The sequence below is a fragment of the Lepus europaeus genome, chromosome 18, assembly GCF_033115175.1.
Source record: "Lepus europaeus isolate LE1 chromosome 18, mLepTim1.pri, whole genome shotgun sequence".
Classification (NCBI taxonomy): domain Eukaryota; kingdom Metazoa; phylum Chordata; class Mammalia; order Lagomorpha; family Leporidae; genus Lepus; species Lepus europaeus.
This window is the reverse complement of record NC_084844.1, coordinates 65,885,227-66,029,405: the sequence shown is the minus strand read 5'-3', so window position 1 is coordinate 66,029,405 and position 144,179 is coordinate 65,885,227. Positions and strand designations below refer to the sequence as shown.

Below are 144,179 nucleotides of genomic sequence, written 5' to 3'. Positions count from 1 at the left end.
TGTAAAAGCAGGCTTTTAATAGTTGGCAGGCCAACACTGCTGTTAAATAGTATTATAGTATGTAAAGTGTGAAATTAATATTTTTCTACCCAGTAGGCAGTAGCTCTTATAATGTAATAACTTAGCTGTGAATTTGGCACTTGGGTTAAAGTAGAATTCATAGAAGCACAGTGCTGGTGTATATTTTCTTATTAATATTAATAGACAAAACCTAGAAAATGTAGCAGTGTCACATTAAAATAGCAACAGAATTATTAGTAAAATTTGCTTTAGAAGATTAAAATTATTTTTCTGTTGCCATTATAGCTGTTAAACTAACTAGTAACTGTTATTCGAAAAAACATAAATTTTCCAATGTTCAGAAGTCCTTTTGTGTAACAAGTCTTTATTTAAACTGCCTCAGAAGTCCTAACCTTTCCTCATAATGAGACAGCTCAGGCCTTAAGCCTACCACTGACACACTAGAGCTTATGTCCAGGGTAAAGATTTGCTTTCGTTTCTCATCTGTCAAAAGAGTATTAAATTGTCTAATCTGCTTCCCTCCCAACAACTTTTTTAAATACTGAGGTAAAATAAGTAAAATAAGCTCTCTTGAAAATCTAAGTTCAAAGCCATCATATTATGTATTTGTGCTAACCCATGCAAGCAGAAAGCTTTATGCCTTGGTGTTCACCCTCCAACACATGCACCCTTTTGCAGTCTATGTTGAAGTTTTACTAATGTTTGAATGCTGTCTTGTTTTGGTTATGGGAATCACTGGTTTTTTCATTATTTTTATAATGTAGTGTTAGATTACTAGTTAAGGATGCATAGTTTGTGACTGTTTGAAAATAATATCTAAACATAATGTGTTGCTTAAAATACTTTGAAGACTTTGGACAGTCTGTGACTGTTTGAAAATAATATCTAAACATAATGTGTTGCTTAAAATACTTTGAAGACTTTGGACAGAGTTGACATGAGGGGGTTTATGGCATAATGTTCACTTGGTAAATGCTAAATAATGATAAACTGCTTTTATGTTACAGTTTGTTCCATCATCATCATCATTAACAACTTGATATTGTAGGAAATTTTTTATGTACTAGGCTAGAAACACTAACAAGAAAAGACAAGCAGTGTGACTAATAGGGAAATAGCTTTTTTACCTGAAAGACAGCTAAGAATTAGCTTAACCTGGGGCTTTTATTAAAAGTCTAAACCTCTGATATATTATTTCAAATTTTCCTTAGATAGCAAATTTATGTACTTGATGAAAGGGGAACATATGTTACTATTAGTGTAAGTTTAGAGGTGAGATCTGGAACTATAACAAATAAATCATGAAATTTAAAATCCATGGACCCTAACTATAGCCTCATAGGCCTAACGCTCACAGATCTATTTTTATGGCCTACGAGGTTTTACTATGATTTGTATTTTTTTGTGGTTTTCTTCATTGATTCAGATAGGTAGAAAACAGCTGGGTTTAACTCCTGAGACACTTGTATGGGGTTACATGATGCTTGAATGCTTTCAGGCCACATCTTGCATTGGAAGTGTTGGTTTAAATTTAATTATTTGGCTTCCAACTAATTTGCAGTAATGTGTTAAAATGGTAAATGTATAAGTATTAAGAATATATTATTAGCTTTGTGAAATACATCTTATAGGTTTTACAAACCAATTTTTTTGTCAAGTTACGTGTGAGAGAACACTGCCAGATGTGAAGGAAGAGAGAGAGTGTCCTGTGTGTGCTGCAGTGGATGTTTAACTTAGGGAATGGAGCACACATGGCCACATGGTGGAAGGACTATTGTTTCTCCATCCTCCCCTCCTCTTCCCAAGGGCAACTGACCTTCTCCTCGCCAAAAGAGGCGAGCACTTGCCAGCACAGAAGACTACAGACTAATACATTAATCTGTCTAGCTGCAGTACCAGCTGCTTGCATGTTTTTAGTTATCTTATTAGATGGTATAACAGTGACCTATGAAATAAATTGAAAGTGAACATTTTTAAACTTTTTTTATTACCCTATGTCTCTAAAAATCTTTTTGATTAGATTATAACTTTCTACAAAATTCCTAGGAAGTCTCTTTGGTTTTTGATTCATGTAATGCTTTTTTAAGGTTTTTAAAGTATAATGTCATATTTCCCAATACAGAAAATAACTTAATTTTTGTCTCATTTATTGATAGATTTTAGTTCTATTTATATAGCCAAAAAGCCATAGTTAACTTGGTGTATTAGGCGACTTAGTTAGATTGAACTCAGACCACTTATTTGGCTATTTCTGGGAAACTCAAAATATTCCTTTATTTTCAACATCTTCTTGGCATTGCATAAATGACATAGGATAGGATACAAATTATTGTGTCTTGCTTTAAAAAATTTTTAAATTATAGTTAAGTCTTTTCTAGGTTCTTATATATGGTGGTTGATCACCAAGTTTACTCTATTTTTCTAATTCATTTCACTTGGCAGCATTGAGGAGTATATTTTCCCAAGTTGTGCTGTTAGGAAAAAATGTATTATCCTCTGGATTTTGACAGTTGGGTACTTTTGAATAATAATCTGTATATGTGATGTTGACTTCAAGAGATACACAAAATAATAAAAACTAATGATACTCAATTATAAGTCTTAGCCAACAATCTATTATAATAATTTAGCTAGAGACCCTCATGCTGAATTTTAAAAAATTAAAAAGTTCCTGAATGCAAGAAAATTACAAAATACTTCTCTGTGTCTTTAGTTAATAAATCATACAGTCTCTCTCTCTCAAATAAATTTTTAAAAATTAAAGCTTATTTTAAGATATTTCATTTTTCCATAACTGTTGCAAATAGGATTGCTCTTAATTTCTTTCTTAGTGAGCTCATTATTGATGATAAAAATACTGCTGATTTGTAGGTCTCAATTTTGTTTCCTGCAGCTTTACTGAATTCATTTATCAATTCTGATAGTCTCTTGGTGGAGTCTACGTTACTCTGTTTAAAGAGCTATGTCATCTGCAAGCAGGAATACTGTGACTTCTTCCTTTTCTACTTATGTGTCTTTCGTTTTGTTCTATTGGATAATGGCACTGGCTAAAACTTTCCATACTATATTGAATATGAATGGTGAAGAGTGAATGTCCTTGTCTGATTCCATATCTTAGAGGAAATACTGTTAGCATTTCTTCCTCAAGTTGCTGTTGACTGAGGGTTTTTCATGTAACTGTATTTTTTAAAGATTTGTTTTTGACTAAGCTACTGAGAGAGAGGAAGAATGAGCAAGCGAGCAAGATCTTCCATCTACTGGTTCACTCCCCAGGTGGCCCTAGGCCAGGCCAAAGCCAGGAGCTTCTTCCTAGTCTCCCACATGGAACTTGTCTTCAAAATCCAAGTTACATTTCATTGAATCTTGTATATAGTTTTTGAAATTTCTTATCATTTGTTTTGGCTCTGATATTTTTTTAAGGATTGGTTTATTTGAGAGGCTGGTGTTGTGGCATAGCTGCTAAAATGACTACCTGCAATGTCAGCATCCTGCATAGGCACCAGTTCAAGTCCCAGCTGCCCCACTTCCAATCCAGCACCCTGCTAATGCACCTGGGAGAGGAGTGGAAGATGACCAAAGTGCTTGGACCCCAGAACCCGTGTGGAAGACCCAGAAGAAGATCCTGGCTCCTGACTTTGGTCTGGCCTAGCCCTAGCCCTTTGTGGTTGTTTTGGGAGTGAACCAGCAGATGAAAGAAATCGCTTTCTGTTCCTTCCTCCCCTCTGTATAACTCTGTTGTTCTATTACATTACATAAATTAAAAAACAATTCAAAAGTGACTGATTTATTTGAAAGGCAGAGTGACAGAGAAGGAGGGAGGGGGAGAGAGAGAGAGAGAGAGAGAGAGAGAGAGAGAGAGAGACAGAGAGAGACCAAAGCCAGGAGCCAAGAACTCCATCCTCGTTTTACACATGGGTGGCAGAGGCTCAAGTACTTGAGTCAACATCTGCTGTTTCCAAGGTGCATTAGCATAGAGCTGGATTAAAAGTGGAATAACTGGATGCAGCACTGTAGCATAGCAGGCTAAGCCACTGCATGCGGCACTGGCATCCCATATGGGTGCCAGTTCATATCCAGGCTGTGCCTCCTCCAATCCAGCTCTCTGCTATGGCCTGAGAAAGCAGTAGAAAATGATCTATGTGCTTGGGCCTCTGTACCTGCATGGGAAACCCAGAAGAAACTCCTGGCTCCTGGCCTAGCACTGACCATTGTGGCCATTTGGGGAGTGAACCAGTGGATGAAAGAACTTTCTCTTCATCTCTCCCTCTAGCTGTCTGTAAATCTACCAATCAAATAAATAAATAATATCATTAAAAAAGTGGAATATTTGGCCAATGCTGTGGCTCACTTGGTTAATCCTCTGCCTGTGGCACCGGCATCCCATATGGGCACTGGGTTCTAGTCCCGGTTGCTCCTCTTCCAGTCCAGCTCTCTACTGTGGCCCTGGAGGGCAGTGGAGGATAGCCCAAGTGCTTGGGCCCCTGCACCCGCATGGGAGACCAGGAAAAAGCACCTGGCTCCTGGCTTCCGATTGGCATGGCGCTAGCCATAGGGGCAATTTGGGGAGTGAATGAACGGAAGGAAGACCTTTCTCTCTGTGTCTCTCACTCTCTCACTGTCTATAACTCTACCTGTCAAATAAAAAAAAAGATAGAAAGACTGTCCTTTCCCCATTGAATTGTCCTTCAAAGAAAAAAAAAGTAGAATAGCAGAGACTGGAACTTGCAGTCCAATATGTGGTGCACGCTTCCCAAGCTGGAGCTTAGCCAACTGGATCACAATAGCAACCCCAGATCTTTATCAGTTCTTTCACTGTACCAACATTTGGTTTGGTTTATTCTTATTTTTCTAGGTCCTTGAGATACATTGTTAGTATGTGTGTTTGATAACTCCTTTTTTTTCTTGCTCTTCCTTTTTGCCTTTTTTTGATTGAAAGACAGATTGACAGAGAAGGAGGGACAGAGAGAAAAAGAGATGTTCCATCTGCTGGTTCATTCCCCCAAAGAATGCAACTCCCTGGGCGGGACCAGGCTGACGCCAAGAGCCTGGGACTCCATGTGAGTCTCCCACATGAGTTGCAGAGACCCAAATACTTGGGCTGTCTCCTGCTGCTTTCATAGGCACATTAGCAGGGAGCTGGATCATAAGCAGAACAGGCAGGACTCAAACAGGTGCTCAGATATGGAACATCCATGTCATGAGTGGCAGCTTAATCCCGTGTGGCACAACACCAGGCACTGATCTTTTTTTTAATATAGGGACTTACTGTTTTATATTCATCCTTAAGAATATCCAGAATTTACATTTTTCTCTTAATATTGGCCTACACAGCTCAAAGGCTATCTCCATTCTATATCCTTTTTATGGGTGGGTCCTGGTTTATTCCAAAAGATGTCTTGAATTTCAGATAATTTTTTTTGACACGCAGAGTGGATAGTGAGAGAGACAGAAAGAAAGGTCTTCCTTTTTGCCGTTGGTTCACCTCCAATGGCTGCTGCGGCCGGCGCGCTATGGCCAGCATATTGTGCTGATCTGAAGCCAGGAGCCAGGTGCTTTTCCTGGTCTCCCATGTGGGTGCAGGGCCCAAGCACTTGGGCCATCCTCCACTGCACTCCTGGGCCATCGCAGAGAGCTGGCCTGGAAGTGGGGCAACCGGGACAGAATCCGGTGCCCCAACCGGGACTAGAACCTGGTATGCTGGTGCCGCAGGTGGAGGATTAGCCTATTGAGCATGGCACCAGCCACAGATAATATTTTTTCTTCTGCTTGGTCTAGTCTGTTATTGAGGCTTTCGGCTGTACTTTTTATTAAACACTGGATTCTCCATTTTCAAGATTTCCATTTGGCTCTTTTTCAAATACTCTGTATTTTTGCTGAATTTCTCATTAAAGCCATGCATTGATTTCTGGCTGCTGTTCATCTCAGAGTCTGTATTCTCTTGTATCTCTTTGAGCATCCTAGTAATCAATACTTTGAAGAGCAGGCATTTTTTAGTCTTTTTCTTTGGAATTTGTTGCTAAGGCATTACTTTGTTCCTTTGGAGGTGTCACACTGACTTGCCTTTTCATACTTCTTGTGTTCCTACATTGATATTTGTGCATTTAGCAGAATAGCTGTTTCTTTGACTTTTTTAAGATTGATTTGTTTATTGGAGAAGAAAAATTACAGAGAAAGAGGGAGAGACACAAAGAAATATCTTCCATCCAGTGGTCACTCCCTCAAGTGGCCACAGTGGCCAGAGCTGGGCTGATCCAAAGCCAGGAACTAGGAGCTTCTTCCAGGTCTCCCCATGCAGGAGCAGGGGCCTAAATGCTTGGGCCATCTTCTACTGCTTTCCCAGGCCGTAGCAGAGAGCTGGATGGGAAGAGGAGCAGCTGAGACACAAACCAGCAGCCATCTGGGATGCCAGCACTGCAGGTGGAGGCTTAGACTACTGGCCCCTTTCACTTTTAATCAGTTGATTTTGTGTAAAAGACTTTTTCCTAAAATGTGTATTTGGGTATCTGGTAAGAATTTTGGCTTTATTTTCATTTAGATGCTGCGAAGTCTCCCAATGTCTTCTTTCACAGCAATGGATAACAGTGGCATTTGGGACATGGGGTTCTCTTCTCAGTCCTAGGAGGAATGCATGGTTCTTGGTAGCAGCTCATATGGCAGGGTCAGGGCCACAAAGGTTCCACTCCTCAGTCCACTGTGCCTGAGGTGCAGGAATGCTGCCCTGAGGTCTGAAGTGGTTGCTCAGGTGCTCATGTAGGCAGGGATTTGTTTGCTGTCACAGAAGCACTAAGTCCAGCAAAGATTCAGGAGTTCCTGGAGTGCCAGCCCCATGTTTCCATACAATGTCTTGATACTCATCTGCTTTTTTTTTTTTTTTTTTTTAACCCCAGTTACTTTCTCTGTGTTGTACTGCCTGGAGTTGGGGGTTGAGGGAGGATTGGAATGAGCAGTTTTGTGGCCACCTATGCTACAATACTAGATCAAACCTAAACCCTTCAGCCTGCAAAAAAAAAAAAAAAAAAAAAAAAAGCCTGCAGAATCGGGTATGGTCAAGTGCCGGTTTGCCATGATCTGCCAACAGCTGACATGGACTCACCATCTGAGACCACTGAAACCAACCACATGTGATCCTGGCCTGGATATAAGTTTAATTCACTGGGGCTGTGGGTCTCCACTTGGGACAAGGACTGGTCCTCTGTCTACAAGCACTGACCTTGGGACTGTTAATATCTGTAAAGAAATGGTTTTACCAGATCTGTGATGCAGTTCTGTGCTCACTTTATTGCCCTACTCCTGATCCGAAGCCAGGAGCTGGGTATTTCCTCCCAGTCTCACATGCAGATGCAGGGACTCAAGCACTTGGGCCATCCTCCACTGCCTTCCTGGGCCACAGCAGAGAGCTGGACTGGAAGTGGAGCAACCAGGACTAGTACCTGGCGCCCCGATTGGGACTAGAATCTGGGGTGCTGGTGCCACAGGCGGAGGACTAGCCGAGTGAGCCGCATCGCTGGCCAAAATTGTATTTTTAAAATGGTATAAGGCCAGCGCCATGGCTAAACAGGATAATCCTCTGCCTTGCGGCGCCGGCACACCGGGTTCTAGTCCTGGTTGGGGCGCCGGATTCTGTCCCGGTTGCCCCTCTTCCAGGCCAGTTCTCTGCTGTGGCTAGGGAGTGCAGTGGAGGATGGCCCAAGTGCTTGGGCCCTGCACCCCATGGGAGACCAGGAGAAGCACCTGGCTCCAAGCTTTGGATCAGTGAGATGAGCCGGCCACAGCGGCCATTGGAGGGTGAACCAATGGCAAAAAGGAAGACCTTTCTCTCTGTCTCTCTCTCACTATTCACTCTGCCTGTCCAAAAAAAAAAAAAAAAAAAAAAAGAGGCAGAGTTGGACCAGGGTTGGAATGGGAGGGAGGAGCAGGCTGGGAGGGGAGGGGCTGCTGCCCTGCCCTCCACTCCCTGCCCCTGCCCTGCCACCCCCCCACCCCTGGACAGGGCCCCCAGCCCCTACCCGTGTACATAACTTTTTAAAACATTTCTTAGCGACTGAAATATTGAAGTATAAGATTTTATTTTATGTTTCAAACCACCGGGACTGGGTCTGACCCCACCCCCCCATCTCCAGGTCCCCGGTGGGGGTGGGACACAAGTGGAAGGCAGGATACTGGGGGGGCGTGTGCTGGGCAGGCAGGCAGAGTGTGTGTGGAGTGTGCCTGCGTGTTCCTGACACAGGCCCCATGGGTCTGACCCTCTCCCCTTCCTCCCTCAACCCCCCCCCCCACTGCTGTATTTCAATGGAGGTCCCTGGCCTTGGCTGGTTGCGTGGGTCTGGTTCCCCCAGGGGCAGAGCAGGGTCCGCTTGGGCCGCTGGAAAAATTTTTTCTCTCTCACCATTCCTCTCCTTCTCGCCTAGGGCCAGTGTGTGTGTACATGAGTGTGCATAAGTGTGTGTGGTAAGCAGGTGTGTGTACACCAGTGTGTGTACCCGTACATGCAACACAGAGCGTTTTCTCTGCCCCCATTACCAGCCTTTCTGCCCCCTTCCTCTGACTTCTGTGTGCCCCTTGTGCCCGACGATCTCGCTTTCCAGAGGAGGCGTTTTAGGGGAGGTTCTGGTAGTGGGGCCAGAGGGGGTCGCCCCTCACTGGACCCTTCCAGCAGCATCGCCACCAGCCTGCTTTGGGGGGGAGTCATGGCGCTCTGTTCTCTCAGCCTGGCCCACGCCATAGCCCCCAGCCACCCTGAGTGTGTATGTGGTGGGGGGAGCCAGCACCCCCTGCTAAAGCACAAGCCCCATAGTCCCCACCCCCCCCACCCCAGCACCGACCCCAAAGCACAATATCCTGGTCACACTTAGCAAGCAGCTGGGGCCTGAGGGCAGGTGGGGGGGCTCCAGCCAGACCATCAGAGGACAGTGGGCATGCCCAGGTGTGCCCAAGCCTCCCAGGCCTGAGCAGGAGGGACTGGCTCTCTGGAACTGGGGTCTCCTCCCTCCCCACCTTTTCCCATGGTGGGGGCACTCTGCAGCGCCAGGGCCAGGTGGCAGAGCCCAGTGGTCTTCAGGGATCCCAGGAGGTGGTCCCTGGCTCCCGGGACTGAGGGGGGACTCCCCACCAGGAGAGCCAAAGACAGGGATGTGCCTTAGCCGAGGGGCCCCCAGGCAGCCAGCTGCTGTCCCTCCTTGCCCTGCCCTGCACCCCATGGTTGCTCACCCTGGGCAGCCAGGAAGGAATGCAAACGGCGAAGAATCATTCACTGACATTGAAAAAAAATTGAAAGAAAAAATAAAAAAGACTATAGGGTCTTCCCCCACCTGTGCTCCCCCTCCTCCCCTGGCCACCCACACCCGGGCCCCCAAGCCCCTTTTCACGCAGGGCCAACCACCCCCACACCTGGCCCCATGTGAAATGCCAAGGCCCTCCCTCCCCGCCCCCTCCTCGGGCCTGGAGGTGAGATTGCACATGAACTTCTGTATAGGAGGAGCGGCGTCGGGAAATGTGAACCCCAGAGTATCCGTGATAGGAGAATAAACTAAACGCCTTTGTAACAGAAAAAAAGCAAATTCTAGTATCATGCCAATTTATGTTCATATCTTTGGAAAATATTACATTAATATAATTAGAAATAGATATTCCTCCGTAATCATCAGCTACATGTACTTACTATTTATAAGGATTCATTGCACAGTCTAGTGCATTTCCATGTCAGAGAAAACTATTGTGGGACATGGCGCTATCTAAGCAGGAATTCTTAAGGGGGAGGGCATCAGTCGCTCCTGTGAAAGTTTGATTCCCTGAGAAATGATGGACTCATGGCCATTGTTTTTAGTCAGGCACAGTGTTCCTTCTTGAGGACAGGGATAGGTTCAGAGTCCTCAACACAGTGGCTCACGACAGCCTCTGGTCCATTAACATCAGTGTGGAGATGAAACCTACTTAGGGTGCCTCTCCCAACTTGGGTGCTGATTGTTTTCAGGGACCCAGTGCCTGCAAGGTAGAATAGTTACCACTAGATGGCACTCCTGGCTTTAAAAGGAATCCTTCAATGCCCATGCCTCTAAACTATTCCATTCAAGGCTTTTGTATGCCTAAGTGGCCCCAGTTATGAACCCTCACAACAGCTGTTGTTAACCTACCTTCTGAGTGCAACTGGTGAGAACTCATCTCCATGTCCTCAATTGTGGTATTCACAAATGAAAAATTTGGGGAAGAAACCACAGATTTCAACCTTGCTTTGTTGCTAGAAGCAATTTTGCCCTTAATATCTGGAGTATCATGTGTTCTTTTAGTGCCTCTTGTCTTCCATCTTATTCCAGGGAGGTGTGTTTTCTAAGTCTCATTCCTTTTTTCTCTCCACCAGTTTTTTAGTTTTTTTCTGAACCTTAGTTTCTTCATTTGGAAAGGAAGATTAAAAACACTCTCTCAGAGGGTTATTGTAGAGGGTAGAGGTGAGTTATAGAAAATATGTTTTCATAAATAGATTTTTTGACATTTTAATGACATCATTGTTAGAGTTTTGCTATTTATTTGTGCTCTCTCTGTGTCTCTCTTCTTCTTTCCCTCCCACCCACACACTCCTTCTTTCCACATACCTTTACTGTGAGTATTCAAAAAATTCAGGAAAAATGTTTCTTAAGATAGAACTATGCATGAATTTTGAAATGTTTGCACTGAAATAAACTTGTCTTTTTAAAACAAAAAGATTTATTTATTTATCTTATTTACTTATTTGAAAAAGTTGGAGAGAAAGAGAGAGATCTTCCATCTGCTGGCTTCAATGTCCATTGTTGGGCCAGGCTGAAACCAGGAGCCAGGAGCTTCTTGCTGGTCTCCTACATGGATACAGGGGCCTAAGTACTTGGGCCATCATCCGCTGCTTTTCCAGGCATGTTAGCAGGGATCTGGATTGGAAGTGGAGCAGGCAGGACATGAACCAGTTCCCATATGGGATGTCCACGTCACAGGTGGCAGCTTTACTTGTTACACCACACCCATCCCTAAATTTGTCTTTTAATACTATTTTCCATGAACTTCTTGAAGTTCTTTTATATATACATTTTTATATAAGACAAAATTTAGCAGTTTCTTTTCTTTTTATTTTGTTAATTAACCTGAAAATTTCCACAGCTGATTCTTTGAAATTCCCCATTTTTTCCCCATGTGTTACCTAAGTTCAGGAGAAGGCCCTCTGTTCATTTGATGATGTAAGGGCCTAGCTCCCCTAGAAGTGCTAAACCTTTCAGCATTTTTCTTTCCAGCGTTCTCGTAACCTCTAGTAGCTTGGTACTAGTATTTCAGTTCCTAAGGTGCTGCAATTATTTTATAACCTGTTTTAATTTTGAAGTATGAAACCATTTTTCCCTCCTCTATACCTACCAAAGTGCTTTGTATCAATCATATTATTATTTGTTTACACATCCATTGTTCCACTCCCTTCACTTCTTCCTTAAAAAAAAAAAACACTCTATGAATGCTAAGGGCATAGTAGGCACTTCATTAATGTTTATTTACCACGTGTCACAGTTTATTGATGAAATACTATTCCAAGGGAGGGAAACACAATGAGTAGATTGTCTTGTGGCATTTCTGCTCCCCTGTTGTTAGAGCTCTTCATCAGTGTGAGATGTTATGCCTTAATTAGAACTTAAGTACCCATGAATACATTTAAATGATTGTAAATTTCAGAGATAATGTTTCCAATTCACATACCTTAGTCTCCTTTTTTCTGTATCAAGGTACAGGGTCTTATTTAAGCTAACAAATAATTATCCTTCATTACATAAGCAGTATGTAACTTGACCTTAAAAGCCTGCTTAACTTAACAACATGGCAATGAATCCAGCCACCAGCTGTGCCTCCCTGTACTCCACAGTTCTTGGTACCTGTGAATGGGTCTCGATTTTGGAAGACTGAAAGAGTCCTTCATATTCCCGTGGTATCCAGAATTATTGGTGTTTTCAGGCCATAGCACTGCAGGATCTCTCATGAATTTCTGTTGGACTCAAAATACTTTGGAAATCTGTGTTTTTGTTCTGATTGTTCCTAGACCTACAGGTATTCATGCATTTCTGAGATGTGTTCCTCTGATGTGCATATGTGCCTATTGCCTATCCTGTCTCAGATTATTACCCAAAACTAGATGAAAACAAAACTTCAGCAGTATGAGATTTGAATGTACATGAAACTGTTTAGAAGTAGAACATATTTAACGTGCTGTAAGTAGCACAAATGAATTAAGATGGCTAAAAAGAAAACAAACCAAGATTTCAGTGAATATTTCTTTGACCTTAGAGTGACTAAGGTTTTCTTAACAATGGAAAAAGCAACAAGAGAAAATAAAGTTACAACTAAATTATACATGAATTAAAAATTTTCAGTGTTTTGAAAATCTAGACAGTTTGATAAAAAAAAAGGTTCTGGCTGGTAAGTTTCTGATGTCTTTGATATATTAACAACTTTCCTCTAGGATCAATAAGGCATAATCATCATCATAATCGCATAAAAGTGATATTACAATTATTAAAAACAATGTTAATTTTTATAAAGATTTTGTTTATTTGAAAGGCAGAGTTACAGAGAGAGGGAGAAAGAGATCCTCCATTGGGTGGTTCACTCCCCAAATGGCCACAAGGCCAGGGTAGGGCCAGGCTGAAGCCAGGAGCCAGGGGCTTCTTCCAGGTCTCTTGCATGGGTGCAGCAGCCCAAACACTTGGGCCATCCTCTTCTGCTTTCTCAGGCCATCGGCAGGGTGCTGCATCTGACACAGAACAGCCAGGACAAGAAGTGGCACCCATATGGGATGCTGGCATTGCAGGTGATGGCTTTACCTGCTATACCACAATGCCAGCCCCCATCAACAATATTAAATTTTAAAAATATTCTTTGGTGGATATTCTCCAAATTTTTCATATATTCTTCTAAGTTTCATTATAATTCTTTGAATAGATGCTTTCACTCCATTTCACAGATGAAGAAATTAAGATGCTGTTATTACTGCAGTTCACATGGGAGGCTAAGTAACATGTTTATGCTGCAACAGCCAGTAAATTGTGTACTGTTCCTAACTGTAGGACTGGTTTTGTTGATTCTGGAGTGTGGCTCTGTTTTCCAAGATCGTAACCATTACCCTGTACTGCCTAAAATGAGCAAAGGACAAGAAAGGAAGTTTTCAAAAGATGGGATAAAATGACTCCAAAAGCATGAGCATTTTGCAGTTTCACTAATAAATGAACATTAAAATTAAAATGCAGTGTTTTTCTTGCTAACAGAGTGTTGACAATAAGAAATTCTTGTGGGGTGGTGGTGGAAATGCATGAGTTTCAGCACGGGGTTAGAATGTGTGTCCCTGTCGGCAGAATGGATATGATTGAGGATAGATGTCAGGTTAAGGCTGGAAATCCTTTTGCTGCCAGTAGGGAATGGCCATTGTCCTTGGTCGCACTTCTGGAGCACTTTGGAGAAGATGAGCTTTTCCCGTGGTCAGATTTTTTGAGCTTCAAGTGTTCTGTTGGTCATAATCATGACTGTTAGCCTAGTATGTGAGATGGTCTTTTCCCCAGATTGATAGGGTCTGGTGGGTAATGACTGCACACACATGTGTGTAGGTTTCAGTGGCTTTCTTGTCAGCAAGCCTCTCAAGATGTTGTTGCCAGGGTTTCAGCATTAATGATAAATTTTAAATTATAGGTTTATTTGTGGCATGTTGGAATTTGAGAGAAAATTTGTAAAGCCAATCTTATTTGCCTCCACTGCTGACAAATGATTCTTTATGTTTGGTTTGGTGCAAAGTGCAGGGAATATAGGTCTAATTCCTTTATTCAAACTCAGTAAATGGTTTGGTACAATTAATTTCCAATTGTTTCCAAGTAGGGCAGATTTACTTGTGTATTAATGAGGCACAGGTGTTAGGCCCCTGGTGTCTGCATGCCTGGGAGGTGTATTTCAGTTGTTTATCTACTCAGCCATAGGTACCGCAAGGTATTCAGGCTTGCCTTTAGCAGTTTTTACAGTGAGGGTTTTTAATTTTTTTTTCAAATTTGCCTGTACCTGTTAAAATTTTAAAACTGATCATTGAGAAAGAAATTGCAGAAATTTAATAGTGTATAGCAATATCAGCTAAAGAAAGTAGTCTCACGACACTTAACTGCCCAGCCTAACATTAAAGAGAAACAGGTTTATCTACATGAATATCTCATGTGATAAATCAGTGTAATCAACAATTCATCTTTTTGTGTGAATTTTTTGGGGAAATATATCTTTGGCAGTCAAGTATTTATTTGGAGTCAAGTTTTATATTAATATTCATTTTTTGTTTATTCACTGAACTGCACTACCAGCATTTTAGTGGAGATGGAATAGCCTCCTTAGACATTATGAATTTCAGTCACTGGCATAATAATAACTGTCTACATATTCATTAAATCTATAGAACTGTGTCCAAAAAGAGCCATGCATTCAGAAACAGTACACAATTGAATATACATGTTTTAAAAGTTGTGTTCTTTAGGCTTGTTTAAAATTAATTTCCTGTAGCGTTCCTCTCTAAGCAGAACAATTCCAACAAAGGGATTCCCATGCTTTGGTTTCTTTCCTACAGGAAAGAATGGGAAGAACTACTTGTAAACAACAATTACTCAGCAACAATAAGGCAGAAGGGGATTCATGGGCAGCTGAGAAGCAGCCGGTTCTGCAGGATTTGCTGGAAGGTAAGAAGAAAATATTTATTTACAGTTCGTGATTGCAGTGGATCAACACATTACCTGATGCCCTTGAAGGTCACCCATGAAAGGGATCGCTGAATTTTCCAAGAGACTTCACTCCTAGTCATTTGGCCATTCATGTTTATCTTTCACAGGACATTTACTAATGAGATTGAACCACCTTTAGTCCTGAGTAACTGGTGATGATAAAATAACCATCTTTTCTTCTTTGGATGGTGCAAAAATCAGAGCAACACTTTTATGTTCTCCAAAAATGTTTGCAGAAACTCTTGAGTTGGGCAGGAAAGGGAGGGGTAACTAGCTTTTAGGTTCTTACTGTATCAGGTGCCTTCATTTTGTTATAAATAGAGAATCAGAAAAATTTTTCACAATTCTTTTGCTTAAAAGCCCCAAAGTCAAGGCAACAAGGAGAAATAGAAGGAAATTGGGTTAGTGTCTTTGGAAGGAAAGAACCTTTGGTTACCTAAACTGGTAATGATACTCAGCAGCTATTTTTTAAATTGCTTTGAAATAGTACCCCCTTTTGTTCTCCAAAAATGAACTAACTGGGATTTAGACCAGTTTCTAAAATGACTTCTATGCAAAGCTTTTAGGATTATCTGCATAAATTGAGCATACTGTGTCTGTGCAAGTAAAGACAGAATGAAATGCTAAGACAATTTTAGATTTAATAACTTAGATCTAATAATTAAAATGCATTTTCTTCTGTTATATGCAGACAGTAAAGGCAGGAGACCTGCTGCTAGAATATTTGTATACAAATATTTGTCTACCAACCTGTTCCCTGTTGTTTAACTTTTACTATTCATTTGCTAAAAATAAATGCAAATCCAGATTTATTTTAATGTGTTATTAAATAAATTAAATCAGATTTTTCTTTTCAAGAATGCTTGTTTTTTAAGCTGACTTCCAGTTATAAATTACATTTTTGTTGTTGTAAGAGGAATCACGTCACCTTGCAGACTGTGACCTCTGTCCTCACACTGTTTTTCTCTACTCTTTACCTGTTTGTTTTAAAACAGAGCCTACATGTAGAGTTGTCTAATTGGACCTTGTGCTAAGTGGACCCCCCTGCCACTTCCATTAAGATAGGAGTCATACTCAACTATGATTCAAACCTCAGTAAATTTTTCTTTTATTAAGATAAATGTGGAGAGGGTTTTGATTCCATTTAGTAATGTTGCTTTTGAAATCTTGCTTTTTGGCCCATGATTGTTCATTTCTTGTATCTTGTAATAATGTATTTATTAAATATCCTGAAATATAAATTATTCAGAATAAGATTGATGATATGAATATGAGACACCATAAATATCATAGCTCTTTTCAATTTTTAGGTGATTGAGTTTGGCCTAGTTTCACATTTTATTATGATTTTTATGAAGATTTTCTTTTTTTCTTGACAACTATTTCTTTTTTTTTTTTTTTTGACAGGCAGAGTGGATAGTGAGAGAGAGAGACAGAAAGGTCCTCCTTTTGCCGTTGGTTCACCCTCCAATGGCCGCCGCGGTAGCGCGCTGCGGCCGGCGCACCGCGCTGATCCGATGGCAGGAGCCAGGTGCTTATCCTGGTCTCCCATGGGGTGCAGGGCCCAAGCACTTGGGCCATCCTCCACTGCACTCCCGGGCCACAGCAGAGAGCTGGCCTGGAAGAGGGGCAACCGGGACAGGATCGGTGCCCCGACCGGGACTAGAACCCGGTGTGCCGGCGCCGCAAGGCGGAGGATTAGCCTAGTGAGCCACGGCGCCGGCCGACAACTATTTCTTTGTGTTCTTCCTCAAGATAAAAGTCAGTGGATAAGTAGAATTAAAGAATTAAGAGCATGGTATAGTAACATTAAAGAAATAGTAAGTAAATAGTAAATTTAATCGATGTGATTGTTTTCTTGTGTATACTCTATGGGTCAGAGTCTCTGATCTTTGTTTTTTTTTTCTTTCCCAGCACATCACAAATCCCAGGAAGGTTGTTGGCCAGCAAGATTCGATGACCAATAATCCCCTTTCACAGGATGAAGGGGTAAAGTTGGTCTATATTAATCTCAGCCTCTTTTAGCTGTGGGAAAAGGCCAATGTGACCAGTTATCAATTGTTTGGTTGTTCAGTGTATTTCATGTCAGCTGTTTTCTTTACTGCACATACTGTAATGCTAAAACCTGACAGAAATTACCTGACAGTGTACTGTAGGAGGTGTAGGAGCTCTTTCTGTGGAAAGGCACCAAGAGATGTCCCAGAGGTCTATAAGAAGGAAGGGTAACAGGCGAGCATAAGTTGATGCCAGAGCCAGGTTGCCAAGGCTCCAGGGGACAGGGAGGCTGAGGAAAGCCTTTCTTCCTCATGAGAACAGACAAGGGTTCATCTTGAAGGCCTACCTAACTCCCAGGGAGAAAAAAGCAAATATGCAAGAAGAAAAAAATACAGGGAAAAGATCAGACCTACCTCTACTCATATTCCAGTGAAGACTGGAATCTACTTTCAAGATATTGTGTAACTTCTTCGATTGCTGCTGCTCTAATTTCTATTTACCTGAAAAGGTGGGGGGAATTTGTCTTTAATATATATTTTCCCCCAATTATGTATATAATTAGTATAATATAGTCCTTGGTACCGCAGCATAAAACCTATCATAAAACCTTTATAGAACACAGTACATGCCTTTCTTAGTGCACTGGTTATTCAGGTCAGATTCAAGCTGGGGCCGCTTGGCCAATGGGTCCTACTGTAATCCTTTCTGTTGTTGAGGGGTAGTAGCAAGTATAGACCAGTGAAAAATAATGTCCACTTAATAAGGTAATAGACATTTTAAAAAATATAAGCAGTAATAAGAAACTCAAAAAATTGATGTTAGAATAAAGATGTGTTTTTGAGATTAAACTGTGTTTTAATAAAAATTATCGTAAGCTCAGTTTTTTATCTGAAATACAAAACAACTCTAGTCATTTAAATTAGTAAATTGGAGCAGGGCAGGTGTTTTAGCCCAGTGGTATCTTATGCCATTTAAAACACCTGGGACCCATAGTGGACTACTTGAGTTTGTATTCCTGGATTTGGCTCCTGACTCCAGCTTCTTGGTAATACAGAACCTAGGAGGTAGCAGTGATGGTCCAAGTAGTTGAGTTCCTGCCTCCCAGGACAGACCTGGATTGAGCCCCTGACTCCTGGGCAGCCCTGGCCATTGCTGGCATGTGTGGAGTGAATTACCTGCCTCTTTCTCTCTCTCCTTCTCAAATTTTTAAAAATTATGAAATTAAAATCATAAAAGTCAACAAAAGTGTGATCTTATATAAGATTAATTGTTCTTCTTATGTCAGTCTTTGGAATAAATTCTTCCAAGATAAAGAACTTTGATCAACGATTGAACAAGATGTCAAAAGAACATATGTAGAATTGTTTACGACTTACTTCTAATAATTCAAGTTAGTATCACTTCTTTATAATTTTAGCAGAATATAAAATCCATAGGGGGGCCATACTTAATTGAATGCAGTATTCTACTTGTGGTAACAATAAAGATTTTTAACCATATTCTAATAAATATTATTTTCGATTCCCAGCATACAGATTTCTATGTTCCCTTTAAAAAAATAAATTACATTTATCATGCTAATGATCTTAAAGTAATATTTAATCCGTTCTATCAATTTCCAACAGTTATCTGAAGTCATGTGAATCTGATAAGCTTGTACTGCAGTCATTATTTTGATATTTCTAGAAAAACTTATCTCTTGCTATATGCGTTTGAATTCCTTTCTTACCAAATGACTTTTTAAGTAACAACTGTTATTCTCATCTTTCTCATTTTTCTTCCTCTTGAGGCCATTCATTTGTGTAAGCAGCCTCTTCTCTCCATCTGCTCAGTACTTCCATCATGAAAGACAAGTTCATTTAGCACGTAGGTAATGTCCGTAGCTATTAGATATTGGACATCAACATCCTTGGTCATCCAGTGGAAACCCATGTGATCTGTGTCAGAAGATGCTAAAGTGGCTTCTAGCTAATTTACTCTACAACATCTTTCCTCCTCAGTTTCGTCTGATGGATATGAAATGAAGGCAACAGTGACCACCTCTCAGGACTTTCACAGATTAGTAAGTACAAGTTGAGTATCCCTTCTCCAAAAGTTGTGGGTTCTGAAATGTTTCAGATTTTGCAGTATTTTTGGATTGTAGAATAGTTACATCGGGGCCGACGCCATAGCTCACTTGGTTAATCCTCCGCCTGCAGCACCGGCATCCCATATGGGCGCCAGGTTCTAGTCCTGGTTGCTCCTCTTCCAGTCCAGCTCTCTGCTGTGACCTGGGAGGGCAGTGGAGGATGGCCCAAGTGTTTGGGCCCCTGCACCTGCATGGGAGACCAGGAAGAAGCAGCACCTGGCTCCTGGCTTCGGATTGGTGCAGTGCCAGCCATAGCGGCCATTTGGTGGGTGAACCAATGGAGGAAAGACCTTTCTCTATCACTGTATAACTCTACCTGTCAAATAAGTAAAAAAAAAAGTAGTCGATACCTGTTCTTATTTTAAATGTACCAACAGAGATATTTCACTATATTTAATAGCTGTTAGTGTGCATGTGTGATTTTAATCATTTTAATTTAATTTAATCATTTAATCATGATTTTTATACAGTAGATGAATAAAATTTCCTGAACCTTAAGCTGTGAACTGTATCAACTCTCATCTAATGTTTGGAAAACAAACATCTTAGCAACTTTTCTTAAATTCATGTTACTAATTTATTTTTCTGCATGATAGCTGATCAAATAAGCCTCAACCAAAAATGTAATGTGCAGTAAAATTGAGTGATAGTATCCAGTGCATTAACAGAGCCTATTTCTAGGTATTTAAAATGCTTTTGTTCATGTAGAAGTCCTCAATTTAAATTTGTTTAAAAGATAGATGACTATATTTTCAATTTTGAGCAATAAATTCATGTCATTCCAAAAAGAAAAAAATACAATTAGCATTAACATTCAATGTAGCATGAAAGTGAAAATACGACTAAGAAATTAAAAAAATAACTTGGATTTTATACTAGAAAAATACAAAATATAAGAACACATAATTTTTAAAACACAGCGGTGATTTCAGTAAAACATTTTTTTTTCACGGCACTGATTGTTTTTAATTTTTAGAATCTCTTGCTGTGACACAGCAGGCTAACCCGCTGCCTGTGATGCCAGCATCCCATTTGGGCACCAGATCAGGTCCTAGCTGCTCCACTTTCAATCCGGCTCCCTGCTTATGTGCCTGGAAAAGCAGTAGAACATGGTCCAAGTCCTTGGGTCCCTGCACCCACGTGAGAGACCTGGAAGAAGCTCCTGGCTCCTGGCTTCAGCCTGGCCCAGCTTTGGCTGTTGCAGCCATTTGGGGAGTAAACCAATGGATTGAATCAATCTCTCTCTCATTCTGCCTTTCAAATAAATAAAACAAACCTTTAAGAAGTATTTTAAGAATCTCTGGATGACCGATTTTGCCTTTACAAAATCCTATCCCCAAAGAGTGAGACTCCTGGCTTATGAAGGACCCACGGGGAGGAGTGCAGGCGCCTGCAGCAGTTGCTCCACACTCAGAGCTGCACACTTCTCTGGTCTAGGAGAGGCTCGGAGGGGACGAGAGCCCGCCCGCCCCCACAGCTGTGGACCTGTGAGCTCACACATCCCAGCTCATACACCTGGGCACCCGACACACACTCATGAGGCACACACTGTGAGTGATGGCGGCCCCCAAGTGAGGAAGAAGCCCCCCAGGAAGGCTGTCTTCCACCTCAGAACCAGGGCAGAGAGTGATTGGTGCCACCAAGGGGACAGAACCCTGCCACCCCAGCTGTCATCCTGCGTCGTATCTAGAAGCCCTCCCTGTGCACCCGGCCCTGGACTGAAAGCACTGTGCACCTGGCAGCCTGATGCCCTGTGGAGCACCAGGAGGGGGGAAGTGCAGGTCCTGTTCTACAGCTGAGGGCACTGAGACCAGAGACATCAGGCCCTTTCACAAGGCTGGATGTGAACTCTGGGGTCTCCTTGAGCCCCTCCCCTGCACCCACCCCTGGTCTCTAAGGTGGGCTGACAGTCCGCCCCCCACAGTTGCTGTGGGGACAAGAGGAGGTGTCTGCCAATCACTTCCAGGATCTGACTTCCTGTCTTCCTCTGTGCATCACGTGCCTGAGATGGTCTGTGAGCCTCTCTGGGAGGGAAACGTGGCCTGAGTCGCTCCCTGCAGGAACCAGGTCCCTGGTGTCCATGTGCCCCTTTGTCACTGTGTCTGCATTACACGAGAGCCTCCCGGCCACATATGGCTGCAGCCTGAGGGGAGCAAAGCTTGTGCACCTGTGTGCACTTGGCATCCAATGCACATGCAGGCAAGCTCTCCTGTGGACACACGCACTCCTGGGCCCCTCTGGGGAAGAAGGCAGGAGGAGGGGGGAGTCACAGAGCAGGAGGGAGGGGTGTGGCTGAGGTCAGGGGAGATGAGGCTCACCCAAGCAATGTCCATGCCATCCCTCATCACCTGTGTCCCAGTCACAGAGCCCCAGCCATGCCAGGAGCACATGAAGGACCCAGGGCCCAGAGGGGCAGCATGTGGACCCTTGCAAGGTCACTCTGTGTGGAGGGGCAGGCACGTGGACCCATGCAAGGTCACTCTGTGTGGAGGGGCTACACATGGATCCATGCAAGGTAACTCTGTGTGGAGGGGCAGCACGTGGACCCGTGCAAGGTCACTCCATGTAGAGGGGCAGGCACGTGGACCCATGCAAGGTCACTCTGTGTGGAGAGGCAGGCACCCAGACCTGTGCAAGGTCATTCTGTGTGGAGGGGCAGCACCCAGACCTGTGCAAGGTCACTCTGTAGGGGGGACAGGCACACGGACCTGTGCAAGGTCACTCTGTGTGGAGGGGCAGGCACATGGACCCGTGCAAAGTAACTCTGTGTGGAGGAGGCAGGGCCAGGCCTGGAACTCAGAGCCCTGAGCCCGGCTCAGGCCCCTCACATCAGAATAGGAGGCCAGGACTTGCTTTGTGTGAAAGGTGGCAGCCGTAGGGGGCAGGAAGAGTGAGATGGGGAAGGAGGGCAGCTGATGCAAGGGTCATGGCCAAGGTTGACACTGTGGCACCAGGGGCTCAAATCTGCTGGGACCTCTGAGGGTGGTCCAGAGGCATCCCAGGGTTGCCCGTCAGCTCTGCAACCTGCAACTGGGGTCCTTACATCCCGACTTCTGGGGTGCACTTGCCCGAGAGCCCTGAGAGCTCCTATGGCACCCCTGGCACTGTCCTAGGCACACTCTTGGTGCAGGCTTCAGCACAAGCCATTGAAGGAACCTTGTGGGGGAGAGGGACAGGAGGCTAGACCTGGGCAGATACCAGGGGCTTCTTGGGGGGGTGGATGTTCCCCAGGGTCCAGCGGGCACGTTCTCTGGGAAGGAAAAGTCTATCCCCTTTTGGAGAGCCTCTGGGCGTGCCCAGAGCAGAGCTGCCTCTCCCCTTTGGAGAGTCTCAGTATTCTCAGTATTCTCTTCAGCTGGTTCCCTCAGCACTCTCCTCAGCATTCTCTTCAGCTGGTTCCCTGAGCACTCTCCTCAGTACTCTCCGGTATGCTAATTGTCCCTCCGAACCGGCCAATCCCATATGCTAATTTGTTGACTATATAACCTGTGTGAAACTGCCGCTCAGGGCTCCTCACCGCCTTAGGTGGGGGCCCGTTTGCGCAAACGTACAATAAATACCTCATGCCTTTTGCATCAACTGGTCTGGAGTCTGGATTTTTGGGTGTCCTCTCGAGCAAGTGGGCATCTCTACAACTGAGAGGTCCAACATTTTGGCGCCCAACGTGGGGCTCGAGGTCGCCCTCAGACCCATTCTCTGCAGGACCAGTTGGAGGTATAATTAAGTGTTTTCTGTCTGTTGTCTTCGTCTTGAGTATTCTGATTCTGAGTATTCTGACTGGCCAGTATCTGACCTGACTCTGTGGGACTAGTGGGGGAGGCAGGCGTGCCCAGCAACCCCTGGCCCGTTCCCCGGAGGACGCTCCGGGTTGAGAGGGGAAACCCTCGGTCCGTTCCCCCGGAAGACGCTCCCGGGGTGGTCTGGAGGTGGGTCGGAGACCAAGTCTCCCTCCTTCCCGGGAGGGCTGGTCAGGCAGCCGCTCCCAAAAATAGCGCACAGGTTTGTGGGGAAGTTTTGGTTTTTACCCGGGAGAGGGCTGGTGGCAGCAGCCACTCCCGTCGGTGGTTTCAGGTTTGTGGGGAAGTTTTGGTTTCTTCTTCCCCGGGAGAGGGCTGGTGGCAGCGGCCGCTCCCGTCGGAAGTTTTGGTTTTGGTTTTGTTTTGTTTTTGCGCGCAGTATGTTCGTGTGTTTTGTAATTTCGTTTTGTGTTGTAAGTATAATTTACCTTTTCTTTCCCAAAATAAGACAGGGACTAACCGCGCCTTTAAGCCTCATTTTAGATAATCGGGTAAAGGTCCAAGAACGGACCCAAACTTTGTCCGGGGAGGAGCGGAATCGAGCGCTAAAAATAGAACCAACGACCACCCCGGCGGCGGAATTGGGCCCCAAACCCACTCCCCCCTTATCCGCAACATCTCTAGACCCACAGGTTCTGAAAGAGTCAATTGAGTCCATTTTAAAGGAGTTAATTGAGCCTATTTTAATCCATCAACTAACCTGGGATAATTGGAGGGAGCTTTTTTAGGCCCTCCTAACCACGGAAAAAAGCTTTTACAGGCCCTCCTAACCGCGAAAAAAGGACAACAAGCTCTTGCGAAAGCTCAAGAGAACGTTGCAGGGAACAATAAGAAGCCGCGGTTGGGTCGGGACCAATGTCTGTGCTGTAGAAAAAGAGGACATTGGGTTAGAGACTGTCCAAATAGAAACACCGTCTAACCAGACCCGATTAAAATTTCAACACGGCGGCCGGTAAGAAATGACTCCGTTTCTATCACCAGATTCTCTTGACAGGTTTTAAAGGGGCAGAGAGACGCCCTACCAATTTGGCTAAGGTGTGTTGTTTAGTTAATAACACTAGTATAGCGTTATTTGTCTTATCTGGTGCCATGTGGCTTGTCTTGTTTGTTTTATGTGTCTGTGTATTGGCTGTTCTTTTTGTTTAGGCTAAAATCTTTGCACACATGGGTCAACAAATAACCACCCCTTTAAGTCTCACTTTAGATCACTGGAAGGACGTTCGAGAACGCGCGCACCACCTCTCAGTGGAGATTAAAAGGAAACAATGGGCAAAATTCTGTTCCTCAGAGTGGCCGGCCTTCGAGGTCGGCTGGCCAAGGAACGACACTTTTAACCTCGATATTATTTTACAGATTAAGGCACGAGTCTTTCAGCCAGGTTCCAACGGACACCCTGATCAGGTGCCCTACATTACTACGTGGGAGGATCTTTCACGTAATCCCCCTCCCTGGGTAGAACCCTTCTCCTTCCCGACGGAGCCCATACGGACCCCGTTACCCCCTCCTCCTATCCCGGTTGTGCCAACCTCCTCCCTATACCCTCTGAAGGAGATTCGAGATCCAAAACCTGACAAGCCACCGGTTCTTCCGGCTGATCAGGACTTTCTGCTCTTTGACTCTCCCCCACCCTATCTTCCCGGCCAGCCTGCTCCCCCGCAGGAACTCCCACAACAACCAGAGCGGGATGTGCAACCTTCTGCACCACCCCCTGATTCCACGGGGGTGGGGGAAGAAGTCTCAGCGCTTTCCCCGCCCTCCAGCCGCCTGCGCCTCCGTCGGGGGCAGGCAGGGGGCTCGGGAAGCGTCAGGACATCACAGGCTTTTCCTCTTCGCTCGGTGGCTGGCCAGATGCAGTACTGGCCATTTTCTGCTTCCGATCTTTACAATTGGAAAACCCATAACCCCTCTTTCTCTCAGGACCCCCAGGCTCTATTGACTCGATCAGCCCACCTGGGATGATTGTCAGCAGCTTCTGCAGACCCTCCTCACTACTGAGGAAAAGCAGCGTGTCTACCTTGAGGCACGGAAAAACGTCCCTGGAGCAGATGGCCGACCGACCCTACTGCTAAACGAAATCGAGGAGGCGTTTCCCTCAACCCGTCCTGATTGGGACTACACCACCGTTGCTGGTAGGGAGCGACTTCGTCTTTATCGCCAGATTCTCCTTGCGGGTCTCAGAGGGGCTGGAAAGCGCCCCACCAATTTGGCCAAGGTACGTGCAGTAGTACAGGGGGCTGAGGAAACACCGGCAGGCTTCCTAGAAAGATTAATGGAAGCCTACCGTATGTATACCCCGTTTGACCCCCTGGCAGAGGACCGGCAGGGAGATGTAATCATGTCCTTTATAGGACAGTCAGCGCCGGACATCCGCAATAAATTGCAGCGGCTAGAGGGGCTTCAGGGGTATACTATACAAGATTTAATAAAGGAGGCAGAAAAGATTTACAACAAAAGGGAGACCCGAGAGGAGAAGGAGGAAAGGATCCGCAAGGAGCAGGAGGAAAGGGAAGACAAAAGAGATAAAAGACGTAATCGAGAGCTTAGTAGAATTTTGGCCACCGTAGTGCAGGATATAGAAAGGAGTAGACCAGGACAGAATAGGGACTTGGGAGACAAACGAAAGCCTCGGGTGGAAAGAGATCAATGTGCCTATTGTAAAGAAAGAGGACACTGGGTCAAAGATTGCCCGAAGAAAACACAGGGACCAAAGATCCTGTCCCTGGAAGAAGACGACTAGGTGAGTCAGGGCCAGGAGCCCCCCTGAGCCCAGGATAACCCTTGAAGTGGGGGGCAGACCGGTAACCTTCCTGATTGACACGGGAGCCCAGCACTCGGTACTGACTTCAGAAAAAGGGCCTTTAAGCTCCAAGATTTTCCTCAGGCCTGGGCAGAGACTGCGGGAATAGGGCTGGCCGTCAACCGGCCTCCCTTGATCATAGATCTGAAGCCCACGGCCATTCCCGTGTCAGTTCGTCAATATCCGATGGGCAAGGAAGCTAAGGAAGGTATCCGGCCACATATCCAGAGACTGTTACACCTAGGCATTTTAAAACTTTGTCGTTCACCTTGGAACACCCCCCTACTACCAGTAAAGAAGCCTGGTACGGGTGACTACCGCCCGGTACAGGACTTGCGGGAGGTTAACAGGAGAACGGAGGATATGCATACCTTGCCTCCGACCCACGTATGGTACACTGTGTTAAATCTAAAAGGTGCATTCTTTTGTTTAAGACTGAGCCCTCAGAGCCAATCCATCTTTGCTTTTGAGTGGAAAGACCCAGAGACCGGGTTTTCAGGACAACTCACCTGGACAAGGTTGCCTCAAGGATTTAAAAACTCGCCTACCTTGTTTGATGAAGCTCTGCACCTAGATTTGGCCGACTTTCGAGTCAACCATCCGGACTTGGTCCTCCTGCAATATGTGGACGACCTCCTCCTTGCCGCTGAAACTGAGCAGAGCTGCCACTCTCCTCAGCATTCTCCTCAGCAATTCATTGCCCCGGGCACCAACGAGGAGACGATCCCGTAGCAAGGGGAAACAGGATGGCAGACGAGGCCGCTAGGGCGGCAGCCCTGAGCCAACAGGTGCTCCCGTTAAAGACAATTGAGCCCACCCAAGTATCGAGGGAACCACCTTTCCTCTATTCGGACCAAGACTTAGATACGATCCAGCGGCTCGGTGCAGAGTATGATGAACAAATAAGGGTTTGGAGGCTCGGAGAGAAAATAGTAAGGCCGGGCAGTTATGGGAATAAGTATCTTCTAGTTTTTGTAGACATCTTCTCCGGATGGACTGAGGCATTCCCCACAAAACGGGAAACCGCCCAGGTGGTCGTCAAGAAGATCATAGAGGAGATCTTCCCCCGGTTCGGCTTGCCTAAGGTAATCGGGTCCGACAATGGCCCAGCGTTTGTCTCCCAGGTTAAGTCAGTTGGTGGCCAAAGCATTAGGCATAAATTGGAAATTGCATTGTGCCTATAGACCCCAAAGTTCAGGACAGGTAGAAAGAATGAACAGAACAATTAAAGAGACCAAATTAGCGTTGGAGACTGGCGTTAAAGACTGGGTCCAACTCCTCCCTATGGTGTTGTTCCGGGTCCGAAAACACGCCCTCTCATTGCGGGCTGACACCATACGAAATCCTTTATGGAGGGCCCCCACCAGTAGCAGGCTTGCTTGACCTTGCCAGTGACTCCGTTGCCGATGCCCCTAAGTTACAGGCCCGGTTGAGAGCGCTCCAGATCATCCAGAACCAGGTCTGGAAACCTCTTGCAGCAGCCTACCAATCTAAGACTCTGGAGCCCCGGTGGAAAGGCCCCTTCACTGTGCTGTTAACAACTCCCACCGCTCTCAAGGTCGACGGAATCGCTGCTTGAGTCCATGCCTCACACGTGGGGCGAGCACCACCTCCCCAGGGCCCCGAGGATCCGGATAGACCAGCCAAATGGAAGCTCCAGCGCACTCAGAACCCACTCAAGTTAAGACTTTCAAAAACTGTTTAATATTTATGATGTTCCTGGCCTTTCCCCATTGTTTTTCCAATCCCCATGCTCCACAATTGTTAACGTGGAACCCAACCTAGTCCAGCAAGAACAGAGTTTCCTCCCTCCAGTGAGGCAGGTTCTCCCCAGGCCGGTCCAATAGATTTTAAGATTAAAATCTTTGCAAAAAGAAAAGGAGGGAATGAAGGACCCTTGTGGGGGAGAGGGACAGGAGGCTAGACCTGGGCAGATACCAGGGGCTTCTTGGGGGGGTGGATGTTCCCCAGGGTCCAGCGGGCACGTTCTCTGGGAAGGAAAAGTCTATCCCCTTTTGGAGAGCCTCTGGGCGTGCCCAGAGCAGAGCTGCCTCTCCCCTTTGGAGAGTCTCAGTATTCTCCTCAGTATTCTCTTCAGCTGGTTCCCTCAGCACTCTCCTCAGCATTCTCTTCAGCTGGTTCCCTGAGCACTCTCCTCAGTACTCTCCGGTATGCTAATTGTCCCTCCGAACCGGCCAATCCCATATGCTAATTTGTTGACTATATAACCTGTGTGAAACTGCCGCTCAGGGCTCCTCACCGCCTTAGGTGGGGGCCCGTTTGCGCAAACGTACAATAAATACCTCATGCCTTTTGCATCAACTGGTCTGGAGTCTGGATTTTTGGGTGTCCTCTCGAGCAAGTGGGCATCTCTACAACTGAGAGGTCCAACACCGTGGGCACAGAGTAAGAGAGCACAGAGTACTGGCGGCTCAGACAGAGGGGTCATGGGCTTGAGTCAGGGGCAGAGCTGTCAGCCGAGGCCTGCAGCATAGCAGCTGTAGCCCCCACATGTGACACCAGCATCCCATACAGACACTGGTTTGAGTCCCTGTTGATCCACTTCTGATCCAGTTCCCTACCAATGGCCTGGGAAAACAGTGAAAGGTGACCCAGCTAACTCCTGACTCCGCCCTGGTCCAGCACTGACCATTGCAGCCATTTGGGGAGTGAACCAATGGATGGAAGATCTCTCTCCCTCCCTCTGCCTTTAAAATAAATGAATCCTAAACAACAACAAAAACCCTGCTGTTGATCTTGGCCTCCACGAGGTCACTGCCTGGGCACCCAGCCCCTCTGTGCTGCCGGCCGCTGGCAGGCCTCTCCCTCTGGACAGCAGCTCCTGGGCACGCCCCTCTCCTTTGCCCTCCCGACTGCCCTGTGGGGTCCTCGCTGCTGTGGGGATGGCTTCCACTCTGCAGGTGAGAAAGCTGACACACAAGCAGCCAGGGATGGTGGTCAGCTACACAGCTGGCTCCAGAGGCCGGGTCTAATTACCTCTAGAACACCTCCAACCCCAAGTTACCTGGCTCCCCTGACCCCCGCCACCAGGGGAGTTCCCACAAGTTTCCAGCTCGGCAGCTGGAGGCCAGTGGCTGGCTCAGCTCACTGCCTGGGTTGGGCACTGGATGTGTTTGCAGCACTGGGGGGCTGGGGAGTCTGGAGGCCCCGGGGGCCAGCCCTGTGGACCCCTCCTGGCCCTTCTGCCCCCAGGCTGGGTCTCAGCAGAGGCCTACCTATCGGGCTGGAGGGAAAAGGTGCTCACCATCCCATAGCATTGACAGCTTGATTACAAGCAGCTGTGGCAGGAGAGCTGCTTGCAATCAGAGGGAGTGGACTAAGCAGGCGTCCCCCTCAGGGTGCTAAGCAGAGTGAGCCCTGGGACCTGGTGCCGCTGCGTCTTCCTCCCAGCCAGATCCCCACAGCTTGCAAGCAGCCCGAGTTCTTAATCAAGAACACCTGGCTCCCATTCCCCAGGTCACTCTTTTCAGAGGGCCAGGCACGCCCTCTGTGCTTGGCTCTGCCAATATCAATGTCCCTGGTCCTCACAGCTGGCCCGGGAGGCACCCATGTCACAGGCAGGGACACAGAGGCACAGCGGAGCCCCATGGCTGGGAAGGGCAGAGCCAGGCTTCCAGCCCGGGCCTGGCCCCAAGACCTCTGCTCCCTGAGAGTAAGATTGCATGCACCTGGTAAGGGCGGGGCCGGCAGCTGCTCCCTGAAGAACTGCCTTGTGGGTGGATGAGAGAGGCTGGGGAAGACAAGGAAGCCCACTGCACACGGCCCACAGCCTAGACATGGGGGCAGAACCTCACCTGGCTGCCCAGTTGAGGTCCCCCTGCTGGAGAGACAGGCTGCAGAGGGGAGAGGGCAGGGAGCAGGCTCAGGCCTGTGGGCGGGAAGGAGGGCAGCACTGACCGATCCACTCTGGGGCTCTAAGCCGCCCTCAGGCTCTGCCTCCCTCCACCCCCCACATCACACTGGGGAGTGAGCTTGTGCCCCCGCCCCAAGGGAGCCAGCACACTGTGGCCATCCTTCCTCCTCTGCCCTTTTGCCTTGGTGGGGTGGGGTGGAGGCACAGGCCCGGTGCCCTGGGCCATGACCAAGGAGAGCTGTCGGGGAGATTCCCACATGCCTGTCTGAGCAGGAACAAGGCTGAGTGGCCTGGAAGTTGCTGGCGTTCTCCACCCACCACCCAAGAGAGGTGCTAGAATCCTACTGTGACATCACCTGGCACTGATTAAACACCTGCTGTGTACCAGGAGCTTGGTGCACCTTCTAAAATGTTTTTGGTGGACAGAGGGGTGGCCATGAAAGCCAATTCCCCAGGGAAGACAGGGAGCAGGCAGCTCTGGCTTTCCCAGGTCACACAGCACTTCCACAGGGCCCCAGCTGGGGCCAGGTTTCCCCTCTGGGCTCAGCAGAGGCGCCCCAGCATGGAAGGCTTGAATGGCACAGCAGGGTAGACGGGGAACCGGGAGTGTGGAGACGCTTTAGAGGAGATGCCGTCCCCTATGGGTGCAGACAGTGGATTCAGGGTTATGGGGGATTCCTTGTAACAAGGACCAGGTGTCTGTCTGTCCAGCCCCTCTGGGAATCCAGGGAACAAAAGGGCAGGAGTCTTGGGGGCCCAGGGGAATTTGTGCCCTGGGCCCCAACCTCGTGAGAGGTCTTGGGTCCAGCCCAGCAGGTGGCCTCAGGTGACGGCCAGCCAGGTGCGGGCACTGCACGGATGCTTTCACAGCTGCTGCTGTGACCACGGGGCTGAGGTCCAGCTTGGCTGGCCGATTCCATCCTGGGAAGGGGCGCAGCACGCTGAGGACTTGGGATCCGGGGTGTTGTGGGTCCCCAACAACAAACCCAAGATGTGGCCTCCAGATGCCCAAGGCAGAAATAGACTGCACCCTGCTGCTGCCCGCTCGCTTCCTGCACATCCTGGCCACCAGGTCCTGCTGCCTCCCTCCCTGGTCAGCTGGTCTGACCACTGTCTCCTGCCCTTCTCCCAGAATGCTGTTCTCTGCCTGACTCCCAGCCCTGTACTGTTCCAGCACACACCACTGTGTCTGCTTCCTGTGCTGACCGGTGGATGCGTGCCTTTCCTCTCCTGCTTACTCCTGTGTATTTTCCACAGCCAAGAAACATGCAGCTGGCACGGGGGCTGGCTCAGGCCAGGGGTTGAGTAAGATTCTAGTTGGTGAACTCATGAAGGGTCGGTGAATGAGCTCACTGGGGACCACCACTGCCTCTGCCTCAGTGCGGTTTCTGATCCTTTGGAAGGGGAAGAGGCAGAGGGACTGCACGCAGAGAAATGGTGCGGACGTGGTTCTTGGGAGTGGCCCTGTGTCCATCAGACACACACAGGCTGTGAGGAGCCCTCTGTCCTGATCTGGAGCCATGCAAACCGGCGCAGGCAGGGAGAGCACCCACAGCCACAGCAGCCGTGAGGGTGACCGCGCTCCCCTAGGAGGGTCCTGGCCGCTTCTGGAAGACACGACAAATGCACCCAGACCTGTGCCACGCACAGCAGACTGTAGGCAGCCCCAGCACCTGCTCCCCTGCTCCCAGCTGCTGGCACCCACAGGACCCACGGTTGTCACTGCCCAACAGCAGCGTGGCTGGGTCAGGAGTAACTGCATTTCAGATGCGATCAGCAAGACGGCAGCATTTCTAGGGGAGGAGAAGCCAAGTGCTTGACCAGGGAAACCTGCATGTGTGTGTACATGTGGTGTGTGCATGCGTGTGCATGTACTGTGTGTGCACGTGCACAGCACATGGACATTTTCCGGGACATTTGCATTTTAAATCCCGCCTTCCTGTTTGGAAAATCTTTGCAGGACCCTCTCTCCAGCACCACCGTCCTCCCCTGAGCCCACCAGGCACACAGCAATGTGCGCCTTCCAGACCCAGTCCCCCAGCCCTTCCTCTCCCCCCATCAGCTGCAGGGGGCTGGGGGCCCAGACATAGTGAAGCACACACAGGGGCTCTAATCTGTAGCACCTCCTCCCTGGGCAGGTGAGCAGTCTAAGGCCTGGCATGGGAGGGCAGCCCCAGCCTGCAGTCAACCAGCAACTGACTCCACCTCCTGGTTCTGGGTTCTGTGCCTGCACCACCACCACCTTGCCATCTCTCAGGGGATCCAGCAGGCACAGAGATGTGGGGTTCTGTGCCTGCACCACCACCCTGCCATCTCCCAGGGGATCAGCAGGCATGGGGCTGTGGGGTTCTGTGCCTGCACCACCACCCTGCGGTCTTTCAGGGTATCAGCAGGCACAGAGCTGTGGGGTTCCATGCTTGCACCACCACCACCCTGCCATCTTTCAGGGGATCAACAGGCACGGGGCTGTGGGGTTCTGTGCCTGCACCACCACCCTGCCATCTTTCAGGGGATCAGCAGGCAGGGGGCTGTGGGGTTCCATGCCTGCACCCCCACCCTGCTGTCTCTCAGGGGTTCAGCAGGCACAGGGCTGTGGCTGTTCACTCCTTCACTCTCATTCACTTGTTCATCCATTCATGCAGTAACACTGAACACCAGCTCCAGCCCCCTCACCAAAGCACCAAGGGGGCAGCAGGTGATAGCCCAAGGAGTTAGGTTACTGCTGCTCCACGTAGGAGACCTGGATGGAGCTTCTGGCTCCCAGCTATAGCCCTTGTCTGTGCAGCCATCTAGGGAGGGAACCGGTAGATGAAAAAATCTGTCTTTTGTCTAATTCTGCCTGTCAAATAAAAAAAGGAAACTTGAAAAATGATGTAACTAAAATGAATAACAGTGACATATTTCACCAGCAGATCTGACCATAACCAAAGGTGGGTTTAGAGCACATGAAAATTGCCCAGGGGCCGGCGCTGTGGCGTAGTGGATAAAACTGCCTCCTGCAATGCCTGCATCCCCTGTGGGCACTGGTTCAAGTCCCGGCTGCTCCACTTCCCATCCATCTCTCTGCTATGGCCTGGGAAGCAGTGAATAATGGCCTAAGTAAAATGGGCCAAGTGCTTGGGCCCCTTCTACCACGTAGGAGACCCGGAAGAAGCTCCTGGCTCCTAGCTCTGGATTGGCTCAGCTCTGGCTATTGCAGCTATTTGGGGAGTGAATCAGCGGATGGAAGACCTATCCCCCCAACTCTGCCTTTCAAATAAAATACATAAATCTATTTTTTAAGATTTATTTATTTGAAAGAGTTACAGAGAGAGGTAGAGACAGAGAAAGTCTTCCATCTGATGGTTCACTCCCCAGATAGCTACAATGGCCAGTGCAGCGCCAATCTGAAGCCAGCAGCCAGGAGCTTCTTCCAGGTCTCCCACCTGGATGCAGGGGCCCAAGGACTTGGGCCATCTTCTACTGCTTTCCCAGGCCATGGGAGAAAGCTGGATCAGAAGAGGAGCAGCAGGACTTGAACCAGCACCCTTATGGGATGCTGGCGCTTCGGGCCAGGGCTTTGACCTGCTGCGCCATGGCACCAGCCCAAAATACATAAATCTTAAAAAAAATTGCAGCAGTCAGCAAGACAATAGGAGAATGGGAGAAAGACCTTGAGTGCATCCCAGCAATCTTCAAGGCCATTCTTAAAATTCTAGGTCTGGAGGACTGAATTTGCCAGATTGTGTCTCAGGACCCAGGAGGCTCTCTCTGAGAGTGCACCTGAGACCGGAAGCTCCCCAGGGTTCACGTGGGCCCAGGTGTGGCTGGTGCTAATGGCCGGCCTTGGCGTGGTCCACACGGTGCCGATTTTGCTGGTGTGCAGGACGCAAGGATTATGAGGCCATCATGGTGGCTTCCACCAGGATTTCCAAGGAAAGCCAGGTGGGGGTGGGGGTGGGGGTGCAGGCAGAGTTGTGCTACAGGGTTGGACTTCTGGCATGGGGTTTCTGATCAGGTGATGCCTCACTGTGAGACCCCAGTGTTGAAAACTCTTAGGCCACTGAGGTAGGATAGAACCCATTAGGTCACTGGGGTCTATGTAATTGGGAGCAGAGAGATAACCTAAAGGCTGCTGGAAAGTTTATTGCTTGGGCAAGCCCCGCCTACACTGTAAGCTTCACCCAGGAGCCTTGCTGCAAGATCCCCACCCTCCTGCCTTCTCAGGGTCCATGTGGCGCTCTGCATCCCCCCACCCAACAAGCAGCTTAAGATCAGACTTGGCGTGCTGCTCAGATGCAATGCCCCCTGTCTGGGCAGGCCCAACCCCCACTCTCTTTACCCCACCCCCAATTCTGTGCCTGCTGAAGTTTTTTCTACTTTAACTAGCTGCCTCCTGGCCTTCCCCAAGCCCCTAAAAATCCTAAAACCTAGCACCCAGGAGGGTAAGAGTGAGAAGTGGCCAGCCCTGGACAGTCACAGAGATCTGTGTGCAGAACCCCACAGAGAACCACGTGGGCTGCAACCAGCAAAGCCTCGGGGTGGGTGCACCTCTGCCCTGGCGTGCTCCAGATGCTGTCCGTGGAGCTTTAGGATTTCCTGTTTGACCTCCTGGCTCTTGGTCTGACGTTGATCCAGTTCATTCTTTCTGTTGCCCTGTTACTTCTATCTGGACTGGAAATGTGTCTACAGTGCCTGTGCTACCTGTGCATCTGGGAATATGTCACTTGGACTCTTACAGGCTCACGGCTGCAGTTCATCTTCAGTCGCTGATGAGACAATGGCTTTTGGATTCATGCTGGACTGAATTAAGACGGAAGCCAGGGCCAGTGTTGTGGTGCAGTGGGTTAAGCTGCCACTTGTAATGGACATATGAGCACCAATACGAGTTCCGGCTGCTCCACTTCCAATCCAGCTCCCTGCTAATGCACCTGGGAAGGCAGCAGAAGATGGTCCAAGTGCTTGGGCCCCTGCCACTCATGTGGAAGACTCAGATGGTGTTCCAGGGACCCTAGCTGTTGTAGTCATTTGAGGGAGTGAACCAGCAATGGAAGATCTCTTTCTCTCTTTGTCTCTCCCTCTCTCTCTTTCTGTAACTTTGCCTTTCAAATAAAATAAATATATTTAAAAAAAAAGAAAAAGGCCTGAACCTATTGGGAATGGAATGGTTGCTGTGTGTGAGAAGGACAGGAGTTTCAGGGACCAGGGCTGAGATGCTGTAGTTTGAGTATGATTTGGTCCCTGAACTCACGCACACATTTCAACCCCAAAGTTATAAGTAAATGGTCCTAAGAGAGTGGAGACTTGGACCCCCCAGCTGGGCCTCTTCCAAGTTCATGTCCCCCCGTGGAAGAACTCCAGGAGACAGCGCGGTGCACAGGAAAGCACGGTTTATGGAAAGGGATGGCACACATTCAGATGCGCAGCCAACCTCTCTGCCTGAGCAAGGAAGAGCTGCTCTCCCCACCAGAGCTGGGGTCATCCCCTTACAGGGTAGGAGGTGGTGCCTTAACGGAATATTTAAGTGAGGCAGAATTTGGGCAGGGCGTGAGCGCTGCTCACTTCCATGTCCTTTTGTTGGGGATCTACTCCTGGGGCTGCAGCCAGTGTGTGGTTGTCATGGTGACTCACACACGGTGGGGAGTGAGGCTCAGGTGCTGGGCGAGGGAGGTGGGTATCCAGCCTGCAGCCGTGCTGGGTTTGGGTGGCAAGAGGCAGCCGCGCAGCTGCTGCGGGCAGTGGTCAGCGCCTCTTTGTTTCCTAGCTACCTACCTGCCTACATTACAACTACGGTGTTCAGGAGGTGGGCCTAGGTTACTGGGCAGGGCGTGCTCGTGGAAGGTAGCTCTCAAGAGAAGGGTGGCTGGGAAGAACTGAGTGGGGCCGGGCTTCTGTCTCTGCTTCCTGGCTCTCCACGCGGTCCCTCCTTTGCCCTAAGCCACGGTTCTTATCCACATACCAATAAGGGCTGCCCGATCTTGAACTTGAACCTTCAAAACGGTGAGCCTTTTCTCTCTATAGAATTTGTTTCCTCGAGTGTTTCTTTATAACACCAAGAAGCTGGCCAACACGAAGGGTAAAAAGGTTAGGTTAGGGGCCAGTGTTGTGACGTAGCAGGTAAAGCAACCGCCTGCAGTACCAGCATCCCATGTGGGCGCCGGTTCAAGACCTGGCTGCTCCACTTCCAATCCAGCTCTCTGCTATGGCCTGGGTAAGAAATGGAGATGGCCCAAGTATTACAGCCATTTGTGGGGGTGGGGGTGTGAACCTGTAGATGGAAGATCTCTCTGTGTCGCCCTGCCTTTCAAATAAATAAATCTTACTCACAAAAACAAAAGCAAAACAACAAACCTAAGAGCCGGCAGGGTAGGGGCTGCAGTGTTAGTGGCAGGGAGGAAGCTCAACCATCCCCAGAGGCCAGCCCCCAAGAGCCATTCTGGCTGGGATGCCAGGTCTTCTCACTGCTGGGAGACAGCGGGTTCCTGTACTAAGTGCTTGGGCTTGCTTCCAGATAGCATCATGACTCTGGAACAAAGGCCCTTATGTGGACTTGGGAGCAGCCATTAAATGGCTGCTCTCCACAGAGCTCACAGCTCTCCATGGACCCTTTTGCAACTCAGATCTCCCAGGCATTGTGTTGTTAAATGTTTGTGGCCTTGTTTTGGATTCTTTCCAGTCCTGAATATAGAGAAGGGATGAATCAGAATGAGGACTAGAAATCCATGCCTAGATGGAAAATGGGAAGAAAAACATATCAAGCCTCTGAGACAGTGTCCGGTAACATCCTGCACCTGTTTTGCAAGTGGCAGCTTTCCTGGAGAGCTCATTCCGTGCTGTGAGGTCCTGGAGAAAAACACGTTCACGTTCTATCCTGTGGACAGCACGCACGGGGAAGAGAGTGCTAACCCACAAATCATGAGCCGCCACTTTCTTTTTTTTTTTTTTTTTTTTTTGATTTATTTATTTACTTGTAAGTCAGAGTTACAGAGACAGAAAGAGAGATCTTCCATCCACTGGTTCACTCCCCAGATGGTTGCAATGGCTGGAGCTGGGCTAGGCTGAAGCCAGGAGCTTGGAACAACATCTGGGCCTCCCATGTGGGTGCAGAGGCCCAGAACACTTGGGCCATCTTATGTTGCTTTTTCCCAGGTGCATTAGCAGGGAGCTGGGTCAGAAGCAGAGCAGCAGGGACATGAACCAGGGCCCATATGGGATGCCAGCACTGCAGGAGGAGGTTTAATCAAAGTGCCGGCCCTTGATGGTGTCTTCCCCCAGGTCCTGGATGAAGCAGATGCATGCTGGGAAGAGAGGTTTTTTGATTGGCAAGTGAGAGGATAGAATTACACATGGGGTGCAGGTTAGTGACTTCAGGCTTAGCTGTCCTAAACTAGCTGCCTGTGGAGCCCACATCATTTTTGCCTCCCTTGTGGTGGGGCAGAAGCCTCCAAGAAGCTTTGTCTGGGTCCACGCTGGGCCTCTTGTGCATTCTAATTTGCAAGTGGGCTGAAGAACCTTAAGTCAGAATCAAAAAAACAGTCTTAAATTCAGTTTTTAACAATCAGTTCATATTCCTGTTACCATAACGACTGTGCCCTTTTAGACTTTACACACATAGGAAAACACTTTTCAAAAGATTTATTTATTTATTTGAAAGGCAGAGTTACAGAGAGGCAGAGGCAGAGGCAGAGGCAGAGAGAGAGAGGGAGAGAGAGAGAGAGGTCTTCCATCCACTGGTTCACTCCCACACTGGCCACAACAGCCGGAGCTGTGTTGAATTGAAGACAGGAGCAAGGAGTTTCTTCTGGGTCTCCCATGAAGATGCAAGGGCCCAAGGACCTGGGCCATCTTCTATTGCTTTCCCAGGCCATAGCAGAGAGCTGGATCAGAAGTGAAGCAGCCAGGACTCAAACCGGTGCCCATATGGGATGCTGGCACTACAGGCTGTGGCTTTACCTGCTATGCCACAGAGCTGGCCCTGGTATTTGAAATTATAATGATAAAAGTTAACAATATTTACTAAAAATAACGCACAACATGATACTGGAAAATGTTGTTTTAATACAAATATTTTAAAACTTTTATTTAGCAAATATAAATTTCCAAAGTACAGCTTATGGATTACAATGACTTTCTCCCCCCATAACTTCCCTCCCACCCACAACCCTCCCAACTCCCATTCCCTGTCCCATTCCATTCATATCAAGATTCAGTTTCAATTATCTTTATATACAGAATATCAATTTAGTATATATTAATAAATATTTCAACAGTTTGCACCCACACAGAACATAAAGTATAAAATACTGTTTCAGTACTAGTTATAGCATTAATTCACATTCAACAACACATTAAGGACAGAGATCCTACATGAGGAGTAAGTGCACAGTGACTCCTGTTGTTGACTTAACAAATTGACACTCTTGTTGATGGCATCAGTAATCTCCCTAGGCTCTAGTCATGAGTTGTCAAGGCTATGGAGCCCTTTTGAGTTCACTGACTTTGATCTTATTTAGACAAGTAGAATTTCTCTCCTCCCTTCAGAGAAAGGTACCTCCTTCTTTGATGGCCTGTTCTACTGGGTTCTCACTCACAGAGATCTTTCATTTAGTTTGTTGTTTTTGCCAGAGTGACTTGGCTTTCCATGCCTAAAATACTCTCATGGGCTCTTGAGCCAGATCTGAATGCCTTAAGGGCTGATTCTGAGGCCAGAGTGCTATTTAGGACATCTGCCATTCTATGAGTCTGCTGCGTATCCCGCTTCCCATGTTGCATCGTTCTCTCCCTATTTTATTTTATCAGTTAGTATTGGAAGACACTAGTCTTGTTTATGTGATCCCTTTGACTCTTAGACCTATTAGTATAATCAATTGTGAACTGAAATTGATCACTTTGACAAGTGAGATGGTATTGGTACATGCCATCTTGATGGGATTGAATTAGAATCCCCTGGCACATTTCTAACTCTACCATTTGGGGCAAGTCAGCTTGAGCATGTCCCAAATTGTACATCTCCTCCCTCTCTTATTCCCACTCTTATATTTAACGAAGATCACTTTTCAGTTAAACACCTAAGGATAATTGTGTGTTAATTACAGAGTTTAACCAATAGTATTAAGTAGAACACACACGAAAAAATACTAAAAGGGATAAAGTATTAAGTTGTACATCAACAGTGAGGACAAGGGCCAATCAAGTCACTCTTTCTCATAGTGTCCATTTCATTAAGACAAAAAATTATATGCAAAGAGTGGCAGTGTTTTCCATTTTGGCACATTTCTTTAACGTCTTAGTTTGCAGGGCTATGGTAATAAAATACCACAGACTGGACAGCTTACAGGATAGAAATCAGTTTTCTCACAATTCTGGACATTGGATCGAGGTCCAACATTAAAATGCCTGAAGGGCTGGCTTCTCCAGAGGTTCCTCTCCTTGGGTTGCTGATAGCTTCTCTCTTGTCTCACCATGTTCCAATGTCCCCTTCTCATTCGAAAATTGATTGGATTGGAGTAGGGCTGATCCTCAGGCTCTCATCTTTAATTAATCACATCTTTAAGGATTCTATTTCCAGACACAGTCACATTCTGAGATGCTGGCTGTTAGGGCTTCTATACAGGAGTTTTGGCAGGGGTGGTGGGTGGAGGGGATGGGTACTATCAAGTTCATAACAAGGGCTTAAGATAGGTGAATTAGCATATTTCCTTCTGCACTACATCTTCTGCAATATCACATGTCATGTAGTTTCATTCAAGAGAACAAGAGTGAAAAAGGCAAATAATGTCTCAGAGTTATTATGAAGTTAGTTTTTAGAACCACTGCTCTAAATAATTAGTGAGTATATATTACATCGAATAGAGTAAAAAATGAGATAATGAAAAACTTCTGGTTAATGTACAGAAAAGCAAGAAAAGGGAAATAAAGGAAGAAACAGATTAAACAAATAACAAGATGAGCAATTTAAATCTAAGTGCACTAGCAATGACATTAAATGTAAATGGATTAAACACTCCAATTAACAAAGATCATTAGACAAGATAAAAATGATGCCTACATATATACTGCTTACAAGAGATCTGCTTTAAGGACAGAGATTAGCTGAAAGTAGAAGAAGCAAAAAAGACACACCATGTGTAATGCTTTCTATTGCTGTATAACACCAACTGTGGATTAGCTCACAGCTGTGTAGGTCAGAAATCCGAGAATGCACTGTCTGGGTCTCAAGTCTGAAATCCAGTGGTCAACTGGATTGCATTTCACCTGGGGACTTGGGAAGAATCCACGTGCAAACTCGTCAACTTATGAGCAGAGCTGAGGTCCCCGTTTCTTTGCTGGCTGTTGTCCACACACTGTTTTGTCACCAAAGTTTGCCTACACTCCTTGAGACATAGCCCCGCCATCTTCAATGTCAGCCACAAAGCTGATGTCTCACCCTGACTCTGCATGGTATGAAACCTTTCCCACCAGCAGAGCACCACATTTCTCACCAGTTCTCACCTGGTTATGCCACACCCACTGAGGGCCATTTCCCTTGGGGTTAGTTGACTTAGAACCTTAATTTAAATTAATTTTAAATGAATTAAAATTGTAACATCCCTTCACAAAAGCACCTAGTTTTAGAGTTTGAATAGCTGGGAATGGCATCACACCAGGAGCTGGGAATTTGGGGACCATTGTAGAATTCTGCCTACCATACCATACAAATACTAACCAAAGGAAAACTGCCTCGATTGTACTAGGATTGGAAAAAAAAAAAACCTGATTGTAAAAATAGAAATTAGACAGCCAGAGGAGTCTATTTAACATTGACAAAAGTACCAGCTCAACTGGAGAATGTAAGAATCCTAAATTTGTATGCACTGAATATAGCTGGATAGTGGAGGTGTTTCTAAGTTTGAGAAAGCCCATTAGGAGCCCACTTCAACAACACATAGACTAAAATCGGAACGAGACACAGAAGATTAGCATGGCTGCTGCACAAGGATGACATGAAAATTCATGAATTGTTCCATTAAAAAAAAACTCATCAAAACGTAAGGTTAAATTAGATGCAACTTGTTCCATCTATTTTTATTAATAAAAATGATAAAAATAAAATAAAAACCTATTGGATGCAGATAAGTACTCATGAAGAAATGCATAAATACAAATATTAGCAAAAATGATGAAAATCAACCATCTAAGATCTCATTCCAAGAATCTACAAAAGGAAGTGAATCATATCTAAATAGAATACATAGGAGGGAATACTGTGAAAACTAGCTAATAGTTGAGACTTTTTAAAACATTAATGAGGTATTCAATCTCTAGATAGCCTGATCAAGAAAACTTTAAAAAGAGAGCACACAGATACCAATATGGGGACTGAAAAGGGGGTCTTCACTTCAAATTGTACAGATATGTGATAAGAAGATATTATGAATTATTGAAATCAAACATTAGGTTATTTTGGTGAAATGATATGGACAAATTATAAAAAAAAATTCCTTTCCAAAACTTACATGAAATAGAAAATTTGAATCATCCTATATCAAATTAATAATTAATACCAAGTTAATAGAATCCATAATTGAAAATTTTCTTTAAAGAAAACTAGCCCAAGAAAGCTTCATTGGTGATTTTTATGGAAAACATGTATGGCAAAAATAAGAGCAATACCAGCCATGTCACTCTTTTACACTCTTCCAGAGGACTAAAAACAAGCAACACACACACACACACACACACCATCCTGGAAAAAAACAAAATGAAAAGGAAGTGTCTTCCATCTGCTGGTTCACTCCCCAAATGACCACAGTGACTAGGGCTGGATCATGTCCCAGCCAGGAGCCCAGGAGCATCTGGGTCTCCCATGCAGGTACTGGGGCCCAAGCACTTGGGCCATCTTCTACTATTTTCCTCAGCAGAGAGCTGAATTGGAAATGGAGCAGCCGGGTCTCAAACTGGAGCCTACATGGGATGCCAGCAATGCATGAGGTAGCTTCATCTGCCACACCACAGTGCTGGCCCCTGGAACTACTTTTTTTTTTTTTTTTTTTAAAAAGGATTGATTGATTTAGTTGAAAGTCAGTGTTACACAGAGAGAGGAAAGGCAGAGAGAGAGAGAGAGAGAGAGAGAGAGAGGACTTCTATCTGTTGATTCACTCCCCAATGGGCCACAATGGCTGGAGCTGTGCCCATTCAAAGCCAGGAGTCAAGAGCTTCTATCAGGGTCTTTCACGTGGGTGCAGGGGCCCAAAGACTTGGGCCATCTTCTACTGCTTTCCCAGGCCATAGCAGAGAGCTGGATCAGAAGAGGAACAGCCAGGACTAGAACCTGAAAGAAGCTCCTGGCTCCTGATTGGCTCAGCTCCCACCATTGTTACCATTTGGGGAGTGAACCAGCAGATGCAAGCCCTCTCTGTGTGTGTGTGTGTCTCTACTCTCTCTGTAACTCTTTCAAATAAATAAATCTTTTTTTAAGAAAACACTTAAATACTTTTTTGATATTTAAATGTGACACTTCCCAAAATGAACCAAAGTTCTTCAAAACAAGCAAAAATCCAAAAATACATATGTCCCCTAAGTCCCATTAGCAACATATCTCTTTATTTTTTCCATCTCCATGAGTAGAAGCTTGATCTCATTGGTAGTTTGGTCTGCGTTTCCCTGAGTACTACTTGGGTTCAAATCTTCTCACAGGTTAATGGCCATTTGGAGTAGCTCTTCCATGAACAACCCCCCTAGTTTAAGTGAATTAAAGATTTAAATGTAAAAAAGAAAAAAAAACATCAAACTTAGGAGAACTATGTATAACCTAGGAGTCAAGGAGATCTTTTTTAAATAAAAAAAAGTGAATCAAGAAATCTAAAAATGAAGAGATTAATTTTATTATTAAAAATTAAAATGTGGCCAGCGCCACAGCTCAATAGGCTAATCCTCTGCCTGTGGCGCCGGCACCCCGGGTTCTAGTCCAAGTCAGGGCACTGGATTCTGTCCCAGTTGTTCCTCTTCCATTCCAGCTCTCTGCTATGGCCCAAGTGCTTGGGCCCTACACGCACAAGGGAGACCAAGAGAAATACCTGGCTGCTGGCTTCGGATCAGCGCGGTGCACTGGTCACAGTACGCTGGCTGCAGTGGCCATTGAGGGGTGAACCCACGGAAAAAGGAAGACCTTTCTCTCTCTCTCTCTCTCTCTCTCTCTCTCTCACTGTCCACTCTGCCTGTCAAAAAAAAAATTAAAATGTGACTTCATTGACAGGTTTAAAGACAAATGTTAGATTAAGAAGAAAGATTTGCTACACACAAGATTAACCTCAAAAATACACAGAGTACTCCCAGTCTTATAGGAAAACGCAGATAAACCAAGAGAAAAAAAAGTCAAATACACGTACAGACAACTAACTGAAGGTACCTATTTGATAAGTAAATGATGAAATTAGAATGAAGGTTTTCATTTGCCCATTATTTTCCTCTAGTGTGAATTTTCTCAAAGTTGCTAAAATTTAGTATGGTTAAATGCCTCTCCACAATTCAATCTATTTACAGTGTGTCTCTCCAGTATTTTCTGGTGAATTCCTCAGGCTCCTTTATGGAGTTGGCATTTGGCTAAGTGATTTCTTGTCTTCTATATTAACTGAATTTCTCTCTGATGTTTTCTTTGATGTACAGTAAGGCTTGAGCTGCTCCTGAAAGCTTTTCCGCACTCATTGCATTTGGAGGGTTTTCTCCAGTGTGCATCCTCAGGTGTACGGTAAAGTCTGAGTTAGTTCTGAAGGCTTTCCCACATTCTTCACATTTACAGGGCCTCTCCCCAGTATGAACTCTCTGGTGCAGAGTTAACTGTGACAGAGTAATACAACCTTTGCCACAGTCCTTACAGGTATAGGGTTTTTCTCCAGTGTGTGTTCTCCAGTGCACTGTAAGGCAGGAACCCCTCCTGAAGGCTTTTCCTCAGACATCACACTTATAGGGCTTCTCCCCACTATGGATTTTCTGATGTTCTGTGACATGTACCATCTGGCTAAATGCTTTCCCACAGTCATGACATTTAAATGGCTTCCCTCCAGTATGTGTTTTTTGATGGTTATTAAAGCCTGAATTACTTGTGAAAACCTTCCCACATTCATTATATTTATCAGGTTTCTCTCCAGTGTGCCTCCTTTGATGCACAGTAAGTTGTGATGTATTAGTGAAAGCTTTATCACAGTCATTGCATTTATAGGGTTTTTCTCCAGTATGGGTCCCTTGGTGTACAATAAGGTAGGACTTAGTCCTGAATGACTTTCCACAGTCATAACATGTAAATGGTTTCACTCCAGTATGGATTTTCTGATGCTCCTTGAGAGTCACCATTTTGGTGAATGCTCTCTCACAGCGCATTTGTATGGTTTCTCTCCAGTATGAATCCTCTGATGTACAGTTAAGTGTGACTTTATTCTGAAAGACTCCCCACGTTCATTACACAGATCAGGTTTCTCTTCAGTGTGAATACGCTGATGTATGATTAGAGATGAGGAATGCATGAAGGCCTTTCCACATTCATCACATTTATAAGGTTTCTCTCCTGTATGCATTCTGTGGTGTAGGGTAAGGCAGGAATAATTAACGAATGCTTTCCCACATTCACTGCATTTATAGGGTTTTTCTCTGGGTGGATTCTCTGATGTTCTGTGAAGTTTGGGCTTTCCTCCAGTGTGAGTTCTTATATGTACAATAAGGCTTGAGTTACTTCTATAGGCTTTCCCACACTCATTTCATCTGAAGGGCTTTTCTCCAGTAGGAATTCTCTGATGAACATTAAAAATTGTTGTATTCTTGAAAGATTTCCCACACTCACTGCACTTATATGGTTTCTCCTCAGGATGGGTCTTATGTACACTAAGATACGACTTATTCCTAAAGGCTTTCCCACAATCACTACGTTTGTAGGGTTTCTCCCCGATGTGAGTTTCCTGATGTCTTCCCAGTTTTGACTTATCACTAAATGCTTTCCCACACTCACCGCATTTATAGGGTTTCTCTCCAGTCTGGATTCTCTGGTGCTGATTAAGGCGGGCACACTGGCTAAATGGTTTTGCACAGACATTGCATTGATAAGTTTTTTTAAGTATGAATTCTCTGGTATACCATAAGTGACAAAGAAGCAATGAAGCCTTTTCCACATTCATTACATTTGTAGAGTTTTTCTCCAGTGTGAATTCTTTTATGCTAAGATGCGAGGGCTGGCTGAATGTTTTCTCACACTCACTACATTCATAAGGTTTTTATTTAGTGTGCGTTCTCTGATGTGGAACGAGTAATGACCTATAGTGAAAGGCTTTTTCACATGTGCCACATTTATAGGGTTTTTCTTTATTATTTGATTTCTCCCTCAAAGTGAGTTCTGAATTCTGCCTTGTGGATTTGCTGTCTACTGGATCCTTGCCAATTATCTTCCCCAAGTGGGTATCTATAATCAAATCCAAATTTTTTGTGAACACTTCCTCTTGTGTTTGGAATTTTCTGTGGGGCTCTTCTGTGACAACTTTTGGTTCTGGAAAAAGAACAGATCCAAATCTAAAGCCTCTTTGACCAGTGGGCATTTTCTTGTGTGTAACCGTCTTTTGACACAAGTGACTCTCCTGACTATTTTGCAGTCTCAAAGTCCTGTCATTCCATGTCGATAATATTCCCATTCTGGAACCCATAGGCCATTTTCTGTGAGTTTCTCTACTATGGCCTCCTGTGATAAATCTTCAGAAGTATCTTCTGTTAGTACAGCATTCCTGGTTGCAAGTTCAGTTTCCAAGTCCAGGGAGGGAAAAAGAGAAAATCAAATAACTTCTACTTCCTAAGCTGAAGAAATCTCACTAAGTGGGATAAATCATATGAAAAATGGTAAATGAACACTTGGTTTTAACTGCTGCAAACTGACCTTACTTTCTAGGAAGAAAAAGGTAGGATTAAGGGAAGGTGGTTGAGTAAATAATCAAAGTGGCACATTCAATGATATCTTCTCCTATTAAAAAAAAAATCCATGGAGCAAGCATTTAGCTTAGTGGTTAAGATGCTGGTTAAGATACCCACATCCCATATCAGAGCACCTGCATTTGACAGCTGGCTCCAGCTTACGCTTCATGCAGACCCTGGAGGCAGTGGTGATGGGAGACTAAGGCCTGCAAATTCTCCATGAAATGTGTGAGGCTAAATAGTTAAGAATTTTTAATAGACTCATATGGAAAGACAGATTTGAATTTAGGGTGACCAAAGGGGTCATCCCTGGGACTCATAGGGTTTGCCTGGAACTTCAAGGTGAAATGCTCTAAGGACAGGATGAATAAAAAAACAGACCAGGTTGTTCAAGGAATAATCAGCTCAGTTAAATTTCCAATTCAAGCAAAGTAGCTGAGGATTGTTAGAGCCCCTAATACAGCAGCCCACCAAAGCAAATATTATTTCTTGGTGGGAAAAGATTATATAATATACAATTTCAAATTACTCCTATAGGTTTTCATAACCATTTCTTGACAACCAAAACTAATAGGCATACACAAGGAGACAAAATTCACATGAGAAAAAAAGCAAAAAGAAACAATAGGGGCTGGTGCTGCGGCTCAATAGGCTAATCCTCCGCCTTGTGGCGCCAGCACACCAGGTTCTAGTCCCAGTCAGGGCGCGGGATTCTGTCCTGGTTGCCCCTCTTCTAGGCCACTCTCTGCTGTGGCCAGGGAGTGTAGTGGAGGATGGCCCAAGTGCTTGGGCCCTGAACCCCATGGGAGACCAGGATAAGCACCTGGCTCCTGCCTTCGGATCAGTTCGGTGTGCCGGCCGCAGCGTGCCGGCCATGGCGGCCATTGGAGGGTGAACCAATGGCAAAAGGAAGACCTTTCTCTCTGTTTCTCTCTCTCACTCTCCACTCTGCCTGTCAAAAAAAAAAAAAAAAACAAAAACAATAGGAACATATCTAAAATCAATCCATATGTTTTTAATGACCATAAACTTTAAAATTAATCTATAAAATTATTTCTTTTTAAAAGATTTACTTTATTTATTTGAAAGGCAGTGTTAGAGAGAGAGAGAGAGCAATATCTTCCATCCACTGGTTCACTTTCCAAATGGCCACAATGGCCAGGGCTGGGCCATGATGAAGCCAGGAACCAGGAGTTTCAACTGGGTCTCCCATGTAGGAGAAGGGCCCAAGGATTTGGGCATCCTCTGCAGCTCTCCCAGGCACATTAGCAGGGAGCTGGATTGGAAGTGGAGCAGCCAGTACTTGAACAGGCATCCATATGGGATGCCAGAACTGCAGGAGGCACTTATACACATTATGCCACAGCAGCAACCCCCAATCCATAAACTTTAAAATAACCATAACAATGTTAGGCAGGAAGGCAGAAATTTAGCCTGTGTGTGTATGCAAAAGGCCTGAAGACCAGCACCTACTGCAGAAGCTCCAGAAGTCCAGCATTTTGCACTTCAAAGTCCTGCTCAGGTAGTCCCAGCCCTTCCCCCCAAGGAAAGCGCCCAGGAGAATTCTCTCCTCAGGACCAAAAGGGTTACCTGACCTGATAACATAGGGCAATAAAACCTTCACAGACCCCTAAGGGAAGCCTCTCTACTCTGCCCCAGCCAGCAAATCTGGGGAAGAATTTGCTAATTTTCACCCAGCAAACCAGTCAGGTCTCCCCCTCCTTCGTCCTGGAAGAGAGGGGGAGGTGGGTAAACAGACTCCCTTAAAAACCTAGGGAGTCAAACAGACTGTGTGCTCAGCCCTCTGCCTCTCTGCTGAGCCCTCTGCCTGGCCTGCCCAGGTGTATTCTCTCCACTCTACCATGTAACCTCACTCTCCCCCAGTCTGAGTGACTGGGCACTCTCTCTATGTCCCTTCCATTCTGATGGATGCCCTCTCCCCAATAAAACTTTATCATTTCACTGTCTCATGCCTTAATTATTTCTTGCATTAAGACAAGAACCCGACAGCTTCCATGGCCTTTTCTCTGGTGACAACAATATTCAAGAACATTAAGAAAATATTAATAATTGCATCAAAAAATTAGCAAGCACAAGGGCCATGCCTGGGAAGGCAGTGCAGGATTGCCTGGGTGCTTGGGCCTCTGCCACTGGTGTGGGAGACCAGGAAGGAATTCCTGGCTCCTGGCTTTGGCGTGGTCTGTTGCAGCCACTTGGGGAGTGAACCAGCAGATGAAGATCTCTCTGTCTCTCCCTCCCTCTCTTGCTCTGCTTTTCAAAACAGGGAAATAAACAAATCTTAAAATGAATTCTAAAGTACAAAATAAAAACCAAATGGAGGGGCCAGCACTGTGGCACAGCAGGTTAAAGCCCCGGCCTGCAGCACTGGCATCCCATATGGGCACTGGTTTGAGTTTTGGCTGCTCTGCTTCAGATCCATCTCTCTGCTAATGTACCTGGGAAGGCAACAGAAGATGGTCCAAGTGCTTGGGCCCCTGCACCCTGGTGGGAGACCCAGAAGGAACCCCTGGTTCCTGCCTTTGGACAGGCCCAGCCCCAGCCATTGCAGCTACATGGGGAGTAAACCAGATCTTTTTCTCTCTCTGTAACTCTGCCTTTTAAATAGATAAATATTTTTTAAGAATATAAAGTCTATGGGAAAGACTTTAAGAAAAAAAAAAAAGTATGGATCTCAAAAAAATTTTTACACCCAAATAAGCTTATCTTTTCATTCTATTTTTCCACAAACTGTTTGACGTACCCTGGTATACTTGGGAACACAGGATTCTTTTTTTTTTAAAGATTTATTTTATTTATTTATTTGCGAGTCAGAGTTACACAGAGAGAGGAGAGACAGAGAGAGGTCTTCCATCCTCTGGTTCACTCCCCAATTGGCTGCAATGGCCAGAGCTGTGCCAATCTGAAGCCAGGAGCCAGGAACTACTTCTGGGTCTCTCACATGGGTGCAGGGGCCCAAGGACTTCAGCCATCCTCCACCGCCTTCCCAGGCCATAGCAGAGAGCTGAATTAGAAGTGGAGCAGCCGGGTCTTAAACCAATGCCCACATGGGATGCCGGTGCTTCAGGCCAGGGCATTAACTTGCTGCACCACAGTGCCGGCCCCAAAATTCTTAACTTACCAAAAATATCCATCAAAAATGAAGGTCAGGGGCCGGCACTGTGGCACAGAGGGTTAACTCCCTGGCCTGAAGCACCGGCATCCCATATGGGTGCCAATTCTAGTCCCAGCTGCTCCTCTTCCTATCCAGCTCTCTGTTGTGGCCTGAGAAAACAGTAGAAGATGGCCCAAGCCCTTGGGACCCTGTAACCATGTGGGAGACCTAGAAGAAGCTCCTGGCTCCTAGCTTCGGATCAACGCAGCTCTGGCCGTTGTGGCCAATTGGGGAATAAACCATCGAATGGAGGAACTCTCTCTCTCTGCCTCTCCTCTCTGTGTAACCTGACTTTCAAATAAATAAGTAAGTAAGTAAGTAAATAAATAAATAAATAAAAGGTCAAATAAGACCTTTTGTGGCAACAAACAAAAACAAACAAAACTCCAACCAAACCAAATGAAAACAAAGGGGAGTCTTTAAAAGAATACTTGAATAAAAGGAAATGCTAATGTGTGTTTATTACCCCAGATAAAGCTCAGAAATGAAGAAAAAAGTGAACATAAAGGAACAATAGAAATAAAGTAATAATAACATCTGATGAGATCTGTGATACACAAAATTAAAATATATAACTTCAATGAAATATAAGTGAAGGTAAATGGAATAAGCTATTACAATTTCCTTATTTTTTTGAAGAGGAGAGAAACCTATATTAGATTGTTGATTCAAGAAGGCATGCTATAATCTGTTACTAAGCAATTAAAAATTGTATAATTACCAACTGATTAATAATTACCAAGGAAACAAGAAGAATAAAAGATAGTACATCTAAAGGTAGGCATGGATGGAAGGAAAAAGAATACAGAATAGGCAAGAGACTTTCACAATTAGATTGCAGACTTAGGTACGATGCAAGCATATTACATGCGAATGGACTAAACACTCCAAAAAACATAGACTGTCAGATTGATTTTAAAAAATTAACAGGGGCCAGTGCTGGCGCATCAGGTTAAAGCCCTGGCCTGAAGTGCCAGCATCCCATATGGGCACCAGTTCTAGACCAGGCTGCTTTTCTTTTGATCTGGATCTCTGTTATGGCCTGGGAAAGCAGTAGAGGATGGCCCCAGTCCTTGGGCCCCTGCATCTGCATGAGAGACCTGGAGGAAGCTCCTGGCTCCTGGCTTCAGATCAGCTCAGCTTCCAATTGGCTCAGCTCCAGCAGTTTCAGCCAACTGGGGAGTAAAGCAGTGGATGGAAGACCTCTGTCTCTACCTCTCTCTGTAATTCGTTCAAATAAATAAAATAAATATATATATATATATATTTTTTTTTAAATAAAGGGGGGCCAGCACTGTGGTGCAGTGGGTTAACACCCTAGCCTGAAGTGCCAGCACCCCATATGGGCACCAGTTCTAGTCCCGGCTGCTCCACTTCTGATCCAGCTCTCTGCTATGGCATGGGAAAGCAGTGGAAGATGGCCCAAGCCTTGGGCCCCTGCGCTGGCATGGGAGACCAGGAAGAATCTCCTGGCTCCTGGCTTCGGATTGGTGCAGGAGCTTCATTGCAACCAACTGGGGAGTGAACCAGCAGATGGAAGACCTCTCTCTCTCTTTGCCTCTCCTTTCTGTGTAATCCTGACTTTTAAGTCAATAAATAAATCTTTAAAAATAATTTTAATGAATGTTATTTATAAAAGAAATACATAAAAACTAGAAGTGAACAGAGGTAACAGCAGAAAGAAAAATAACCAAAAAGAAGATGCTTGGAGATATTAATATTAGATAAAACATGGACAGTGCTGCAGCTCACTAGGCTAATCCTCCACCTGCAGTGTCGGCACTTTGGGTTCTGGTCTCAGTCGGGGCGCCAGATTCTGTCCCAGTTGCTCCTCTTCCAGTCCAGCTCCCTGCTGTGGCCCAAGAAGGCAGTGGAGGATGGCCCAAGTGTTTGGGCCCTGCACCCACATGGGAGACCAGGAGGAAGCACCTGGCTCCTGGCTTTGGATGGGCGCAGCGCATCGGCCATAGCGGCCATTTGGGGAGTGAACCAACAGAGGGAAGACCTTTCTCTCTGTCTCTCTCTCTCTCTAACTCTGCCTGTCAAAAAAAAAAAATCAGACAAAACAGACTTTAAGGCAAAAACCATGAACAAAGATAAGAACTAGAATCCACTTGTCTTTCCAAGACCATGATCCTAGCCAAGTTACTATCTTGCCTAGACTGTTTGTACAACCTCTTAACCTAGCCTGCTTTACGCCCCTCAAACAGAGTTGTTTCCTAATAGTCTCTCATTGAAATTTTCCATGCTCTGCACTCACTCAGATTAGAACCCAAGCTCCTGACCATCATCTACAAAGCCCTGCAGGGGCAGCTTCCCCCCAGCTCCAGCTTTACTCCCTCCCAGTCTCCCCCTCCCTTGAGCTTCCGTAGCAGCAAATCCCTCTTGATTTCTAGGATGTATTACAATCCTTCTCCTATCAGGTATTTTGCATTGCTATTCCCTTTGCCTGGCAAGATGACCTCTCCACTTCCCCAGGATGGCTGCTTCTGACCCTTCACGGCCCAGTTTAAATGTCCCATCTCCAGAAGCTGCCTTTGTCCACCTGATCTAAGGGAAACATTTTCACCCCCACCCCAGTTACTCTTTCATATTCTCCAGCTTGTCTCAAAACAAAAAGGGATTAAATACTAAGTGGGTACTGCATTTTGATTCTCAACTGATTCATTTCTTGTTTGTACTCTCAATTAGTGAAGAACTGGAGGGAAGAAAGATCCCCTCAAAATTTCAGCAGGCTTGCAAGTGAAAAATTAAACCTTAAGTTTTAGTTTGAAATAGGTTTAGCTGAAAAGAAACAGGTTTAGCTTAAAAGAAATAAGGTTAGCATAAGAAAGCTTTTTTAGGAAATGAAGGAAGGCCAGATAATGGTGAAACAAATAAGAAAAACAGAATTAACTGGAAAGGATAAAGTGATAGGGATATTTGTGCATGTTCTAATAAAAAGGAAGAAAAATTTCTGAAAATTTAGAAAGCAGAGTAGGAGGGGGATAGGAAACCAAAAGTAGAGAACAGAGAGGAGAGGCAGAGAGGAAGAGGATGGGGCAGCATGGGGGGGGGGGCATTTTTTTCCTTTGAGACAACATTGATCAGAGGTACCCCTCAAAATATTTCAGATATTCCGTTGAACATTCCCCAATGATATGATTTGAAATAAAACCTTTTTCATGATTCTGATTAATTTCCCTGGATAGGGGCCTCTTGAAATTTCTCTCACCATTGTCCATTCTCCAAATGAGATATCATATCTGGTTTGGAAACTGCAAGCCCTGTTCAAAAACAAATAAATAGGGTTTGATTGATGTGAGAACTACTGCCGAATTCAGTCTCAGTTCTCAATTTTCTATGTAGAGTGGCTATTACAGGAAGATATAGAGCTGCACTGTGCAATACAGTTGCTAATAGCAATGTATGGCAGTTTAAACCAGACTTAAAATTAAATTAAAAATCCAGTTCTTTAGGTGGAGCAAATTTGAACTGCTCAAAAGCCACAAGTGGCTTGAATGTGCAATACAGGCTAGCAGAGATACAGGTTTCTGTTTTTTTTTTTTTTTTTTTTTTTAAGATTTATTTATTTATTTGAAAGTCAAGAGTTACACAGAGAGGGGAGAGGCACAGAGAGAGAAAGAAAAGGTCTTCTATCCAATGGTTCACTTTCCAATTGGCCTCAGCAGCTGGAGCTATGCCGAACTAAAGCCAGGAGCCAGGAGCTTCCTCTGGGTCTCCCATCTGGGTGCAGGGGCCCAAGGACATGGGCCATCCTCTACTGCTTTCCCAGGTCATAGCAGAGAGCTGGATTGGAAGTCGAGCAGCCGGGTCTTGAACCAGCGCCCATATGAGATGCCGACACTTCAGGCCAGGGCGTTAACCCATGTGCCACAGTGCCGGCCCCACAGATTTCTGTTTTTTAGATTTATTTTTATTTATTTGAGGGGTAGAGTTACAGAGAGAGAGAGGGAGAGACAGAGAGAGAGGTCTTCCATCCAATGGTTCACTGCCTAATTGCCTGCAACGGCCTGAGCTGAGCTGATCCAAAGCTAGGAGCTAGAAGCTTCTTCCAGGTCTCCCAAGTGGGTGCAGGGCCCAAGGACTTGGGTCATCTTCCACTGCTTTCCCAGGCCATAGCAGAGAGTTTGATTGAAAGAGGAGCAGCCGGGACATGAACCGGCATCCATATGGAATTCCAGTGCAATAGGCGGAGGCTTAGAGTCTACTATGCACAGCGTTGGTTCCCAGATTTCTATCATAGCAAAACATTCTATTGTACAGTAACAATCTAGAAAATTATAAAGGTATTTATCTCAAGAAAGTTTAATACTATGGTTTCATGTGATAAGGAATCATGGGAAAAACTCAAAATGGGGGGGCCAGCACTGTGGCATAGTGGGCAAAGCTGCCACTCACAGTGCCGGCATCCCATATAGGCACTGGTTCAGGTCCTGGCTGTTCTACTTCAGATCCAGCTCTCTGCTGTGGCCTGGGAAAGCAGTAGAGGGTGGCCCAAGTCCGTGGGTCCCTGTACCCGCATGGGAGACCTGGAGGAAGCTCCTGGCTCCTGGCTTCAAGTTCGCACAGCTCCACCTGTTGTGGTCACCTAGGGAGTGAATCAGCAAATGGAGGACCACCCCTCCCCTGCCTCTCTGGAATTCTTATTTTCAAATAAATAAATAAATATGTTTTTAAAAACGGGGGTAGGTGTTTGGAATAGTGGTCAAGATACTGCTTGGGACACCCACATACCATCAGAGGCCGGCGTTTGAATTTTGTCTCCATTTCCAGTGTACACCTGGGAGGTAACAGGTGATGGCTCAAGCAGTTGGGTCCCTGCCATCCATGTGGGAGACCTAGGCTGAATTCTGGATTCCTGGCTTCAGCTTGGTCCAGCTCTGGCTGTGAGACATCTGGAGAGTGATTTTTTTCCCTCTCACTCATTCTGTTTTTCAAATTAATTATTAATTAAAAAGAAAATGAACACATTTGTTTTCTTTCTTTTTATAAGCACTGATAATCCCTTTATGGAATAGATGAGAATAACTTTGGAACTAGATTCCAACAAAACATATGAAAGGACTTCAAAAAGTTCATGATAAATGGAATTAAAAGACAGAAAAAATAAAATGTGATTTCTCAACATGAGCTTACAAGTTGAAGATACTTGTAAACAAGGATACCAGCCACTTGGTCCAACATGAAAGAACTGAGGGCTCTGGGATTTTAACCACATCACTACAGCTTGTTAACTGAAGAAAAATGGGCATTCTTTAAAGCTCTTTTAAGATTAGGAAACAAAAACAAGTCAGAAGGAGTGTCAGGTGGAAGCCTGATGATTTCCCTACAAACACTCACAAAACCGCCCTTGTTCTACAAGCGGGATGAGGAGGAGCAGTACTGTGGTGAAGGACACTCCGGGAAAGCTTTCCTGCATGGTTTTTCGGCTGAGCTTTGACCAACTTTCTCAAAAACACTCTGTAAGCAGATGTTCTTGTTCTTCAGCCTCTCAGAGAAAGTCAACAAGCAAAATGCCTTACGCATCCCAGAAACTGGCTGCCATGACCTTTGCTCTGATGAGACCACTTCCACCTTCAGTAGTCGTTGCTTTGACTGTGCTCTGTCTTCTGGATCATCCTGGTAAAGCCATGTTTTGTCTCCTCTTACAATTCTTGAAAGAAAGGATCTTGATCCAGTTTTACAATTTTCTGTGGTAGTCTGTGCTCTTATCTGGGGCTGATCTGGGGATCGAGCGGAAAGTCTGCTCCACTTTGTTTTTCAGTCACAGCTAGGCAGACTGAGGCAGTTGGGATGTTTAGGGCTGGCTACTGTTTGTGCTACTGTCAGTCCTCTTTAATTCAAGCACAAGCAAGATTAATTTTTCCCTTGCAAATTGTCATGGATTGTCTGCTGCTAATGTGTTCATCTTCAACATCACCCTGCTGCTTCTTAAAATGAGTTTTCTATTTGTAAACTGATTTCTCTGGAGGCACTGTCCCCAAAAACTTTTCTTTTTTTCTTTTTTAATTTTATCTATTTATTTGAGAGGGAGAGTCACAGACAATGAGAGGAAGAGACAGAGAGAAAGGCCTTCCTTTTGTTGGTTCACTCCCCAAATGGCTGCAATGACCAGAGCTGAGCCAATCAGAAGCCAGGAGCCAGGAGCTTCTCAAGGGTCTCTCACACAGGTACAGGGGCTCAAGGACTTGGGCCATCTTCCACTGCTTTCCCAGGACACAGCAGAGAGCTGGACTAGAAGAGGAGCAGCAAGGTCGAGAAGTGGCGTCCATATGGGATGCCGGCATCGCAGATGCAGGATTAACCTACTGTGCCATGGTACCGGCCCCCTGAAAACTTTTCATAAACATAAATCATTTCATCATTCTTCCACCCCATGCTTCACCATAAATATGATGTTTGTTTGTTTCAATTTTAGCAGAATTTGGAACCCAGGTGCTCTGTTAGGGTCTCCTTTCAAACTGTCTTATCCTCAAACTAGAACCTATTCAGACATGTTACAGCAAGTTAGTATGAGCTTATTTTGGTGTAAAAATGTGAAATTCATGTAGTTTTTTGTCATAATACACATTTCCGTTGCATTTGTTATTCTACAATAAGCAGATCATCTAGTTAAGAATGAAGAACAGCATGATGACCAACAATGTTCTCCAAAGATTCGGAGAGTCTGACACCTAAACTCAAAACTAAAATTCAGCTAGGTACTGTAGAAGCTCTGTGTCTTCAGTAAACTGGGTCAAGGGGGCAAATGTATCAACACAGAAGAGGAACTGATCTCACCCAGGGAGACAAGATTCCTGTCATTCTCCAGCAGCACATCCTTGTGCAGGTTCCTCTGTGTAGGGTCCATCAGTCTCCAGGCCTCCAATGTGAAGTCTATAGCCACATCTTTAAAAGTCAGTGACTCCTAGAATAAGTAAATTGTGGTCACCCAGAGACTATACTATCAGCCCTATTAGGCAGAATACCATGTATAAAACTGGAGAAAAACTCCAGAAATTAGAATCACCAAATGATTATGTATGCCAACTCCTTAATCCTTATAGGACATACAGTTCTCTCTAGTGACAAGAACTTAAAACCATAAGAGGAAGCCTATTCCATCTTTGGAGTTCCACCTGAGAGTAGTTTTACCAAACTAATTCAAATCTGGTTTTCTAGAAACTCTACATATTGCTCCTACTACACTTTCTGGAGGCAAACAGCATGGCTTCTTCCTTCTCTAGAAAGTCTTTAAAATATTTGTGTACAGTTAGTGGTTTCTACCCAAATAATCTGCTATCTCAGAAAACCCTGATGTGTGTAAAAGATCACCTTCTTTCAGTTCTAATCTGTAGAATATGTCTTAACAAAAGATACTGCATCAATCAGACCACAGATACAGAATGCTATAAGCTCTCTCTGAGACAGCAAAGAACACATGGGACTTTGGGGGCCAGTTCTTTAGTTAAGATATGAAATATGTACAAATGCTTGTATAAAGAATGGAAGAATGAGTCCAAAGTATTTTTAATGATGAACTACTGAGAGAAGGAGGAAACAGAGTGGAGAAGACTGAAATAGGACCTAGGCTCTTTTGAATATTTCTTGTTGTGCATATTTGACTTTTGAACTGTGCAAATACTTTATATTGTTTTGAAACAAGGATTAAACTTCAAGAAAGCAATCTAGTAGAGTACAACCAGGTGGAATAGCATACCCATTTATCAGAGGGGAACTATTCTGAGTGATTTTAAAACACAGTCATTTTTCTGTACCTCTGAGTAAGAACTCCGAAACAAAGACAGTAAGAAAAACAAGACATTTTCTGTAAGCAATCTTATTGGTGGTAGAAGTAGAAATGATATTCTGTAACTTTTGTGTGTGCAGTGCTGGATAAAGCAAATTAGCCTATCACTGTTCCTAAAAACTAATCAATTTGGTATGGGAGAACAAAGACATAAAGAGGATATAAATGAAGAGATTAGGTTAAAAACTCCATGGCTCTGAATTTGAAGTCTCAGTACTGACTCACAAAATATTTCATGTTCAAGGGAAAGAACTAGCTTTAACAACATGAAGTAAGAATGCATTATGCTGGGGCTGGCATTGTAGAGCCGTGGGTAGAGTCACCGCCTGCAGTGCCGGCATTCCATACAGGCGCTGGTTCGAGTACAGGCTGTATCACTTCCAATCCAGCTTTCTGCTATGGCTTGGGAAAGCAGTAGAAGATGGTTCAAGTCCTTGGGCCCCTGCACCTGCATGGGAGACCCAGAAGAAGCTCCTGGCTCCTGACTTTGGAACAGCACAGCTCTGGCCATTGCAGCCAATTGGGGAGTGAACCAGTGAATGGAAGACCTCTCTCCCTCTCTGCCTCTCCTTCTCTCTCTATGTAACTCTTTCAAATAAATAAATAAATCTTAAAAAAATTGATAATGATATGAGCCTTAACCTCTGAAAATTAGGGATGTGTGTGACCAGCCTATGATACATTACTAAACCAACATAGTCAGAACTACTGATCAAGTGTTTCTTACAAAACTTATACTTCAAAGTCACTGTTAAAACACTTTTTTTTTTTATCAGATTAATACCTATTCCAAACACATATACACTTAAATGTCTTCAGGTAAAATTAAAATATTCAGCATAACATCTAATTTCTAGTCTTGTCTTTTACAGCTTTCCAACTTGATTCAGTAGCTTAGTCACTGTTCACTACTTCAAAGCCTGCCTGTAAGCTCTCTTCTCACCAGGATACCCTCACAAATACTTTTGACAAGTTAAATCCCACCTATAATTGGGTAACAGCTTAAATCTATTCTCACGAATTTTCTGTTGACCAACTTAGCTAACACTAATGTCCCAACTGAAAGATTCTTTAAGAAAAAGATCTATTTTTAATTAAAAAAAATACTATTCATTTTAGAAGATATCTCCATCTGCTGGTTTATTCACCAAGTGTTCCAACAACCAGGGCTGCACCAGGCTGGAGCCAGGAGCTGTGAATTTTTGGAAAGATATTTGGTTCAGTATCAACAGTATCAACAGTGAATCTTCTAATGGATTGTATTCTACCATGACGAACCCAAATTTCCTGTGTCAAACTGTTAGGTTCAGTTTCCAGAGAGCGTTTGGGTGAGGCAAAGTCCCAAACTTCAGGAGAAGTAGAACACGTGCAACTCAATACAGCAGGTTGGAAACAGAGGAAACCTTAACTCACCAGGGGTCCAATGGAAAAAAACACAGCAGCCATGATCTCTGCTTCTGTGTTTCCATCTCCAGAAAGAGTCGAGTCTGGCAGAGATGTATCTGCAGAAGACAGGAATTCACACAAACCAATCTCGCTTGGGAGTTTCAGATACAAGTGAGCATGATCTCCCTAAGGGAACACAAGAGTTATGTTCAAGATGAGAGAAGATCAAAGACTTTTGGTCCAAGAGATCTTGAAATTTGTTGTAATAATTGTTTTCTGTAATTGTTTTAAAAATTGATTCTAGGCCGGTGCCGCGGCTGAACAGGCTAATCCTCCGCCTTATGGTGCCGGTTCACCGGGTTCTAGTCCCAGTTGGGGCGCCAGATTCTGTCCCAGTTGCCCCTCTTCCAGTCCAGCTCTCTGCTGTGGCCCAGGAGTGCAGTGGAGGATGGCCCAAGTGCTTGGGCCCTGCATCCCATGGGAGACCAGGAGAAGCACCTGGCTCCTGCCTTTGGATCAGCGCGCACCGCCGGCCGCAGCACGCCGGCTGTGGCGGCCATTGGAGGGTGAACCTTCGGCTACGGAAGACCTTTCTCTCTGTCTCTCTCTCTCACTGTCCACTCTACCTGTCCAAAAAAAAATTGATTCTAAAGACAGAGAGGGAGGGAGAGAGAGAGAGAGAGAGAGAGAGAGAGAATCTCAACCACTGGTTCACTCTCAAATGCCTGCAAAAGCCAGGACTGGGACAGGTCAAGGTTGGGTGCCAGGAAATCGCCCATATGGGTGGCAGAGACCAAATTATTTTAGCCATCACCTGCTGCCTCCCAGTGAGCATTAGCAGGAAGCCAGAACCTGGAACAGAGCCAGTACTTTTTCCCAGGCACTACAATATGGGATACAGGCATTCCAGGCATCTTAACTGCTACACCAAATGCCCATCCCACATCTCGAGATTTTAATACTATTACAAGTAGTTAACAGGCCAGACACTGTACAAGGAGTTTCTTTTTAAAGATTTATCTATTAACTTGAAAGGCAGAGCTACAGAGAGGCAGAGAAAGAGAGAGAGGGGTCTTTCATCTTCTCCAAATGGTCACAATGGCTGGAGCTGAGCCAACCTGAAGCCAGGAGCCAGGAGCTTCTTCCATGTCTCCCATGTGGGTGCAAAGGCCCAAGGACTCAGGCCATCTTTCTACTGCTTTCTCAGGGCACATCAGAGAGCTGGAATGGAAGTGAAGCAGCCGGGACTTGAACTGGTGCCCAAATGGGATACCAGCACTGCAGGCAGCAGCTTTACCTACTAAGCCATAGCACTGGCCCCAGAGTTTAAAAAATACTCTTGGGGCTGGCATTATTGTATAGTGGGCAAAGCCACCACTTGTGACACCAGCATCCCACATGAGCATTTCTTCAAGTACCAGCTGCTCAGTGCAAAGTGGCCCAAGTACTTGGGCTCCTGCCACCCATTGTTGGAGATCCCTGGCTTCAGCCTGGCTCAGCCCCAGCCATTGTGGCCATTTGGAGGAGTGAACCAGTATATAAAAGATGTCTTTCCAGCTGGTGTCATGGCTCACTAGGCTAATCCTCCACCTGTGGAATTGGCACCCCGGGTTCTAGTCCTAGCTGGGGCTCCTGATTCTGTCCTGGCTGCTCCTCTTCCAGCCAAGCTCTCTGCTGTGGCCTGGGAAGGCAGTGGAGGGTGGCCCAAGTATTTGGGCCCTGCACCCACGTGGAAGACCAGGAGAAACCACCTGGCTCCTGGCTTTGGATTGGTGCAGCGTGCTGGCTATAGCAGCCATTTGGGGGTTGAACCAACGGAAGGAAGACCTCTCCCTCTCTCTCTCACTCTCTAACTCTGCCTGTCCAAAAAAAAAAAAAAAAAAAAAAAAAAAAGATGTCTTTCTCTCTCTCTCCCTCTCTTTTAAATAAATCTTTAGATTAAAAAAAAAAAACTCCATCATTTAATGTTCACATCAAGTCAATGGAGATTATATTTCTATTCCATATATAAGGCAAGAGAGGTTTACAATAAGGAAACTACTTATTTAAGGTCATGCAGATATATGACTTCTAATCAATGTAATTTCTTTTTTTTTCTTAAAAGATTTATTTATTTTATTTGAAAGGCAGAGTTACAGAGAGAGAGAGAGAGAGAAACAGACTGAGAAATCTTTCATCCTCTGGTTCACTGCCCAAATGGCTGCAATGGCTGCAACTGGCAGATAAGCCAGGAACTTCCTCCGGGTCTCCCACGTGGATGCAGGGGACCAAGCACTTGAGTCATCCTTCGCTGCTTTCCAGGCCATTAGCAGGGAGCTGGGTCAAAAGTGGACCAGATGCAGAGGGTTAACTCAATATGCTACAGTGCCAGCCCCTAATCAATGTAATTTCAAAGCTCATACCTTGCCCACTAAATCAACTTGCTGTATAAAGTGGAAGAAAATTCAATCTCTTTAGCACAGTCACCCTCTCATCAAACAAAGAAATATTCCAAGAATATCTTTTTCCTTCCTTTTGTGTGAACAGTCAATGTTTAATAAATATTTGTTTTTATTTGGAAGAATTAGAGAGAGAGAGAGAGACAGACACCTTTCATCTGCTGGTTCACTCCCCAAGTGGCTGCAATAGCCAGAGCTGGGCCAGGCTAAAGCCAGGACCTTCATCTGGATCTTTCATGTGGGTGCAGGAGCCCAAGGACTGGGGTCATCTTCCACTGCTTTCCCAGGCCATTAGCAGGAAGCTGAGCTGGAAGTGGAACAGCCAGGAATCGAACCAGTGCCCATATGGGATGCCTACGTTGCAGGCAGCAGCTTTACAAATTATACCACAACGTTGGCCTTGAGTCAATTTCTTAAAATTTCCAGAGACTGCAGTTACACTAAAGTGAACACCACAACTTCAAAGAAATATTGGATACTGTGACATGCCCCTTCTAATCTCATATTCAAATAATTTTTAATTTATCTTTCTATATAAGGCAAATCCAAATAAACAAGACACAGGGATAACAAAAATAATAGAAAATAAAGTGGAATTCAATGCACAAAGCATTGAGCAGTAGTCTTTTTATATTGAAAACACATGCCCATTCAAGGTTTTATACTATGGAGGAGTAGGGTGGCGGAGATCTTGTTCAGATGTGCCTGGCACTGATTCTACTTTTCCACCTGTATAAAGAGGTTACTTGCTACTGCTGAGTCTGGTTCAAGAACCAGAAGCACCCGATGTACAACATTTCCTTATACCCCCTGGTAGAGACTGCTAACACAAATTCTTCCAGGATGGGACCGTAAGACTCAGGAACAAAAGGGCAATGACAGAAAAATATTTTTCAAAAATATTTATTTATGTTATTGAAAGGCAGAGAGAGAGATTGAGAAACATATCCTCCATTCACTGGTTCACTCCTCAAATGGGTGCAATGGCAGGAGCCAGGAGCTTTATCCAGGTCACTCACATCCGAGCAAAGACCCAAGTACCTGGGCCATGTTCCACTGCTTTCCCAGGTGCACTGCAGGGAGCTGGATTGGAAATGGAGCAGCCGGGACTCAAACCATTGTCCAACATGGGATGCTGGTACTGCACATAGTAGCTTTACCAGCTATACCACGTCAGCCCCGGAAGAACAAGTACTGAGTTTTGGAAAACTCCAACTTGTGTAATTAAATGTTCCCTCATTTAAGGACTCTGTTGTGCTTAAACATACTGAATCTGCACCTGCCATGAATGGGCACCTTACTCCCCATAAGGTTTAATAGCTTGCCTTATAAATAGAGCAGAACTTAATCTAACTGTAATATAGTCTATGCCAATCAGAACCTCATCTGAATGATACCTGCAATAGTTAACCAGTACTTTGCTGAAAAGCAAGAATTAAAATATATAAAGTAAGACTGTCATCAATACAAAGAACATTAGAGATACAGAAAGTAAGCAGATGTGAGTATAATAAAACTAACATCTAAAAGTTATCTTCAGGCACTCAGGGAGCATTTGCTAAGATCTGCCACAGACCACAAAGAAAAAGTTACAATCAAAAAGAAGAAACTAGGGCTGGTGCTGAGGCGTAGTGGGGAAAGCCGTGCCTGCAGTGCCAGCATCCCATATGGGCTCCGGTTTGAGTCCCGGCTGCTCCACTTCCGATCCAGCTCTCTGCTATGGCCTGGGAAAGCAATGGAGGATGGCCCAAGTCCTTGGGACCCTGCACCCATGTGGGATACCTGGAAGAAACTCCTGGCTCCCGGCTTCAGATCGGTGCAGCTCTGGCCATTGGGCCCAATTGGGGAATGAACCAACAGATGGAAGATCTCTCTCTCTCTGCCTCTCCTTCTCTGTGTAACTCAAGTAAATAAATAAACCTTAAAAAAAAAGAAATTGAATAGAGTGCATTCTCTAAACATGATGCAATAGAATACAAATGTAAATGGAAGTTTGGGACGGGGGAATTTTTTTTTTTTTTTTTTTTTTGGCCTCGAACTTAAAATAGGTACTCCTTAGTAGCTACTAAGTAAAATTTAATTAGCAGTGAGTTAGGAAATGAAAGTATTATACATTAGACATACATGATTGCTGTCAAAGTTTTAAGGACATTGGATTTATATTCTTAAATACTTTCAGGTAGAATTTTGGGGAAGAGCAAAAACATTACGTGTTCAAAATAAAGAAGAAAAACACTTAGCAAGGTAGCCATAAGAAAACTAAGAGGTAAAAATGATAAAGGAAGAAACTAATGAATTCAAGAAACGCAAATATAAAACAGGTGACAAAGCCAAGATTTGATTCTCTAAATAATGAAATGTACAAGCCACTGGCTAAAGCAGGAAAAACAAAACAACAGAAAAAAGAGGCTATAATAAACATTTAAAAACTGCATGCCAATAAAAATAAACTTCCCAAAGCATAATTTGTTTAAAAATGTTCTGTGACTGGAGTCAGGTGCTTCGTGCTGCTTGGGAAGCCAGGGACCCATATTTGAGAGCCTGGGTTTGAGTCTCAGGTCCCGATTCCAGCGTCCTGCTGACATGCAGCCTAGCAGACAACAGGTGGAAGACCTGGACTGCCTTCTGAGCTGCAGGCTTTGGCCTGGCCCAGCCGCTAGGGCTAGCAGGCATCTGGGGGGAGTGTCTGTCTTCCCCGCCTTTCCAATTAAATAGTTAGATCTGTAAAGATGAATAAAGTCTCACTTGGTTAAAATTCAGTATTATTCGGCTTTCTATCAGCCCTATCAACACACCCACAGGAAGAAAAGGCTGCAGGTGACCCAGCCAAAGCTCTCCTGAGACCTGCACTCCACGGGGCTGTTTCCCACTCCTCATGTTCTATGCGGTCCAGGTGGACAGTGAGAAGCGGCCACACACGGTGCGGAAAGAGCCTAAAGGAGGAGACTTCCCTCGCTTGTCCAGACCCCAAGTCGGTGCGGTCGTCTAAGAGCGAGGAAGGGCCCCGCGTTCCCGAAGCAGCCTGCAGCGGCCAAGGACGCCGCCCTCAGCTCAGGGGGCCACAGGTGGTGTCCACGTGATTCTCCCAAACGCCCCCAACACGGCCAGCGAGGAGGAGCGGTGCAGGCTGCCCGACGGGAAACCCAGGTCCACCCGCCGGCCTCGCCCTCTCCCCCTACCCGCTCCGGGCTTCCCCTCCGGGAAGGGCCAGCCCCAGCCCAGGCCCCGCGTCCGGAGCCCGGCAGGACCCCCGACCCTGGAAAGGGGGCTCGGGACCCGGGCGAGCGGGGCGCCCAGGACGAGGGATGCGGGCGGAGCCGGAGCCGGCGCCTGGGGAGCGGCCCAGCCCAATCATCTCCCTCACAGGTGGGCGGGCCCGGCTCCGCCCCGGGACGGGGGCGCCGGAGCAATCGACCACGGCCCGGACGCCGCCGCGAGCCAAGCGCCGAGGGAGGGGCGGGGGGCGACCGAGGCCTGGAGCCCGGGGCAACGGCTACCTGGCGGCCACACTGAGGACAACCGAGGACGCTCGCGGAACAGGGCCGGGACGCTTCCAGCAATGGCGCCCACTCGGCGGGCGAACTGCCAAGCAAGCCAGTGCGCCTGCGCCAACGCGGCGCCGGAACTACAATGCCCAGAATCCTCCGCACGTATGGCCCCGCCCCCTTACGTCGGCCTTTGTGAGGGAGTTGACTGTGTTTAACCCTGCTCTTTGGGGGACTTCTGTAATCCAGCCGATCACCCTGTTCCCTGATGCTCAGAGGCTGAGTGGGCAACCCAGACTTCCACCCTCGCCTGACTGTGGAACAGATCAGTTACTGCAGGGGTGATGTCAGCGTGTGCAAATCTAGACACCTGCTGGTGGCCTATTGGGGTGCCTGAAATATTCTCTCTGCTCAACACTGACAAGGGACTCCCCTCCCCAAAGCTGCCAAGGGAGGCTGGGTCCAGAGTTTGCAATTCCACTCTCAGCCACAACCAGGTAAGTGACTTTCTTACCCACCAGGCTGGTGCCAGGTGAGGCTGGCTTGCTGTAAACCCAAGGTTTAAGTAACATCCGGGTTACCATAATACTCAAAGTGTACCCAATTTCGCAAAAGACATGAATCCACAAATTCAAGAAGGTAAGAATATGCCCAGCAAGATAATACACAAAGAAATCCACTCTGAAAGATAATAACCCTCAGGTCAGCGCCACGGCTCAGTAGGCTAATCCTCTGCCTTGCGGCGCCGGCACACGGGGTTCTAGTCTCAGTAAGGGCGCCAGATTCTGTCCCGGTTGCTACTCTTCCAGGCCAGCTCTCTGGTGTGGCCCGGGAGTGCAGTGGAGGATGGCCCAAGTCCTTGGGCCCTGCACTCCATAGGAGACCAGGACAAGCACCTGGCTCCTGTCATCGGATCAGCGTGGTGCACTGGTCGCAGCGCGCCAGCTGCGGCAGCCATTGGAGGGTGAACCAATGGCAAAGGAAGACCTTTCTCTCTTTCTCTCTCACTGTCCACTCTGCCTGTCAAAAAAAAAAAAAAAGATAATAACTCCCAGAGAACTCAAGACCAACTCTGAAAACAGCAAGAGATGAGACAACGCCATGCAAGTAGCAGCAACAACAACACGTTCAAATACCAGTGGATTTATCATGAGAAAGCTGGAGGCCAAAAGGAAGTGGAAGAAAGCACTGAAGAAAACAACTGTCAACTCAGAATTCTCTATTAAAATATACATAGGATTCTTCTATGAAAATATACATAGGAATCAAAGCATTCTCAGATAATGAAAAATGAAGATAATTTATCATGGGAAGATCTACTCTAAAAGAGTGGCCAAAAAATTGGGGGTACAAGTAAAATATTTCAGTCATAGGAATCAGAAAATTCATTACCAGCTGTGACAGGCAAAATAATATCCTCCCAAAGATGTTCACATCCTAATCCAGGGAATTCGGAAAAGGAGCTTGGCAGATGTAATTCAATTAAAATTCTATTAAGAAGGGGAGATTACACCAACTTACCCAGGTGGACACAATACAGCTATCATATGGCCCTTTAAGGTGGAGATCCTCCCTTTGCTGTGGTCAGAGGGGGATGCAACTGTGGGAGAATGGCACAGGGGCTGGTGTTGTGGACAAGCAAGTCAAGTTGATGCCTGTGATGTTGACCTCCTAGGCTGGAGTGCTGATTCCATTCCTGACTGTTTTCCACCCAGCTTCCCGTGAATGAGCCTGAAAAGGCAGCAGAAGATGGCCCAAGTACCCTGCCACCAATGTGGGTGATCAGGATGGAGTTCTAGTCTTGGCCTGGCCTCGACTTGGCTGTCTTCTGGGGAGTGAACCAATGAATGGAAGATATCGTTCTTTCTCTATCACTTTGCCTTTCAAATAGATATATCTTTAAAAAAGAGGAAAGCACAGAGAAGCACAATGATTTTTGAAAATTTGAGAGGCAGAGAGAGACATAGAGGGAGGTGCCATCCACTGGCTCATTCCACAAATACAACCACTTCTGCTTCCCAGGGTCTGCTTTAGCAGGACACTGGAATCAGGAGCCATAGCTGAGAACTGAACTAGGTACTTTGAAATGAGGCATGGACAGCCTGACCAGAATCTTTTTTTTAAAGGATTTATTTATTATTATTTTTGAAATGCAGAGTTTACAGAGAGAGGGAGGGAGAGAGGGAGAAATAGAGAGAATATCTTCTATCCACTGGTTCACTCACCAATTGGCTGCAATGCTTGAGTTTGTGCTGGTTCAAAGCCAGCAGCCAGGTGCTTCTGGGTCTTCCCTTGTGGGTGGCAGGAGCCTGAGGATTTGGACCATCTTCTGCTGCTTTCCCAGGCACATTAGCAGAGAGCTGGATCCAAAGTGGAGTAGCTGGAACGTGAACTGGTGCCCGTATGGGAGTCAGCATCTCAGGTGGCAGCTTTACCCACTATGCCACAATGCCAGCCCCCTTGACCAGAATCTTAACTGCTAGGCTGAATATCTTCCCCAAGAATGGTGGTTTGCTCCCCAAATAGCGATGATGGTTGAGGCTGGGCCATGCCAAAGCCAGGAGCCTGAAACTCCATCTGTGTCTCCCACGTGGGTGGTAGGCCCAAATACTTGGGGCATCTTCTGTTGCTTTTCCAGCCTCATTAGCAGGGAGTTGGGTGGGAAGCAGAGCAGCAGGGACTCAAACCAGCCCTTTGATGTGGGATACTGGTGTTACAGATGTCCGCTTAACCCACTGTGCCACAATACCAAGCCCAATGAAGATTATTTTAAATGAGTTTTGCTCCTTTTTGGAACAGCACCCACAGTATAAAAACTTAATCCACACTATCTGAGTTTTCATAGATCTTTAACTGCAGCTCTGTATTTTGCAAACTTTCTGGCAGGTTCTGAGTTTTTGTTTTAGATGGAATAGCACAGGAAAATCTGTCAACTTAGTGCTTTGGCTACACATTTTCCTCAGAATGGTCATTGCTTTGACTTATTTATCCTTCCCAAAAGCTGTTTGATGTGTGTGCTGCTGTTCTGAACAAGTGATTCTATTTTCTTTTGTTACTGGTATAAGGTTATAATACTTAATGTCTCGATGCATAAATGATCAAACGTGGCTTCTTTAGGTGTTTTTCAGTGGCACCCTCCAGGATCGATTAACATGTTGAGAAAACCAGACATAGCTCCTTGTGCACCATAATGCCCCCTGCCAATTAGTTTCACTCAAGTCCATTGACAATGTGTATTTCCTTGCACTTTACAGTAAATTGTTTTGATGGATGGAGTTTATTGAGTGAGAGAGAAAGAGCAAGCACTAAGTCAGAAGATTACCCCAGCTTCAAGTGGAAAGCTCCCTTTGTGAGAGAAAATGCTTTCTGAGAAATTGACAAGTACCTCTGCATGTTACCATTATGAAATCTGTAATTTTATGCAGATGGAAGATCTCTTTCTCTGCTTTTCAAATAAAATGAGAACAAGAATCAAGTTTAAAAAAGTTTAGAGGTCTTCCCTTTTCAAAGGAGAATTGCTTTTTATTATATCAAGTAGTAGTTCTGTGTTTTGATATTCCACTGTTTGAACCTCCTTCTTGAAAGATTCTCAAATATGCTGATATTAGCTGTTCAGTATGTTTGAAACAAAGCAATCTGGAAAGAATATATTTTTTTCCCTGGGGTAAGATCAAAATGCTAATTTTTGGTTTATTGTGTAAGGCTATGAATATTTTTCTCTGAGTTTTGTTTCTGTTCTTTACTGAAAACAAATATTCATTTGCCCAAGAAAAGGGGTAAAATGTGAGAACTCTACTTGGTAAATATATTACTTCACATTGTGGCTTTTTAAAAGTTCTGAGAGGGGCTGGTGCTATGGTGTAACAGGTTAAGCCACCACCTGCAACTGGCATCCCATATAGGCTCCAGTTTGAGTCTCAGAGCTTCACTTCCAATCCAGGTTCTTACTAATGTGCCTGGGAAAGAAGTGTAAGATGGCCCAAGAGCTTGGATCCCTGCACTCATGTGGGAGACCTGGATGAAGCTCTTGGCTCCTGGCTTTGGTGGGCCAGCCCTAGCTTTTGTGGCCATCTAGGGAGTGAATGGAAGATCTCTCTTTCTGTCTCTCCCTCTGTCTCTCTGTAATGCTGCCTTTCAAATAATTAAAATCTTAAAAAAAAGACCACTGCTGTGGTGTAGTGGGTAAAGCCGCCGCCTGCAGTGCCAGCATCCCATATGGGCTCTGATTCAAATCCTGGCTGCTACTCTTCTGATCCAGCTCTCTGCTATGGCCTGGGAAAGCAGTAGAGGATGGCCCAGGTCTTTGGGCCCCTGCACCCATGTGGGAGACATGGAAGAAACTCCTGGCTTCGGATCACCACAGCTCTGGCCCGTTGCAGCCAAATATGGAGTGAACCAGCAGATGGAAGACCTTTCTCCCTGCTACTCTGGTTTTCCATGCTCTATGCAAATATAAACACATAATATGTAGTTCCTGAAAATCACAATCCTTCAGCTCACACCTTCTCCCTCTAGAACATCATGGCAAAGCTATACAACTTGAGTATCCCTTAGCTGATGTCCTTGGGACTAGGAGTGTTTTTGATTTTGAATTTCTTGGGATTTTGGTATATTTGCAAATATATAATCAGATATCTCAGGGTTAGGATCCAAGTCTAAAAATTTCATTTGTATTTCATCTACACCTTATACACATGACTAAAAGGTAATTTTATACAATGTTTTTAGTGGGTCTGTGTTTGGACAAGTCACATGAGCTCAGATATGCAGCTTTCATGTTGGTGCTTAAAATTGTTTTGATTTCCAGATTAGAAATTTCCAATCTGTATCTGTGACAGTGGCTATTTCAATAGAGTGTTGTGGGACAGTAGGTTAAGCTGTTGGCAGGTCATCTTTTAAAAGATGATTGAACACTTACCAACAGATTTGAATGTTTGATTATTCTTAATCATTTTATACCTGTGTGCTGTTAAATTACTTTCCCCCAAACCATACATATTTCAAACTGCAGTGTTTTAAAACCTATTTTGCCTGGTTTTACTGTCTTCCTTTTATTGTTGCCCATTGCCCATGCAAAGGGAATAGTGCCTGTGCTTGGCGGGTGTTACAACACCCACAGCTGTTGTAACACCCGCGTAGCAAACTTTTGTTGCGTTGGAGGTCCATGGCTGCAGGGACGAGGTAAGAACTCTGTGGAGTGTGACCTCGAGCAGTTTCTGTGTAGCCAACGGTCGTAAAGGCTCTCGGCTCACGCACATAATAAGAAGTGGAAGACCTAATTACTGCTGGTTAATAAAGCAATGTGTCTCAGCATTGATAGTGATTTTATTATGCACGATTTACTTGCTTTATTTGTATTTAGTAGTTATGCCACGTAGTGCGTCAGGACAAGTGCACCATGATTAGAAACAAGGGAATCAAGTAGTGCCTATAAGCATTTCACAAAAATTAACAAAAAACACTTTAGACTTTGGCCCACCAGTCATTAGGGCAATTTACGAGGAGGCATTAAACACTGACAAAAAACAGCACACCCTAGACAAGATAAAACAAAGGGAGCTGAGGTGTGAGTTTTAGGGAGCTGAGAGGTGATTTAGGTTCCGGGTTATCAGAAGGTTTAGGCAACATGGGGATGAGAAAGCTACATTCAATCTTACTTAGGTGATATATGGGACTTGGGCTAACAAGCACCACCATCTGATAACTCCCCTGTCCCAGGTTCTCCTAATGAGAGGTTAGCTAGTAACCTGACCTTTACCTTTTCTTAAAAGTAGGACTGCGAATCATCACCACAATGTCTCCCTGTGTCTCTTGTAAAGTTAATCATGTAACCCCATTAGCCTTAACAAGTTTTTGTAATCTTGGAATTTCTTTTGTCTTCAGCAATGTAGGCTTCCCTATATAAACTCTGGTTTTCCCGCTAATAAACTGCAGGCAGGCAGCAGCAGCATACTCAAAAAGTGTGTGTGTGTGTCTGTCTGTCATTTCCCCGCCGATTTCTGTTTCTCCTGGCCCTTCGTCCCCTCGTTCTCCCTCGGTCTGGTGACTCCGCGAGAGCCGGTCCGCGGCACTTGGCCTGAGATTCAGTACTACATGATAGAAACCACACTCCTCTCCTCCTCAACTTACAGATATGTAGGCTCCCAAGGGCATCTCCATCCCATCTTCCAGATGAACAATTAGTAAAGTGATTGGCTTCCTGGATATGGAAATAATTTTTGTTGGTCCTTCTTTACATCACAAAAGATTCTATATTAGGGGAACTTAAAAGCAATTTACACAAGTTCCTGACTATATATATATATATATATATATATACACACACACACACACACACACACATACAATATCTTGATTGCAAATGGGATAGTAAGAACAAATTGTTTATAGGTAACCAAAAACATTTGGAGCACACAATATTAAAGCTTTCAACAATTATGCTGGAGTACAAACACGCAGTCAAGTTGAACATCAGGTGTAATGAGGACAAATACTGAAACACAAAGAGCCATATTTCCCAGTAAAATTAACAGTGGAGTTAAGTCCCTTCATGGTAAATTGCAAACTTGTTTCTGGAGCCAGCAAATAGCCCCTGTTTAAGTCAGTCCCATAAGGAAAAAAGCATGTTCCAGGAGATCTCAAAGAGGCTGTGCAGGGAACAGCACCAGAAAAGAAGCAAGAGCAGGAAGAAGTAAAGCTTCAACTCTGTTACAGTCCAGGCAGCAGGGAGGTCATAGTCCCTAATAGGTGAAAAGAAAAAAGGTGTGGAGAATACAATGATTCTCAACTTCCATGGGCTGATTCTTAGCCACATCATTTCACACACACACACACACACACACACAGGTTTCATAAAGCTCTTGGGAAATCTGAATTATGAAAATATACTATGTATGGGTTTTGAAAAAAACTTTTGCACCAAAATACACATACTTTAAATTCCACTGACTTTCTGAGACACTCTTTTATACAAGTGTAGACATATGTAGAGACACACACACACACACACACACACTCTCTGATGCTTCACTGCTTCATTTAGGAATAAATGTGGACACTGAAGGGGGAATTGGGAGTACTTGCTCACATAAGTGGAAGGGGGCTCCTCATGCTTTTGTGCCAGATCCTTTAGATGCACCATCTTATTTAATCCTCATGACAACCTTATGAGAAAGGGATGATTTATTTCCATTTTATGAATAAAGAAACTGAGACTTATTCTAAGTTGCCTCCTAAGGTCACACAATTGCTAACTGGGGGTGGTAGACTTTAAGCTCAACTTTCAAACACCCATGTTGGGTGTGCATATTTTGTTAGTGTAAATGTGGACCCCAAATGAATTGCTTTTCACTGAACCATATGGTATATTTAAAACATTTTCACAGCTTCAATTCTCTCCACAACACATGGTAACATCCTAAGTTAGGAACATTTTGATGCATTTCCCATCTTTTTTATTTTCCATTCACACAAACTGACACGGTTCTGTAATCTTAACAATGAACTAGAGGGACAGGGCTACTGCTATGGAGTAGTAACAACTCAGTGTTCATCTGCATTGCTCTGCTTACCAGTCTGGTACATGGAGGTCACTTCAATGGCTTTAGTCCCTAGTGCAGGATTGCTTCACCATCACTATAATTTCTCCAATTCCTCTGACTGCTTTATCTGTCTCTACCTCACTTCTTGACAGATGTTCTAGCAAAGGAGCTAGCATTTTCTTTAGAGCCAGAGAGTAATATTTTAGGGACATACAATCTGCTGTTGACTGAGTGTCCAAAATCCATACCCTGAAACCAAGTCAATACCTATGTGATGGTCTTTGTAGGTGGGGCCCTTGTGAATGAGATTAGTGTCCTTATAAGATGGGCCCCATTCTACCTAGTGAGGACACAGTGCAAAGGTGCCTTCCTACCAGGAAGTAGGCCTTCATCAGACCCCAAATCTGCCAGTGCCTTGATCTTGGGACCTCTTAGCTTCCAGAACTATGAGAACTATATATCGGCTGCTTATAAGCTACCCAGTTTTATCTTGTTAAAGTAGTCAGAAGACACAGTTTCTGTTGCAGCTACTTGATTCTGCCACTGCAAGGAAAGGCAAGCAAAGACAACATGTAAAGGAATGTGTGGCTGAGTTTCAATAAAATTTTATTTAGAGAAATGGACTGTAGGCCCAAGTTGATCTATGGGTCTGGGCTACAGTTATCTGCTCAAAACTATTAATACTGAATATTAAGGTGGTGAAAGAGTTCCTTTTCCTATATTGTGATGAGTCAGCCATTATCCTACCCAAACCCTTCAGACCCAAGTCTTTCCTCCCAATTCAATCTCCTTCAATGTTTTTTTGTTCATTCTACAATCTCTTTGTCAAGAGCCCTTTTGTTCTCATTTCCATCATCGCTAGATTTATATTCCATGCATCCCTAATGATAGTGCTCTTCACTATCCCTACTTCTTTAAACTATCTCCCTACTTTTCTCCCATCATAAAATTAAGTTCCACTGAGAGGGAACTGTGGGTAACTGGGATAATGTGGAAGGGACAAGAGTATAGATTAACTGATAATTGATCATGAAGGATAGGAGTCAGGAGAGAAGAAAGTAGAAATCTGTATTTTTCTATCATTTTACATAATTTTTTATATAGAACGTATATAGAATAAAAATGGCATTTACATAGTGTTTGACTATTTATTTGAACTTTTGCTTTTGTGTTTCCAATCCCACCACTGGTCTTGGTCACCCTTGTAACTTATGCTAATACATCACTGTGATTTCATGCCTTGTCCATCTTTAAAACTCTGGGATAAAGACCAACCAACACATGGAGAACAATAATAACAACAACAGGGTAAACATTAAGGATGGAGAAACTGCTTTTTCAGCTGCTTATCTCAGTGAGTTGCTCAGGACTGTCCTGTGACTATTTTCCATACCTGACAGGAATTCATGAGCTGATGTCTCATGGTTGTCTCAGTTCTTCTTGGCTGGAACCTTAAATATAATAACTCATTGATCCAATCCACCAGCTTTCCAAACCCTCAATAGCCATGGGGTCTTTTCTCAAAGTGACATAGCACAATTTACAGAATGCTACATAACATGGAGAAACAATGTTTCCTGAATATTTGTGGACATTAGAAAACCAAGGATTATTCAATGCAAAGGATAAACAAAGAGGGGCTTGATCAACACTTAAGATTCTGACCAACTCTGTCTTTCAGGCTAACTCCAGGAAAAAGTGGAAAATGAAGGTAGATTTCTATAGACAGGGATAACAGTGCCTCAATCTATAATCAATATAACTCATATGACCATAACTCAGAACCTGCTGTAAATACTTTGTTTATATTCATAAAAGTAGATAGCAACTTTTGGGAGATAGGAAGGAAATCCAAAACAACTTTCAACTCTTAGCTTATTTTAGCTTATTTAGCTTTTTCGGATAATAGAAATTACATTTTCTGGAGAAATGATACCACCTGTATATCTGGATCTCTATTTTGGATTCAAAGATTAATAACTTGGTGAACTCTTCATGATAAGGATCTACTATAAGCTATCAACCTAACCTATCAAATAAGAATTTCCTTTCCAAAGTGAGAAACTATAATAGGGCTCCGATATGACCAGGAGAAAGGAAAACAATTTCATAATTTATAATGCTACCCTCTCTGGGATTGCATGAATTTCCTTGGATGGGTATTTGAGAGGTTGAAGATACAAATTTTGAGATTTCTGGTCAGAAGTTTTAACAAGCAAATCAATGGACATCAGGACCATCCTGTCTGTGGCTGAAAACTATGTATTATGTGAGTGAAATTAGATGCTTTTATAAAATTAGTCCTCAAGTGCACACAATGGCTTTACATCTAAACACTCAGGTACTTAACGCAGTTATAAACCCAACTTACATTATTTCACATTCAGGGATGTTCCAGGGTTGTTCTTCAGTGTGAATTCTTTGATGTCTGCTGAGGGATGAACCACACTTAAAGCTTTTCCCACATTCATTACCTCTAAAGGACTTCTCTCCAGTATGAGTTCTCTGGTGTTGAATAGGAGCTGATGAATGAATGAAGGCTTTTCCACACTCACTACATTGGCAGGGTTTCTTTCCAATATGAATTTTTTGATGTTTAGCAAAATGTGAGCTCCAACTAAAGGGTTTCCCACATTCACTACACTCATTGGGTTTCTCTCTAGTATGAATTCTCTGATGCTGAACAAGATGTGTGCTTTGACTACAAGTTTTTCCACATTTGCTACATTCATATGGCTTTTCCCCGGTATGAACACTCTGGTGCTTAGTAAGGGATGAACAGTGGCTAAAGGCTTTCCCACATTCTTGACATTTATAGGGTTTCTCTCCAGTATGAGTTCTTTGATGTTTAATGAGTGCTGATAAATGAAGGAATGCTTTATCACATTCATTACACCATAGGGCTTAACCCCAGTATGAATCAACTGATGCTGTACAAGATGTGTACTTCGGTTAAAACTCCTCCCACATTTGCTGCATTCATATGGTTTTTCTCCAATGTGAATTCTCTGATGAATTGGAAGGGACGAGCTTTCTGTGAAGGTTTTCCTGCATTCGTTGCACTCAAAGAGAACTCTAGTATGAGTTCTCTGGTGCTTTGTTAGTATGAGTTACTAGTATGAGTTCTCTGTTAGCTCTGTGGCTAAGATTCCCCACATTCACTGCAGGTATTAGGTTTCTCTCCAGTGTGGACTCTCTGGAGTGGAATAAGTACTGAATGGTAAGTGAAAAGTCCACCACAATCATTGCAATGAAGACAATTTGCTTCTTTAAAAGTTCTCTGCATTTTCATTAAGCTCAACTTGTGTTTCAATCTTTTATCAAGTGTAGGAAAGGAACAGGATCCTTTGGGAACTCTGTCTTGAGTGGTAAGAACAGACTTCTGACTGTAGTTCTCCCAGTCAACATCATGTTCATGATCTGTTTCTTCAGGTAATGAACTCATGTGGGTTAACATTTCCCTCGTGTCTCTCCTGACTTCCTTGCAGATTCTCTAACCAGCTGTCACATTCAAGAGCTGTTTCCAAGCCATTACTCTTTGTCAGTCTCTCTATTACTGCAACCTGGCAGGAATGTTCTTTGGAAAAATCTTGCACTGAAGTTGAATCCTTGCTCTTGGGTCTTGTCTCCACGTCTGAAAGACATTGGAAATGCAAATTCCCTTCATTTTCTGTGCTCAACAGAAAGGCAATTGTGTAATAGATAAAAGTTAATGAAAGTGAAAGGCATGCCTTCACGGAGTAAATGGATCTGACTCATTAGATGACTTGTAAAGGGAAGCAAATGGAGGGAAACAAATATTCAGTATATGCAGAGAAAATGAGTATACTCCATCCAGGAGAGTCCCAAGAGGGAAAAGACATCCAGAAATATAGGAAAATGTGGGTTATATATGAAGCAATATATCCGTTTATGAGAAGACTGAGTACATCAGGTCAGATGGGAGAAATAACTTTTTATACAACACACATTGCTGCAACAAATATCCAGGCAATTATCTCAGCATAGAGTTATGACTTCTAAGTTCTCAGTCTTCCAATCTTGCCACATCCAAATATAAAACCCACTGCCAGTTTAATCTTCCTAACAATGCTTTTCTACTATGCCCCTCATCAGAAACCTTCTACAGTCTCCCAAAGTAATTTCTAAGTAAAAAAGAGTATACATGAGCATGCATGGTTTGCTTTTGGTATAGGAAAAAAGGGAAGAGTAGCAATAAAAATCTTCAAAAAGATCACAGAAAATGCATATCATAAAAAAACCAAACAGGGTTTTCAAATCTTGCCACACCAAAATAAACCTCTTTTGGGGTCAGCGTTGTGGCGTAGCAGGTAAAGCCACTGCCTGCAATGCCAGCATCCCATATGGGCACCACTCGAGTCCCAGCTGGTCCACTTCCAATCCAGCTCTCTGCTATGGCCTGGGAAAGCAGTAGAAGATGGCCCAAGTCCTTGGTCCCCTGCACCTGCGTAGGAGACCCAGAAGAAGATCCTGGCTCCTGGCTTTGGATCGGCGCAGCTCCAGACATTGCGGCCAATTGGGGAGTGAACCAGCAGATGGAAGACCTTTCTCTCTTTCTCTGCCTCTCCTTCTCTCTGTGTGTAACTATGACTTTCAAGTAAAATAAATCTTTAAAAACAAAAGAAAATAAAACAAACATCTTTTACTTCTATTTTCCACAATGTTTGATGTACCCTGTATATACAGCATTTGGTAATATTTTCAAAAGCCAAAGGATGAGTGAAAAACTAATGAAAATGCTTACTTATGGGGAAAATATCAGAACGTAAGCAAGAGGGCAGGAATGAGAGCTAAACTTTTCTACATGCCTTTAATATAAATATACTGCAATTTTTGTATCTAATAAACATTTATAAAGATAAAATAAACTGTGGTTCAAAGGAATAAGTACATTAGTGAAATAGAAGAGCAAGCTCAGAAGTAAACTCAAGTATATATAAGAATTAAAGATAATATGAAGGAGGTATTTCAGTTAGTGAACAAGATTTGTCTTTCCAACAAATGCTGCCATGACAACTAAACATTTGAATAATATTAATATAGATTTAGTTATATCTCTCCTTTTATTACACCCAAATAAATTATATTCACTCATATCTCTACTATTTATTGATTTTATTCAATAATATTCATATCTAACGAATATACAGCATGTGCTACATACACTGTTAGTCCCTGAGGAAAAGCACATATAGTTCCTATGTACATGAGGGAGAGAGAATTTAATCTAACATTCACAAATATAAAACTATACTTGTTAAAAGGACTGAGGTACTGAGAAGTCGAAGACATATGAAGCTATGAAGATAGAATGAGAGGACTATGAGGGAGACACTTCTCTGAAGGAAGTACTTCACTGAGCTGAACCAAAGGAGCTGGAGCTGGGGTTTGGGATGAGTGTTTGAATTAACAGGTACACAAGTGGGCCGGCACTGTGGTGTAGCAGGTAAAGCTGCCTCCTGCAGTGCCAGCATCCCAAATGGGTGCTGGTTTGAGTCCCAGCTGTTCCACTTCCAATCCAGGTCTTGCTGTGGCCTGGGAAAGCAGTAGAAGATGGCTCAAGTCCTTGGGCCCCTGCACCCATGTGGGAGACCCAGAAGAAGCTCCTGGCTCCTGGCTTCAGATTGGTACAGCTCTGGCCATTGTGGCCATCTGGGGAGTGAAGTAGCAGATGGAAGACCTCTCTCTGCCTCTACCTCTCTGTAACTGTCTTTCAAATAAATAAATACATCTTTAAAAAATAGGTACACAAGCACTGATGTGAGTGCTGCAGGTGGAGGGAAGGAAATGTAGGAAAGCCCTGTGGGGAGGGCGACATCCAGGAAAAGCACAGTGCAAAGATGGGCTCTGCCATCATAACATATGAATCTGAATCCCAGCTCTGCCTTTTACGGGGCAGCAGGGACCTAAGCATTTGAGCCATCACCTGCTGTCACCCAGGATCCCCTCTAGCAGGAAGCTGGGATTAGGAGCACAGCCAGGAACTGAATCCAGGCTCTCTGATATTGGATGCAGGTGTCTTCACCACTAGGCCAAATGGCTGTCCTTGTATCTAATCTTTAATCAACTACCTCCTGCTTAGTTAGAGAGTCTTAGAGCAGAACAGTCATAATTATATCTGACAAGGATTGTAAATATAAAACACTTCTCCTTTTTCCAACTATCTCTCTAGGTAATAGTGGATTTTCTTCATACACTTAAACTAGAACAACAGCATATCACAGGTGCTGGCGCTGTGGCACAATGGGTTAGGATGCGGCTTCTGATGCCAGCATATCATATCTGAGTGCTGGTTAGGACCCCAGTTGCTCAGCTTCCAATCCAGCTCCCAGCTAATGTGCTTGGGAAAGCAGTGGAGGGTAGCTCAAGTACTTGGGCCCCTGACACCCAAGTGGGAAACCTAGATAGAACTCCTGGCTTCTGGTTTCAGTCTGGACTAGCTACAGCCATTGTGACCATCTGTGCAGTTAAAGCAACAGATGGAAGATCTCCCTCCCCTTCTCCTCCTTCAAATAAATAAATCTTTAAAAAACAAATAGAAAACAACCCCAACATATGGCAAAATACTACATTCAGAAGCAACTATCAGAATAATTATCTTTGATGAAGCCATATTTTGGAGAGATTTGCAGAAATGTGAAGAAAAAAAAAAGAAAGAAATCCTGTATGGGTGTTGATTTGAGTCCCGGCTGCTCCAATTCTTATCCTCCTCCCTGCTAATGAGCCTGTGAAAGCAGCAGAGGATGGTACAAGTCCTTGGGTCTCTGTACTCCAAGGGAGACCTGAAAGAAGCTCCAGGCTCCTGGCTTTGGCCTGGCCCAGCCTCATTATGGACATTTGCGAAGTAAACTAGCAGATGTAAGACCTCTCTCTTTCTCTGTAACTCTGCCTTCCAAATAAATAAAATAAATCTTTTAAAAAAGTCAAGAAAACTACAAAAACCCACCACTTCTTTAGTAAAGTAACATATTTTTGTTCATGAAATTTTCTTCATAAAAATTGTAATGCATTATTGCTTCTCAGCCTTTTGGGTAAGATCAAGTGTACTAAAAATTGTAATGCAGTAGAGGGTAATGGGTTTATAATTATTTTATGATTAATAGCTTATTTTTGCTCAGTCTTAATTTTTTTAATATTTCCTCTTTTTTTGATTTATTTATTTACTTGAAGGCATAACTACAGACAGAGAGAGGGAGAGACAGAGAAAGCAAGTTATCTGCCATTCACTGGTTCACTCCCCATATGGCTGCAATGGCTGGAGCTGGGCTAAGCTGAAGCCAGGAGCCAGAAGTTACATCCTCGTCACCCACATGGGTGCAGGGGCCCAAGCAGTTGGGCCATCCTCCACTGCTTTTCCAGGCCATAGCAGAGAACTGGATCAGAAGTAGAGCAGCTGGGACTAGAACCAGTGGCCATATGAGATGCAGGCACTGCAGGTGGATGCTTAACCTACTATGCCACAAAGCTGGCCCCTTAGTTTAATTTCTAATGTGTTAAATTTTGGTAGATATCACCCTTATGGACAAAAGCTCTTTACAGTCTTCAGTAATTTTTAGTTACACTAGGCCTTGGATGCGCAAACATTCAAGAACTGCTAAGATACAGCCCGGAGAAGGAGGGAAAACAGGGGAGATAAAAATGTCGAAGTGAGTAAAAGCAGAGTTTTACAAGATTTTGTCAGCCTCAAGGATTTTGGTCATTAAACCAATGGGTGTGAGAATCCCTGAAGTGTTTGGAGCAAAGGAAGAACATGATTAGACTTGATTTTGCAAACATCACTCTCAGTACCAGGTAGAGAGTGGAGTGCATGGGCAAAGGCAGAGCTGGGAGATCCATCATAACCATTCAAGCAAACAGCAGGCCTGTGGGTGTTAACAGTGCATGAGTACTCACTCATTACATTAAATGTAAGTAAGTAAATGTGTTCAATCATAAAGGAGAGGAGGGAATGTAAAAACTGTCCACAGAGTTCTGGCATGTACAATTTGATAAGGCAGGGAGTATCAGTGAGACAACTACTGGAAAAGGATCCTGTTTGCATGGGGAATTTGGGCATATTTCAGGCATTCAGTTTTAAAGTACATTTTACTGAGATGTCTTTGACATAAGCAAATAAAGACACCAAGTAGTTATACTATGCAGGTGTTCAGAACAGGCTCTGAGGAGAGGCCTAGGATGGAAATAGCAATTTGGGACTCATCTGGATAGATGACAGTGGGTTGTGGGAATGATGAGACGACTAAGGGGAAGGCAGAAGCTACAGGTAGATGACCTGTTGGCCAAGTCTGACTGCTATGTTGTGTTTGGCCCATACTGTTTATGCAAATTAAAAGCAATTAGTTGCCAACATTTAAAAATAGGGAGATTTTACAAAGTAATTTAAATTTTGATCGTCTCTTGAAAATTACCATAGAAGGATACTCCATGTCAACAACCAGTGAGGGCAGGACTTGGCAACAATCACCTGCTACCTACTTTTCTAAATAAAGCTTTATTGGAACATAGTCATACCCATTTACTTTTACACATTGTTGAAGCTGCTTTCACATGATCAGGGTGGGTTGAATGGTTGTGAAGACCACATGTGCCACAAAATCCACTGTTTCCCATCCAGCCTTTTATATCAAAGTCTGGCTGCCCTTGAGCGACAGTGAGTTGAGTGAAGGCTTTTCCTTTCAGGTGCATGTGTTCTAGCTTCCAGCACCCACCCAGCTCGCTTCACTTAGTAATATTACGTGACAGCCATCTAAGCACTCTAGTTTACGGCTGTTTATGCAGAGGAGAGGAAACTAAAATCAAAGTTTGGACAATTCAAACATTTAACTGCTCTAAAAAGAAGGCCAAGAGGATGGATGAAGGATTTCAAGGAAAAATCAGAGGACAAATATACCAGAAAACAGAGGCAAATATTTATGTAATTTGGGGATGAGAAAGGACGTCTTAGTTGGTACCCAAAAGGCAAGTGCCAAAATGCATAGTGGAACTGAAAAGCAAAATTTAGAAAAGAACATTTGTAACCTAAGAAAGGGAAGACACCTCCTGTGGTTCTTACAGATCATTAAGAAATTCTACAAAAAAGGGTGGCGGGTAGGCAATACAAAACTGACAGGACCACAGGAGAAACTGGCATAGCTACACTCACAGGGAAACACCTTAAAACTTTCTCAGTATTCAAAAGAACAAGAAGATTTAATAATAATAGTAATACTCAAGATGGATTTTTAGTAAGAGATACAGACACTATTTAGCATAGTAATTGAAATAGTAATGGTAGTGGGGCATAGACAGATAAGTACGCCAAGACAGCCTAGACAGACATCCAAGCATATAGAGAAACTGGGTTTCCCAAAGAATTATTATTACAAATCAGTAACAAAAGATTATGTAATAAGTGGTGCTAGATTGTTGGCATAAGCATGTAAAAAGATAAAATCAGTTCCCTATTTCATACCATATACAAAAATACACACCTGAAAAACAAAATTCAAAAAATTTAAATACAAATTATCTTTCTGAAATTGGGATAAGAAAAAATTCATAGAAAGCAAATGAGTAATTAAAAATAAATAAATAAATCTGTGTTTTTTTTTTTTTTGACAGGCAGAGTTAGACAGTGAGAGAGACAGAGAGAAAGGGCCTCCTTCCGTTGGTTCACTCCCCAGATGGTTGTCACAGCCAGCGCGCTGCGCTGATCCAAAGCCAGGAGCCAGGTGCTTCCTCCTGGTCTTGCATGTGGGTACAGGGCCCAAGCACTTGGGCCATCCTTCACTGCCCTCCTGGGCCACAGCAGAGAGGAGGACTGAAAGAGGAGTAACTGGGACAGAATCCGGTACCCTAATTAGGACTAGAACCCAGGGTACTGGTGCCACAGGTGGAGTATTAGCCTAGTGAGCTGTGGCACCAGTCTTAAATGTGGTATTAAAAAATAGAATTCTATATGCTAACATCATAAAATGAAATCAGCTAAAGATCAGAGGGATCAATATTTTATGACTTATTTATAATGCTACCTCTGTCATGTACTAACAGAAAGAATGTCAATAAATCCCATGTGGTAACCTAAAGAACTCCAACAGATCAATAGAAAGATGTGAACAGCTTAATTTTTAAAAAGGAGCAAAGTATCAGGTAATTCACAAGAGATATCTGAATAAGCAATAAAGATGAAATTCTCAAACTCACTATATTTATCACAGAAATGCAAGTTAAAAAACATGAAATTTGGCCCGGCGCTTTGGTATAGAGGGTAAAACTGCCGCCTGCAGTGCTGGCATCCCAAATGGGTGCCAATTCGAGTGCTGGCTGCTCCACTTCCGATCCAGTTCTCTGCTATGGCCTGGGAAAGCAGCAGAAGATGGTCCAAGTCCTTGGGCCCCTGCACCCACGTGGGGGACCCGGAAGAAACTTCTGGCTCCTGGCTTCAGATCACTGCAGCTCTGCCCCATTGAGGCCAAATATGGAGTGAACCAGTGGATGGAAGACCTTTCTCTCTCTTTCCCTCTCGCTGTTTTTAACTCTACCTCTCAAGCAAATAAATATATATTATATATTCATAAATAAATAGATATTTATAAATATATTTAATATATTTATATAAATATATAATAAAATATATTATATATATATGAATATATTATATATAATAGCATTTTACACCAGTCAGACTGATGAAAATAACAAGTCTGAAAACATTAACTTTTGGCCAGGATGGAGGTAGGAGCTTTGCATCCTTAATAAAGCTAAATCTGTGACACATTAAATCTCAGTAATTCCTCTTCCAGTTACCCACCCTAAACCAACTCTCAACATGAATATATAAGGAGCCAATAAATGGATGATCATTGCAACTCTGCTACTAATAGCACAGAAATAAAAAATAAACTGCTGAGTTTATTTATATAGTAGACTTGCTCCATAACAGTTAAAATAAACAAATATGATTCTTATGTGTTGAAACATAGCTTAATACAAAAAGACAATATGAAGTTAAAAAAAGACAACAGAAGGAAAAAATAACAAAGTATATATATTATTTTATGTACACACATATCTGGATATGTGTGTATACATAAATATGGATACCAACAGGGAAGTGATTCATATCAATTTCAATATATATTGTTATTTCTAGTAGAGGAAGAGAACGAAAGGGTTTTAACTAAGTCTGTAATATTTTTATTTATTTATTTATTTTTTTGGACACGCAGAGTGGACAGTGAGAAAGAGAGAGACACACAGAGAAAGGTCTTCCTTCGCTGTTGGTTCACCCTCCAATGGCCGCCATGGCTGGCGCACCATGCTGATCCGAAGGCAGGAGCCAGGTGCTTCTCCTGGTCTCCCATGGGGTGCAGGGCCCAAGCACTTGGGCCATCCTCCACTGCACTCCCAGGCCACAGCAGAGAGCTGGCCTGGAAGAAGGGCAACCGGGACAGAATCCGGCACCCCGACCGGGACTACAACCTGGTGTGTTGGGGCCGCAAGGCGGAGGATTAGCCTATTGAGCTGCGGTGCTGGCCCTATTTCTTAAGATATCACACATGCACTTAATAATCTAAGGGTTGAAACGGTTTGCTAAGTATTCATGTAATATTGCTATTTTCAGCAAGTGATCTAGGACTTGCTCCCTCATTTCTCTATTCTAAGCCCAACTTGTTCTTTCATTTCTCTATTCTCTTCAAGGTAGGGAACTAATTCTATTATGAAGGAATCTGTAGGACGCACAATTTAATCTTTAGACCTTATAAGAGATGGCTAACATTTTTCTGTAATAGCATAGCCAAAATAAGAGCTTAAATAATAATCTCATAGCTAGATTCACATCGCCATCAGCGAAGTATACAGTAAGTAGAAAAAAAAAAAACCTCCCTTTCAGACCAAAGGGAAAGAAAGTTTTCAAGTGAGAATATAATTTTCCTCATGGGCATTGTCTACCTTAGAAAAACTACTACAGAACATGCCTGTGACTATAGACTTGTAGTTCAGGCCACCGAAGATTAGAGATGGGACATGGGCACTCCCTTGACTTGCATCCTCTGGTCTGCTTTAACACAAACCAGGAGGAAAAGAAAGCTAGGCATCAGAAGCAATGGGTGGCAGGCCTATTAATGGCTGATCTGTACGGTGATCTGCCCTCAAGGAGACCCAACAGGCCAGTCCACTGCAGTGGCTTTCAATGTGGTAAGTCTGGGCTTCAGCAGAAGTCAGCTTGTGAAGAGCCCTGGCAGCTCTGCCAAGAGTTGGGTCACTGGAAATGGACCTGCCCTGGACTCGAAGGATGCCCAGGTCAGAGCCACAGATCTTATTGGCTCCAAGCTGAAAAGCCCTTCACTCAGCCCAACTTCCAAAGTGACCACTGCAGCTGAGGGTATGGTCAAGTAGGGTAAGCAACATTGCAGGCAGAACTGTAAATTTCTTGTTAGAGATGCCACCTGCCTTTACCTGGCCAGCTCTCCTCCCAGGCCAGCCAAGTAATGAAAGTCAACAGAGTGCCTTCCCCTAGGAGGTTCACACCTCCCTTAGGATATACCCCATGTGAAGAGATAGGTCTGGGCCTCTTAACTTACAAGGCCTAAAGCCCACCAGATTATTATCAAGCCCCTTCTATCAGGTTCTATTTGCCTCTCAATCAGAAAACTTAATTGTAGCTTAGAGAGCACCTTTCTTAGCTCCTCTAATAATGACTCTATCCTTTGTTCTAGACCCTGTCTAGTGCACTTGGGCCTCATTCCTTTGTAATCATAACCTCTACTCTACCACCAATGGCTCTACTCCCAACCTGTGTGTACTGATGGTCCTCTTCCCCACTTAATGCTGTATAATTGTTCAGATCTGGTAAATGCCACTCTTAGGATCATTGGTTACTATCCTCACTCTGTCTTTTATGACCTTGTCTAAATATGATCAGAGTTGGGGAACTTGGAAGGCTTCCATAGCCTTGGCAACTCATGACGACAGCCTAGGGTGGTTACTGGTGCCATAAACTAGAGTGTCAATTTGTTGGGTCAACAACAGGAGCCACTGTGCGCTTGCTCCTGATGTGGGATCTCTGTCCTTAATGTACTGTACATTTTGATTTAATGCTATAACTAGTACTCAAACAGTATGTTTCACTTTGTGTTTCTATGTGGGTGCAAACTGTTGAAATCTTTACTTAATGTATACTAAATTGATCTTCTTTATATAAAGAGAATTGAAAATTAATTTTAATGTGAATGGAAGGGGAGAGGGAGCGGGAGAGGGGAGGGTTGCGGGTGGGAGGGAAATTATGGGAAGGGGAAGCCATTGTAATCCATAAGCTGTATACTGGAAATTTATATTCATTAAATAAAAGTTAAAAAAAAAAGATATCACACATGCATAAGAATGGCTTAAATGAAGAAAGACAGGTGTTGATAAACATGTGGAACAAATAGAACTGACAAACTGTGCTGGTGGGTAACTAGAATGATGATGTTGCAAACCTCTTTGGTGTTACCTACTAAAAATGAACACACACATACCTCATCGCTTAACAATTCTAATTGTATATATCCAATAGGGCTGCATGTACGAGTTCACCAAGACATGTAAAGAATATAAATAACAGCAACGTTAGCCCCAAACTGTAAACTATTCAAATTCCTACATTCAGGAGAATGTATAAACGGTATACGGACATAATAGAAGCATGTACAACAATGAGAATGAGGGAAACACAATGATATGCACAAGCTAATGTTCTGCAAAGGAAGCCAGACACCAGAATATATACAATATGGTTTCATTTATGTGAAGCTCAAGAGCAGTCAAAATTCGTCTATGGTGTAACCAGTTAGGATCAGGTTACCCTTGGGAGAAGAGGGGTGATGCAAAGTGGGGTGTAGGAGTGTTGCCGAGTTGTTTTCTTGATCTGGCCACTGGGTATGTGGATGTCTTTAGTTTGTGAAAATTAGGACTGTACAGTTAAGATGCAGTTATAAGGCTTTTATGCATTTTATATTGTGAAGAAAGAGGCAAATGAGGCAAAATATTACCATGTATTTAATCTTGGTGATGGATGCACATGTATTACTTTCTTTTCTTGACTTCTGTATGTATTTGAAATGATTTAGAATTTAAAAGATTTAAAGGCACGTTACACTGCTAATACTCTTCCTTGGGCAGTGAAAATGCCACTTCTTGACTGTGCTGCTTGGCTGTCATGTCTGAAGACACCCATCGCCAACTCAACTGGATAGCTGCTACTGGACACTTTTCTCTCAAGCGTCAATGGCTCTTTTCCATTCTCCAAATCGAAACTCTCAGGTTTGGAAATGGGAAGCCCTATTCATAAAAGGAAAGGAAAGAAAGAAGAAATGGGTCTTAGCTACTTGTGGTATGAATAAAGATCTACAGCACAGTTTCCACCCCCCCTTGATCTACAAAGGTTATTACAGAAAGATCTGCAGTAAATGGACTGGTAAGAAGTAGCTAAATGGATTTGTACAGAGGAATGGTTCACCAGTCAAAAGATGAGAATGTCTTTTATTGTGTCAGGAAACTCCAGAGAGATATTACATATTAGTCCTATCTTAGGAAAGAAAATAGAAAACGTGGGACCTCATGGCAGCAGGACAAAACTGTGACTGCAGTAATTAGAAGTTTTGTCTGGTTTTTCCTTCCCTCCTTCTTCAGGTAGTAAGTTTCTGATGGGATTTATTATGTGAGGTTTGGGAGGGGCTTATCTGCATACAATCATATGCATACACATTTGCACATGCACACACACACACACACAGGCAAAGGATCCAGAAGAGGCCAGAGAGTCCTTGGCTTTTCCGGCCCCAGTGCTGGGCTTGTGACCCTATTTGCAGGCATTTTTCTGTTTTCACTGAGCTCTAACAGGAAGAATACCATAGCCCTGGGGCTGCCAATGGCCATCTCTGCCATGTGGGGAGATGTAAGAATAAAGCTGAGTGAAGCCCACCTGACAGACTGAAAATCAACAGGAGAAATCCTAATGAGACATTTGATTCCTTGAACCTAGATGTGGATTTTGTTTCTGTCACTTGAATCCCCACTTAGGGCAAGCACACACATTTTACCAAGAACCTAAAGCAGAAACAGATTTTTCTCAGCACTCCAAAGAATGGACAGTTTGTTAAGCTGTTTTTACTTTTGATAAAGTGACGACATCCACCTGAGCGGGTTTCAAGTCAGAGAGCGAGTCTGTGCTTACACAGTGAGACCAGGTTCCTGTAGTTCTCCAGCATCACCACCCTGTGTGTAGGGTCCAGCTTCCCCCACTCTTCTGGTGTGAAGTCCATGGCCATGTCCTTGAATGTCACTGTTATCTGGGACACAAAACACATTTTGGTCACTTACATGTGACAGCCTCTTTGCATTCCTCACTTTCTGCTGGCCATGGAACAAAGAAACTCAACAAGGAAAGAAGCTATGACAAATGACAGGCTTCTTAACAGTATTAAAATTACAAATCTACGGGCCAGTGCTGTGGCACAGTGGGTTAAAGCCCTGGCCTGCAGCCCCAGCATCCCATATGGGCACTGGTTCAAGACCAACTGCTCCACTTCTGATCCAGCTCTCTGCTATGGCCTGGGAAAGCTGCAGAAGATGGCCCAAGTCCTTGGGACCCCACACCCATGTGGGAGACCCAGAAGAAGCTCCTGGTTCCTGGCTTTGGGTCAGCTCAAATCCAGCCATTGCAGCCATTTGGGTAGTGAACCAGCAGATGGAAGACCTCTCTCTGTGTCTCTCTGTAACTCTGTCTTTCAAATAAGTAAAAATAAATCTTTATTTTTTAAAAAATTACAAGTCTAAAGTCACTGTGCTAGATTCAACTAGAGCCAAAAGAAATAAGGCTGTGGTTTTTCCATTGAAAGACTGCATGTTTTTCCGGGAGAATAAAGTATTAAAACAGGAATCAGGAGTGCACGGTCCACCTAACAGTTGAGCTGCTGGCTGGGATGCCTGCACTCCCTGTCTGAGTGCCTCTGTGCAAGTCCTGGCTCTGTCCCCAGTTCTAGCTCCCTGTTAATGCACACCCTGGGAGGCAGCAGATGACAGTTCAGGTGGTTGGATCCCTGAAACCCATGCCAGAGACCTGGACTGAGCTCTTGGCTTAGGCCTGGGGCAGTCCTGGTCACTGTAGGCACCCAGAGGGTAAACCACTGGGTAGGAGCTCTCAGTCTCTCCAACAAAAGTAAGGAAAACCAAAACAAAAACCGAACAACCAAAAACACCACCACAGTGTAGTTTGGTAAAGTAAACAAGATAAGCAGAGGGGGGAATAAGTCATGTTTGCATGATTCCTGGGAATCCTCAATGAAAGACTGAAGATGAATTCTAAGGCAACCAGAAGGTGAACTTGTAATGTGGAACTTGTGCATGGAGACGTCATACAAGGAAGAGACTGGCAACAAGCGCCAAATTCTGTGAAGCAGAGAATTCAAGGGGAAAAGCAGTAAACTGGAAAATGACTGCAATAAAATCGGGGCAAAACTAGAAGTCAGACATGTTTATGTAACAAAGAGTGTGAGACTGCATTTCTCTAAGAAAAAAATTATAAAACTATATAGAGTTAAGACGCATATCAGTATCAAACAGGGCCCTTTAATTAAAGCCATAAAGCATGGGAGTATTATTCCAAGGTTGGTGGAATAAACATATACCAAATGTTATAACTGGAAAAAAAAAACACCTTCTAGTTTCATGTTCATGAAGCATTTGCAAAAAGTAATAATGTAAACTTCAATAAACTCCAAAACAGAACTAGAACAATGATTGATAACTATAAAAAATATATATATAAATAATGAAACAAAAACACAGAAACTAGCGTCAAATGGCTAAAACTATACTGAGTGAATTTCAGAGCTTTAAACATGAAGAACTGCATGAACAAATAAGCTAAGCATACAAATTGAATTAGAAAAAGAACAACAAACTAAGGAAACAGAGAAAGCAGAAATTTCAAAAACAGAAAAATAAGACAGCTGGGAATTCTGAATAAGTTCCACAGGTTATAATATCATACCAATGTTAATGTCTTGATTTTGGAAAAAGAGAATAAAAAATAAAATGTTAACTTTTGAAAAGCTGGATGAGTATAAAAGAAATCTTGTACTATTTGCAGCATTTTTATTTATTTATTTTTAAGATTTATTTATTTATTTATTTGAAAGTCAGAGTTACACAGAGAGAGAAGAGTCAGAGAGAGAGAAAGAGGTCTTCCATCCGATGGTTCACTCCCCAGATGGCCGCAACAGCTGGAGCTTACAGCATTTCTTTTGCCTAAAATTATTACAGAGTAAAGTTAACAAAAATGGGAATAATCTGTGATTTAATTTTTAAAAATCCATGCTTTGAAAATAAAACAATACATAAAATCAGTAAGAAGAAAAGATCTAATGGGGAAAGTTGATCTGGATCCTGGAATCCATACATACATGATTAAACCTACACTCAGTGGAATTAACTGCTGGACATATAGAAAAAAATCAAAACAAAACAAACAAACAAAAAAAAAACATAAACCACTGCTTTAAAGGAGGAAAAATACCAAAGGAGAAAGAAAGAAAGCATAGGAAACAGAAATATAAAAGTCACTTGGTGGGGCCAGCGCTGTGGCATAGTGGGTGATGTGCTGACATCCCATATGGGCACCAGTTTGAGTCCCAGCCACTCCACTTCCAATCCTGTTCTCTGTTATGGCCTGGGAAAGCAGTAGAAGATGGCCCAAGTCCTTGGGCCCCTGTACCAACGAGGGAGATCCAGAAGAAGCTCCTGGCTCCTGGCTTGAGATTGGCTCAGTTCTGCCCATTGGGGCCATCTTGGGAGTGAACCAGCAGATGAAAGATTGATCTCTCTCTCTCTCTCTCTCTGCCTCTCTGTAACTCTGCCTTTCAAATAAATAAATCTTAAAAGTCATTTGGCAATAAGAATTTGAAACATATATATTAAATGTGAATGAGTAAATTTCCTTATTAGAAAGTTTTTTGTTCATTTTCTAAAAAGCTGTATCCTGTTTACATAACAAGCCACCCAAACAAAATACTATTGCCAAGGCTGGAGACTAAAAAGGAAATGGAAGGAAATACAATACAATAGATGCTTACAGTAGTGCAAGCTCAAGCACAAGTATGAGAAAATATACATCAGTAGGGAGAGGTGAGAAAGTAATATTACTTTACATTTCTAGTCTCTGCTGTTCTTTCTTGTTAAATAGGCTAGAAAATCTTGTAAGTAAAAGATAAAAAATAGCCTAGTCAAATTCTAACAAGAAAAAGACTTGCACAAACAGAGGTGTTTGTAATTTCTCTAACAGTTTCCAACCATCCTGATGTTACAACAATCTTGAATCCAGTATCGCAGGGTTGGAATGGATGAAGTAATCACCCTCCCTCTACTACCTGAACCTTGATGGTCCCTCTGGCCCCGATCCCTGGCCACTTTCATTGAGTGGGTATAGTCTGGGTAGCACTGACTTTTGGGTAAGATGTGTTTGTGGGGTTTGTGTAAGTCTATTCCACGCAGAGTTACACTTAAGAGTTGACCAGTAACTGGCTCAGATACGGGCAAATTAACTTGATAGAATTAACCTCAGCACTTCTGCCAGAATTTCTAGGAAAGAAGCAGCCTCCTTTCTCTGGCCCTCAACATGGGAAGATGTAAGTCAGCCTAAACCTGTTTGTAGCCAGTGCTGCAGGAAAAGTGTGCTTGAGAGCAAAACCCATGGAGAAAAAGCTTTGGGAAATGAAGAGAACAGGTTTTAATGTTATTTCTTGGGACCCACATCTGGCCACACCTCAATTTTTCAATAACATTTAGTCAATAAATACCTCTCTTTGCTTAAGCCAGTTTTTTTGTTTGTTTGTTTTTGCTTTGTAGATACTTTTTTTTATTTAGTAAATATAAATTTCCAAGGTACAGTTTATGGATTACAATGGCTTTCCACCACCCATAATTTCCCTCCCACTCGCACCCCTCCCATCTTCCACTCAAACTAGCACTCGGATACATGATGCTCATGTCAGAAGCGGAAGTTTAACCCACTGTGTCATAATGTTAGCCGCAACAATTCTTAACATTAGTTATTCTGGCCCTTTGGGGGGAAGGGCAACAACTTAAAAGTTGCAGACACACTACCTCAGCATTCTTTATCTTGGAGAGCTGAATTCTAATCGTGACCATTGGATTCTCATAGGCCTTCCTTTTAACTATCTGGACACTTTTTTTTAGAATCACATCAGCATTTAAGGTGCTTTCCTAAATTCCTTCAAAGGCATATGTGTGTTGATTCCCATAGAGAAACAAGTTTTAAGTGACACGTACCACATTATCTGCAAAATAGTTTCCCACATGACCAAATAGAAATTAGCACAGCAGGTAGAAAGAGGAAAATACTGCTTATTTGTCCGCCAAACAACAATGAATACGGATGGAGAAGAAAGGTACTATGGGTAAATAGGAGACATTTTCTACTGAGCCCTTTGCAATCTCCTAGAACTCAGCTCTCTCTAGAGTGGCTCTAGTGTTACAAAGGAATGCAGCTGTACTTTGAGAAGTAAGGTGGGATTTCCGCAGTCATTAGTGCTCACACTCCCTGGGATCTGGCTGTGAGGTGCAGAGCTGCCACTTCGCCTTCCTCTGCACTCTTTTCTTGGGAAAGGGGAGACTCCTGGAACGACAGAGCTAAGGGCAAGGAAGCAGTAATGATGGGGCCTCAGCCGCTCTTGTCCTCAGAACTGCAAGTCTAAAAATCCTGCTTCCACACAAACTGTGCTCCCTACAAACGCTGAGACTGAAGGGAGCCCAAGTCAACCCACTGCCTCGCAAGACCATGGAAAGTGCCCGTGAATATTGCTACTTGGGGTTTATATCTGAACACATTCTAGAAGGTGGCACTCTCTGATCCAGAAATTAGAATACATCAGTTCCTTTTGTTGGAGGAGTAGGCTCATGGCCCTCCAAAACTATTCCACATGCTTATTTAAAAGGTAGACTGCTGGAGCCAGTGCTGTGGCAGAGCAGGTAAAGCTGCCACCTGCAGTGCCGGCATCCCAGCTGGACACCAGCTTGAGTCCAGTCTGCTGCACTTCCAATCCAGCTCTCTGCTATGGCCTGGGAAAGCAGTAGAGATGGCCTAAGTCCTTGGGCCCCTGTACCTGCGTGGACATCTAGAGGAAGCTCCTGACTCCTGGCTTCCAATTGGTGCAGCTCCAGCCGTTGCAGCCACTTTGGGAGGATGAAGCAGCGGACGGAAGACCTCTCTCTCTCTCTCTGCCTTTGCCTCTCTGTAACTCTGCCTTTCAAAGAAATAAATCTTTAAAAAATAAATAAAACGTAGGCTGCCAAACCCCACCTCAAATTCACTTTCACTGGTTGAGCCCGGAATGCAATCTAGAAGTTTCTCAAGTATGAAAGAAGGAAGAGAAATCCCACGTAGAGATCACAAATCAAACTTCAAGTGACCATTGGTCTAGCAGAATTGGAAGTCGCTGACCAACTTCCACTTCTGTTTTCTTGTATGTCCAATGACAAAATTCGCTTTTCTTGTATGTCCAATGACAAAATTCGCTGTACTGAAATCATAGGGTAATTGTATGGATAAAGCGGGTAGCAGATGTGGGGCTGTGCAAACCTGAATTCTCAGACCACCGGATGGCGACCGCTGGGACAATAATCTGGGAGGAAAAACGTGAGAAAAAGTAATTGAGGACACTACGCTCACGCCTCTGGAGCTTAGCATTTTGCTGTTTTTGGTGGTTCTGAAGGGTCTACCAGCACCCTGCAGGGCTGTGGCTCCATCCCAAGCCCTGCATACTCCAAAGAGCCCATGCACCCCGAAGGCGATGGCGACAGCCAAGCAGGGATCTCCCCCGAGGCAACCATTTTCCCTTCCAGAGTAGAATCCCGCCCTTCCACACACTCACCTCGGCATCAATCCTACCTCCTCCTCGGGCATTTTGGGCAACTCTGTCTCCATGACCACCGCCTCCTCCATGGCCCCAAGATGCTGGGCTTATCCCCAGCTCAGGACTCTGCGGGCAGAACAGCCTGAAGCCCTCCGGGGTCTCGCCGTCGTCCTTGCTGCCTTGCCGCGGGGGGATCTGCAGAAAGGCCACGGTCAGGTCTGGACGGCGTCTGGCTCACGGTGGAGCTTGCCTCGGTCCCACGGAGCAGGAGCCTGGAAACCCGGGGGCGGCACCGTGAGGCTGGGTCCCTACACGTCCCTACCCTCGCAGCTGTCCTGGGGCTGGGGGTGGGGGCCCGAGATGATGCGGGGGCCGTCCCCGGGGCACAAGGAGCGTGGACAAGTCCCCCTCCGCTCCGTGCGCTGTCCCCAGACCCGCGCCTGCCCCGCCCGTCGCGCGCCGGTGTCCCAGAGGGGAGGGCTTCCAGCTCGGGTCAGTCCCTCCAGCCCCCTTTCACACACGCAGACTCCAGCTCAGACTCCTCACGGAACGATCCCCGGGCCCACCACCCAGCCCGCACACCCAACTCACCTCCCATCCTGGGCCTGACAAAGGCTACGAGCTTCTTGGGCCAGCTAGGTGTCGCGCATGCGTAAGAAACAGCGGCGCCAGGCTGGCGGCCGTTTTCCCGCTCGGAACTACAGTTCCCAGCAACGCCCGCGCCCCGCCAGCCTGTTTCTCCGCAGGTGGGAGCGCGCGTGAGGCTCCGAGGTTCCAGCAGGACCCTTCCCTCTCGCGAGAGTTCTTGGCGGGGGTGTCTTGCGTGTGATAACTGAGTCGGGGAGGGAACGAACACCAGAGACGTGGGTTCGTCCCTGGGCTTTGTCTACCCGTGTGCTCGTAGCGCGGCACTTAGGACTGCTGAGTTCAAACCGGCTTGATGCGCTGTTGGAGTATTTGGCTTCTATCCGTGCCTGTGCCCCCCTCAAACTCATCCTTTGCCTACAAACAACGTGAACGGTTTTAGGTTCTTAGGAACAGGGTCTTGGTTGCAGACTCCGTCCGATGTTCTTGCATCCATAGGCTGTAATACTTCCGCCTGTGCCCGGGGAAGACGCCTGGGTGGCAGGAGCCCAGCAGGCCGGGTTGTTGGCGCTCACTTCCGCAGCGCCCACAGCCATGGCTCAGCTCATTCACACACTTGCACTGCAGGCGGGCGGTCTGGGGCCGCCCCCGTCCTCCGTGTAGATGACCCGCAGGACGCGGGAGCTGCCCACGCTCTTCTCCTCCCCCTTCTCGGCCGCCTGCCGGGCGTCTGGGCGCGGCTGAGGGCCTCGGTGGGGAGGGAGACGCGGAGCTTCTTGAAGGAGGCGGCCAGGGGGCCCTCGGCCTTGGTCCTGTGGAGGAAGAGCGGCCCCTCCTTCAGCGGCAGCGCCTGCGAGCTCAGAGCGGCTGCACGTGCAGCTCCTCCTGCTCCTCCATGTCCCGAGCTCGGTGATGAGGTCCCTCAGCGGCCCACGCCCGGCGCACTGTGGCTGCAGAGGCTCCATCCACGCCTCCTCGGCCCTGGGCGCCAGCGTGTCCATGCTGCCCGCGTTCTGAACGGCCTGGGCCAGAGGAGCAGGGTGCGACCGGTACCGGCGTCCGCGTGCCGCTCCCGCAGCGGGAAGAGCTTGGGCGACATGATGGCCGGAGAGAAGAAGCGCACACACAGAAAGCTGGTGGCGGCGAGGAGTGGCAGGTTCTCCTGCTGGGAGCTGGGGAAGCGCTCGCGCACGTGCACGCGCAGGAAGAGCGGGAGGAAGGTGGCGTGGACCATGGCGGGGCATGCGCGAACCGAGCGACAGCGTGCGCTCAGCAGCGCCCTCAGGTGGGCGCGCAGCGTCTGTGCACTCTGCTCCAGCACCTCAGCCTCTGAGGGCGGTGCACCCCGGAGCGCCTTATGTCCTTAACTTCCACCTTGCTGGGGTCCTGCTCCGCGTACTTCTTCTTTTCAAACACCCTGTCAAGGATGGGGAGTGCAGATACCGCACCCCACCACCTTCAGAAAAGACTCCATGGAGTTGGAGGCCAGAGAGTTGCTGCGAAAGAGGCAACATTCCATAATAATTCCATATATTGTAATTCCATATACACCTAAAGAGATACTTCATTTTTCTTACATGAAAAAATTTTAAAAATGTATTTAGCATCAATTTAAGATAAAGTGTTACCTCCTAAGTGCTCCACTTAGGGATTTAATATACAGTAATACTCTCCAAATGGGGTCAACTTCAGGAGCAACATGTAGGAACAAGGAAAATACACTACTAATAAGAAATAACTTTATGTCAAACTTTCTAACAAAGAAAAAGAGAAAAGAAAGTGTTACTTTTATCATATGCAGGAATAAATAAACCAGGTTTGATCATCATTGCTATTTCCAATATTCTGTGTCACTAAAATGTATTTTGGAAGGTGTCACTATGAGAGAAACCCTTTGTATTGATGACAGTAGATTTTTCAATGCATATTACACAATTACAAAGTGTTGTATTAAGCATTACTCCTCTGTTAAACCATTGTTAATCCTCACAGTTCTGTGAGGTAGGTAACATATTAGGCATCTTGTAAAGGAAGTAACTAAGGGCCGGCACCGTGGCTTCACAGGCTAATCCTCCACCTTGTGGCACTGGCACACGGGGTTCTAGTCCTGGTTGGGGTGCCAGATTCTATCCCAGTGGCCCCTCTTCCAGGCCAGCTCTCTGCTATGGCCCGGGAAGGCAGTGGAGGGTGGCCCAAATCCTTGGGCCCTGCACCTGCATGGGAGACCAGGAGAAGCACCTGGCTCCTGGCTTCAGATCAGCACAATACGCCAGCCACAGCGGCCATTGGAGGCTGAACCAACGGCAAAAAGGAAGACCTTTCTCTCTGTCTCTCTCTCACTATCCACTCTGCCTTTCAAAAAAATAAAAAAAGGAAGTAATTAGGTACAAGAAGGCCATGTGATTTACCTGAACTCATACAGCCCACTGGCCACAGACCCCCAATTGAAATCCAGGGCTTCTGGCCAGCAGACAGGTTTTAACATGTACAGTAGATTTTACTTTTAAAACTAATTTTGAAAAGTAATTTTTTAAAACTAGATTTTTACTTTTAAGGGTTTTAAGTAGGAAGACTATATAAGGGGCAGGTATGATAAAGAATAACATTAGTAACATTTTGGACTTGTTAGGGTTTAAATACATAATAGATATCCAAAGAGAGATCTCAAGTAGGCAGTGTGATACACTAATCTGAAGTGAAGGAAGGTTCTTGGGCTAGAATACAAATTTGTAAATCATTAGTACATACACGCTAGTAAAAGTCATTAGAAAGAATCTCAAAGATTGTACTGTAGAACAAGTCTATGTTTAAAAAGAGGGAAAGGAGGAAAAAACAGACTTTGATGAATACACTAGAAAGGCAATAGAAAATAGAGAAGAACCCTACCATGACACAATCAAAGCAATATATGAGTAAACCACATGCAGCATCATATTGAAGGGGATAAGCTGGGAGGAATTCCACTAAATCTGGAGCCAGTGATGACCATTTTCACCATTCTTTTCAATATGCTTCTGGAAGTTTTAGCCAGAGACATTAGGTCAGAAAAACAAATCAAAGTGATACGAATTGGAACAAAAGAAGCACAATTACCCCACTTTGCAGTTGATATGACCCTTTATAGAGAGAAACCGAAAGATTCCAATAAAAGACTATTAGAGTGGCCGGTGCTGTGGTGCAGCGGGTTAACACCCTGGCCTGAGGTGCCGTCTTCCCATATGGCTGATGGTTCAAGTCCCAGCTGCTCCTCTTTCAATTAAGCTCTCTGCTATTGCCTGGGAAAGAAATGGAAGTTGGCCCAAGTCCTTGGGTCCCTGCACCCATGTGGGAGAACTGGAAGAAGCCCCTGGATCCTGGCTTTGGATCGGCACAGTTCCAACCTTTGTGGCCAATTGGGGAATGAACCAGTGGGTGGAAGACTTTCTCTGTCTCTCCCTCTCACTGTAAATCTACCTCCCAAATAAATAAACACAATCTTTTATTAAAAAGAGAAAAAATAATTGACACAAAAATGGGAAAATATCCCATGTTCATAGATTGGAAAAATTAATATCATCAGAATGTCCATACTATCCCAAGAATTGATTCAAACAATCCCTATCAAGACACTAAGGAGATTCTTCACAATTATAGAAAAAAAGATCCTAAAATTCATATGGAAAAATAGAAGACTGCAAATACTTAAAGCAATCTTAAATAAAAATGAAGCTTGAGGCATCACAATACCAGATTTCAAGGCATACTATAGGGCAGTTATAATTAAAACAGCCTGGTACTGGAACAAAACTAGACATGTTGACCAATGAGACAGAATAGAAACCGCAGACATGAACTCACACATTGGCAACCAACTAATATTTGACAAGTGAAATAATATCACTCCCTAGAGAGAAAAATATTTGGAAAACAAATGAGGAAGCTATTTTGGAGAAGAGTTTCTGTTCAGAACAATACTACTGACAGGTTACCTAAAATGACAAGGAAGAAATGCCCTCTAATTTTATAGAAATAAGTGTTAACTTGGAGAGAACAAGTTTGGACGGGATCCTGGGATTGGAAGTTACTGGAATGAGTTAAGGAGTAAAGGGAAACGATATTTACAACAGTGAGGAAAGGCAGTACTCTCACCAGTATTTTTGCTGAGTGACAATCATACATGATCTAATTTTCCTTTATCTGTGTTTTCTAATCCTTAAATAACAATTATAAATTAAATTTGCAACACTTCACAGTTTTTAAACTGTGAAATGCATATGTAGCACTAAAAGGCAGATCAAGGCACTAAATGATACATTTCTAAAGTTAGAGAATAAAAGGACCTCTTGACAATTCCCAAATATGTATTAAGTGTTCTAGTTATCATTTTGTTTAGACTTCTAATACCACAGGAAGATTGAAAAATTTCAAAGGCTTGGTAAACACCATCTAATCCTATCCTAGTGAAAGATAAAATTCTTAATCATATAAATTTTGAATTGTTTAATAAAATGAAATTGTAGAAAGTAATTTTATTATATATGTAAAGCTTTGAAGCTTTATTTGAGCTCCCTCTTGAAAAATGTGGTGGGGCACACATTGTCTCTAAAATGGGCAGAGACATGCATGCACGGGGTTCTGAACAGGAAGAGTCACTGCATTAGCAGTCCTTGTGGGCCAAATCCAGCTCCTTGCTATTGTTGTAAATTCAGTTTTGTTGGAATACAACCACATCTATTTACTTGCAGTCTATGCATATTTTAGGCAACAGCAGAGATATTATGGTTCATAAACCATAAAGTATTTATTTTCTGGCTCTTCACAAAAAAGTTTGCCAGCAATATGCTTAGAAGATCAAAGATCCTTTGATATGTTTTAGCAGGTTTTATCCATCATTCAGAAATGTTACAGAGTATGTAACATTGTATGCAATCCCTCAACAACAGTCACAATACTTTGAGTGTCTATCATTTGAGCATTAATGCACTGGGAGCAAAACCCAAAAGTCTCATGATTAGTCACTTTTTACAAACAGATCAGAAAGCCAGAGTAGCATGGGGCTTTTCTTTGCACATCAACAGATATCTCAAATAATATTAACTAAATTTACTAAGTTGTATCATCAAACCAAATGATTTAAATATACTTCAGTGGTGTAAAAATCAGTATAAGATTGATCTATCCTCAGTTTGAAAATGGATGCATACTACATTATTGTATATGTATGATAATTTATTAATTTACTTATTGGCTATTAGACTATCTTCCAACTTTATGGTATAGCATCATTAACAATGTCCTTAAAGTTCTGAGGTATCCCTGTAATATATGTATGAAATATTTTAACCAATGTAGGCTATTTATATTACATATATTATCTCATTATGTTTTCTATAATACATTACATATGTCGTTAACATAGATGTGCATATTAATGTATAATATTTCTTGTTATTTCTTGTTTTCTATAGGATATAATTCCTGGGAAGTAGTTACAAAATAATTTTTTAAGGAAGAGAAGAATCAGAAGCAAAAGCCCACACATTGTGACGTATCCAAAAAAAAATGGCCAATCTCTGGAGACAGAGTTTAGATTAATGGCAGTGTGGGGTTAATGGTGGATGAGGAGTTATGGTAAATAATAATTTGGGGATTAATAAAATTGCATTTATTTTAGACTGTGTTATGATTATGGAACTCCAAAACTATGACAAGCATGGAATAGTCACTAAAAACAGTATGGCTAAGCAGACAGGTTCCTGACTTTGGGCTTCACAGAAGAAACTGAAGACAAACAAATATGCCAAGGTGGCACATATTTTGCTCAATTTGGTTCAAAAATATATAATACCCTAAACACAAGGGGTCTTTACCATTCAATGGACAATATTTAGTATGGAAAACTATGCATTTATTTGAGAAATTTTTGCACCAAAATTAACTTAATATTTAATTCCATATTTATTATTTGATATTGCCTAATTCAAATTAATTCCAAATACACTTAAAGAAATACTTCATTTTTCTTATGTGAATCAATTTAAAAGATGTATTTAGCATCAACTTAAGGTAAACACTGCCTCCTAATAGCTCCACTTAGCATGACAACATACCAATTCTGTTATTTCCAGATTACATTAGTCTTAATAAACTACTCCAAAGACCATAATATTAGACGTGAAACTAACATAAATGTTTTAACACCCCTTAACCTTATACACCAAGTAAAATGCTGTTTGGAGTTTATTTCTTGGCATGAATTATACACATATATGGACTACAGAGTGAAATTTTAATTTATACATACAATGTATACTGATGAATCAGGGTAAACAATGTTCCCTATTTTGGCATTACACTTCATTATCAGAGCCTTGGAACACCTTTCTTCTATTTGCTTGTAAAATATAGAATAGATTACTGTGGACTATAGTCACCCCGCCATTCAATGTAACACTAGGAACTCACTCCTAAAATCTAACTCTGATTTTACCAATTACTCCAAGTAGTTTTTACAAATTTCTTAATTAATGAGTTTGAAAAAACAGACACACAGAGAGACAGACAGAGAGGGAAAGATAATACTCCCATCCACTGTTTTACTTCACGGAGGCTCAGCATTGCTAATCAAGACCACAAGGGTTATGACCTCACAGATGTAAAAACAGCTATTATACAAAAGTAAACATGATAACTAGTATTGAACCAGATGTGGGGGAAAGGAAATATATAGAATTGTTTGTGGGAATGTAAAATGGAAAACACTATGGTGGTGTCTCAAGCAAAATTAAAAATGGAACTAGCAAAAGACAAAGCTTTCCCACTACTGGAAATACATCCAAAGGAACTAGAATCACTATCTAAAAGATAACCTGGGGGTTGGCACCATGGCGCAGTGGGTTAATCCTCTGCCTGTTGTGTCGGCATCCCATATAGGTCCCGGTCTGGTCCCGGCTGCTCCTCTTCCAATCCAGCTCTCTACTATGGTCTGGGAAACCATAGGAGGATGGCCCAGGTGCTTGGGCCCCTGCACCTGCATGGGAGACTGGGAGGAAGCACCTGGCTCCTGGCTTTGTATCCACACAGCTCTGGCCATAGAGGCCATTTGGGGGGTGAACCAATAAAGGGAAGAGCTTTCTTTCTCTCTTACTCTCTTTCTCTCTCTCATTGTAACTCTACCTCTCAACTAAATAAATAAAATCTTAAAAAAATAAAAGGTACATTTGTTCATGTGAGCATTATTCAGAAGACAAGAACAGGATATGAAAATAGCCACACAGTCAACAGATGAATACAGAAAACATGATACACACACACACCATGAATCACATTCAATACTAAAAAATATGTTCTTTTGTCACAACATGGATCCAAATGTATGGATGTGGACATCAGAATGCTTGAAGTAAGGCATAGAAAGATAAATACCACACATTGTCACTTACATGAGGAATCTAAGAACATCAAACTGAAGCATAAAACAGAATAGTGGTTACCAGGGGCTGAGAATGAAGGAAATAAGATGGTAGTTTAAGGACACATATTTGCAGTTAGGAGATAAATTAACTCCTTGAGACCTAACACACAGTGCAGTATATTGAATATAAATACAGTATTAGATGGTCACAATTTGTTAAGATCTTAAGTACTCTTCTATAAACAAATGATCTGAAAGATTGGTTGATTGTCCTACCATTAAATAATGTATATGTACAAGGAGACACAAAAAGGTTAAAAATACGATAAAAATGTGAATTTTCCACAAACCTGAAGTCCCCTCACAAAGAAGTTTGTGAAAAATGGGATTACAAGATAACGTGAATTTTCCATAATATTTTAAAAGTCCTCTCACATATCAAAATATCAGGTCACAGAATCTAAGTATATACAAATTTTATATGTCAATTATACTCAAATATTCTTGAAAAAGTACCCTATATTAAATTATAAATTATAAATAATTTAGGAATCTAGACTTGTATCTTTGGGATTGGGAAGGTTATCAGGGAACAGAAATAATTTTTAAGGCACTCATAAATGTGACTAGCTAAAATTTCTATTTTGAGAGTTCAAAGGCAGATGATCACCTGTCAAGATAATGTGTAAGGTCTAAGATGACTTCCAAGTACCAAGTTACAGTGGCCTCCTGCCCCTCTAACACTTTGACAAAAACCTTGAGCCGAATACCCTGTTTTGTTTTTAATTTCCCAGGTCTATGACACTTATGTCAGCAACATAAAGTGAGGTCAGAACCCCAGAAAGAGCTATGCTGAGAGGCCAAGGTCCGGGACTGAGTCCCTGATTCCGACATCTTTGGGAAACTTGGGGAGTCAGGTCACCCCAGGAAGAACTGAGCACCCCATGAACAACAGTCCCTCGCCTGCATAGACCCCATCACACAACCCGCTTTCTCCCTAGCGACCTCCTGGTCCCCACTCACTATCGGGAAGACGCGAGGCTGCCGCCACACAGCTGCCCAGAGACGACTCCTCGGCTCCTGGGCCCACAAGTCCCTGCCAGGAAGGGACAGGACTCCTGGGGTCCGGTGCCAGCCCAGCCCCGACCCTGTGGACAGAGGGGCTGAGGGCAGTGCTGGGCCGGCAGCGAGACGGGGCCACAGACTCCAGAGCCCTCCCCGCCTTCCCCATCTCTGCACGCCCGCCCTGCACTCACCTTCTCACGGCTTCTGAGGGGTGCGGAATCCTGTGGGGAAAGACCCTCGGAGGACGGGGGACGAACCTCCCAGAAGCTCGGCCTCCTCCTCAGACCTCTCTCTGCTGCAGAACTGGACAGATTATGGCGTCAAGATCCTGCGCGATTATGTAGCGTTTATCCTACCGCTCCTGATTGGACAACTCAGATAACCGTGAGCACGTACTACGTCACAAAAGATGCAACAAATCACCATCCTCCACAGCGCTGACGTGCAAGATGGGAAAAAATAAGAGGGAGACCTGGGATCAGTACTGAAACTTCATTCTCCAGGGCTCCACCCCGCCTGCAGTGGGAGGGCTTTTCACCCCTGGTCCTGCCTCCAGCTGGGCGCCCTCCTGCTCCCTGGTCCCTGTCACTCAGAGGATCCTACCTGGAGGGTGCAGGACCCTGCTTCAGGTCAGTTACAGTCTACTGGCTGTTTACTGGCATCTGAACCTTCCTTTTCCATTGTATATGTGACATGTTTTTCTGTTGAGACATTTGTGATTTTTAATTATTGCTTTCAAGAATGTTTAACGACATCACATAATTTCATCATTTCCCTTTCTTTTGCCAATTTTTTTCTCATTTGCCTACTGTCCTTAAATATTATTTTCTGTTTGTTATTGCTTGTATATGTGTGTGTGTGTGTGTGTATCTTTCCAGGAATCTCATTTATCAGTTGTATTTGTTTTTATATTTCATGGATTAGCCCTGTATATAATCATCCAACATATTCATATGTGACTGCTCAGAAATTGACTTCAACACCTTAGAATTTCTTTTTTGCTGTTAAACTTCACTGACTATTCCTGCAGTAGAAAGATGAAGAGAGATAAGTGCAGGCATCGGGGTGTAGGTTTACTCTTTTTTTTTTTTCATGTTTCAGGGTGATTTTAATGAACAAAAATTTCTGTATAAAAAACATTTAAATGTTATCAAAGGGGCCAGCACTGTGGCACATGGGTTAATCCTCTGCTTGTGGCACTGGCATCTCTTATGGGCGCCAGTTCTAGTCCAGTTGCTCCTCTTCCAGTCCAGCTCTCTGCTGTGGCCCGGGAAGGCAGTGGAGGGGGCCCAAGTTCTTGGGCCCCTGCATCCACATGGGAGACCAGGAGGAATCTCCTGGCTCCTGGCTTTGGATTGGTGCAGCTCTGGCTGTTGCAGCCATTTGGGGAATAACCAATGGAGGGAAGACCTCTCACTGTTTGTAACTCTACCGGTCAAACAAATAAATAAAATCTTTTTAATACACACACACACAAATCTAAATCTAATACAGAATCTTTGAACTTTGTTCACTTCCACATATTCTGTGAAGATATTTCTGGATATACTTTTCATGTGAAAACAGAAGACCAATGGCTATACAGTTATACACATGCAAACACACCCAGATACCACACAATCATTCTTAAGAAGAAGAAAACATATGATGAAAATGTCAATGGGGTTGCAATAAATTTCTTATAAAGCTTAAATAAAAGAATACTACATGAATAAAAGAACACTACATGAATAAAAGCGCTACACACAGAGAGAGGAGAGGGAGAGAGAGAGAGAGAGAGAGAGAGAGAGAGAGAGAGAGAGAGATATCTTCCATCCAATGGTTCACTCCCCAATTGGCTGCAATGGCTGGAGCTTCACCGATCCGAAGCCAGGAGCCAGGAGCTTCTTCTGGGATTCCCATGTGGGTTCAGGGGCCCAAGGACTTGGGCCATCTTCTGCTGCTTTCCCAGGCCACAACAGAGAGCTGGATTGGAAGAGGAGCAGCCAGGACTAGTACCGGCACCCATATGGGATGCCAGCATGTCAGGCCAGGGCATTAACCCACTGTGCCACAGTGCCAGCCCCTAAAAGAACATTCTAAACCAAGAGAAGATGCAAAGAAGAGAACATGAAAGCAGGGATTAGCCTAAGTCATTAGAAATCATTTTGAGAATGTCATTCAAGCACAGTGAGTTTTGGTTATAGATAATCCCAAATTTTCAAAACCTAAAATATTCTGATTGCGATAACTGATGACACTTAAAAAAGCATCTCTGTGTTAAATATGTTGCAAGACTCAATTTGTGCATCATCATGTCGCGGTGGTGTGCCTCTCCCAGTGGCTACCCCTCAGTTCACATGCAGGTTATGTCCTATTCATCAGAAGAGCCACAGTAGGAAACCCAGGAGAGCACAGCTGTGAAGGAAGGCATTGCCGGTGCTGGATGGTGAAGAATGAGTGCCACGTTTCTTGGGCTTGGATTTCAGCATCACTACATACTAGCTGCCTGTTCTGTCGCATGCTACAAGGGCACCACTACGTGTCTCCCTGGCCTCACCTGCAGTTACATACATACACGGTTATTAAGAGGATTGACCAAGAAAATCCATGAAGAATTTCTCTCACTTCCTGGCCCATTGAGTGTTAACTAAAATTATTACTAGTCGTAACACTACAGGGGAACCAAAAGAAAAATTATCTCCATATTTCTCCTCACTAGTGAAGTTTTCAAAGACCAACTGTGGCAAAAAGCAGAGATGCTCACATGTTCAATGCAAAGGAGACTGAGAGCCTAGTCTTAGGAATATAGGTGTACATTTTTATATTAGGTAAAAATCACATGGCTCCATATTACATATAACATCTTTCCACTCAACAGCACAGAGTACTCCTCATCATCATGCCCTACAAACACCCTAAATGATGAGGAGTTTCTACTGACATTCAGCCACAGGATCCAGAAACTGTAACTAGGAAACAGCTGCAGAGCTGCATGCTGGGCAGTGATCTGTGTGTACCACGAAAGCTTGAGCCAACACAGATGGCTGGGATTCTGCCTCCATGGCCCAGACTCCTCCATACACAGATGGGCGAGGTGCCTGCAGATCACAGTTCATGCCCATCTCGAAGAAGTCAGCTTGCAAGAGGTGAAGGAAACGGTAGCCTCTGAGCACAGAATGCCCCCACCTAAGTATGATATGGTAACTATCATTGGTTTCTGCTTTCATTGTGTGCAGAATAAAACAGGCTTCTTCCTGATCATCTCACTGATGAGCACATGGATCCCTATCAGCCCTTCTTCTAAATATGGCTAATCTGGTGTGGGGAAATGCTGAAAAGTTGAGCAATCTTCTCTGTCAATTCACAGCTGTCGTTCTTCCAGGTAGACGGCATGGTACATGAAGAAAGTACCATTTGAGTCTCCATCCTCATGCTTCTGCTGCTCTCTCAAGTGCAGTGATTCCTGACAAACATAAATGGTTAACCTTGGATGCACCATCCAGCCTTTTTTTTTTTTGACAGGTGGACTTAGACAGTGAGAGAGAGAGACAAAGAGAAAGGTCTTCCTTCCATGGTGCACCCCCCAAATGGCTGTTACGGCTGGCGCGCAGCGCCGATCCAAAGCCAGGAGCCAGATGCTTCCTCCTGGTCTCCCATGTGGGTGCAGGGCCCAAGCACTTGGGCCACCCTCCACTGCCTTCTCCGGGCCATAGCAGAGAGCTGGACTGGAAGAGGAGCAACTGGAAACAGAACCCGGTGCCCCAACCGGGATTAGAACCTGGGGTGCCAGCGCCGCAGGCGGAGGATTAGCCAAGTGAGCCGCGGTGCCAGCCACCATTCAACCTTCTAATGAATTAAAAACCCTGATTCCATCTGCAGGGCCACGAATTTGAATCCCATTACCTCTGGTTAGCTTCAATAAATCTGCCCCTGGGAAGTCTGTGAAAAGCCTTGAGAATGTAGAAAACCAGTTTCGATTCAACTACTGCTGAGCTTCCTGAGGTATGGTTGTTGGCAAGAGGTTATCTGCTACTGGAGGGGGTGGCTCTGGCTGGTGGTTTGGTGAACCAATTCCTTCCCCAAGAGAAAAACTGCTGTGGGAGCTGTTGAAGCTAGGTGATGGGGAATTATTGACGTATGTGATTTCGGGCCATGGAGAACACTCTGTGAGGATGGTTGTCTCATAGGAAGGCTGGTATTTCTATTTTCATGGGGTGTTCGTTTCTCCATTTTTTCCCTATCTGATTTTGCTTTCTGTCTGCACCTTTGGGCTTGAAGACTTTGATCTGGCAGCTGGCTGAGTGCAAGTGCTCCGTATATTCCCCATTCTCATTCTCCTTGAAGGTGTTGATTTGTACTCGGAAAAGCACGCCCTTTTCTCCACCATGCTTCCTCTTAGTGAACTCTGTGCTGACACAGTGCACCTGAATAAACACTGATGTCCTCTTCGCAGGGTCCCGCAGGAACTCTACTGTGTTTAGCTGGTTTGGATTAGCCCGAGCTCGATTATACCTACAGACACTGGGATATCTATGTCAAGAAATCTGTCTCCAGGTCGGTTCCACCTGCAGCCCTCTAGCTGCTGATGTTCAGTGTACTGTAGCCTTCTGCCATGGACCACTACGAGGAATTTACTCTAACCAATTTGCCATTAATTTCTGGAAGCTCTCCAAGTTTTCTATTGTCTACCATTCGAATTTTACAAGACCGTCCTTGACTGAGATATGTCAGGGTTTCATCATGGAGTTTCACAGCAGGTGAAGTGGCAGCACAAGGCACATACTGGAAAGGTAGGATTTTATTCTCATTGTCAGCAGGCAAACTTGACTCTTCTTGCTTAAAAACGGGCAATGCAAGGACATCACCCATGCTATAGGCTCCAGCGCCCAGTTTCTGGCCCATACCGGACAGGCTAGCATCGAAGTCCTGCACCAGTCTGGATTCCATCACCGCATCGGCCAGAGGCAGCTTCAGAGCCCAGGCCATGCTGGCTCCCTCTGCGCCACAGGAGACACTGGTTCTTGTACAAAGGCGCGGAGTGAGGTTCCACTCAATGTGCCAAGACAGCGAGGAAACTCCAAACCGAGAGCTCCCAGCGCAGAGCCCACCCCCACTGGCACTGTCTGCACAACTAATCGCTCACACCCTTGGCTCCTGGCTCTCTGTTACCACGACTGCCAAGAATACCCCCTGGCCAGCTCTCTGGAGCCCGAGTCCTCCCAGCTCAACTATCCCACACCGAAATCCCCGCTCCCTCCCCTGTGCTACCCGGAGCTCCCAGCAGCCACACCTGGCTTTCCTCTGAGACCAGCAGCAGCCACCCCAGCAAGCCCAGCGCTCCCACGTCATCTTCCACCTTTTCCCGCTCCCTCTGCTGGAAAGTCCCCTCCCCACGGGGACCGGCTTGTTCCCCTTCAGGCCTCGCTCTGGTCAGCCCAAGATCACTTCCGGTCACCCCTTCTCAACCTCAGGGCTCTGTGAAAAGCCTTGAGAATGTAGAAAATCAGTTTCGATGCCACCACTGCTGAGCTTCCTGAGGTGTGATTGTTGGCAAGAGGTTATCTGCTACTGGAGGGGGTGGCTCTGGCTGGTGGTTTGGTGAACCAATTCCTTCCCCAAGAGAAAAACTGCTGTGGGAGCTGTTGAAGCTAGGTGATGGGGAATTATTGACATATGTGATTTTGGAGGTTTCCTGCTGGGACAACTCCCTGCCCTTCGCAGCCCGCCATGGCCTTGAAACATGGAAGGAGAAAGTCCAGCCCTAGATTGAAACCCAGACTCGCCAGGGGCCTCCACGGCCCGCCGCACCAGCGCCAACCAGTCATGGCGCCCTCTCCCACTGCTGGGCTGGCCAACTTCTAGGTTTACTCTCAGGGAAAAAGATTTAAACGACTCTGTATTAGCTGTGTTTGTTGTAGGTTCCTTTCTCTGTTGATTAGGTTACAAAACTCTCTGCATTGTGGTTGTGTTTTCTTTGTTAATCTTTTCTCAGTTTTTTTTTTAATTGCATGTTGAACTTTATTAAATGATTTTAAACAAGTAAACAAAGGGAGCATGTGATTTTCTTCTTGTAGTTTTTTACCTGCCTGGGTGACTTGTAAGGAATCTTAACCACTCATGCATTCTTTATTATGCATTGCTTGCTATTGATTTTTTATGTTTTGTATGTGATTTTCTTTATTAATATTTGGTTTAGGATACTTTTAGCTAAGTTTATGAAAGGGATACTTCTTTTTTATTATTTAAATCAGTTTTATTTAAGAATTTCCCACATTGACAACTCTTATAAAAAGCGTCCAAGCACAGGACACAGAACTGCAGCAAACAGCATTCTTATGGGTAGCTAACAGACATTTGAACTTCCACCCTTCTTGGAGACACCTGAGCTCACTGGGGAACTCTGCTTCCAAGTACTCCTGCAAAGCACAGCACAAGCTCAGTCCATGTTCTCACCCCAGCAGCTTCAGTTCACATGACCACACTTGCAGATCAGTAACAGGAGAAACACACAACATACAGCATTCACAGTGGTTGACAAAGGGGCAGGGGATAAAAGTATCATTTCACTTAACACATTCAGCTAACATGGGTTATCTAGGAACAAAACTCACTTAAAGTCTTCCAACAGATATGGATGTCTTTTGAATGCAAAAAAACATTCATACATTATTTGCTATCATTGCTCTCTGCACACTCTCGCACCAAAGCCACAGGATTGAGAGACACATCTCGCCAAGCTAAAAAATATCCATTATGCACCACCAAGTCTCTGCACACGCTCTCTCCTTCCCTCGCTCATACTAGCCTTTCATGCCTTGGCACCACCATCAATCCCACACAAGGTTTCAAAAGTTCAAACAGCTTTCTGGATCCATATCACAGCCTTGCGTTCACAGCATTGATACGACTCCTTCATGAAATAAAGAGTGATAAAAATGGGACACCCACCGTCAGAGACGCAGCCCACACAGCATGACGACCAATTCTTGAAAGAGAAAGCATGTAGACAGAAGTATTCCTATGGCAGAATGTTTATAGCACTACTTTCAGTGAAGTGCTTCTTCCATAAATGTTTGAAATGAGATGAACTGCAGAGATTAAATGAAGGCTTCATATCGTACTTTTGTATGAGGGGAGACAAGTGTTAAAAACAAAACCAAAAGAACCAAACACTGCGTGACACCATGATCTCCCGAGAGGAAGACTTTCCTAAGGAAAAAATCCATAGGGTGGTGATCAAATTAAAACAAGGAGAAAAGAATGTAGTTCTAAATCAATGGTTTCCACTTTGAACATGCAAAGAATATTCACTTGACAAGTCCAAGGATAAGAGATTACAGGAGAAACCTTTCAATATCAATTGTAGTTTGTTGGTTTACCAATCAGGCAAACAGCAGTTCAACTTTCAACTACTCAGTATTTCAACCCTTTATGTAACAAAATTTATAAAATTCCTTTAGCTTTTCCTTTTTTTCTAAAGAAAAATGTCAAAAATATTGCTTAATATACTCCACACCGAACAAACTAATTTTGAAAATTCTTAGTACATATGTATTTTACAATATACTTACCAGGAGTTTAGAAAAAATTGAATTCCCACCATTCTAACCAACCAACCACAGCCCACAGTCTACATTCCCCAGCCAGAAGATTTTGAATCCATGCTTGAGCCAAAGCCACCATTAAAACCACTTCCTGACCCTGCACTGGATGCTGATCCCCAACCAATCACTGCACCTGAATTAGAGCCACTGTAAGAGTTGCAGCCATTTGGGGAGTGAACTAGTGTATAGAAGATTTTTTCTCTCTCTTACTCTGACTTTCAAAGAAATAAATAAGTATTTTTAAAAGACCACAAATGATTTTTCACAGTGTTTGTTGTTGCTTTTTTGTAGTTGTTGTTGCCAACGTATTTTATTTGAAAAGCAAAGTTAGAGATTAAAAGATCTTCTACTTCTGGTTTATTGCCCCAAATGACCACAATGGCTGGGGCTGGAACCCCATCTGAGTCTCCCATGTACTTGGGCCCATGTACTTGGGCCATCCTCTGCTGCTGGAAGCACTAGAATTAACATTATCAGAAAGCTGGATTAGGAGTGAGGCATTAGGCACTCAAACCAACTCTCACAGAGGATGCCAACATCACAGATGGTAGCTTAACCAACAGTGCTGCAATGCAAGTGCTTGACGTTGTGTATTCTTAACTGGAATCATTTTGTATCATTTTCTTTATTGATATCCATAATTTTTTCTATGTTTATGTTTCATTGAATAGAAAAATATATTGTATTACTTTTTTGTTTTTAGTAACCTCAGTTAACCATACTTTCTCTCAGTTGGTACTGTTAATACATTATTGGCTTCATCTGTTTACAGAGCCATCCCAAAGTACTGAATACAATAGAAGTGGCTGGAAAAAGTCCATAGGAACCTATAGGAGAACAGCTAAACACAGAACCAACAACGCTTTAGTTTTATGAGCAGCAAATCATATATAACTGTGGATGACAAAAGACTTTAAGTCGCCATGTTTAAAATTATAAACTCATTAACCAACAAGAGGCACTTGCTTACTTCACAGTATTTTTGAAAGCACCTGTAGGATTTTACAAGTATTTAACCCTTTAGGTCTCTGGGGCTTTCTCATTAAGATAACTACCATGTCTAGTAACACAAGATCATTAGACTTTTTAATTCTCAAACATTTGTATTAATAGCATTTTCCATTCTAGAAACTTAAAATTTAGTACCACGTCACATCTTGACAGTACTTCTAATATAATCCAAATAGCCTGCTTAGTTGGTGTCTCTATAAGATGAGAGACATAGGTCCTTCGATTTTTTCAGTTGGACCCAAACTGGAAAAACCAAAGTCCAAGCTATACTGGAAATTTTAGAGTCCAGATTGTTTGGAACTTTGATTTTTTGAATGCCTGTCAAGAATGCCAAGAAGGCTCAAAATCCAAAATATCTGGTTGAAATAAGATTCCTTAAAATCATGACATAACATAGACCAAATTTGATCATTGTTACAAGGTGATTATTCAAATCTTTGAAACTAAGCACATATTTAAATAACCCATAGCTCTTAATAAAAATTCAGCTGTTTTTGAACAATTAGAATTTAACAGACACCAAGAGAACATAATAGATTACTTTAACACATTGCTTTAACAGAGCATCAGAGTTTAATTCTATGTCAAAGAGAAATTGAGTTTCCTGTGATCTTTTGCTGTGAAGTTTCCTTCCTTTACCTTCTTTCGTATTGGTGACCATGTTTCTGTGTTTCTGTGTGTAACACATCTTTAAGCATCTTTTGCAGGGCAGGATGAGTGGCGACAAATTCTTTCAGTTTCTGTCTGCTATGAAAAGTCCTAATTTCACCTTCATTCACAAATGAGAGCTTTGCAGGATATAATATTCTGGGCTGGCAGTTTTTCTCTCTTAGTACCTGGGCTATGTCTCGCCATTCCCTTCTAGCTTGTAGGGTTTCTGATGAGAAGTCTGCTGTGAGTCTAATTGGAGATCCTCTAAGAGTGATCTGACTTTTCTCTCTTGCACATTTTAGGATCTTTTCTTTATGTTTCACTGTGGTGAGTTTGATTACAACGTGTCGTGGTGAGGATCTCTTTTGGTCATGTTTATTAGGGGTTCTATAAGCTTCCTGTACTAAGATGCCTCTGTCCTTCTCCAAACCTGGGAAATTTTCTGCTAGTATCTCACTGAAAATGCCTTCTAATCCTTTCTCCCTCTCCATGCCTTCAGGAACTCCTAGAACCCGAATGTTGGGTTTTTTAATAGTATCCTGTAGATTCCCGACAATATTTTTTAGATTTCTAATTTCCTCTTCTTTTCTTTGGTTTGCCTGTTTCCTTTCCTGTTCTCTGTCTTCTAAGTCTGATATTCTCTCTTCTGCTTCACCCATTCTGTTTTTAAGGCTCTCTAATGTGTTTGTCATTTGATCTATTGAATTCTTCATTTCAATATGATTTCTCATCACTATCACAGTTTCTTGTTCTACTAGTTGTTTCATTTCATTTTGATTCCTCCTTAATATTTCATTTTCACGAGAGAGATTTTCTATCTTGTCCATTAAGGATTTCTGTAGTTCAAGAATTTGTTTTTGAGAACTTCTTAATGTTCTTATCAATTTTTTGAGATCCGCTTCTTGCATTTCGTCTATCTCATCCTCTTCATAATCTTGAATTGGGGTGTCTTTTTCATTTGGGGGTGTCATAGTGTCTTCCTTGTTCTTGTTACCTCAGGTTTTGCGTTTGTTGTTTGGCATGTTGGAGATATTTGGTTTCTTCACTGTGGTGTTTTTTCTTGTTACACTATGGCTCTATATTAAGTGGACTGTCTGCTTTCGGTGGAACCTTAGAAGCTTGAGATGAGTGTGGACTGAGAGCTGTGTTTGGTTCCTCAGGATTGAGGGTGTGTCAAAGATGACATTCCCAGGTTAGGTGTGGTAAATCTCTCTTTCTTTCTTTCTTTTTTTGATTCAAAAGGGAAGTAATTCTGCACAGGTGAATGTAATTGGAGGTAGTTAGCAGGTGAATGATATACCCACAGGAGCCAGAGATTGGAAGCTCTTTCCCAAGGACCACACAGGGAATCTGTGCTGCCCTCAGTGTGGTCTCCAATTCTCCTGCAGTCTCCCATTGGGTTGCCAAGTTAGATGCTAATCTCCTGTTATTTCACCCCTTCCCCCAGAGTCAGGTTTTTCTGCTAGGCTCAGGGCCAGTGCAGACCTGAGGTCGCCCTTCTTATGACGTATGTCCAAAATGGCACCTGCTCTTTGTCTTGCTCACCTTTGGGGGGTGAGCGGAGACAGATAAACTCGTGTCCGTAAACAAAAAGCAATTCAAATCAATTGGCAATCTACAAAAAGAGTTAAAGATTTTAAAAGCTATTATTAAAATTGCTATATTGGTCTACTATGCTATGTTATATGTGTGTACATATTGTATGTCCACATGGGGACGTTTTATTAAGAGTTTTATTTTAAATGGCTTATAGATAAGATTGTCCATAAATTTAAGCTGCTAAAATCAACCAATCAAAGATACATTTTAATTTGTGTGACCTGAATCTGTGTATCATATGTTTTAAACTTGTTGGTAGAAAGAAACTAAAAACATTTTATATGGTTGTGCTTAAGTTTACTGGTTAAACAAACTACACCATGTTAGATATTTAAGAGGTGTTTTCAAATACATGTTTCTTAAAATTTATAGAAGTCATTGGACCTTCTGGTAAATGTTTTCTTAAGTTGTTATCTAATGGTTGAAACCGTTTGCTAAGTATTCATGTGATATTGCTATTGTCAGCAAGCGATCTAGGACTTGCTCCCTCATTTCTCTATTCTAAGCCCAACTTGTTCTTTCATTTCTCTCTTCTCTTCAAGGTAGGAAACTAATTCTATAATGAAGGAATCTGTAGGACGCACAGTTTAATCTTTAGACCTTATAAAAGAGATGGCTAATATTTTTCTGTAATAGCATAGCCAAAATAAGAACTTAAATAATAATCTCATAACTAGATTCACTTTGCCATCAGCGAAGTAAGCAGTAAGTAGAAAAAACCTCCCTTTCAGATGAAAGGGAAAGAAAGTTTTAAAGTGAGAATATAATTTTCCTCATGGGCATTGTCTACCTTAGAAAAACTACTACAGAACATGCCTGTGACTATAGACTTGTAGTTCAGGCCACCGAAGATTAGAGATGGGACATGGGCACTCCCTTGACTTGCATCCTCTGGTCTGCTTTAACACAAACCAGGAGGAAAAGAAAGCTAGGCATCAGAAGCAATGGGCGGCAGGCCTATTAATGGCTGATCTGTACAGTGATCTGCCCTCAAGGAGACCCAACAGGCCAGCCCACTGCAGTGGCTTTCAATGTGGTAAGCCTGGGCTTCAGCAGAAGTCAGCTTGTGAAGAGCCCTGGCAGCTCTGCCAAGAGTTGGATCACTGGAAATGGACCTGCCCTAGAGTCGAAGGATGCCCAGGTCAGAGCCACAGATCTTATTGGCTCTAAGCTGAAAAGCCCTTCACCCAGCCCAACTTCCAAAGTGACCACTGCATCTGAGGGGATGGTCAAGTAGGGTCAGCAACATTGCAGGCAGAACTGTAAATTTCTTGTTAGAGATGCCCCCTGCCTTTACCTGGCCAGCTCTCCTCCCAGGCCAGCCAAGTAATGAAAGTCAACAGAGTGCCTTCCCTTAGGAGGTTCACACCTCCCTTAGGATATACCCCATGTGAAGAGACAGATAGGTCTGGGCCTCTTAACTTACAAGGCCTAAAGCCCACCAGATTATTATCAAGCCCCTTCTATCAGGTTCTATTTGCCTCTCAGTCAGAAAACTTAATTGTAGCTTAGAGAGCACCTTTCTTAGCTCCTCTAATAATGACTCTGTCCTTTGTTCTAGACCCTGTCTAGCACACTTGGGCCTCATTCCTTTGTAATCATAACCTCTACCACCAATGGCCCTACTCCCAACCTGTGTGTACTGATGGTCCTCTTCCCCACTTAATGCTGTATAATTGTTCAAACCTGGTAAATGCCACTCTTAGGATCATTGGTTACTATCCTCACTCTGTAATTTTATGACCTTGTCTAAATATGATCAGAGTCGGGGAACTTGGAAGGTTTCCATAGCCTTGGCAACACATGACGACAGCCTGGGGTGGTTGCTGGCACCATAAACTAGAGTGTCAATGTGTTGGGTCAACAACAGGAGCCACTGTGCACTTGCTCCTCATGTGGGATCTCTGTCCTTAATGTACTGTACATTTTGATTTAATGCTCTAACTAGTACTCAAACAGTATGTTCACTTTGTGTTTCTGTGTGGGTGCAAACTGTTGAAATCTTTATACTAAATTGATCTTCTGTCTATAAAGAGAATTGAAGATGAATCTTGATGCAAATAGAAGGGGAGAGGGAGCGGGAGAGGGGAGGGTTGCGGGTGGGAGGGAAGTTGCGGGAGGGGGAAGCCATTGTAATCCATAAGCTGTACACTGGAAATTTATATTCATTAAATAAAAGTTAAAAAAATATATTGTATTAACACAGAATTATTTTAAAGTCTTAAAAGCCAGTTTTTTATATCTCCATTATAATCATCATTATAATCATTAAAACCAGCTTCATAGGGACAAATCTAACATTTACAAGCAATATTTTGTGGCTATTTACATTTGAAGCATCCTGTTTTACTGACATCCTGTTATCCTACAATTAACAGTTTTCACAGAACACAAATTCATTATCCTATCATGTTGAGCTTTTGCTTTATAAGCCACTTTTCCTGATTGACTGTTTATGTTTTCAAGGAGTATTCCTACTGCTTTTGTCATTTATTTTTAAATGAAAACTATGGATAACAGTTACTACTAAAAGCAGAAAAGGTTGTGAATAGGAGAGAGGTGGCTTGTGTTTGGGGATTTAAGCCATGGAAATGGCATCATAAATAACTGACAGCCTGCCTGTATTAATCAAGTTAAAATATGTTCCAAAATCTGTATATATGAAATATATGAAAACTGCATACTTTAAATACAATTAAAAATATTTTTCCAGAATTAAAGTTGTTTAGCCTAGGTTCTTTCTTCAGCTATAGTCATCTTTTAAACAGAATGCCTTTTAATAAAAATTACACCTAAATTAAAATGATGAGGCCTTGTACCTAAATACCATTATTTCTAGAGTGGCTTTCAGGGCATTGGAATTTTAATAAATATGACATCCAATTCCCTAATAGTATGCTACACATGTTTGGATCTGGATAATCTGAAAAATAAATGCTTTTCTATTGTAGAATTCCATAGCTGGAAGATCAATGAAAGAGCCATATGTAAAATTAAAATAATCTGGAGTTACTGTTGTGGTACATTGGGTTAACCACTGCAGGAAATGCAGGCACTCCATATCTAAGTGCCAATTTGAGTTTAAGGTTCTCTGATTCCAATAAAGCTCCCTACCAATGTACCTGGGAAGGTAGCAGATGGCCCATGTGGTTGGTCTTCTGCCACTCATGTGGGAACCCTGGGTGGAGTTCCACATGCCTGGATTTGACCTGGAGCAGTGCTGGCCATTTTGGCCATTTTGGGTAAGTCAACCAGCAGATGGAAGATAAATCAATCTCTCTCTCTCTCTCTCTTTCTCTCTCTTTCAGTAAATAAAATGTAAATTAATCCTAATCCATAAGGGTATTAGTATAATTGTGTCCTTGAAACCATGTTAAAAACATGGCTTTTATCGTACAGAAAAAATTAATAAAATCATAAATGTCTTTGTGAAGTGTAATTTTTAAAAAGATTCTCATTAAGCACATCTGTGTAAGAGGTGTTTTATGGTTTTCCATTTTCTTTCTGTAGTTTCAGATAATTTGAAACCCCTCATTACCATTCATTTTTCTCATCAGTGCCGAGCTTTCTAGATAAGCATATCTTCCTTTGCTTTACACATTCAATACTTTTATAAGAAAATGTCTAAGTTTAGAATGTTTGAATCTTAAACACATTTGCACTGCATAAACATAGGTGATCAAGTATATTTTGCACTTAAAGTGTTTTAACTCTAGATTTTCAGCATGTGTTCTGTTCCATTGTTTCAACTTGCTTCTGTGTTGTCACCATTGCTAAATTATCCTCTCTATGTACCACCTTGGTATCCTCTCAAATCTGTTTTCTTTTTTAAAAGAAGATTTATTTATTTGAAAGGCAGAGTGATAGTGAGAGAGGCAGAGAGATATCTCCAATCCACTGGTTCACTCCCCAAATGGCCACAATGGCTGGAGCTGTGCTGATCCAAAGCCAGAAGCCTGGAGCTTCTTCCTGGTCTCCCATGTGGGTGCAGGACCCAAGGACTTTCGATGTTTTCCTGCTTTCTCAGGCCATCTCAGAGAACTTGATCAGAAGTGGAGCAGCTGGGACTCAAACTGGTGCCCATATGGGATGCTGACGCTGCAGGCAGCAACTTTGCCCACTACACCGAGCACCGATCCCTCAAATATGTTTTCTTTATCTTCACTCTTGTATTACCTTCAGTTTAATTTTCCTTCCTATCGTCATTTTTTTCTTCTCTAATTCTTTTTTACTGAATTCTAATTATTTTCCTCTTTGGTATTTACATTTTTGTCTATTACTTGAGTTGTTCTGACCAATTTGTCTTTTCACAATCTAATGTTTTATTATGTCAGATCATCTTGCAATGCTAGATTTTTTGTTTTCATGTTTTGTGATCATGTCTTTCTTGTTTCTTCATGTTGCTTTTTTATTCTGTTGCTCTGTGGGTGCATTGCTACTGTGCCTGTTCCACGTTCATGTTGGAGCACAGTGGCTTTTATGCTCTATGTAGGTTGTTAGTGGACAGGCAAGGAAGAATCTTCTAGCATCATGATTCTAAAGTGTTGTATTTTGTTTACAAATTGTACTAAAGGATGGATCCTCTCTGTTTTCTGGAAGCTTCCTTTCAGCTTTTCTCCTAAAGGCATCCCACCAAATTTCTCCGCTGGATGAATACTTCACTTTCTTTTTTAACATTTATTTAATAAATATAAATTTCCAAAGTACAACTTTTGGATCATAGTGGCTTTTTCTCCCCATAACCTCCCTGCCTCCCGCAACCATCCCATCTCCCACTCCCTCTCCCATCCCATTCTTCATCACAATTTATTTTCAGTTATCTTTATATACAGAATATCTACTTAGTATTTACTAAGATTTCAACAGTTTGTACCCACACAGACACACAAAGTATAGAGAATTGTTTTAGTATTAGTTTCACCATTAATTTACATAGCACAACACATTAAGGATGGAGATCCTACATGGGGAGTAAGTGCACAGTGACACCTGTTGTTGGTTTAACAATTGACACTCTTATTTATGATGTCAGTAATCACCTGAGGCCTCTTGTCATGAGCTGCCAAGGCTATGGAAACCTCTTTAGTTCACCAACTCTGATCTTATTTAGATATGGCCATAGTCAAAGTGGAAGTTCCCTCCTCCCTTCAGAGAAAGGTACCTCCTTCTTTGATGGCCCATTCTTTCCACTGGGATTTCACTCACAGAGATCTTTCATTTAGGTCATTTTTTTTGCCAGTGTCTTAACTTTCCATGCCTGAGAATCTCTCAAGGACTTTTTAGCCAGATCCGAATGCCTTAAGGGCTGCATCTGAGGCCATAGTGCTGTTTAGGACATGTGCCATTCTACGAGTCTGCTGTGAATACTTCACTTTTGTTAGGGATTTTGGAGCTGGAATATTTCTCACTTTTTTAAAAATATATTTTTGTGGTTATGTGTATTGGCACTGTAGTTATTTAGTCATTTTGAGGAGGTATTTCCCGACATTGAGAAACCACTGTGAAATAGTGATCTTGATACCACCTTATACAAATTCTGCCATGGCTCCAGCCTCATCAAGGTTTTTGGTAATGGCAAGTAAATTAAGGCTCATGGTTTATTAAACAAAATCTTCAAAGACTCAGTGGGCCTTTTGTCACTTTGATTCCAAACAGTACCTTGTTAGAAGTAATTTCCATGACAGATATGAACCATATTTTTATTACTTCTCTCCTGTTCATGATTCTTCGTCACAAATTAAAGGGAATGTCCTTAGAACAGTGGGAAAATGGTGGTAAAAAAGCCTTTCCTTCAATGTGGTCCTTAAATTATAGCATACTATTTTCCTAAAAAGTCTTACTCGATTTTCATTGTCAAAGACTCAGTACATTGGTCGCTTAATTTTGAGGCTTGAAAACAAATTTTCCCATCCTAGAAATCATCACATTGCTGAACACTATTGTCTTAGATTTATTTCATGGAATCATCTGCTATTACACAATTTCTATCTACTAAATAAGCATTTTATCAGATATTTGCCCCTGCTAGAAAAACCATCTCAAGTTTCAATCCTCTGAAATCCATTTCCTTCTTAATCTTCATATTTCAAGATTTGTTTTGTCTTTGCTAATATTTCTTTTCACAATCATCTTTTCATGATATTCTTCACTGGCCAGAGAAAGTAGATACTGTGGAGGTAATAAGTCACACCTGGAATATCAGATACTTGGTAAAATAAAAGTATGCAAGTACTTCAAAACATTCAAAGAATAGCTGGTGTGAAGTGCAACAGGTTAAGAAACCATTTGAGAGTCACAGCAGAGTGCTCAGGATCAAGTCCTACCTCTGCTTCTCATCCATTTTCATACTAATTCTACTGGGAGGCAGAAGATGATGTCCTAAGTGGTTGGATTACTGCCACCCACATTGGAGACCCAGATGGAGTTTCTTGGTCTTGAATTCAGAATGGCCCAGCCCTGGCTGTTGCAAGCATCTGGGGTATGATCCAGAGGATGGAAGTAGTTCTCTTTGTTGCTTTAAGTTTCAAAGAAACAAATATAAAAACATTTTTAAAGGTTCATAAAACAGAATTAAATATATGGCTTTATTTTGGTGCAACTGCAATTTGAAATTCATAAAAATGTATTTTTCACCTTATGTACTTTCCATATATTACAAAAATGCCTTTTTTGCAAAGAACACATATATCAAAACAAACTCATACTTTTAATTCACTTTCCATGAATTTTCTTAAGTTCCCTCATGTCTCACCCACTGTCATGTAGGGAAGCCATAACTGAAGTTCTTGCCCAGGCAGTAGATCCAACATCAAAGTTCCTTCTGCTGCATAAGCATCTGTGGCTGATCTACCAAGTAGATTACAAGACAAAGAAGAAAGGGTTGCATCTTTGAAGTATCGGATTCAGAATTGATTACCTCTGACCACATCCTATTCACCAGCACTCAGTAGCATGGCTCAAATGAAACTATAATGTGTAATTGAAAATATACTTTTCCTTCATGTTCAAAAAGGTACCCAAATACACAGTGACAAACACATGCATACAGGCAGTAAGAACTTTTTGCTATAATATACTGAACCCCTAGTATTCATCACTCAAAGCACATGAAATAGTCTCCTTTACTGTAGGCAGCCCATAAACAAGTCATAGACAAGTCAAGGTCAGTCTTGGCTTGTGGAATTCCTGGGAGGAAAAAAAGTCACCTATTTCCATGCTCTAGGAGAATGATCAATCAAGAACACTCCGCTAAAATTAACTACGTTATGATTGTGTTGCAGAAAGCCTGATAAGTTGCTTGCCTGTGTTGTTCACTTCTGTGTTGCCTTGAGCTGCAGCTGGTTATGTATAAAATATCACTGAAACACTGGAATAAATGAGCCTTGATCAGCTTTGTTGTCTTGGCTCCATTCTCTGTGCCCTTGTCCCTCTTTTCATTCCCACTCCCTCCTTCAGGTTCTGTTCGACAGGTATGGCTTGCCTGCATCACTTTACTAGTATTTATAATTTCAAATATGCATTTTCCCTTGAGTAAGTTAGTCACCAGTTAGTTCAATATATTTTTTGTTTGTTTGTTTTTAGTTCAATATATTTTTTAAGGATTTCTTTATTTACTTGAAAGAGTTACACAGAGAGAGGAGAGGCAGAGAGAGAGAGAGAGAGAGGTCTTCCATCTGCTGGTTCACTCCCCAATTGGCAGCATTGGCTGGAGATGCACCAATCCAAAACCAGGAGTCAGGAGCCTTGTGTGTTTTCTGGGTCTCCCATGTGGGTGAAAGGTCCAGGTACCTGGACCAACTTCTGCTTTCTCAGGGCATAGCAGAGAGCTGGATCAGAAGTGGAGCAGCTGGGACTAGAACTGGCACCCATATGGGATGACAGCACTGCAGGCAGCAGCCTTATGCACTATGCCACAGCACCGGCCCCAGTTCAATATATTTGTAAAGGACTTTGGGCAGGTGATTGGCATGGCATTTAAGATGCCACTTTGGATACGTGCATACCATATCAGAGTACATGGCTTGAGTCCAAGCTCACACCATACTAATGTGCAATCTGGGAAGCAGCAGGTGCTGACTGAGTACCTGGATCTTTGCCATCCACATGGAAGACCAAGATAGTTTCAAATGACTTGAGTTTCATTCATCCTAGGCTGCTATGGGTATTTGGGGGAGTGTGCCAGCTGATAGGAGATCTTTTTTCTCTCTTCTGTCTCTGCCTTTCAGGTAAAATGAAAATAAATAAAAATAAAAAATAAAATACAAGTTCTGGATGCTATTATAAAATCCAAGTTATTAAGAAAATAGCAAAATCTTTAAGAAAGAAACCATAAATGATGGGAAAAATTGAGTTTGGAGTGTAAAGTGATGCTTCCAACTAACCTGGATAAAAAGGCAATAAAAACTGTCAAAGAGAGATCTGAAAATTCTGAATGTGGTGATAACCATAAACACTGAAGTAATAGAATGAGTATATGCCTTCAAAAGATTTGTTCTTAAATAAGATTCAAAGCATAGAAAAAATTAAATATAAGAAAATAAACAAGTGTAGCTTAAAGGTTTATTTTAGAGGTTTGCATGTATGGCTATTGGTGAATGTGAACTATATACAGGACTAATTGAAGGCTATTTTTAAAAGATTTATTTATCTATTTATTTATTTGAAAGAGTTACACAGAGAGAGAAGAGGCAGAGAGAGACAGAGGCCTTCCATCCGCTGGTTCACTCCTCAATTGGCCACAATGGGCACAGCTGCACTGATTTGAAGCCAGGAACCAGGAACTAGCAGCTTCCTCTTGGTCCCCATGTGGGTGCAGGGGCTCAGGGACTTGGGCCATCCCCTACTGGTTTCCCAGGCCATAGCAGAGAGCTGGATCAGAAATGGAGCAGCCAGGACTCAAACTGGTGTCCATATGGGAAGCCAGCAGTTACAGGCATTAGTTTTACCCACTACACCACAGCACTGGCCCCAGTCTAAGACTGTTTTTACCATGCTATCTGCTGCCTCTGTCCCTAGTATTTTATTTCCAATTCTTTTAAAATTATCAATATGGCTAATCAAACCTCGGTGCATCATTGACTTATAATCTGAGTACTTATTGAGATTGACAATTATTGTGATGTAGTTTGGTTTTAGAGGCAGAGTGAAGCATTTAGAACACTGTGATAATACAGCAGACTCATAGAATGGCAGATGTCCTAAACAACACTCTGGCCTCAGAATCAGCCCTTAAGGCATTCGGATCTGGCTGAAGAGCCCATGAGAGTATTGTAGGCATGGAAAGCCAAGATACCATGGAAAAGAAAAAAAAGAAGATCTAAATGAAAGATCTCTGTTAGTGAGATCCCAGTGGAAAGAACGGGGCCATCAAAGAAGGAGGTACCTTTCTCTGAAGGGAGGAGAGAACTTCCACTTTGACTATGACCCTATCGGAATAAGACCAAAGTCAGCGAACTCTAAAGGCTTCCATAGCCCTGGCAACTCATGACTAGAGCCTAGGAAGATTACTGACGCCATGAACAGGAGTGTCAAATTGTTAAGTCAGCAACAGGAGTCACTATGTACTTACATCCCATGTGGGATCTCTCCTTAATGTGTTGTCTAATGTGCAGTGATGCTATAACTAGTACTGAAACAGTATTTTTACACTTTGTGTCCCTGTGTGGGTACAAACTGATGAGATCTTTACTAATTATATACTGAATCGATCTTCTGTATATAAAGAGAATTGGAAATGAAAAAAAAAAAAACCCTGGTGTTAAATTGGAAATAGCATAGAAAATTAATTAATTTTTAAAAAAAAATATTATGTAGGATCTCTGTCTTTAATATGCTGTACATTGTTATTTAATGCTATAACTAGTACTCCAACAGTATTTTTTTCATTTCATGTTGCTATATTGGGGCAAACTGTTGAAATCTTTACCTAATATATACTAAACTGATCTTCTGTATATAAAGAGAATTGAAAATGAATCTTCATGTGAATGGAAGGGGAGAGGGAGTGGGAAAGGGGAGGGTTGCGGGTGGGAGGGAAGTTATGGGAGGGGGGAAGCCATTGTAACCCATAAGCTGTACTTTGGAAATTTGTATTCATTAAATAAAAGTTTAATAAATGAAAAAAAGAACACTGTGAAAATGGCAATGGATTGAAAGTACTCTTTTTCTTTAGAGCTTTATGCTACTTGACCATCAAAAAATAAAGTTAAGCAAATATTTCTTCTAAAGTGTTTTTAGTGAGTATTAGAAATCCTGATTCAGACCTTTTGCTAGTTAAATATGTTCACTGTACCACCTTGGAGAAATGAAATGTGTAGATTATACTCCCATGCAAAGTTGGTTAATACACTCTGTAATGCCCTTCCAAAAGCTTATTGACAGCATTTTGCCTTCATTTGGAAAATTAATGAAAGTGAAAGATAATTATGTATGTGTGGATGATCCATGAGAAGAGCTCTAAACTTCACTATCTGAAATCTCAATGATCAGAGTTGTCTTCATTTTGACTGTTTTGCCTTGGCTCTCTCTCCCTTTTACTAGGATAAATCAGTGTACAATTGGAGACTCCCATGTCTTGTCAAATGAGGGCTGGGTTAGATTAGCACTTTTCTACAAAAGAGTCCAGATTTCTAAGTGTTTATTAAGATGGTGATGGGGGCCTGTGTGCTTGGGTCACAATTTGAAAGAACACAATTTGTAGAGGGTATATAACTAAAATGTTAACATTATTGTCATTAGCAGTATTCTAAGTATTTTCTTTTTGTCTTATTGTTCTTCATTTTATTCTTGTTTTTTTATGTTTTGAAAATTTACAACATGAAACTGCAAGAAACTATGGACTGTTGCATATGAAGGTTTATGTATTTATTTTAAATTTCACGTTTGTGAACAGGGCTGGGGTTTCTTTTTCTTTGTTTTTAAATACAATCCAATTTCACAAGGAAGTGACCGCTGGCAATGCATGTACCTCAGCATAGACAGGCAACCTGAATAGTAAAGTTGGGTGCTCTGGGTTTATTGCTAAACAGTGCCAAGTCTCTTTAAGAGAATGGATGACGAATATCTTCAGCTTGCAATCAGTGAGATTTCTGTCTTATAAGTCTAAAACTTTGGGGCCGGCACAGTGTTGTGGGTAAAGTTGTTGCTTGTAGTGCTAGCACCCCATATGGGCACTGGGTTGAGTCCTAGGTGCTTCGCTTCTGATCCAGCTCCCTCTAATGCACCTGGGAAAGCAGTGGAAGATTGCTCAAGTACTTGGTCCCCTGCATCCACATGGGAGGCCCAAAAGCTCCTTGATCCTGGCTTCAGATTAGCCCATCTCCAGCTATTGTGGCCATTTGGGGAGTGAGCCAGCAGATGGAAGATCTCTCTCTCACACTGTCTGTTACTTTGCCTTTCAAATAAATAAATAAATCTTTGAAAACAAAAACATCCAGAATTTAACTACTGCAAATATGCTATTTTATTTCTTTTTAATCATAATCTACAACCTGAAAACAAGTCAGACAGGACTCACCTTTAACACTGGGTGGTACCAAAACAACATGAGGTTCAGGGGAGATTTCTTAGCATATATAAACAAGGGCACATTGAGAAGATTTTAGAAATATGGAATTGAAAGATAAGTATTTCTGCAAAAATATTTAAATCAATGCATAGTTGTTTTCATAGTACATATTTTCTATTAATTTTAAGACTCATCAGATCTCATCATGGAAACAAAAAGTATTACTTTTTTCTAATATAAGAACATTCTATGAGCATCACAGTTATCATTTCATGAATATTTATTTTTTTCAGCCATGCATTTCTGTCCAATTTAATGAGCAATGATTACTTCAATTTCTCCACATGTCACACATGTCCAAGATACAAAGCAGGTCAAATGACTGGGTCTATTCTTTGCTCATTTCTGTCATTTAGTCTTGTACATTCCCTTTAATATTTTATTGACCTACTGGAAACAAAGGCCAGTTGCACCAGACCCACCTCACTGTCATTTTTTTTTTTCTGGATTCTCTTAGATTATCCTTGAATGTTTTACTCTATAGCCTAAAAATTCTTCAGAAACATAGATTTAAAGCTAAGTTTTATAGGCTTAAGTTAAACATGTTTCACTGGAAGACAATATGTATATGCAATATGTGATAATTGCACAACTACAAGAATGGCTCTGTCAGATAAAACGCAGGATGCCCTAATACTGTGTGGAGCATAGCCAAACCAAAAATTATGTTGTTTAGCAGAACTTCAAATTTAACTAAGGGCTCCCTCTTTCTTTCCTAATCTAGCCACTTTGTTCTACTGGCATACAAAAGCTTCTCAAATTAACTAATGCAATGATGACAAACTGCTGCCTATATTCTATCATTATATTTATTTCCCCTTTTAACCTATTTTGTAAGGTTACCTTGATATTTGCAGTTGCATCAACTAATTATTTACCTGACCAATTAATTATGCTTACTGTGTGGAGTCCATATATGTTTAGGCTTCACAAAATACTTTTTAATAAAACTCTATCTTCAATTTTACATTATTATAGAAACATTTTAAAAATTTATTTTATTTGAAAGGCAGAGTTAGAGAGGAAGAGGCAGAGAGAGTCTTCTATCCACTGTTCACTCCCCAGATGGCCACAACGGCTGGAGCTTCACCAATCTGAATGAAGCCAGGAGCCAAGAGCCTGTTCTAGGTCTCCCTCGTGGGTGCAGTAGCCCAAACACTTGGGCCATCTTCTACTCCCTTCCCATGCCATAGCCGAGAGCTGGATCAGAAGTGGAGTAGCCAGGACTTGAACCAGTGCCCACATGGATGCCAGCACTGCAGGCAGAGTCTTTACCTCCTATGCCACAGCGCCAGCCCCAAGCATAGTACCATTTTCTGGAAAAGAAAAACTTCCCTTGTCAGCTGTGGCTATTGGTAATGCTCAAACTATGGTTTCTAGTAGAAAGACGGGAAGTCAGAATCCATGCTTCCATAATGATAATCAATTCTTTATCTTTTCTCAAATGGTCACAGCAGAAGCATCATGACTCCAAAGGGTAGGATGCCTTGTGTGATGAGAGACTAAACTAAAAACACCTTTTGATAAAGTAATTTCTTTTTTTAAAGATTTATTTTATTTATTGAAAGGCAGAGTTAGAGAAGTAGAGACAGAGAGAGAGGTCTTCCATCTTCTGGTTCACTCCCCAGGTGGCCACAACAATAGGAGCTGTGCTGTGTAATTTCATTTCTGGGGGTTTATTCTAAGGAAACAAAAGGAACAGACCACAAAGACATCTGCACAGGATGTTCCTCACAGTGTTGCTTGTAATAGCAATCAATCAACAGAAAAGTAGGAGACATGGAGGACAACATTCACAATGCCATCAGAAAATGATCAGCTCAGTCAGTGATGGAACAGCCAACCTGATTAGTTTCCTAACTGGATCTTACCATTTATTCTTACCCCTCTACTATCCAGTCTCCACAAGATGAGTGAGTTCTTTAAAACATCAGCTACAAAAAAGACCTCCAGGCTTAAGATCACTCAATCTTTTCTGATTTTCTTATTTATTCATTTGATAAAAACATTTAATTAAAATTTAAAGTGAACATTTTATTTTCATTTATTATGTACTATAGGTATTTCAAAAAGTTTGAAGAAGATGGAATTTAAAAGTGCATTTATTTTGGTACTTGAAAACCATGCATATAACAGGATCTTTAAAAAAGTCACTGAAAATGTTATAAAAAACTATATATGAAATTGAAGTTTTTCTGAACCAAAAATGTTTCATTTTACAAAAATTTTAGAAGTAGCACTGTATATATTGTTTTTGAAATGTATATGAATTATGGAATGGCTAAAGAAATGGGCTTAATATCACCTCGCATATATTTTGAGAACTACTTAAATCTACTCAACAATTTTGGAAAATATAATCCATTATTATTAACTATATTTACCGTGTTTCACTTTTATCTCCATCTTACATGACAATCAAGTTTTAAAAATTTTGTATTGGGGTTGGCGCCATGGCTCAGTAAGTTAATCTTCCACATGTGGTGCCGGCATCCCATATCGGCACCAGTTTTTGTCCCAGCTGCTCCTCTTCCAATACAGCTCTCACCTATGGCCTGGGAAAACAGAAGATGGCCCAAGTGCTTGGGTCCCTACACCCGCATGGGAGACCAGGAGAAAGCACCTGGCTCCAGGCTTTGGATCAGCGTAGCTCTGGCCATTATGGCCATCTGGGGAGTGAAAAACAGAAGGAAGACCTCTCTCTCTTTCTCTCCCTCTCATGGTCTGTCAATCTACCTCTCAAATAAAAAACAAATGAAAAAAAAAACTTTAAAAATTGTATTAATTTATTTACTATAAAGAGAATGGATTTCATGTATTTCCATGTAAAATTCTAAAGATATGCATAGTTCCCTACCATTATGCCCCCCTCCTCCCTCAAGTCCCTTTCTTCCTTCTTTTCTTTCTTTCTTTCTTTCTTTCTTTCTTTCTTTCTTTCTTTCTTTCTTTCTTTCTTTCTTTCTTGACAGGCAGAGTTAGAGAAAGAGACAGAGAGAAAGGTCTTCCTTTTCCATTGGTTCACCCCCCAAATGGACACTATGGCTGGTGCGCTGCACTGATCCGAAGCCAGGAGCAGGGTGCTTCCTCCTGGTCTCCCATGCGGGTACAGGGCCCAAGCACTTGGGCCACACTCCACTGCCTTCCCAGGACACAGCGGAGAGCTGGATCAGAAGAAGAACAACCGGGACAGAATCTGACGCTCCAACCGGGACTAGAATCCGGGGTGCCGGCGCTGTAGGCGTAGGATTAGCCTAGTGAGCCGCGGCGCCGGCCCTTCCTTTCTTTTTTTTGAATATATACAATTTATTTAATAAATTAATGTCATTCAAAATACAGTGCCAGAACATTATTCAGTTGACCATGCTAGTAATGTTTGTCATGAAGCACCTGTGCGCATGTTAAATTGGCGGCGCCCCACTACTGCTAGTGGTTCCTGGGATTAATGCCAGAGCAGTGTGAGTTACCTGCTCGTCTGCACAGCTTGTGCAGAAAATTCCTGAACAGTTCCCCTTCCTAATCCTACCCCCACAACACACACACACAACAGGTTTAAAAAAAAAAAAAAAAAAAAAACCCTGACAGCTAACAGATACCTGTACACAATCACTCTGCAGTAATACTTGTTATTAAATTAAGATGTAATGACCTGGTAAACCCACTAGAAATCTTTAAGATGGAGAACTACATCAGCAGCAGGTAGTTATATGCATGAGCCAATGTAAATGTGATACAGAGTGGAGACCTTTACTGATTAAACCTCCACACCGACTCGCACGATGAGGGGCTAGCAATTCTTATTGCAAACCCAGCAACGTAAGTCCAAACCTGGTATATGACCAGTGGACTGGGCAACCTGTATTCTAGATAGACAAGTATAAGTTAGTGGAAAGAGAATACATGCACCTAACAGTATAGTAAGACTGATCCTGCAGTCATAGCGTTCCCTGTGTAATACCATAGAACTATGGAAGATCTTCCTCAACCATAGTATAGGACTTAGACAGCTCTATACCAACATGGTCGTTAGTGTTAAGTGCAGCTGAATTAATTACACTGGAAAAACTGTAATCCAAGACTTCAGAAAAGCAGCACAGGAATGAAATACACATACTTAAATAACCTCAGCACAATGCTGATATACCACACTAAGAACAAGAAGCTACTTTATAAGTGAACTTTTTGAACTGCGCATACACAGGGCTAACAATGTTAGGTAACCCAGACTCTTATGCTCTCATGCTACACGTGAACGTTTCTCAATTACTGAATAACCTATTTCATCTCCCAAGTCTTGGTTTGAAAAACTTGGGCATGGACATAAAGACCTTGAACCCCCACAGACTTCTCATTGGGTGGCAAACCTGGAAGCCAAGCTCTCTGCTACTTCTGGAAGTGCATCAGTTCTGATTTGGCTGAGAACTGAAGACAAACACTGGGACCGGGATTCTGTGCTGTATTCTAGCCACAGCACAGCAGCTTCTCCAGCTGTTCCTTCCTTTGCTACGTTTAAACTGTCAGCACTGAGAATGTCTATCAGTAGATCCCGTGATGGCTGCAGGCCCCCTTCCTGGTGGTACACAGCAGTGAGCTCACGCCCCACCGTTCTTTCCGCACTCTGTTTTAATTCCTCACAACTGAAGAGATCAGCAACACTTAACAATCGCACACAATTCTCGGCATTTATGGTTTAATAAATATCCTTGACAACGTCGCAGCACATCTTGCACCTGCAGGAAGCAGGCTGTTTCCTAGGCTGTGCTACGGCGCTGTCACGGATCGCCAAGTCCCCCGTGTGAGCGTAAGTTATCACCACCTGTGAGGCGGCAGCACCCGCATTTCTCAGGTGCACGCGTGTCTGTTCACGTGCACTTGGTCCACTCAGGAACACGGCCCTGAACTAAGAGCTACCGGCTGCAAAACCATCTTAGGAGGAGGGAACTCGGGGCCCCAACCAGCCCGGGCCTTAGGGAGCGGCGGGGCGTGGCCCTCCCGCCGCGGCCAGGACCGGGGTCTCCCCGCCGCCGCCTCTTCCTTCCGGCTGCGCCTCGACTCTCCCCGCCCCGCTCGGGCAGCCCGGCGCGGAAAGCAGCGTCCTCTGCGGCGCCGCCACCACTGCTCCGGGCCCGACCGCCGCAGACTCCTCCCCGGGAGCCGCGCCGCCCGCCAGCCCCGGCCGCGCCCGCCCGCGCCGCGCACTCGCGCCCTCCGCGGACCGGGAACGCGCGGACTGGGGACCCCTGGCCGCGGCGGGAGCCCGCCCCTCGCTCCGCCCCGCATCACCGCTCGTGCGCCCGCCCCTCGCTCCGCCCCTCCCCACAGCTCGTGCGCCCGCCCCTCCCTCCGCCCCCCCTCTCGCGCCCTCCGCCCGCTCTGCCCCTCCCCTCCACTCGCGCGCTTCTGCCCCTCGCTCTGTCCCTCCCCACCGCTCGCACGCGTCCGTCCCCCGCTCTGCCCCTCCCCTCCCCTCCTCGCGCGCCCGCCCCTCGCTCCGCCCGCTCTGCCCCTCCCCTCCACTCGCGCGCTCCTGCCCCTCGCTCTGTCCCTCCCCACCACTCGCACGCGACCGCCGCCGCTGCTGGCCACTTCGCAATTTCTCTTCCTTCCTTTTTCCTTATTTTTGCAAAAATTATAATCACAAGCTCAAGCGTCACTAACCACGTTATTCAACAGTTAAACAGTAGCAACTTCTATCCTGTAGTTATGCACTCAGTTTCTTCCCCTCATGAAGATCTCTAAGTTTGCTGTCTGCTTCCTCATCTTAAATGTTCTCTTCCTTGCTTCCTTATTGATCTTCACGCCCCATTATTATGTGTTCAGCTCATATATTACCCGTTAATGAAACCTTTCAAACTATTCTATCTAAAGTAACTTTTTTCTCCTGGGCTAGGATCTATTGAATTATAAAGTTTTATTTTTCTCTAAAGCTCTGAAAAAACTTAGACAGTTGTTACTTAAAAATATGTTGTCTGTATCACCTCCTTTAAATACGCTCTATGATTAAAGAGTCCTGCCATCCAGGCCACTCCAGAATTAGTGAATTAATGTAGTGAATTAATAGAAAAAGCAGGTATATGAATCTCTTTAGCATCAACACATGCTGGCAATTAACAGGCAACCCCATAAAGTAAAAATTCAGACAATCACAGTAGTCCTGTTTGTTTTGGAAAATTGATTTAGAAGTTGTCAAAACATGCAGTTGACAGAACATAAGGAAATGTCTACTTGCTGTGCCTGGGAATTTTACTGCTTTTCTAAAAGAAACCAGGAGAGATACTGCTCTGTGAGAACGTGCTATATCCTGAGGGGCCATGGCTGCTGTGCTGTGATTACATGCACATACAGTTGTAAAGAATGGGTCTCTAATGGATCAACCACTAAGTTACCAATCAGAACATGAGTTCCAGGTACAGAAATGAAGACACATGTAGCCTGTGATGGCTGCGGGTACATGGGATTGAGGACACTGGGAGACAGATGGGGCCTGCACATAACGGGGTTGAAAACACAGAAGGGAATAAGGAGGATGCAGTAAATCAGCACTTAGAGATAACTCATACCCTTCAATGACTATGTTAGAATAAAACACTGAAAAGCAATCATTACAGCTTTCTTGTCAAGAATTAGAAAGAAAAAAATTCAAAATATATTGAATTTAACAGGCACAATGAAATGCTGTAAAAAAGTAGAAGCAAATAAACAAGGATACAATGATTTTTTAAGAAATGGTAGCAAAGTTAATAAAAGATTATTAAAAGCAGTTAAGGAAACAAAAGTAAAAGTCACACAAGTAACCTATTTCAGGAATTAAAACCAAATCATTCTTTTGTACAAGTTATAGCTTTTACCAACTTACTTAGAGAAATGTGTGAAATCATTAGGAATAAAATTCTGACTACACAGATCAAAACCTACCATATTTTGAAAATCAAATTCCCAAAACACAAATATAACACAAAATGGGAAAATTCTTACATAAACCAAATAAGTTGAATCATATTTTGAACACTACCAAGAAAAAAAGTTAATAATCAAAATTTCAGGACCATGTTTACAGGTATATTCCAAACTTCTAAGGAAGAAAAAAGAAACCTGCTTCCCAAACTTATGCAAAGTGGAAATAAGCAGAGAATATTTTTAAATTTCTTTTGGAAAACCAGCATTATGTCGATGATGATGCAAGTGTACCAGAACTTGAAATAATTTTTAAAAGCATACCTTTCATAAACAGATACAAATATTCTAAGCAAAGTATTATAATAAATGAAATTAGATAGGAAAACATAATAGATAATAAAATATATAGATAATAAAAAATACAAGAGTTGTCAAGACTCGCAAAAAAAGCCATCCAAATAGGTGAACAATGCAAAAAGACAATCACGTGATTGTTTAGATTACATCTTGAAAATATTTAAGAAAATTCGGGCCGGTGCCACAGCTCACTAGGCTAATCCTCTGCCTGCGGTGCTGGCACCCCAGGTTCTAGTCCTGGTTGGGGCACTGGTTCTGTCCCGGTTGCTTCTCTTCCAGTCCAGCTCTCTGCTGTGGCCCAGGAGGGCAGTGGAGGATGGCCCAAGTGCTTGGGCCCTGCACCCACATGGGAGACCAGGGGGAGGCACCTGGCTCCTGGCTTCAGATCTGCACAGCATGGGCTGTAGCAGACATTCGGGTGGGTGAACCAACAGACGGAAAACCTTTCTCTCTGTCTCTCTCTCCCTCACTGTCTAAATACATGTCAAAAAAAAAAAAAAAAAAAGAAAATATTTAATAAAATTCAGCACCTAATAAAATAAACCTTACTATCAGTAAAAGCAAACAAACAGAAAGTAACTTCTCCAATCTGATCAAGATTGAAAGAAACCTAATAACAACCAATACAACTAATACAGGATCATTGAAAGCTTTTCCCTGGATGTAAGCCTACACCCAGATGCCACCACGGTTTCTTTTCAACTTCCTACTGTAAGGGTAATCAGGGAAATAAAATGGCAAAAAATGTGAAAAGTTCAATTTCTCAGGAATGAAATGTGTGTGTGTTTATATATTTATGTAAATTGTGTGTGTATATATATATAAATTGCGTATATACACAATTTTATAGGATGACACTAAAATACATAGATAATTCATAAAATCTAAAAATAAGTACAACATTTACACAAATTTAACAATGTTACTGGAAATATCAATGCATAAAATCCACTAATTACTAAGTACCAGCAAGAAACAAACAGAAAATAATATTAAAGGGCAAGAGGCAGACTAGAAAACAAATATCTACAAGAACAATGAAAGAAAAAAAGAACTGAATTTGTAATATCTGTAAACATGCTTAATATTAATAACTCCACAGAGAAATGAGTCAGCAATATGAAGGAAATGAAAAAGACCAAAGCCAATAAACAGCCAATTCTCTCTAACTGACCTAAGCAGGTTACTGCAGACAGGTGGGATTCTCCCAGGAAGACCTGTGGGGAGGCAGGAGGGCCCCAGCAGATGGTAGGATCCCGCTGGGGAAAGGGTGCAGCCTGGAGGAGGCCCTTGGCCCCTGAACCCAGGCCTCCCCTCTCTCCCTATCTGGAGTGGCCTGGAGTTCCTGTCCCTGCTGTAGCGATGCTGATTTGGTTTGTTTTCTGGGTCCTGTGTGCTGATGGCTATGTGAGCTGTCCAATCAGGCACGGTGATGTCACTGCCACATAATCACACTGGATTGTGACACCATAGAGTTCCAAATTCCTGCAGGAGAGAGGCCCAAGGAGGGGTCTCTGCCGCTGGGAGACTCCAGAGCTAGTGCGGCATCCACTGTTCTCTGCTCTTTTCCACCACAACACAGCCCACCTTGGATGCCTGGGAGTGGTGAGTGTGTGGGGCCAGGTGTCCAGAGTGGGAGAAGGGGAAGCTGGTGGTACCTGCTAGCAGGACGCTGGCTCCCAGAGGGCATCTCTGGAACCTTGGGCCCCATCTCGCTGTCAGCACAGCACTTCCCTGGGTTCCTTGTGGTCTAGCGGGTGGGGCCTGGACTGGCACCCAGGACCCAGGCACCCCCTGCCCCTTCCCTGTTAGCAGAGAGGTCTCAGCCCCAGAGCCATCTGTGGAGAGCTGAGTGGCAGCAGCTCCGCATCTCCCTGATTGTGCAGTGTGGACAGAGTGGTCACTAGGGAGCAGCAGTGCTGTGTGTATGGGTTCATGCACATGAGGAGCTGTCATCTATGGGGTCCTCAGTTCTCTTTTCTTCCCATACGGGAAACAGGGTCTCAGTTCCAGGACCTGGCCTTTCGGCATAGCTTTCTAGGAAATACCCCAATAGTTTTAGTATGTGGAATTATTAACTAGAAACTGTGTAGAATGCCTAATGATTTCTAAAATTTACAAGGAGGTTGAAACTGTTTAAATTTATTAAACAGTTTTTATGTGAGACTGTCAAGAAAACTTGAGAAAAGTTCTACTTTATTACACACAATCCTTTTTTAAAGAGAGCATATAAATAGATGTTTTTGCACTGATATTTGGTAAATAATGAAAGATTTCCCATGAGACTTTTTGTAAAGGAATTAGGACACATATTAGTTTCTCATTTAATGTCTTCATTTTTAAATATTGTTTATAGCCATTCACTATATTCCCACTACACTAGGGTCTTTTTGCACTTTGCTTATTAAACTTTTTTTGGTGAAATATTAAACTTCTTTTATTGTAATGTGTATTTAAAACTTTATTTCAAAAACTAAAGAAAAATACAAGGAAGAAGAGTGGGAGAGAGAGAAGAAGGATATATCATTATGCTTTTAGAATTGTGTATACAAACAATATTGCATCTGTTTAAAAAACTACCAATTTGACAAATATTTAAATATACAACTAGACACATATTTAAAATAAAATGATACATTGTAGATACTTTAATTTTGATTATCATTCTTAAACTATGTGATCAGAAAGAAATTCTATCTTCTCATGTTAAAATATCCTAGTATATTAGAGTGGATAGAGTTCTTTTTTTTTTATTTTTTGACAGGCAGAGTGGACAGTGAGAGAGAGAGACAGAGAAAAAGGTCTTCCTTTGCCATTGGTTCACCCTCCAATGGCCGCCGCGGCTGGCGCGCAGCGGTCAGCGCACCGCATTGATCCGATGGCAGGAGTCAGGTGCTTCTCCTGGTCTCCCATGGGGTGCAGGACCCAAGTACTTGGGCCATCCTCCACTGCACTCCCTGGCCACAGCAGAGAGCTGGCCTGGAAGAGGGGCAACTGGGACAGAATCCGGAGCCCTGACCGGGACTAGAACCCGGTGTGCTGGCGCCGCAAGGCGGAGGATTAGCCTGTTGAGCCACGGTGCCGGCCCTAAAAGCAATTTTTTTAATCCAAAATATTTTCATATGCACAAGAAAGTTGAAAATACAATAGATTGAGTGATGGGTATTGTCATCTATCGGGAGTGGGGTGGGGCCGGCGCTGTGGTGCAGCAGGTTAATGCCCTGGCCTGAAGTGCCGGCATTCCTTATGGGCGCTGGTTCGAGTCCTGGCTTCTCCTCTTCTGATACAACTTTCTGCTATAGCCTGGGAAAGCAGTGGACGATGGCCCAAGTCCTTGGGCCCCTGCACCCGCGTGAGAGACCCAGAAGAAGCTCCTGGCTCCTGGCTTCAGATCGGCACAGCTCTGGCCGTTATGGCCATTTGGAGAGTGGACCATCAGATGGAAGAGCTCTGTCTCCCTCACTGTCTCTATAACTGCCTTTAAAGTGTAGAAATATGTTGAAGATTTTCCTTAACTTCAATCTAAAAATGTGTCTCTGTCTACATGTATGCATTATATGTGCATCACAGAACATTCAGAAAATTTAGTATAAGCTATGGGAAGAGATCAAATCTCCTTCTATATTCAGTCACTTAACATTTACATGCAGATACATGCATATACACATATACTTTTACAAACAAACCATGACCAAAATAGACATGCCATTTTGTAGTCTACATTTCCTACTCAACTGTGTGTATGTGTTTTTCCCTTCATGTTGTTAACTATTCTTTTTAAAGTTCATGATTTTTATTGGCTGAAAATATTAACCTCTCCTTTTGACCACTTAAGTTTTAACAACTTTCTATGGTGAATAATTATAGTAAACACTCTTCATATAAGTCATGTCTGATTTTTAAGATTAGACTGCTTTGTGTAAGTTGAATTACTAAGCTTGAGATTGATTACTGGGTCCCAGAGTAGGGACATTTAAAGAGTTATGATAAATAATGCTAAACTTCACTACAGAGAAGACAGCAGTAATTTAGCTACCTGCCAAAATGGTATAAGAGTCTTTTTTTTTTTTTAGAAAATGCTTAGTAATAAGAGGTATTGGAAAATTTTAAAAGAATCATCAATTGAGTCATTAAAATGTCATCTCACTGTTGTTTTGCATTATTTTTTCTTATAAGTGTGCTTAAATTTTATTTCCTCATTGCATTGCCCAATTATATATCTTCATTTCAATACTTCCTTTAACAATTATAAAATAATTTTTATATAAATGAATGGAGGGCCCAGCACTGTGGCATAGCAGGTAACACTGCCACCTGCAGTTCAGGCATCCCATGTGGGTGCTGGTTCAAGACCTGGTTGTTCCACTTCCAATCCAGCTCCCTGCTGTGGCCTGGGAAAGCACCAGAAGATGGGCCAAGTCCTTGGGTCCCTGCACCCCTGTAGGAGACCTGGAAGAAGCTCCTGGCTCCTGGTTTCAGATAGGCCCAGCCTCAGCTGTTGTGGCCCATTGGGGAGTGAACCAGCGGGTGCAAGACACCTCTCTGTCTCTCTCTCTCTCTCCCACTCTGCCTCTGCCTCTCTGTAACTCTTTGAAATAAATAAAAATCTTAAAAGGGTTTAAAAAATTAAATGAATGGAACAAATTTCATATAGTTCACATATATGGTTTTAAGAGAATAATGATACTTCCCAATCTACCCTCTCTCTCTCCCTCTCTCCCTCCCTCCCTCCTCCTTCCTTTCTTATTTTCCTCTTAATTTTTACAATGACATACTTTTAATTTACTTTATGCACAAGCTTAACCCTCCACTAAATAAAGAATTCAACCAGTAACAAGTTGTAAGTTAGTAAAATAGCAAACCAAAAAAAATCAACTAAATTAAAAAAAAAAAAAACCCACTGTTCCTCAAGAGTATAGACCAGGACTAAAATAGTCAAATGTAAAAATATCAATTTTGATCATACCCACTACACTTTTTACTCTGTATATTAGCCATAACAAAGGAAGGTTGGCCGGTGCCGTGGATCAATAGGCTAATCCTCTGCCTACGGCACCAGCACCCTGGGTTTTAGTCCCGGTTGGGGAGCCAGATTCTGTCCTGGTTGCCCCTCTTCCAGGCCAGCTCTCTGCCTTGGCCCAGGAGTGCAGTGGATGATGGCCGAAGTGCTTGGGCCCTGCACCCACATGGGAGACCAGTGTGGTGTGCTTCAGATCAGTGTGGTGTGCTGGCTGTAGCGGCCATTGGAGGGTGAACCAACGGTAAAGGAAGACTTTTCCGTCTCTCTCTCTGTCCACTCTGCCTGTCAAAAAAAAAAACAAACAAAAAAACCAAATGAGGGTAATATATGCTATTTATTTTTATGGGGATGGCATATTTCAGTAAGCATACTAGTCTCCAATTTCATCTAGTTTCTTGCAAAAAAAAAGAATTCATTTTTTAATGAAAAATTTTTTCATTAAAATTTTTAATTAAAAATTTCATTTTTAATTCCAGTGTGTGTGTGTGTGTGTGCATCTCACAATTTCATAGTTATCAGTTGATGGACATCTGGGTTAATTCCATATCTTAGCAATAAGCAGAGGGTACAGATAATTTTACATAAGTGGATTTCATTCTCTTTGGGCACATAACCAGGACTGGGATTGCTAGTTCATTTGGGAGATCTATTTATAGATTTCTGAGGAACCTCCATGCTGTCTTCCAATGCTGGCTTAACTAATTTGCATTCCCATCAACAGTGGATTAAAGTTCCTTTTTCATCACATCCTCACCACAGTTTGTTGTTGTTTGATTTTTGTATGATAGTCATTCAAATTGTTGTGAAGTAAAACCTCATTATGGAATTTATATGTATTTTCCTGATGGGAAGTGACCCTGAGCATCTTTCCATGTGTCTGTTGGCCATTTGTATTCCATCCTTTGAAAAATCCCTGTTTATATCTTTAGCCCATTTCTTAACTGGATTGCTTTTTGTTGTTGTTGTTGTTGTTGTTGTTGAGTTTCTTGATCTCTTTCTATATCCTCGTATTAATCCTCTATGGAATTTATAGTTTGCAAATATTTTATCGCTTTCTGTTCATTTCCTCTTTAATTTGTTGAGTGTTTCCTTTCCAGTGTAGAAGCTTCCTAGCTTCATGTAATCTCATTTGTCTATGAGGGCCTTTTTTGTCTGTGTTTCTGAAGTGTTTTCCAAGAAGCCTTTGCGTGAGCCAATGTCTTGTAGTGTTTTGCCTTAGTTTTCCTTGAGTAATTTGGTGGTTTCAGGTCTTAGATTTAAGTCCTTGATCCACTAGATATGATTTTGTATAGGGTATAAGATAAGCGTTCTTGTTTCATACTCATGCATACAGAGATCCAATTTTTCCAACATCATTTCTTGAGAAGAATGCCCTTTCTCCAGCAAGTGATTTTAGTTCATTTGTTAAAGATTTCTTGGTTGTAGATGCATTAGTTAATTTCTGGGGTCTCTAGCCTGTTCCATTGGTTGACCTATCTAATTTTGTGCCAATACCAAATGGATTTAACTGCCCTGTAATATTTCTTGAAATCTGTTATTGTGATGCCTCCATCTTTACTTTTAATGTTTATGATTGCTTTAGTTATTTTTGGTCTCATGATTTCATATGACTTTTAGGTTGATTTTATGCACATCTGGCTCCTCTGGCAGTGTTCTAGCTATGGCATCAGGGTGCTGAAAGCTTACTCAGCATCAGTGCAAAGTGGGCAGCTGGAAGGAAGAAGCAGGTGGTGGAAATGTTCTCAGGTGATGCTGCCTTTCTGACTGCTGCCTGAAGCATGGGATGAAGAAGGAAGGCGTTGCAATGCAAGAACACAAAAGTGCAGCCTGTTGCCTGCAACTTGCCTGTTTGTTTTTAAAGTGTTTGAAATAAAAAATTAAATTTTGATGAATGTACAAAAAAAACAAGTAAACCAGAATACATCCAAATTCCTCATAGGAGATTTGGTATACAATATTGAAAATATAAACAAGTGACAATGATCAATGACAAAACAAAATAAAATTGGCTTAAGTATAGTGCTATATATTATGTTATGACTATTAAGGGTAGAGATGGATAACTTAGCCCTAGATTGTTGGAGAACAAGGATTTCCTTTTTTGTTTTTGCTCTTTACTTCTTTTTTTTCTTCATACTAATCAGTAAACTCTCTACCTGGTGTAGGGTTAATCTTATGAGTATAAAAATTAACTGAAAATTTAACTCTTTAAAAAATAAGAATAGAAAAGGAAGAGGGCAAAGGAAGAAAAGCAGGAGTATGGGTGGGGGCGGGGGGAAAAGCATCATATTCCCAAATCTGCATATATTAAATGCATTAAGTTGTATTCCTCAAAAAAATAAATTAAAATTAAAAAAGAAATTGATAACTTAGTAGTATCGCTTATAGAGTTCCAAGAAGATACAGATCATGTTGGAAAAATATTCCTAAATAATCTATTCCAATACAATTTGGAAATATTGCAGTATCTTTTTATTTTTTTGACAGGCAGAGTGGATAGTGAGAGAGAGAGACAGAGAGAAAGGTCTTTCTTTTTGCCGTTGGTTCACCCTCCAATAGCCGCTGTGGCTGGCACATCGTGCTGATCCGAAGCCAGGAGCCAGGTGCTTCTCCTGGTCTCCCATGTGGGTGCAAGGCCCAAGGACTTGGGCCATCCTCCACTGCCTTCCCAGGCCATAGCAGAGAGCTGGCCTGGAAGAGGGGCAACCGGGATAGAATTCGGCACCCTGACCGGGACTAGAACCCGGTGTGCCAGAGCTGCAAGGCAGAGCATTAGCCTGTTGAGTCACGGCACCAGCCAATATTGCAGTATCTTAAAACTACAAAAGTTCAAGCTATTTGTAGAAAAAGTTTAAATCATATCAGAGACTCAATCTAACGTATGGAAAATTTTGACATCAACAAGAATTTGAGAAATATATGCACATCAAAGTTACTCTGAATGAGTCTGCAATAATGAGAAATATGTCCACATAATTTAAAGGTAAACATTCTCTTGCTTGCATATAGGTATGCAATATGCATTTTAAAATAGTTAGAAATACAAGACAAAAAAGTATTCCACCAGAATATGCAGGAGATTGATGACTGTATAACAACAACAACAACAAAATGCAAACCAGGATGGCACAGTTTACCCATGGTAGGATATTAAGAAAAGAAAGATTACTAATTATATACACATATGATAGTGACAAACTCAGAATCAAAATGGAAAATAAATAAGGGACATTAATTTCATGATTCACATTATAGTTTGATTACCATAGGTAAAATGAATGATATGGTATGAATATTAACAGACATGAATATACATGGAAATATTTGAAAAGTATGCCTAACATTACAGGCACTAACACACAGGAAAATGGTAATGGTGAGGAACTAAATGAACATATTATGGCTATTACTAGAATAATGTAAAAGATGATACCAGTGTTTCAATCTAAATAATAGAAAATTTCAAGTCAATGATTAATTTTGAATAACATAAGAATAAAGAAATTAAAATATACCTGATTTTAGGCAGCTGTGTACAATAAAATCACTGTAGCAACTGACAGAATTTTGAGTTACTTGATGATGTCACAATGATAGTACCTACCAATAAATCAACAGGTTACTTTTAGTGTTGGCATAAACTAGGTTAGTGATGATATACCTAGGTGATAGTTATAATTCAAAGACAAAGTGAAATTTGAAAAGGGATGAACTCATAAGGTATTTTTTAAAGATTTATTTATTTATTTGAAAGTCAGAGTTACACAGAGAGAGGAGAGGCAGAAAGAGAGAGGTCTTCCATCCGATGGTTCACTCCCCAATTGGCCACAACGGCTGGAGCTGCACCAACCCGAAGCCAGGAGCCAGGAGCTTCTTCTGGGTCTCCCATGTGGGTACAGGGGCCCAAAGATTTGGGCCATCTTCTGCTGCTTTCCCAGGCCATACCAGAGAGCTGGAATGGAAGAGAAGCAGCCGGGACTAGAATCGGTGCCCATATTTGACGCCAGTGCTTCAGGCCAGGGCGATAACCTGTTGCCCCACAGCACCAGCCCTAAGGTATTTATTTTAATTGTTTTTTTAAAGAATTATTTTATTTTCATGAAAAGCTGAGTGGGAGGGAGGGAGGGAAGGAGAAAGAGAGAGGTATCTTCAATTTCTTGGTTCACTCCCCAAATGACCACAAAGCCTCTACTGGGTCAGGGTGAAGTCAAGAGCCTGGAACTCTATCTGGATTTCCCATGTGGATGGCAGGGACCCAAACCTTGGACCACCTTCCATAGAAGTGAAATGGGTTGGAAGTGAAACAGCCAAGACTCATCCTGAGCTCAGATGGGATGCTGGCATCACAGAAAGCATTTTAACCTTCTGCCCCACAACACTAGCCACTGTATTTTGATTAACATGAGTGAGTAATTTGGCATGAATAGTTATAAAGTGAGAAGCACAAATATGGGTTTCCAGTGAAAAAGAGTCCATGTAATTTTCACTTAAAGAGAATGTAAAGATAATGCTAGACTTAGATGTAAAATCTAAGGCATTCATTGTCACAGAAGTGGTGGAGTTGACATTGGAGAATGAAGGCCTCTTCCTCTTTTGCACCCTACATGCTTTACTTAACTCATGTTAGTCTGAGCCTTCATCATAACAATTATTCTGCCAGTGAGTCACAGCTATGCCCTAACCAACAGATATGAACAGATAGGAACCTTAACCCTGGGAAAGACTCTTTCTTGGGTATTCTACCTCAGTCATCCTTATATCTGCCATACTAATGACATTTACATGCCCTGTCTTTATTAGTCACCAATCTTTTATAACTGTATTTGTATTACAGATAATTTTATATAAAACTTTCTCAGTTCAAGTTACTAGTGTTTTCTCTCTCTTCAATAGATACTGATTGTTACAGAATTCATCCAAGGAACTAGGCCTGTATAGATGGAGTATGGGGATTAGTTTGGCCCTGTATTTTAGCCATCCCTTAATTCTTTGTTGCAAAGATCTGTTCTATTCTTTTTACTAATCCTTTGGACTTAACTGTAGTGCAGAAACTGTGACAATGGGATGTTGCTATTAGAAGTCCGTGACCTGCAGTGACATAAAAGTGAAACAAGTTGTGGTAGATTTTGATGTAGTAGCAAGTCAAACACATGACTTGGGAGCCAAATAGTTGCTATGTTTGATTGTGGCCATAATGATCATTCATAAGGGTCATTATATGGGGTGGATTCATTTGCCTGTTGGGCACATATAAAAAATATTGACAGGGGCTGGGGCTGGGGCATAGTAAGGCCACTGCCTGTAGTGCCAGCATCCTGCACGGGTGCCAGTTTGAGTCCAAGCTGCTCTATTTACAATCCAGCACTCTGCTATAACCTTGGAAATTTGTAGAAGATGGACCAAGACCATGGGCCCCTGCACCCACACGGGAGACCAGGAAGAAGCCCTTGGTTTCTGCCTTTGGATTGGTTCTGCTCCTGCTATTGTTGTAACCATTTGGGGAGTGAACCAGCAGAGGGAAAACTTTCTCTCTCTCTCTCTCTCTCTCTCTGCTGCTGCTGCTGCTGCTGCTGCTCTGTAACTCAGACTTTCAAGTAAAGAAATAAATCTTTAAAAATATAAAACACACATTGGCAAGTTCACACTCTAAGCTCAGCTCAAGCCACAGCCTCAGAAACAGAAATTTTTCATTAAAATTCCAGAATAGTCTCCCATTTTCTGTAGTCACTAGATTGAAATTGCTAAACACACACACACACATGCACACACACACAATTATTCAGGTTGCTGAATTATGATGACAGTTGAATTCCCAACCTTCCATGTTTTTCATTTGAAATTTATGGAGATTATTGGTAAAGAGTGAGATACTGACCTTTGTAAACAGCACATCTTGTTTGGACTCAGATGAAACTCACCGTATGAAGCCATTTAGTCACTTAGGGGTCCTCTTACCAGAAGTAATTTACAGTCCAATGTCCAAGAGACTATCTTTCCTCTGAAAACCCAAGCACCATCTGGAGTGGTATCTTCAAAAAGGGATGATCATTGGCTTCCTGGCCCACTAGAACCGTTCTGTTGCAACTAGATCTACTCGAGTGCAATGTAGCATAATACAGGGTACAGGCAGATATTGTAACCCAGGAAGAAGGAACTTCTTTACTATAGTTGTTATCCAGGGAAACCATAAAAGTGCACACTGGCTGGCTTACATAGCATAAATCTGTTTGTTCATAGTACTGGAAGTTAGAAGTCCAAGATGAAAGTATCAACAGGTCCGGTTCCTTCCAAGGCTTCCTTCTTTGATTTGAAGATGGTCACATTCTTGCTGTATGTTCACCTGTTCTTTCCTTTGTGTGTGAACATACCTGATCCTTTTGTCCAAGTCTTTTTCTTTTGTAAGAACATCAGTCCTCGGATGAGAGTTCACTGCAATAGGCTCACATATATCAGCCATTTCTTTAATGGTCCTATTACCAAATAAATTCGCATTCCAAGGTACTAGGGTTTAGCTTCTTTAAATTATGAATTTTTAGGGTACACACTTTCTTCCTTAACACACACCAAGAACTGTGGGAGCAGTGATAACTGTTGTAATTGTACATTTTTGTACTATTTAACTTTTACAAATGTGTCGATGGAATCAAACAGGAATTGAGTGATGATGTCAGAGAGTATAAAACAGGAACAAACATAAATTAACTTCAATGAAAAACAACCACACTGAATGGGGGAAAACATATCCAAGTAAACTTGTATATATAATTTTGATTATGATACCTCAGTATAAAGACAGATAAAACTATGAAGAGATAATGAGTTCTACTATGTTTGATTTTTACTGTAGTATGGATTAGCATCCTAAAATTACATGTTTATATATTCTAGAATTGAAGGAATTGTAAGATTAAGATTAAAATATGATTTACACTAACTAAAATAAATGCTGTAATCTTCTCACCTACATCTTATTTTTTGGGTATTCTTCATTGCAAGCAAACAGGTTTATAGTGCAATGGTTTCTTCCAGACTGGAAGAAAGAGACTAGTATTTAGAAATGACATTGGAACATTCAATCATGCCAGTAAATAAGGAAATGATTAAATTAACTGAGAGAATTCAAAAGGATAGAGAAACCAGCCTGAATGGCTACCAATGGTCAAATACAGGAGTCGAGTATTTAAATAGTAGCACATTTTAATTTGTTGAGTAAAATAAAATTCTGTGAGCTTCTATTGTTATAAAAGTGAATAAATAGTTGGAGGAGGAGGGAACACTTTTATTAAAGTAGGACTACCACTGTTATCAGGTTAAACTGCTGCCTGCAATGCAGCATCCCATATGGGTACAGTTGGGAATCTTGGCTGCTCCACTTCTAATCAAGCTCCCTAATGGTGTGCCTGGGAATGCAGTGGAACGGCCATCTACATGGGCCCCTGCACTCATGTGACAGACCCAGATGAGGCTCCTGGCTTCTGGTTATGGCCTCACTCAGCCCTGACTTTTGTGGCCATTTGAAGAGTGAAGCAGCAGTTGGAAGACTCCTCTTACTCTCCCCTCTCTCTCTGTAACTGTGCCTTTTGGATAAAGTAAATCAATCTTCTAAAAAATTAAGTTAAAATAACAACTAATTAAAACAAAATAATGGTAATAGTAAAAACAACCATTTAGAAAACATCCTAGTAATAACAGACCCGGACAATAATTATCAATAAATACTAAAATGGGTGAATGAAATTCTAATAATTACAGTTTCAAACTATCTCACCACAATTTATTACAAATAGACAACTACCAACTTCACAGTTAAGAAACGTGGTAGACATCACCTTAAGAAATTATGAAATTAACATCTCCAAAGACAGAGCAAGTCAACATCACATATCTTCTGATGCAATGTGCTGAGAGGGACACAATATCACTTATGGGGTAGTTCTGACACAAAATCACAACCTGAATGTGGTATAGAGAATCACAAGGCAAACCCAAATTAACAGGCTTATCCAGTGTCAGTGTATGATGTGGGGCCCTGGAGGGGGGAGAGTCAGTGTATGATGGTGGGGGCCCTAAGGTGGAGTATTAGTGTATGATGGTAGGGCCCTCGGGAGGGGGGACATTCCGTGTATGATGGTGGGGACCCTGAGGGGAGTGTCAATGTATGATGTGGGGCCCTGGGGGGAGTGTCAGTGTATAATGTGGGGCCCTGTGGGGGAGTGTCAGTGTATGATGTGGGGCCCTGGGGGGAGTGTCAGTGTATGATAGTGGGAGCTGGGGGGGAGTGCCAGTGTATGATGGTGGGTCCCTGGGGGAGTGTCAGTGTATGATGTGGGGGCCTGGGGAGGAGTGCCAGTGTATGATGTGGGGCCCTGGGGGGGAGTGTCAGTGTATGATAGTGGGAGCTGGGGGGAGTGTCAGTGTATGATGGTGGGGCCCTGGGGGGAGTGTCAGTGTATAATGGTGGGGCCAT

At 43.2% G+C, this 144,179-nt stretch overlaps 1 non-coding gene and 2 pseudogenes across 1 annotated transcript; 1 reads left to right on the top strand and 2 right to left on the bottom strand.

Moving 5' to 3' along the window:
* Positions 1–40,237: 40,237 nt before the first annotated feature.
* Positions 40,238–40,344, top strand: LOC133747370 (U6 spliceosomal RNA). Its single transcript, XR_009864326.1, has one exon. It is a non-coding gene; the product is annotated as a U6 spliceosomal RNA (small nuclear RNA).
* Positions 40,345–42,770: 2,426 nt separating this feature from the next.
* LOC133746924 (zinc finger protein 624-like) lies at positions 42,771–92,056 on the bottom strand (annotated as a pseudogene).
* Positions 92,057–93,851: 1,795 nt separating this feature from the next.
* On the bottom strand, positions 93,852–105,996 carry LOC133746923 (alpha-globin transcription factor CP2-like; annotated as a pseudogene).
* Positions 105,997–144,179: the final 38,183 nt, after the last annotated feature.